A 132,180-nucleotide genomic window follows, 5' to 3' on the forward strand; every position below is an offset into this window, starting at 1 on the left:
TAGCTTCGAGAACACTGTCCCACCATCTCGTCCTCTGTCGTCCCCTTCTCCTTGGGCCCTCCATCTTTCCCAACATCAGGGTCTTTTCCAGGGAGTCTTCTCTTCTCCTGAGGTGGCCAAAGTCTTGGAGCCTCAGCTTCAGGATCTGTCCTTCCAGTGAGCACTCAGGGCTGATTTCCTTCCGAATGGAGAGGTTGGATCTTCTTGCAGTCCATGGGACTCTCAAGAGTCTCCTCCAGCACCAGAATTCAAAAGCATCCATTCTTCAGCGATCAGCCTTCTTTATGGTCCAGCTCTCACTTCCATACATCACTACTGGGAAAACCATGGCTTGAACTATACGGACCTTTGTCGGCAAGGTGATGTCTCTGCTTTTTAAGATGCTGTCTAGGTTTGTCATTGCTTTTCTCCCAAGAAGCAGGTGTCTTTTAATTTCATGACTGCTGTCACCATCTGCAGTGATCATGGAACCCAATGATTCCATTGATCCATGAAGGAGATAGAATATTTTAAGTAACGATATAACAAGGACGGGAAATGAAGCGAAATGCAAAGATGCAAAGTTTAATTTTGCAAACCGTCAGGGAGGGAAGTCCATAGGTTCAGTCGAGCCAAAGAGATAAATTAAGAGGGTACGAAGTTTACCTATGTAAAACCGATTAAAATCATTTATAAGACTCTCAGGCTACCCAGCATGACTTATGGAACTCCCTGCTGGTATCCGGGCATCTTTTAGATTTTTGGCATCTATTAAAGATAGGGTAACAAACCCACCTCCTTTGGCCCACAGGTGCGGAGCAGGTGAGAATACCTTTGCCCTGTCGGTGCTTTGTTTATCGGCGATGGATATTGAGGAATCGCAGAGTCGGGTGGGACCCCCTGAGATCATCCAGCTGAACCCCCTGCGAGGCAGGAATCTCAGCCAAAACACCCGTTATCGACAGCCACCCATCGACAACCTCCAAGAAACGAGAGTACGAAATATCCCAATGGTTTTAAAGTAGAATTGTCATTTTTTCCTTGTTTTTATCTTTTCGTCAAACTGCTCCGAGGTCTTTTGTGTGTCTGTGTGTTTTGCATCCAAGCGGAAACGAAAAACGAATTTGTTCCACTTCTTCAGATTTCGTGCGTGCACACGAAAGCTTATACCAAGAACAAACTTAGCTGGCCTCTAAGGTGCTACTGGACATTTTATTTTTTAATAGGTTTCGACTGCGTCAGACCAACACGGCTACCTACCTGAATCTAGGATTTGCTTCACGTTATTTCATTCTAAGGTTCATAGCCTGCCTTCGCTCCAAGGAATTGTTATTTGATTCTAAGGTTCATTCAAGGAGTTCAGGGTTGTGCGAATGGTTCTCTTCCTGACGACCCTGCGAGGTCTGCCCAGTCGCCTGGGTCGCCGCTGGCGATTTAGGAGTTATGTGCTTCGATTGACGAAAAATTTCTTAAACTGGGATGCTGAGACTCGCTGCCCACTGGAAAGCCAGCGAGGGGGCGATTAGAATTTAAAGCTCGAAACATGTTTTAAAAGTACAATGGGACCTTGATTCCCAAATGCCGCAAACCCAGAAGTGAGTGTTCCGGTTTTAGAACGTTTTTCGGAAGCCAGACGTCCGACGTGACTGTCAACTATTGTTTCCGGGGCGCCTGCGCCAATCAGAAGCCGCGCCTCCGTTTCCGAACATTTCAGAAGTCAAACGGACTTCTGGAACGGATTAAGTTTGGCGCTTTGTCTTCGCTATTCATTTTGCTTTTTTGTTTTTGAGGCGTTTTCGGTTCATTTCTTTTTGTGACTATGGGTGACCCAGTTCAGCTACTGATGGATGGATTGTGTGACTGTGGAAATGGATAAAAGCCCCCCCCCCCATCCAAACAATGACTATCATCAGTGCAGTAAGAAATAATAATAATAATAATAAATCATCTACAATGCTGTCTTATTTATTTTATAGTACAGCACATTGATTATTGCTTTCATTTTATGGATCGGTGGTCTCGTTAGACGGCAAAATTCACGTTAAATTGCTGTTTTAGGGGTTGTTCTTAAAAGTCTGGAACGGGTTAATCCGTTCTGCATTGCTTTCTATGGGAAAGCGCACCTTGCTTTTGGAACGGAATTTCCGGTTGGAACCAAGGTACCACTGTATCGTATATGAATCTCTCATAAGCGTAAATGTCTCTAACAGACGTTAGCTTGTGAGGTTGCCAAATGCACACATTGGCCGCAGCGCCTCTGCTTATTCGGGTTGCCAACTTACCAAAGGACCCAGGCGCCTTTTTTAATTTTGGCAATGTGGCTTGACAAGAGTTCCCAGGGCCAGACACTTGGCCCCCGGGAATGCTTAGGTCTAGGATGTTCCCCCCAGAATCTGTTGTAAGGCACGATACATGCTTAAACTTTGAAAGTTTACCCACAATAACGCCCAGACCCCCCCTGCTGCACGACGCAAGTGCTTCATCGGTAGCAAAAAAAGTCTTTATTCTTCTTATTATTTTGTTCTTATTATTAAGAAGGCTCTGAAAGTTCAAAAAAATAAATCTCTGCATACAATTCTCGTAATCAGCAAGTGAGATCACCAAATATATATATGAGAAGAACTTTAGCCATGGTCGGGTTAAAGCTCCGGCCCCCGTCCCAGCCCCCCTCCCTCCTCCCCCCTTCTTTAAAAAATAAAATATATTTTAGTTCTTAAAATTTATTCAATAAAGTAAATTATTCTCCCCTAGAAATTCCCTACATATACACAGAAGTAAAAAATAAAAGTTTTCTTTTTTAAAAAACAAAACCCAGGCCGAGAAAAAGAAAAATGAAGAGATAGTGGGGTGTAACCAAGCCCCTACTCTTGAGTAGGCCCACTGAAATTAAAGGACTCATTCGTTTAAAACTTTCCTTTGTGTGTGTGCGCATTTGTGACTTAAATTGGCATAATGGGCAATTTGCCCCCATAGATTCGCCCCATATTTTCTGATCGCGGTGAACCCCCAAATCACCCCCCCACTTCTCTTTGCATGGATTTTTTTGGAGGGGGGACAGCGGGTTTTTATTTGTCTTACCAACAGAAATTATATATGTATGTCCACCTAAATACGTCTGAGCTCTAATGTTAGCTATAACTGGAGAAGACTCATTGCAAAAAACCAACAGTTTGATGCAATTTAAACCCACTGAACGGGTTTACTCTGCGTACGGCTAAGGAAGGTAGACACATCGGGCTGGATCGGGCATTTACACAGAGTAGACCCATTGCAATCCATGGGCATGGCCAACGTTGGTCCGGGGACACGAATAACGGCCACATTTGTGGCACCATAGTGTCCTGGGAAGCATAGTTTGTTCAGTGCGCTGAGAGTGGTCAGACGACCCCGCCCCAGTCACCCTCGGGGGAAACTACAATTCCCAGAGTTCTCTGGGAAGCGGGGCTGGTTGCCAAACTACTTTGGGAACTGTAGCGCCGAGAGGGCAACGGGGTGCGTGTCTCCTAGCAACTCTCAGCGCCGTAAAACTATACTTCCCGGAATCCTCAGGACTGTTAAAAGCGGCGCCGTTCTGCTTTAAAGGCCTGGTTGTGGATTTGGCCCGTTGACAGAGGTTCTGCAGAACTGAGCCGAACGCAATCCACAAACCCGGAACCGCAGACCACACCCCCCAAAAAAAATGTATATGCAAAAATATTAATAGACGGTGTTCTCGATTAAAGAACATCATCCGTGGCCCCTTTCATAGTGCATGCGGACCTCGGTTTTCGCTCGGTGCGTTAGTGTTTGTAAAAAAAGAGAGAACGAAAATACTGCTATTTGGAGGAAAAGGTTGTGCCCAGATTGAGTTAAAGCTATCCTGTAAACAATATTGTTTTAAAATATATTTCCGTTGGCCCAAGTCTTGAAATCGGCGCGGCGCTTCCATCCCCGCCCTCCCACTCCCCTGAATTCATTTCATTCCCCTCCCGCCCGCCTCCAAAATCTCGTTTATTACGCAGCGAAGGCGTAACTTACGGTTGCATTTGGGGCGCCCCTCCCCGCCGCAACCCGCCGTGTTTGTGTGTGCTTTTTTATATATATATAAAAAAGGTTGATAGAAACAGTTTGGAAGTTCGCAAAAAGCCGGCCGTGTTTTCGTAAAGGGGGGTGGGGAAAGGGGGCCGCCGGACCCCCGGGAACCCGCCGCGCCTATGAGAAAATGTGGATGGCTTGCGTCGCGGGCGTGTGGCAGGCCGGGCACTCGGGGTCGGAGCGGCCGCAGATGCGCATGGCGCACTCCATGCAGAAGAGGTTGTGGCCGCAGGGCACCAAGGCGGCAATCACCTCGCTCTCAAAACAGACCATGCACTCGCGGGAAGCTTTGCGCGGGCCCTCGGAGCCGGTGGAGTCGGTGGGGGAGCCCGACGCGGCCGAGAGGCTCCCGGGCAGCGACGACGATGACGAGGAGTAGCCGGTGCTGTTGGAGAAGGACGAGAGGGATCCCTGCGGCGGCAGCCACGGGACGGCGCTGACCGGATCGCTCGGGATCCGGCGGGCCAGCGGGTGCTCCAGGGCCGTCGCGGCCTCCGGGAAGGTGGGCGAGTGCCGTGGCGTGCTCTTGCGCCGTTGCGAAGCGCCGCTGTGCGAGGAGGAGGAAGATCGGCTGAAGGCCTGGAGTGGGTCGGCGGGGGGCTCAAACGGAGACCAGATGTGGGCCGGCGCCGCCAGCTCTAAGGGGAGGAAGTCGAAGGCAAAGTCGCCGTCGTCCGAGCCCAGAGCGTCGCTGAAGGGGAAGCTGCCGGAGCAGCCGCCGAACGGGCTGCTGGGGGCTCCCTCGGGAACGGGCCCGCCGAAATAGGTCTCCGCCGGGGAAGTATCGCTGCGGAGGCCGGGCAGGGCGCGGCGGGCCGGATTGGGGGCCTTGGACCACAGGCTGGAGGGTCCGCCGGACAGGAGGTCCAGGCAGACGTCGGTGCCGTTGGAGTGGAAGTCGTTGTCGGCGTTGACGTCGACGAAGGAGCCGGTGCGCATGGTGATGTGGGCCTCGATTTCCTCTCGCGCCCGGTCGACGTTCTCGGGCATGCCGGTCACCTCGAAGACGGGCTCCTTGTCTCGGCTGGGGGTGACGATGTACGTGTGCGTCTGCTGCTGGATGCGTTTGATGGTGGCGCCTTTGGGGCCCACAACCAGACCCACAACTCGGTACGGGACGCGGACGTGGATGGTCGTCTGTCCTGGGAGGTTCGGTGGGCCGAGGATCGAGCCCCCCGTGCCGCTGGCTTTGTTCCGCGTGGCTCGGATCATGGAGAAATGTTCGGCGGCCGAAAGGATCTCGCGCTTGGCCATTTCGACATCCTCTTTCCTCCCCGTCACGATGAAGACCGGCTCCTCTCCTCGCACCGGGGTCTTGATATAGGTGTTGGTTTTTGCCCGCAAGGCTTTGATCTTGCACCCTGGAGCCAGGCGGAAGAGAAATGGTCAAAATGTTAGCTCTCGGTCGAAATATATGTTCAAAAGTACTGTATTTTTCACTCTGTAAGACACTATAAGACGCACCAGACCACAAGATGCACCTAGTTTTTGGAGGAGGAAAACAAGAAAAAAAATATTCTGAATCTCAGAAGCCAGAACAGCAAGAGGGATCGCTGTGCAGTGAAAGCAGCAATCCCTCTTGCTGTTCTGGCTTCTGGGATAGCTGCGCAGCCTGCATTCGCTCCGTAAGACGCACACACATTTCCCCTTACTTTTTAGGAGGGGGAAAGTGCGTCTTATAGAGCGAAAAATACGGTACTTTCTCAAGAAAAGCAGCGTCCTTAAAGATGTCAGATTGTTTTTGTGTGCTACAACTGCAGCTAGAATTTTGTAAGCGAAGAATTGGAAATCGCAAGAAGTCCCAACAGTGGAGGAATGGCAGATGAAGACGATGGACTTTTCGGAAGAGTCTGCAACCAGGAGGAGGAGGAGGAGGAGTACCAGGAGGAATGGATGAAATTCAAAGACTATTTAGTTAAATATGCTAAGATAACTTAACTGGGAACACTTGCAAATATCAGATAGGCTTGGGATTTAAACAGGTGATGTTAGAGAATAAAATGTTTAAAGTCAAAATGAAAAGAAAGAATGATGCTAACTGATTAAGTTAAATTTTATGAGAAATTTAGTTTTGGAAAACTGTTACACTGAAATTCAGCCAGGGGGATTAGAGGAAGTCACCTAACAATGTTATGAAGATTGGATTAAGTATAGATAAGATTTATGCTTGTTTGTTTGTTTTCAAAATTTTGGAAAATCAATAAAAAAATTGAAAAGAAAGAAAGAAAGAAAACCAGCGTCCTTTTTGATTGGGGATAATTCAGACCAAAATACCCAGGTGTCAAAAATGATTATTTATGTATGTCACTACTGCAGCTAGGGCCGGGTTTGGGTTTGATGCGGCCCTCAGCTCCTGAAGGTAATGCGGCCCTTTCTATGTCCAGCTGTCCTTTGTCAACAACAAATTGTCGCTTTTTTTTGTGTTGAATATATGCTGTGTATGGTCATTTATGGACCTCATAGGTATCTCAAGCCATTTGCACGTAACAAAATATGTATTTTATCAAAGTAATGGTTTTTGCTGAAATACAATTAAGAAGAAGTATATTAATAGTGAAATGCAATTAAGAAGAAGTATATTAATAGTGAAATACAATCAAGAAGTATATTAAGAGTGAAATAAATATTAAGCTCTAACTTAAAGTGACGTTTTTAATCCACGACAAACTTAATCATGCAAACACCTTGGCATTTGGCAATAACAAAAGTTCCTTTAGAAACACAATTTACAAAGACTCATAATCTAGTCTCTGGAAACTTGCTCTAAGATAAAATGATAGTAATACTGACATCACAGGAGCCTACACAACACAAAACACTGTTGCTGTATGGAGGTTTTATTTCATTTGCTTTTTATCTTATATTTTGGAAATGTACATCCAGGTGTTTTTTTCCCTGCAATTTTTTTGGGGCCCCCCCAAGATAGTGGGGCTCTAAGCTAGAGCTTGTTTAGCTTGTACGTAAATCTGGCACTGACCCCAATCCCTTTTCTTCTGTGCAAAAAAATTGAAGCTGAGAATGGTCTAAATTTAAGATGGGCGTGGCCTAGGGGACGGGGAAAGGGGTGTGTGTGCTCCCGGAGCGGTCCAATCGGAAGCAGGGAGCGTGATGTCACTGCTTTCGAGACAGCGTGCACCTCTCACAAAGGGAACAAAGCAAAGTTTAAACAAAGGGGAGGGGGGCGTGTTGAGAGATGCACCCCCCCCCAAAATAAAATGTTAGGGGGGGAAATAAGAAAATATAAAAACACCCAAGCAAAACCCCAGAGCGAGAAGTTGGAAATTCAGGAACGTTGCACAGGAGCTGAAGGAACAAAGGCAAAGAAGGTTGCAGCATATGGGAAGCCCAGCCTTAGATATATAGAGATTTGGGGAAATGTTGGGTGTGTGTAATTGCACGTCACAACCGGTTCCACGCTTAAAGCAGGAAGGGTGCGATACTGTTCCATTTTGGGGTGTGTGTTTTTGCAAAACCTAAACAGATGCTTTGAAATCAGGTTTGCTTTCACCCGTAATTTATTTTTTTTGCAAAAAGCAAAGGGGCGGCGGTTTAATATTCGACCTACTCTCCTTTCTAGGCCGTTTTTTTAAAAATCTACCTTCCTTTTCCAAGCAGGGAATCAAAGACACATCAGTTTTTTTAAAAAAAGAGAGAGAGAGGGGTTTTGAAAAGGTGAAGTTTGGAAGCGCATCTCAAAACACAAGACAAAGACGCAAATGGCAACACCAAGGCCCATCAAGATTTTTGGGAGGGCTTCTTTTGGGGGTGGGGAAATGATTGATGGCAAAGTTAGTCCTACTCAGAGTAAGCCCACTGAAATCCAGGCCCCTTCGTTCTAGGCCCATCGACCCTGAGCAGAGCTTGGTCGGATGCAACCCTTTTTTATTTTAATTTTAATTTCGGTGGAAGGTTCAAAAGGTTCGACCGTTTTACCTGGGTCATGTTGGGAGGCAAACCTTGCACACAGGCTGACATGGGTCTCCCAGAGAGGAGGGATTCCAGCCTCCCATTCCAATATCAAAAATCTCTTGCCCAAAACTCTCTGTGTGTTCCTCTCCTTTTTATAAAAGCGAGGGCAGGTCTGAACAGATATAAAAAGAGACACTGATTTATTTCGCTTTGGGGTGGGAAAAAGTCAAGCACTCCCCAAACTTCCTTCCCTTCTCGCTGTTCCTGGGATACAGAAGAACAAAAGGATTTGGGGTTTGTGTGGGGTTTCCCCCCCATCACCCCAAAGCAGAAATGGGATAGGCCTGGAGTTTAAGGCAGTTCATGGCTTGGGGGAAATCTTTAGAGGCCTTAAAAGCTGCGAGAAAAAGCTCTACAGGGCTGCCTTTATAAACTCAGGTGGTAAGCAATTTGGTGGGGGCATTTTTTTGGGGGGGAGAGGAAGTCACAGAGAGGTAAACTCCCCCCCCCCCAATTTCCATCCTACGTTGAAAAACGGTAAACATATATTTATGTGAGACCGTTTTTTGTAGGAGTGGTGTCCTCTAGCTTAGCTCCCGATATGCCCCCCCCCGCAAGCATGCTTGTCCTCTAATTCCACCCTCCCTCTACGAAAATCCCATTTCCAAGAGAAATATCTCTAGCTCCGGGATTTTTCTTCGTAAGGCGCTGCCTAAAAGAAGCCCATTTTATTTCTTGGTTAAAAGAAAGTTAAGGAGAGAGAGGGGCAGGCCGCACTGAAAAAACAGGCCACCCCCATGCAAAAAAATAATGACCACCCCCCCCAAGAAACTCACAAGTGAGTTTTACTAAGTGGGTGTCTTGGTAATGCAAGTGGGGTATAAATGATAAAATTGTTATTTGCGAATTTCGGAAAGGGTCTCCCCGTCACGGCTCTTCACCTGCTGGGCTCCTGTTCCAAGGTGGGCAAAGCAAACCAGCGCCCCCACCCCACCAACATCCACCCCCCAGGGATTCCCCATGAATTACAGGTTTTATGAGTTTACCTTGCCTGCCCACAATTTCGGCCACATGTTCCGAACTGGGCACCGAGACGCACTCGGTCATGTTGACGCTCCTCTTGCGGCTTCCGATGCTGCCCAGGTGCTGCCCGGCCAGCAGGGGGGGCTGCGGGGGGCCCAAGTGGGCCGGGAAGGCCCCAAAGATCTCGGGGGCCGGCGGGGCGCTGCCGACCTCGGGGCCCAGGAGGGGCAGAGCCGCTGCTCCTCCTGTTCCTCCGGCATAGGCAAAGCGGTCCAGCCCCTCTGCCTCTTCCAGAAGCGGTCCATGGTCTCCATCCTTCTCCTGGTGCTGATGTTGCTGCTGCGCCGCTGCTGCATCCTCCTCTCCTCCTCCTCTGCCCTCCTCCTCCGCCTTTCCTCTAGCTGCTTCCTCCTCCTCCTCCCCATCCTTGGCCAAGCCCAAGATGGAGAGCTGGTCCAGGGCGAAGCGGAGAGCGGCGGAGGGGTCCTCCTCTTCTTCTTCTTCTCCATCATCTCCATCCTTAGCATCCTCATCCCGCTGGTGGTCCTCCGTCGTCGCAGGAGGAGAGGAAGGATGCTCTGAGAGGTCTCCCTTGGGGAGGAGGATGCTGTTGGGGTCGAAGCAAGCAGGGGGCGGGATCTGGGGGTTCAGCAGCAAGCTGCCCAAGCCGGGAGGGGGGCAGCAGGTGCCGGGGCCCCCCTCCAGCTGGTAGAGGGCGCTGGGCATGGCAGGCCCCCGACCCCCTCCTCCCTCTCCCTCCTCCTCCTCCTCCTCTTCCTCCTGCTGGCCCCCCAGCCTGGGACCCCCCGGCTTTTGGGGGGCTGCGCACCGCCCCCAGCCGCCGCCCGCCTTTGCGCGCGCCCCAGCCCCTTCGCCCAGCCCCCCTCCTTTGTTTGCAAGCCCATCCAAGGGAGGAGGAGGAGAGAGAGAGAGAGAGGGAGGGAAGGAAGGAAGGAAGGAGGAGGAGGAGAAGGAGGAGGAGGGGAGCTCAGTCAGCTGCCCCGCACCCACAAGGCGCCCGAGCCTCGCCCCGCGACGCCCGCGCGTCACCCGGTGCCCAACAATGAGAGCCGGCGCCGGGAGGAGCGGCCGGGAGCGCGCATGCGCCCGGGGGGGGGGAAGAAGCAGGGGGAGGGCAAATCACAGCCACGCCCTCCTCGCCTCCTCCCCCTCCGCCGCCCTGGACCCTTGGGGGGCAACTGGCAGGGACTGGGGGGCGGTTGCTGCTGCTGCTGGTCATCTGTCTGTCTTTTTCTTTCTTTCTTTTTCTCCACCCTCCCTCTGTCCCTGCTTCATTCCTTCCTTCCCTCTTTCCTTTCATCCTTCCTTCCCTCCCTCTCTCTTTACTTCCACCCTTCCTCTCCTCTTTCCTTCCTTCCTTCCGTCCCTCTTTCATCCTTCCTCCCTTCCCTTCCGTCTCTGTCCTTCCTTCCTTCTCTTCCTCCCTCCTCTTTCATCCTTCCTTCCTTCCCTTTCTCCTTTAGCCCTCTCCGTCCCTTTCCTTCCTTCTCTCCCTCCCTTTCCTTTCATCCTTCCTTCCCTCCCTCCGTGTTTCCGTCCCTCTTTCCTTTCATCCTTCCTTCCCTCCCTCCCTCCCTCCCTTTCCTTTCATCCTTCCTCCCTTCCCTTCCGTCTCTATCCTTCCTTCCTTCTCTTCCTCCCTCCCCTTTCATCCTTCCTTCCTTCCCTTTCTCCTTTAGCCCTCTCCGTCCCTTTCCTTCCTTCTCTCCCTCCCTTTCCTTTCATCCTTCCTTCCCTCCCTCCCTGTTTCCGTCCCTCTTTCCTTTCATCCTTCCTTCCTTCCCTCCCTCCCTCTCTTTCCTTTCATCCTTCCTCCCTTCCCTTCCGTCTCTGTCCTTCCTTCTTTCTCTTCCTCCCTCCCTCCCCTTTCATCCTTCCTTCCTTCCCTTTCTCCTTTAGCCCTCTCCGTCCCTTTCCTTCCTTCTCTCCCTCCCTTTCCTTTCATCCTTCCTTCCCTCCCTCCCTGCTTCCGTCCCTTTCCTTTCATCCTTCCTTCCCATCCCTCCCTCCCCTTCCCTCCCTCCCTATCCTTCCTTCTCTCCCTCCCTCCCTGCTTTCATCCCTCACTTCCCTTTCTCCTTCAGCCCCTTCCTCCCCATTTTCCTTCCGTTTCTTTCCTTCTCTCCCTCCCTATTTCCTTGCCTCCCTCCTCTTTTTTAAAGGATGGTGACGCCATCTAAAAGGAAGCTGGGCATTTTTTGGGGTGTGTGTGTGTGTTGTGTTTGTGTCCCCCCCTCCAATTACTTACAAAAGGATTCCAGATCTAGCAGGGTGTGTGTGTGTGTCTGTGTATAATTTTTGGTGTGTGCTTTGGGCTGCATAAGGAAACCGCCTTCTGCAGATGACCACAGGGTCCAGTTGGATAAATATCTCCCTCCCTGGCTATTAGCAAGTCTCTTTTCGGGGTTCTGGGCAAAAAGGACAGTCCCACCCCTATTTAGAGAAGCCAAGATTGGATCTCTTCCTGGGACCAAGCTATCTACCTCCTATAATTTATGATACCACCCGTTTACGTGGGAGTAAGGCCTACTGACCAGAGCAACACCTCTGATAGCCTGGGCTGGTGCAAAGTTTCCCATAAACTTTACTTTTCAATTCTTCAGAAATGTTTCGACATAAAAACCCAACGTTTCCCAACAAATAGATCTATTTTGACTTGCACTCCTTTTACGGTTTCTCATAATTTTTAAAATCTGTAACACCCCGCCTCTCCTACAATTAATAATTTATCCCCAGTAATTTTTTTAACGTTAATTTTAAGTGTTTGGTTTAAGTCAGGCATAGGCAAATTCGGGCCTCCAGATGTTTTGGGACTACAACTCCCATGATCCCTAGCGGACAGGACCATTCTTCCTTGCTTGGTACATATTTTCCCCCCATTTCTGAGCAGAAATCATTCTCGCCGCAGTCAATAAAGTTGATTTTTTGAGTGTGAAATTTCACAATGCCATTTTTCCAATTCACAGGAATTGGGACAGCGACTTTGCATACAGCTGAAGCAGTTGGGAAGAGAATTCAGGGATAATTTAAAAAAAATTGTGTGAAGTTGTGCATCTTCCGTTTCTCAATCTGATGATTTTACATGGTTTCGTTATGTTCTGTGCACTGTGCCTTGCCGTAATTTTAACTGATCACAGTTTAGGAATTCTTTATTGTAACCGACAAGTGCAAGCTGTTCTAATTATTATTTGTGGATATTTAATTTCACCGCTCACTAGTATATTCTAACGGATTGTCAAATGTTGCTCTATTTGATAGTTGTTTATTTTAAAGTTACTGTGACAACTTTTGGTATAGGATCAGATTGTCACATTGTTCAGCCCGGACACGGAGGTCCAGCTCCGAGGGCCTCCTGGCGGTTCCCTCCCTGCGAGAAGTGAGGTTGCAGGAAACCAGGCACAGGGCCTTCTCGGTGGTGGCCCCCTCCCATCAGATGCCAAGGAGATAAACAACTACGACATTTGAAGGCAGCCTTATTTAGGGAAGCTTTTAATATTTGATGAATTATTGTATTTTAGTATTTTGCTGGAAACCACCAAGAGTGGCTGGGGAATAAATAATAATGATTATTATTATTACTACACCGTGCATGATCTTTGCCGTCTATTTTGTTTGCAGCTTGCAAACCGCCTGAAGGCGGAATACAAATTAAAAGTGAAATGAAATTTATAAACCCCTCGTGGAGGGTGCCAAACTTTTGGGAGTTTCCCTGCTACTTCATTGGAGCAGAACCACCCAAGCAAGGAAAAGCAAAGAGTGAGCTTTGTAAGCGATTTGGGTGAAATGCAGATCTGGCAGAATTAACCCGAGCCTTGAAAAAAGCACATAGAGATTGACTATTGGAAATGGATATTTATAATAATAGGTTAGGTAATAATAGGTAAGGATAAATGTTAAGAGGGTAAGGATTTGCTGAACTTAATATTTGAACTGGAACACAAAATGGGAGGTGTGAGGAGGTCAAGAAACTAGTGATGAAAATATAAGATTTGAAAATATTAACTCATTTCTAGCTCTGATTTTTGGCTTTTTTCTTTGTTTCTATTTTTTATTCTCTACTTTTTCCCCCTTTCCTTTTTCCTCTATCAACTATCTTTTTACTGTGTATTTTTATTTGTCTTGTTTTTGTAGGTTAAATGCTTAAACGTTTAAATGTTGGGTTTTGTTTTTATTGTTTGTGAAATATTAATAAAATATCATTTTAAAAAAAGAAAAAGAAAAAAGCACATAGAGCTGAAACAGGAAGTGGTAAAGTGTGGCGCTCTTCCCAACTTCCTCCTTTGACACTATTATTATTATTATTATTATTATTATTATTATTTCCAAATGGGCAAAAGTGCTGAGTGCCAGGAACAGATCACAAGAACAATGGCAGCAAATTTTTAAAAAGGCAAGATGCTTGATCCTTTTCTCAGCAATGTTCCTCCGCCTCCCGATCCTTTTTCAACTCCGCAGCCTCGGGGTCGCACGACAACTTGCATTCACGCTCGACGTTTTCTCGCCAAGCGTTGAAACACAATGGAAGAACGTACGCAAAACATCGCTTTCTTTTTTCCCTTTTTAATTACAAAACTAATAGTCCCCCCCAAACAAATATTACAAATATGATCAAGGCTGAAAGGACATCATTGTTAGTGCTAAGGAGGCGAGGCGGGGAGAAGGGGCTCCCGGATAGCTGCGAAATATCTAAAAGCTGCAAAACCGCACTATACCCCACCCCGCAAAAAGCAGTCGATACAAAAGTCGCTTCGAGGAATAAAAGAAACTCGCTTTGGGCGGGGACCACTGGGTTGTGACGAGACGCCGCAAAAATAAGTTGTCTGTGCGGCAGGAACGAGGTTTCTGCCACGGCAACATCGCAGGAAAAGAGAGAAGCTTGCCGGCGCTGTTTTTACTGCCGGCGAAAGCTTAAAAGGGAAAGGGTTTGCGTGGAGTTACCTGAAAAGGTGGAAAGGCAGGTGGAGAAAAAAAAAAAGGAGACGGAGGAAAGACAGACAGGCATCTCTGTGTGTGTAAAAAACTGGCAAATCCCTCCATTGCAAGAATTTGCTTCTCTTGACATTCCCTACCCAAAAGAGTCTCAAAAACTGCTTCGGAACGGAGTGAAAATCCGTGCTTCTAGGATTAAGACACACACACAAATCCGAAATGGACAAAATTCAGTAGCAGGGAAGGCCAGTGAACCGGGTGCAGGGGTTTCCCTCTCCAATGGGGAAAAGCGGCGTCTCAGAAGAAGCAGCCGAGCCCCATTTCCCCCCCCCCACCCCAAAGAAACAATCCCGTATGTTGGTTTGGAAGCACCATTGTGGAGCTGGCAGGTGGGTTGACCACTGGAGATGGGATTTGGGGCACCGGTGCCGCTGTGCCGACCCAAAATTGAAAACTGCATGGGTCCCGGGCGGCGAAAACAAGCCAGGATTTTCCATCACAGGTTGCCGTCATTGTGTGTGGCTCCGGAAAGAAATGGTTTAAATAGGTTCAGAACAAGCCTGGGTAAAAGTAAAAGCCACAGGTTTCTGAATGGCAACGGTGCAATTAAAACCTGCAGATTTTTGCGTGGCATCAGTGCAATTTTAATCTAGATTTCTGCACGGCAGCGGTGCGATTAAAACCCAGATTTCTGCACGGCAGCGATGCAATTAAAACCTATAGATTTTTTGCACGGTTTTGCAGAGCGAGGTGCCGGCTCCTCAGGCAAGGGTTGCGCTAATTCCAAGCAAGCCCAATTTAGGGACAGCTTTGTGGTGGGGTGTTCGATGCTGAACCCGTCTAATAAGACAGACTCTCCATCGCTGCAAAACCGGATAGTTCAGCTCGCCTCTTCTGAGGACACGCGCCGCTTTCGATCTATCGCTTTTAATTGCGTGAGACGAGCAAAAGGCCACACCTGCAGCCCAAAAGCAAATAATTGGAATCTAGTAAAAGGGATTTGGGGAGGTCAGTATTCACCCTCCTCCTCGCAGTGCACCGGTTGTGAAAAACACACAAATGATACAGCACCTTTAAGCTTACAAAAGTTTTCTCCGAAAGGGTTCCCCCCCACACCGACACTGCCACTGGATAAATGGACTTTTGTGTGCGTCACCCCAAATGTCTGCACTTTCGAGAGATCCACACAAACGGCTGGGAGCTTGTGGGGTCCCCGAGACAGTCACCGTTCCCCTCATATGGGAAGGACCTCCCCCCGTTACACCTCTGGGAAGACCGGACAGTCTGGAAAAGTTAAGATGAAAACACACAAACGCACACACAAATCCCATGGCGAGATTTCGCAGAAGGAAGGATTATCTACAACTGGAGCAAACAAACGAAGTACGGGACAGGTGGTCCCCATTTAAAAACGGCGCCTCTACCTTAAGCCGAAAGAGGACGTTAAGTTTGGGTAGGTGTGTGCTACTTAATAATAATAATAAAAAACCAGGGAAGCAGGCTGAAATGGCATCCTTGCGCCCTGGAAATGAAAGACGGAGCAGTTAACGTTTGCAGTTTCTCTGCGTTCCTTCCCTGTTAACACTTGCGGAAATGACAAATGGGGGGTGGTGGGTTGAGAGAGAGGAGAGAGAGAAAGAGTACGGGTTTTAGTAAAGTCCATCTTCAAGCTACCCAGGATCTACTGAGCCACTGGATTCTCAAGTGTCCGGCAAATAAAGGCTGAAGACGGCCGGAGGCTGAAGGCATCTCCAGACGGCTGCGGAGACGACATGCGACGCTGTCCGGCGGCAAGCTCGCCTCTTCGCAGGGCGAGGAAAGGCTAGGATTCTCAAGAGGAATTCCTTCCCTGAAGGAAGAGAGAGAGACTTGATCCATCACAGAGGACTAGGTAAAGGGATCCCTGACCATTAGGTCCAGTCGTGGCCGACTCTGGGGTTGCAGCGCTTATCTTGCTTTACTGGCCGAGGGAGCCGGCGTTCAGCTTCCGGGTCATGTGGCCAGCAGGACTGAGCCGCTTCTGGCGAATCAGAGCAGCACATGGAAACACCGTTTACCTTCCCGCCTGAGCAGTACCTATTTATCTACTTGGCACTCTGAGGTGCTTTCGAACTGCCAGGTTGGCAGGAGCAGGGACCAAGCAACGGGAGCTCACCCCGTCCTTGCGGGGATTCGAACCGCCAACCTTCTGATCGGCAAGTCCTAGGCTCTGTGGTTTAGCGAGATAAGCTTGGCATTAAATGCGAACTGAATCAGCTGCCTCCTTGATGGCTGATCATCGACGGGGCTCTATATCCGGGGCAGCAGACAGTCCAATCTTTCCACCGACTGAGATGAGAAAGCAACAAGGTGGAAAGGGGAGAGGAGGCCGAGGGAACGCTCCACAAGGGAGGGGGTTCAGAAAAAGGGCGAGGGGCTGCCAGCTCTGCAGGGAAGGGGGGATATAACTGGACTCCTGAGCCCCACAGGGACGCCGCAGGAAGAATGCAATTGCTCAAGGGAGCCGCGGACCCAAAAATGTTGCAAACCTCTGGCTTGCACGGACTGGCAGCAGTCCTCAAGGGATTCAGACATGGAAATAGCCTTTCCTGCTTGCATGTTTCGCCATGGAGCTACAGAGTTTCCCTCGGAGCAACTGAGGGTATCGTTACCTGGACTATACGCTCTCCACCTCCGGCCCGCGATCCACGTCCTCTTCCTCCTCCTCCTCTTCCTCCCCGTCTTCGTCCCCCAGGGCCTTCTCCTCGGGCGCCTCGCCGTCCCTCGCGATCTCCTCTACGTGAGCGAGCATGTCCGCCATCAGAGCTTCTTCCAGCCTCTTTCGCACTTGCTGTACCAGTTCTTCCTGTTTCCTGTCCGGGGAAGGGAAGGGAAGGTGGATGAGACTGGGGGGATGGCGGCATAGCCCCCCCCAAACAACCGCCTGTCTTGGCAGGTACTCTACGTTTCCGCCGCACGCCAGGGAAACCAGAGCGGAGACCCCTTTGCGGTCAAGAGGGTGGAACTCTCAAGGTGCAATAATAATAGTACATTTCTGAGCACAATTCAAAGTGTTGGTGCTGACCTTTAAAGCCCTAAATGGCCTCGGTCCAGTATACCTGAAGGAGCGTCTCCACCCCCATCATTCTGCCCGGACACCTGGGTCCATCTCCCGAGGGCCTTCTGGCGGTTCCCTCACTGCGAGAAGCCAAGTTACAGGGAACCAGGCAGAGGGCCTTCTCGGTGGTGGCACCCGCCCTGTGGAACGCCCTCCCACCAGATGTCAAAGAGAACAACAACTACCAGACTTTTAGAAGACATCTGAAGGCAGCCCTGTTTAGGGAAGCTTTTAATGTTTGATGTATCATAGTATTTTAATATTCTTTTGGAAGTCGCCCAGAGTGGCTGGGGAAACCCAGCCAGATGGGCGGGGTATAAATAAATTATTATTATTATTATTATTATTATTATTATTATTATTATTATTATTATTATTATTATTATTTATATCCCGCCCTCCCCTGCCGAAGCCGGGCTCAGGGCGGCTAACAACAATAAAGTAGTACAACATTCTAAAATCATTTCATTATAAAATTAATTCAAATCAAATTGATGGTCACCATTGGGCTAGAGTTCTGTGAAGATTGCCAAAGGAGGGAGGCAGGCTGTGCCCTGGCCAAAGGCCTGGTGGAACAGCTCTGTCTTGCAGGCCCTGCGGAAAGATGTCAAGTCCCGCAGGGCCCTGGTCTCTTGTGATAGAGTGTTCCACCAGATCAGGGCCACAGCTGAAAAGGCCCCGGCTCTAGTTGAGGCCAGAACAGAAGAACAGAAATAATGGCCATGAGGGGAAGAAAATGTTGAGCTCAGCTCAACAAGGATATTGTAGAGATTTAATAATAATAATAATAATAATAATAATAATAATGATGATGATGATGATGATGATGATGTGGTACCTTGGGTTAAGAACTCAATTCGTTCCGGAGGTCCGTTCTTAACCTGAAACTGTTCTTAACCTGAAGCATCACTTTAGCTAATGGGGCCTCCCACTGCCACCGCCGCACGATTTCTGTTCTCGTCCTGAAGCAAAGTTCTTAACCCAAGGTACTATTTCTGGGCTAGCGGAGTCTGTAACCTGAAGCGTCTGTAACCCGAGGTACCACTGTAATAATAGTAGTACTAGTAGTAATAGTGAAAGAGAAAGAGAAAGAGAGAGAGGATGAGAGAGAGAGATAAAGAGAAAGACAGAGAGAGAGAAAGGGGGAGAGAGGGAAAGAGGGGGAGAGATAAAGAAAGAGGGAGAAAGAAAGAGATAAAGAAAGAAAGAGACAAAGAGAGAGAGAAAGAGGGGGAGAAAGAAAGAAAAGAAAGAAAGAAAAAGAGACAGAGAGAAAGAGGGGGAGCAAGAAAAAGGGAGAGAGAAAGAAAGAAAAACAGAAAGGGGGAGAGAGGGAGAGATAAAGAGACAGACAGACAGAAAGATAGAAAGAGAAAGAAAGAGAGAGAGAGAGAGAGAGAGAAAGAAAGACAGCAAGAGACAGAGAAAGAAAGGGAGAGAGAAGGAAGGAAGGAAGGAAGGAAGGAAGGAAGGAAGGAAGGAAGGAAAGAGAGAGAGAGAGACAGAAAGAGAGAGAGAACTTCTCCCTGCTCCAGGGAGCGTCACTGACCTGATGTCCTCATCAGTCACCATGAAGGCTTTGCAGAGGGGCTGGGAGGTGTTGAGCCAGACCCCGGGGTTCTTCTCCACAGCGGCAGACAGCTGCCCGGTGATGGGCATCGTGCTGGTGTGGAGAGCGCTGGCGATGGCGGAGAGGAGGGTCTCGTCGGTGCAGCCGGGCCCCACGCCTGCGGGAGAGGGGGGTGTGCCAGAGGAGACACGGGGCGTGCGGTCACTGCGCGGCTGCTGACGGTCATTCCCCCGCACCCAAAAATATAGTCCGGCCCCCCACAAGGTCTGAGGGACAGTGGACCGGCCCCGGTGAAAAAGCCTGCTGACCCCTGGGTCCAGGCCTTATAAACCTAGGACCCTCCAGATATTTTGGACCACAGCTGGAGGGCGCCAGGTTGACGAACGCTGTTGTAGGTGTCTACATATAGGGTGGTCCCAAAACAGGCAAGGGGGGCACAGGAGGTGTAAACAACCAGCAGGCTTTGAAAAGATCTGCTATCACCAGATCCAAGTCCGTTGGTGTTTGTTAACTTAATTAAACTACAGTGGTACCTCGCGTTAAGTACTTAATTCGTTCCGGAGGTCCGTTCTTAACCTGGAACTGTTGTTAACCTGAAGCACCACTTTGGCTAATGGGGCCTCCTGCTGCCGCTGCGCCACCGGAGCACGATTTCTGTTCTCATCCTGAAGCAAAGGTCTTAACCCAAGGTACTATTTCTGGGTTAATGGAGTCTGTAACCTGAAGTGTATGGAACCTGAAGCGTCTGTAACCCGAGGTACCACTGTATGTCGTTGTAAATGGATCTTAAATAAATGGGTTACCGTTTTAAATTTTGCCGCACTGTTGTACAGTGGTACCTCGGGTTACGTACGCTTCAGGTTACAGACTACGCTAACCCAGAAATAGTACCTCAGGTTAAGAACTTTGCTTCAGGATGAGAACAGAAATCGTGCTCCGGCGGCACAGCAGCAGCAGGAGGCCCCATTAGCTAAAGTGGTGCTTCAGGTAAATAAGTTTCAGGTTAAGAACGGACCTCCAGAACGAATTAAGTACTTAACCCGAGGTACCACTGTATTTCCTAGTGGGTTCCGCAAACCATGGTTCTGAATAATGCTTTTTTATTTATTAGGGTAAGGGGCACCCTGGGGGCGAGTTCACGCTGGCCCAATAAGGTTCTGCAACTGCTGTTTTTGGAACGTTTTATTACGTTTTCGTATATATTGGAAGCTGCCCAGAGTGGCTGAGGTAGCCCAGTCAGATGGGAGGGGTACAAATAATAATGTGAGAAGCCAAGTTGCAGGGAACCAGGCAGAGGGCCTTCTCGGTGGTGGCTCCCGCCCTGTGGAACGCCCATCAGACATCAAGGAAATAAACAACTTACTTTTAAAAGATATCTGAAGGCAGCCCTGTTTAGGGAAGTTTTAAATGTTTAGTGCTGTATTGTGTTTTTAATACTGTATTCGGTTGCGAGCCACTCAGAGTGGCCGGGGAAACCCAGCCAGATGGGCAGAGTATAAATAACAAATTATTATTACCGTATTTTTTGCTCTATAAGACTCACTTTTTCCCTCCCAAAAAGTACGGGGAAATGTGTGTGCGTCTTATGGAGCGAATGCAGGCTGTGCAGCTATCCCAGAAGCCAGAACAGCAAGAGGGATTGCTGCTTTCGCTGCACAGAGATCCCTCTTGCTGTTCTGGCTTCTGAGATTCAGAATATTTTTTCCCCTTGTTTTCCTCCTCCAAAAACTAGGTGCGTCTGTCGTCTTATAGAGCGAAAAATACGGTATATTTCCTCTGATGGCATCTAGTTGACCCTAGTGGCAGGATGTCGGGCGAGGCGACTTATCGTTTATTTGCAGCGATCAAAAAGGGGCACAGTACCTTGCAAACCTTTCGGGAGGTCCATGGTTTTCACCAGCTCCTCTGCGATATCGAAGGCGTTCAGGCCGCTGAGCTTCTTTTCCCAGAAGAGCTGAGAAAAGGAGAGAAATGAGGGAGAGAGAAAGAACGACCCATTAAGCACATTTCTCCTTCAGGTATACTGGGCCGTTTAAGGCTTTCAAGGTCAGCACCAACACTTTGAGTTGGGCTTGGAAACGTCCTGGGAGCCAACTGGGGTTCGATTGCTGCATCTGGGTCTGAAGTTCCCCACTAGAGGGGCATAAAAATGAAGTCCAACACCACAATTTGACGTTGCCTTCCCCACAGGGGCGTCGTAAGACTGCCAAGAGGCCCTTGAGATAATATAATAATAATAATAATAATAATAATAATAATAATAATAATAATAATAATAATAATAATTTATTATTTATACCCCGCCCACTCTGGGCGGCTTCCATAAAAACCAAAAATACAGTAAAATATCACATGTTAAAAACTTCCCTGAACAGGGCTGCCTTAAGATGTCTTCTGAATGTCAGGTAGATCTTCAGAGGCAAAAAAACAACAACAAAAAACCCCATGTGACAATAGAAGACGAGTCCTAAGTAAAGTTTCCCAATCGCACAATGTGTCCCCACTAGGACCCGTTTAAATAACTGGGTAACAGGGGCAAAGCAACTGTTTATATGCATTCCCGGAAGCCTGGGCTACTCCCACTCCCAACGTGATTGGCTGTCTAGACTCCCAAGCTGCGAATCACGACTCAGAGAGTTCAATGGGGCCAATGGCAGAGGCCCACATCCTGAAAATGTCCTGCGATTGGATGTCATGTATCGAATCGGAACATAGGAGCTCAGAATCCTTAGTCCAGACTCCAGCTCAGGCAGACGCAGACTCACTGAATACGTAGCACACAGGTGTCCCCACCAGATCACTGAATACACAGCACACAGGTGTGCGCCCACCAGGACCCATTTACCTGGCGGGGTTGGTCAACCGCCTTTTGGGGGTCCGTCTTGACTTTATTGTTTGGGTGGTTTGTGATTTTGGTGACGGGCTGCTTGAAGATCGACGCCGTCTGCCGGACGGGGAGTGCCGTGTTCAGGTCGGGTTTGCCCTGGAAACAGAAGGACAGAGAGGCAGGTGACGCCAACAGATCGAAAACAGCGCACCTTGCCCCTTCTCCCACTTCCTGAACTCGTGCACCTTCCTAGCCTGCGAACCTTCCACAACCCCATCGTAAATCGATAACAATAATCCTACCTCTGGACTTCTAACCCAGTGGTTTTTCTGTAAACTCCTTAAACAACTTTTGCCCAAAAAAATAATTGTACAGTGGTACCTCGGGTTACGCGGGTGGCGCTGTGGGTAAAACCTCAGCGCCTAGGGCTTGCCGATCGAACGGTCGGCGGTTCGAATCCCCGCGGCGGGGTGAGCTCCCGTCTTTCGGTCCCAGCTCCTGCCCGCCTAGCAGTTCGAAAGCACCCCTAAGTGCAAGTAGATAAATAGGTACCGCTTTATAGCGGGAAGGTAAACGGCGTTTCCGTGTGCTGCTCTGGCGCCGGTTCGCCAGAGCAGCTTCGTCACGCTGGCCACGTGACCCGGAAGTGTCTCCGGACGGCGCTGGCCCCCGGCCTCTTAAGTGAGATGGGTGCACAACCCTAGAGTTGGACGCGACTGGCCCGAAAGGGCAGGGGTACCTTTACCTCGGGTTAATTACTTAATTCGTTCTGGAGGTCCGTTCTTAACCTGAAACTGTTCTTAACCTGAAGCACCACTTTAGCTAATGGGGCCTCCTGCTGCCGCCACGCTGCCGGAGCACTGTTTCTGTTCTCATCCTGAAGCAAAATTCTTAACCCGAAGTACTATTTCTGGGTTAGTGGAGTCTGTAACCTGAAGCGTATGTAACCCGAGGTACCCCTGTACATATTTACACGCCCACCACATGTGAACGTAAATCCCGGTTTCCTGGCATCGAACATATCACACAAATATTCCTTGTTTCTTTGATTTGATCTGACTGCTGTTCAATACCATCTCCAAGCTAAACTTATAGTCGTTTTGTTTTAGAGCGGAACCTTGGTTCACGAACGTTTCTGTTGACGAACAATTTGGAACCCAAACGCCGACAACCAGGAAGTGAATGCTTCCGTTTTCGAACGCGCCTTGGAAGCCAAACGGCTTCCGAGGTGTGCGTCTCTATTTTTTCAATGGATTTCGCGACTGCCCTTTGATTTTCGAACATTATTTATTCATTCCTTCAATTTATATACCACCCTATACCTGGAAGTCTCAGACGGTTCACAAACAACAAGACCACAACATATAAAATCAAACCAAAAATAATCACCCAATTAAAAAACCCCCAAAAGAACCACATTCCAATAAGATGTCAATAAGATCAACCAAAGGCCTGGTTAAAGAGGAACATTTTTGCCTGGCACCTAAAGGTGTATAATGAAGGTGTTAGGCAAACTTCCTTTGGGACAGCATTCCACAGACGGGGAGCCACTGCAGAGAAGGCCCTATTCTTCCAGAACGGATTATGTTTGAAAACCGAGGTTCCACTGTATCCATAGGCACAACTTTTTCAAACTGTGTTTCTTGGAAGAGTGGGAAGATTCTGCAACGAAACTCCAGCCCCACGCCCTCCCCAAATCTCCTCCTCCTCGAGGGGAGCGTAGCGAAGATTTATGGAGATTGCAGAGTTTAAGCATCCTTGCAAGTTTGGTTTTTTTGTTGCTGCCTGCAGCGTAGCAGGGCTGCCTTTCGCACAAAAGGCCTGGGGAGACTGGCATGGGGAGGGTCAAGCGCTAAGGGGCTCCGGGAAGGGGGGAGAGGGCCCGGGACTCACCTTGGCCTGGCTGGAGCAGTCATAGCGCATCCGCTGCCTGTTCTTGTTCACTTTGCTCATGAGCATCTTTCCTGTCCGGAAGTCGAAGGTGCTTAGGTCCATGGAGTTGCCGAGGTAACGGGCCAGCTGGGGCTTGCTCCGGAATTTCTTCCCGCTCGGGCTGGAGGGGGGGAATAGAGGGACGGAGAGGGAGAGAATTATGGCTTCTGGAGGCGTTAGCACGACGGCGAACCGGGTGCAGCGAAACAAAATCCGTTCGGGGCAGAGCTGCCCTAGGAAAACAACACAGCCGCAAAGCAAAGAAAAAGCAGAAAACTTCTTCCGTCTCTTCCCATCGCAGGGAACTTTTTGAGGGCCGCATGGCTCTAGAGGGCAGGGCCGTAGGCAAATTCGTCGCAGCAATGGGTGAGGCTCTTACCGTTCTTTTGTTTTGCAACGGGAGACATCCCAGCGGCACAGAACGAGGTTTCTGGACGCCAAACCCTCGTCCTTTAATCCAGGCGAGCGAGAGGAATGATCGCCGGTTAGGTGCGCATTCCAGCCAGCCAAAAGCAGAGGAGCAGGCCCAGCGAGGGGGTGGGAGTACCAAGGGCCAGGGAAAAAGGCTTGGAGGGCCGCATCTAATCCCTATGTCCCCCTGGCAGGTGTGCTCAAAGCCCACAAGATCGAAAGAGAAGTGCTTTACTGCTAAAGCAACCGACGGAGGGAGATTGCTGAGAGTCATTGTTCGAAATTAGCCAGGGGCCAGGCGCGTTTTGCGCCCGGCTATTGGCCGCTTGTGTGGGACGCGGGTGGCGCTGTGGGTTAAACCACAGAGCCTAGGACTTGCCAATCAGAAGGTCGGCGGTTCGAATCCCCGCAACAGGGTGAGCTCCCGTTGCTCAGTCCCTGCTCCTGCCAACCTAGCAGTTCGAAAGCACCTCAAAGTGCAAGTAGATAAATAGGTACCGCTCTGGCGGGAAGGTAAACGGCGTTTCCGTGCGCTGCTCTGCTTCGCCAGAAGCGGCTTAGTCCTGCTGGCCACATGACCCGGAAGCTGTACGCCGGCTCCCTCGGCCAGTAAAGCGAGATGAGCTCCGCAACCCCAGAGTCGGCCACGACTGGACCTAATGGTCAGGGGCCCCTTTACCTTTATTGGCTGCTTGCGACCAAGCAAAGATGCCCGGGCGCCAATTGTCACCCGATGCCTCCGCAATCTGGTGGTGCATGCCTGGGGATCCCCGGATCTGGACCGTTTTGACACACTTTGACCCCCGTCATGTGGAACTCGCGTTATGAATGGCCCACGTCACTTTTAAGAAGAAGCGGGGCAGGTCGATATATAGTTTGCCATCAAAACGATTCCCAATTCGCTGTTCCTGCTCAGGCTGCGCAAAAGGATTTTCGCTCCCGAAATTCATTTCGATTGTGCAGATGAAACAGAACGGGCAGAATTCTACAGGATGGGGTCTTAAGTGTGTGAGAAAAGTCAGGATCCAAGGCTCTCCAGGCATGTAACTCCAAGATGGCAGAGACACCCCGGAATCTTCACTTGATGGCCATTGACTTCTCCCTTCTCCATAAATCTGCAGGAACAAGTTTGCTGCTCAAATACGTACACAAGCATCGCCTTACTGACCTCCTACGACTGATTCAACTTTTCCAACAGGCTGAATTTTCAGCGCTTGTTTCCAGAGCTCTCAATTCACAACCCCCTAGACACCCCCCCCCACAAAAAGCCAAGCGAACGCAGAATTTTATGTGAAAAAATAAAAGTGCGTAAAAAGCGTCCGAAACTCGAAACCCGCGCAATTCTGAAGTTTCAGACGCTTCGGCGGAAGAGAGAAGGCTCCCATCGTGGGTCCTGGAAACAAGGGAATATGTCTCCCTTTTGTGAACAGCAAGTGCAAAGCGACTTTTGCCTGCGCGACTCCCCACCCCCACCCCCACCCCTGAGCCTGAAACCAGTATTTTTCATTGTAAAGGAAGAAAAAGGAGAAAGCAGCTGAGAAACGATTCTGCACGCTCCCCTCCCGCTCCTCGAAGTACGCTCGCTTTGTGAGGTTTTCAATGGCTTGCCCCAGCCGCCGAGGAACAAAATATAAAAAGCGGGTTAACCCCCCCCCCCTTTTGCGATTCTTTCGCTCTTTTATTTAACTTGCAAATTCAGACTTTTGGGAGCACGGGGCGGGAGATTAAGATAAATGCAGCCCCTATTCAAGGTGCCCAGACAGCCTTCCATATGTCCCAACTCTGCACGGGCAAGCAGAAATCTCTTTGTTCCTCTCTTTAGCGAGGAAGGGGGGGGGGAAGGTTTTGCAAATGGATCCTGGCTCCTATTATCAATAAAAGCCAGCTTCGTTGCACCTCCCCTTTCTGGCTCCAGACACCAGACGTTTTCCAGAGCCTGGAAAAGAAAGAAAAAACCACGCGAGGGGCTTGCTTTTTTGAAGAACACCCGCCGCCACTGCAAAAAAAACCCCCTGAGAATTAAACAATGGATTGTGCAGAGGGGCCGTTTCCAAACTTTCTTTCTGCAAGTAAAACACCTTCTGCGTTGCAGAGGATTCTGGGAAAGGCTGGATGCAGCCCCCGCGCTTCCCGTTCTGGCCCTTGGAAGCGTCTTCCATGCTCGGGTGGAAATGTTCTTGCCAGGGAGAACCGAGTGGGTGAGTGTGCATCTTGCGTGAAAATTATACTGGGCAAAGGCAAAAATTGCAAGCCTTTGCCCTGGCCCCGCCCACCGCTGCCATGCGGCCCTCACGAGGCTGCCGGGAAGCAAAAGCGGCCCCCAGACTGCAAAGAGCTCCCACAGCCCCTGTTCTACGTCCAAAGACACAAGACCAGAGTCAACGGCATGCAGAGTTCGCCCGTGGCCCCATATCCCATCAGGTTGCATAGTCCGGGCTCCCAAATCACATCCAGATAATCTCGAACCCATGGCTTCAAGTTACAAGAGATTCCGACTCGACACCAGGAATAACTTTCTGACAAAATAAAAAAATTCCTTCCAGTAGCACCTTAAAGACCAACTAAGTTAGTTCTTGGTATGAGCTTTCGTTTGCATGCACATTTCTTCAGATACACTGAAACAGAAGTTGCCAGACCCTTCTATATAGTGAGAAGGTGGGGAGGGGTATTACTCAGAAGGGTGGTGGGAATGGGAGATTGGCAGATAGCTGAGATGAGCCTGTTGACGACTCTTAACGACTGTAATAGGTCCTACAGGAAAAGGCAAGGGGTGAGAAGGTGAGAAATGGCTTAGTCATGTATAATGAGATAAGAATCCAATGTCCCTGTTCAGACCCGGTCTCTCCATTGTTTTAAGTTTGGTAATGAGTTGCAATTCAGCAGCTTCTCTTTCCAGTCTATTTCTGAAATTCCTTTGTAGTAAAACAGCTACTTTGAGATCTTGTATAGAATGTCCTGGGAGATTGAAGTGTTCTCCTACTGGTTTCTCTGTTTTGTGATTCTTGATGTCAGATTTATGTCCGTTTATTCTTTGGCGTAAGGTTTGGCCTGTTTGTCCAATATAGAGAGCTGAAGGACACTGTTGGCATTTGATGGCATACACAATGTTAGACGATGAGCAATTAAATAGTCCCGAGATGGTAACTTTCTGACAGTGAGAGACAGTGGAACGGTCCCTCTATGGTGGTTGTGGAGGTTTCCAAGCACAGAGGTTGGGTGCCCATCGGTCATAGATGCTTCAGATCAGATTCCTGCTTTGCAGCGGGTTGGGATGGATGACCCCTGGGGTTCCCTCACAACTCTACGATTCAAATGCTTATTACGCTGGGGCTGGAGGATAGAGAGAGGTTCGCAAGCGCTTTGCCGCGGTGCAAAAGGCAAAATTCACATTGGTTCGCTGCAACCCTGGCTCCGGGAAGGCTGCGCAAAAGAGACTGCAACCTTTGGGTTGGAGAACATTCCCGACCCCGGTACAAACGACATGATTGTTGCACGAACGCTGCAGTTAGTCGGAACAAAGTTTGCTGCAAACCGGCAAAGGAACACCAAGGCAGCCCCCGCCACCCACCCAAAGTTTCCTGTGCATGCCACCCCACGGAAACAACAGGAAACTATGTGATTTGATGAACTTCAATTTCACTGTTTACTATTATATGCCTAATGGATGAGTGAATATTTCTTTGTTTTAAACTTACTGTGAATTTTTTGGGATTGGATCAGATTGTTATCATTAACGTTTGATGTTTTATTATGTTTTTATGCGTGTTTGAAGCTGCGCAGAGTGGGGCATTAACAACAACAAGAGACAACAGGAAACAACAACAACAACAACAGGAGACTTGAGAGCTCTCCAGGGTCGTCACAAACCCAGCCAGATTGGCGGGGTCTAAATAATAAAACAAAAATGGAACTTAGTAATATTTTGGAGCGCAGAAATAAAGAAAATAATCAAATCTAGCACGTGGATAAATTATATTTCTCCAAATTACAGTGGTGCCCCGCAAGACGAATGCCTCGCAAGACGGAAAACTCGCTAGACGAAAGAGTTTTCCGTTTTGGAGGTGCTTCGCAAAACGAATCTCCTATGGGCTTGCTTCGCAAGACGACAATGTCTTGCGAGTTCCTGCGGTTTTTTCCCCTCCCCCCCCTTTCTAAGCCGCTAAGCCGCTTATCAGCTGATCCGATAAGCCGATAAAAGCCGCTAATAGCGCTAATCCGCCAATGGCCTTGCTTCGCAAGACGAAAAAACCACTAGACGAAGAGAATCACAGAACGGATTCTTTTCGTCTTGCGAGGCACCACTGTATATATTTAGGTATTTGAATGACTGGTATTAATAATTGTATCGTAAACTGGCATTGTTATAATAAGGAGGCCGTTGTTCGACTGTAATGGAAAACTAATAAAAATCATTATATTAAAAAAAAAATAATCATTGTTATTCACAACAGGGTATCCTTGAAAAACTTCAGCCATAGAAAGATGCACTTTAACAGACACCTCTCAATGCAACAGGCTGACACACACACACACACACACACATACACACCCCTCTCCCCAAATAACCAAACAGGCTGCAATTGCTTCTACTGCCTGCTGGCTATAATGGTTCTTATTAGACAGGACCCCCCCCAAAAAAAATGCCCCACAGCGCACCTATAGCCTGCACACAACCGCATATCTAACTTGCAACAGCTGCAGTCCCACCCCGCAAAAACCTGGATGCAATAGTATTTGAGAGACCCACTCCCCGGCGAAACAACCCACCCCAGGTTGGCTGGGGAAATGGACCCCTATGAACAGTTCAGCCCCCTCCCCAGCCTGTCCAGGGGGTCCATTAGTGGGGATCCACCTGCCTAGATCAGCCCCCTCCCCAAAGACCCTCACCTATGCAAGGGGGAGGGGGGCGCGGAGTCCAGCACCTGGCAAGGGAGCCAATGACCGGAAGACAATCTGCAGTGACAGCTTCCCAATTTTTTATTATCTAAGGGTTGCATTCCTCCTTTCTAATACACTTGGTTCTGTTCCTGACCTCCCCCCATAATAAACCTTGGTGCAAGCAGCACCGGGGGGGGGGGGCTATATTTCCTGCATTCATCTGTCAATCCGTTGCTATGTGAACGGCTCCCGAACTGTCACAGTGTCGCCATGCAGCATGAGCCACAATTTTCTAGGCGGAAAAGCTCCGTGTTTATGTTGCCCCCCCCCGGGGGTGCGCATGCATCAGAGACACCCTGGCCAACGCAGGCACCCCGTAACCTCAATGCAAAAAGACAGAGAAATTATCTTTCGTGGCAAGCCCGCTGCAAGAATATTCTCACTCTCCCTTCCAACACCAGTACAACAGGGTTGAAAGCCTCAAAAGCGCACGCAGGCAATAATTCCATGTATTCTCCCCCCCCCAATAAAAAATTCAATTAGGTGCCCATTCAATCTGAAACTCACCCCGCAACCCGCCTGCTCCCCCCCCCCCAAATCTTTTGCAAAATCAAAACTAGCACTGGGTAGCGGCGATTTGCAACGGGACTATCACAAAATTTTCTCTCTTTCTTTCCCTCCTTCCTTCTCTCCCTCTCAGTCTCTTTTTTCTTTTTCTCCCCCCCAGAAGCCGCGATCCGCCTGCAACGCCTCCCGCAGAACAGCCAGATTTGGCCACTGCAACTGGGGGTCGCCCCCGCCGCCCTCACAGCACCCCCTTCTTGCATAAGCAAGCGGGAAGAAGCAGATCTCGCTGGACCCCCCCGCCACCGTCTGCAAGGCCCCCCCTGGCCATGCAAGGGTTGCAGCGAAAGGGCATGTTGACGGTTGTCTGGCGTGACGTCTTGACAGCGTCTTTTGCAGCAGCGAGGCAGGCAGGCAGGAAGAAAGGCCGGCTGCAGGCAGCGTAAACACCCCCCCTCCAAACCCCCCCCTCCTTCTCCCGCCCCCCCCACATTCACCTATAATAATAGACATCACTCTTGCCAGCGGAGAGCCCCGATTTCCTGGTCACTTCTTCCCTTTTCCATCCCTGCGGGAGAGCTGAGCACTCCCACCTCTTCCGATCCATCGCTTCCATGAGGCCCGGCGGGTCGGATTCGGCCTCGGCCCAGCCACCTCCTCCTCCTCTTCTGGCTCCTGCCTGCCTGGCAGATCCGTGGTCTCGTCCTGCCAGGGTTGCAGCGGTGCTTGGCTTGGCTTGGCTCGGTTCTGCTTGCTGGCTGCAGCTGCTGCTGGCGACTGCAAGGTCCGCTCGGGCTCGCAAAGGCCAGCCTGGCTTGCTGCTGCTTTGCAAAGGCGCCTCCGCCGGCTGCAAACGGGAATGGAACGTTCCCCGGAAAAAGGGAGCTGTCAATCACGAAGCGCGCTGCTCCACCTGCTCGCTAGGGGGCGCTGCGGCCGACGTACGCGACGACGCGCGGTGCGTGCGCCCCCATTGGCTCGTCTCGCCCCGCCCACCACGGCGGCTCCATTCATCCTCCCGCGAGCGATTCTCAAGCGCTCCATCCTCTCGCGCGAATCGCCCTCCGCCGCGGCGCGCGCACGAAAGCCGTTGGCGACGGTTTTTTTTATACATGAAAGCGTCCGCCTTGTTTTCCCGCCAATTCGCTCGAGGCTCTTTTTTCGAAGGCGGTATCCCTCCGCGCCAGGCAGGAAATATAGTCCAGGTTGTTTTCCCCCTCAGGAAGGGAAAACACGTGTCTAGCCCAAGACACGTGAACGCGGGACGTAACACACCAAGACTCTTCCCCCCTCAACACACACACGGGGAATAAAAAGCGCGACCAACGCCTCACCACAAAACGCCCCGACGCGCGTCAACAAAGCCGCTTCCCCTTAAGGGCACAAAGCCCCAACACGGGTTAACGTCGGAACGCGACCACCGACGCCCAAAACGAGTTTCACGCATAAAAAGGCGGGAACACGCTGTATACGACGTCGGGACACGCGAAGACGAGTCCCGCTTTCCCCCTCACAAGTCTCTCCCCCCCCTAAAAATTCGGACACGTGTACAACGTCACGACACGCAGGTCTCGCTCTTCCCCCTCACGAGTGCCGCCTCGCAATATTCTTCCGCTCGACGCGGGAAGCCCGAACGTGTGAATGCGGCCACCGGCTCCCTGACACGTGTACTAAAAAAAAACCCCTCGCCCCAAAGCAAGCCCCTTCTTCTCCCCACATTTAAATTCAATAAATAATAATAATAACAGTCTCCCCGCCCCAGTTTCTTCTGGAATCCCCACAGCCCGCTATAGGGCTGGTCCACCCCACATCTCCCGCCCCTATGGCTCCTCCCCACGTCCCCACTCCTCGCCCCTTGAGCCGGCTTCTCCCCTAGCCCCATAGAAACCACAACTACCCCCCTTGATATTAAGCACCCCCCGCCCCACATCTCCCTAGACCTCTGCCGCCCCATAACTGCCCCCTAACTTCCCTTCTCTGCCCCACAGATCCCATGCCCGCTTGCTCCCCCCAACACTTGCCTGACCCCCCCAAACACTTCACCCCACACCAGCTTCCCCCATCCACCTGTTCCCTCTCCCCATAGCAGCCCCCCAACCCTCTTTCCCCCCTTGCTTCCACCCCGCAGCCCCCCATCTCCTTCCCCTATAGCCCCCACCCCCTTAGCAGCAGCCCCACATCCAAAACAAGACCCCTGGATGTGACCCCCTTATCCTTTGCCCTGGACCCCTTGCGACTCCCCTCCCACCTGCCCCATATCACGCTCCCCCGACCCATCCCTGCCCCCCACTTTTGCAAGACCCCCTCCCCTTGCATGCACAGTGACCCACCCCCTAGATCTGACCCCCATATCCCTCGCCCTGGACCCCTTCCAACTCCATAACTCCCACCTGCCCCATAGCACGCTCCCCCGACCCACCCCTGCCCCCCACTTTTGCAAGACCCCCTCCCCTTGCATGCACAGTGACCCACCCCCTAGATCTGCCCCCCATATCCCTCGCCCTGGACCCCTTGCAACTCCATAACTCCCACCTGCCCCATAGCACGCTCCCCCGACCCACCCCCTGCCCCCCACTTTTGCAAGACCCCTTCCCCTTGCATGCACAGTGACCCACCCCCTAGATCTGACCCCCATATCCCTTGCCCTGGACCCCTTGCAACTCCATAACTCCCACCTGCCCCATATCATGCTCCCCCGACCCACCCCCTGCCCCCCACTTTTGCAAGACCCCCCCACCTGCATGCACGTTGACCCACACTGACCCCATTGTTTGCAGCGGGACCTTCGCCCCCTTTGCATACATGCAATGCGTGACCCCCCCCCCCAGCTTGCAAAAGTGCAACCCCCGCGCGCCCCCCAAGTTATCGCAAGCTCACCCCAAAGGAGGGCATCGGGGGCCCCCTCCTCCTCCTCCTCTCGGCCCCCCAGCTCCCCCCGGCGCCTTGGCCATCTTCCTCGCCCCCCCCAACCCCCGGCAGTTGCCGCCACGTGGTCCCAAAGCACGCGACCCCCGCCCCTCTCCGCCCCACAAGCCCCGCCCCACGGCATCCAGCTAGCCAGCCAGCCCCGAGGGGGTTGGGGGGCAGAAGAATCAATAGGGTGGGATGGGATTTGGGGGGAGAGAAGCACCCCATTCTTTAAACCCCCCCTAAGAATGGGGTGCTAGAAGCTGACACCTGCAGGGACCCACTGAATTCAGTAGCCATTTCAGTGGGGCTCGTTGCAACTTTAATGCAATGCCCCCCCAAAGTGGGAGAGAAGCCCCCCAAAGCAATAGGGGGCGGGAAGAAGCACCCCACTCTTTTTTAAAAAACCTCCCCCCCTAAAAATGGGGGGCTAGGCACTGACACCTGCAGGGACCCACTGAATTCAGTAGCCATTTCAGTGGGGCTCGTTGCAACTTTAATGCAATGCCCCCCCAAAGTGGGAGAGAAGCCCCCCAAAGCAATAGGGGGCGGGAAGAAGCACCCCACTCTTTTTTAAAAAACCTCCCCCCCTAAAAATGGGGGGCTAGGCACTGACACCTGCAGGGACCCACTGAATTCAGTAGCCATTTCAGTGGGGCTCGTTGCAACTTTAATGCAATGCCCCCCCAAAGTGGGAGAGAAGCCCCCAAAGCAATAGGGGCGGGAAGAAGCACCCCACTCTTTTTTATAAACCTCCCCCCCTAAAAATGGGGGGCTAGGTGCTGACACCTGCAGGGACCCGCTGAATTCAATTGCCATTTCAGTGGGGCTCGTTGCAACTTTAATGCAATGGGAACCCCCCAAAGTGGGAGAGAAGCCCCCCAAGTTTCTGTTCTGCGCCCCCCAACCAAAAAAAACAAAAAACTTTCCACCTAATATGCAACATTTTGGTCCCTTTTTTTTTAGGGCAGGAAGGAATTCAACAGGTGGATCCATCAATTCAACAGGTGAGGTTTCCTTCACCATCTTGGTGCTAAGGGGGGGGGGGGCTTAACCAGGTGAATTACTGCCTTTCCCATCCTAACTGCGCAGAGTAGACCCACTGAATTTGAGGGGCAGTCATTTCGGTGGGGCTCGTTAGGAGGGTGATTTAATTGAGTGGAAACCCCCAAAAGTGAAAGAGGAGCCCAAAGTTTCTATTCTGCACCCCCCTTCAAAAAATAAAAGCCTTTCCACCTAATATACAATATCCCCCCCCTTTTTTTTAGGGCTTCTGTGCTGTCAGAGCAGGAAGAAATTCAACAGGTGAGGTTTTCTCTCGAAGCCGTGCTTAACCGGTGAATTTCTGCCTTTCCCATATTAGGTTCAGATTCTCCTTCCGCTTACCTTGACCAGCTCAATATTAGTTACATCCAGAATTTCCCCTGATTCTGCTGTTGGAAACTGGCAATTTTCCTTTAAAAAAAAATTCTTAAAATAAAAATTAAAAAGCGTTTTTTCCGCTCAAAAGCTGTTGAGCCAAAAAATAACAATTAAAAATGCCTTTGTGCCTGGATTTCCACGTTTTGAAATATGGAAGAAACCCTAAATATTGGCAAAACCTGCAATTAGGTGTTTTATGCCTCCTGTTAATCAACAACACCATTTAATACTTATTATTATTATTATTACCCCTAAATGTTGCAATGGCAGCAGAAATGCAACTCAGAATGTGAAAGAAAGAAAGAAAAAGGCTTTCTGGGACTCTTTTTACATTGCTACTCAAAAGTAATGCTCAAAAAAGACGTCTCTCTCTTAAATGAAAGTAATTTCGTTGTCCCCGAAGGGGGCAATGATAATAAAGATATTATTATTATTATTAAAAAAATAAAAAATATTATTATTATTACCGCAGAGAGTCAGCCCTGTGGAACTTACTTCCGAGTAGACGTGCTTATTCTGTGTGCTCTGCCAGTGCATAAATTGTACGCGTTGCAATTTAGGAATTATTTGGCCTTAGCATGACGGAATCACTCTAAATTATGTATGGAAATGCTCCAAAACAGGAAAATTGTCTTTTTTTAAAAATTAAAAAATAAATAAATTAAAAAGCTTTCGTGATGGGACAGTGGTGTACCCCCACATCTCGCCTAGCGACCCCCAAATTTGCAAAAGCGCCGCCCACAACTTGGCAGAGGAAGACGTAACAAACTCCATTTAAAGGACGTGGTTCCCCACCGTCCCGGCAGAAGAATAATGGGAACTGTAGTTTCTTTTTGTGTGTGTGTGTGTTTCCTTTTTTGTTGATGCTTTATGGACAATCTTAAATAACAAATATAGTGAACGTTTTCTTGAATAAGCAAAAATATAAACCGTACGAACAAAAACCATATGCAAGCAATGTTCTATATCCATACAGAAATTAAACTTAATTTATATTTTTACCATCTCTTATTTTCTTATCTGTTTGCTAACGTAAATTAAAAGAATGTTTTAATTTCAGTTGTTTTATACCTGGTGCTAGCTAGCCACCCTGAGCCCGGTCTTGGCTGGGTATAAATAAAAATTATTATTATTATTATTATTATTATTATTATTATTATTATTATTATTATTAGTGGTTGAGGCTCCTAGGCCTGCAAAAAGCAGAGATTTTTTGCACACCTGTCTGTGCAAAGCAGGTGATAAATGCACCTAAAGGGCCGATGGCTTGAGAACCCCATTTTGGACACCTTGCTCCCCTAAATCTGCCTCTGGGTGGAAAAATGTCTCCCCAAACATTGCTGCCTTAGAGCTTCCTGGCCATGCTGGGTGCAGGGGCTGATGGGAATTGTAGTCTTCCGCTGCTTTTGAGGCCCCCCCAAGAGATTTCTCATCAATTCTGGATTAACCAATTTACGCGTGTCGGTTCTGATTAACCAAATTTACGCTCTCGGGTTTTTAAAATGTGATTTGAAGCAAGATGAGATGGCCACTTGCTGTCATCCTGCGGAACAGGTCAAATGCCACACTAGGATTGATTTTCCCGGTAATAATAATAATAATAATAATAATAATAATTTATTACTTATACCCCGCCCATCTGGCTGAGTCTCCCCAGCCACTCGCCTGGCTTTAAATTCAACCCAAACCCCAAAATTTCAGGGTTTGAAATCCGCCCGGCGCATTTCGCACCCAGCTCTCAGCCCACCTTGAGACCCGACGTCTCCACCACCCGGAGTTGGCCTGCCTGGTGGATCCGGGCCATTTTCATGCACTCGCCAATACACACCTTGTAGGATGCTACCTGCGCTATTTTTATGGGGACAAATTCCAGGAAGCAAAAAGTCATGTTGGGAAATAAGGCTTTGGAGCAGGGGTCAGCCGACTTTTTCAGCAGGGGGCCGGTCCACCGTCCCACAGACCTTGTGGGGGGCGGACTATATTTTTTTTGGGGGGAAATAAACCCCACAAAAACACCAGAGATGGACTACATGGAATTGGCAGAAATGACTGGCAGAATCCGAGACCAGGGAGAAGAGTCGGTGAAAGAAGACTGGAAGAAATTCAAAGACTACTTACAGAAACATTGTAAAATTAATGAATGCTAGAAGGATGTTGGATAGAAACTAAGCGGTTTCCAGCTGTAATGCTTTAGGAGATATGAATTTTTAAAAAATGGGTAAAAGTTTAATGGTAAGGATTTGCTAAATTAAGAAATCGAACTGGAATACAAAGAAGGGAGGTATGAGGAGGTCCGAGGAAATAAGTGTATGGAAGATATGTTATTGAAAATCAATGTGTGTTTTTAACTGTTTTTTATTTTGTATGTTTATTTTTCCTTTTTCTTCTTATATCTTAAAAACTTTTAATAAATATCTTTTTTAAAAAAACCCAAAAACCCAGAGATGCATTTTAAATAAAAGCGCGCGTTCTACTCGTGTAAAAACACCAGGCAGGCCCCACAAATAACTCAGAGATGTGGTTTAAATACAGCGGTACCTCGGGTTAAGTACTTAATTTGTTCCAGAGCTCCGTTCTTAACCTGAAACTGTTCTTAACCTGAAGCACCGCTTTAGCTAATGGGGCCTCCCATGGCTGCCGCCGGAGCACGATTTCTGTTCTCATCCTGAAGCAGAGTTCTTAACCTGAAGCACTATTTCTGGGTTAGCGGAGTCTGTAACCCGAAGCGTCTGTAACTCGAGGTACCACTGTAAAACAATTACTCATGTAAAAATACGCTGATTCCCAGACTGTCCGCCGCTGGGTTGAGAAGGCAATTGGGCCGGATCCAGCCCCTGGGCCTTAGTTCGCCCCTCCACACTTTAGAGCAGCCGTCTTGCCCCAAAATGGCAACCTTCTGTTTTGGCGACCGCAATCCTGTTTTAAAGAGTCATTATATATATCTGAGTTTCTAACGCCGTGGATCCAGGATTGTGACGCTTCACGGATATCGTGGAAGCAGCAACGGCGCAAGGCGCCCTGTGCATTTGAGGCAGCATCATAAACAGACATGGCTTCCTGCAAAAAGAATACCGGGAACTGCCGTTGTTAGAAGACCTTTATTCCCCCCAACAGAATATATTTCTGGAATATAACTCCTTTGGAAACTCCAGCTCTGTGAGGGGAATGGGGGTCTCCTAACAGCCCTTTGCAAACTACAGTTCCCAGGATTTTGGGGGGCAAAAGCCTCGATTCCGCTGAGGGGAACGGGAGTCTCCTAACAGCCCCTTTCAAACTACAGTTCCCAGGATTTTGGGGGACAAAAACCTTGATAATTCCGCTGAGGGGAATGGGAGTCTCCTAACAGCCCTTTGCAAACTACAGTTCCCAGGATTTTGGGGGGCAAAAGCCTCGATTCCGCTGAGGGGAACGGGAGTCTCCTAACAGCCCTTTTCAAACTACAGTTCCCAGGACATTTGCAGAGCAAAAGCCTCAATGATTCCGCTTCAAATGTAAAGGGCAGATGGGACCTAAATTCCTGAAATTCTGATGGGAGGAAGAAAGCTGCGCACCCCAGTCGGCAATGTAAAAACAGGCAACCGCATCGTGGCAATTTCGAACCCCAGACCTGTGCGCAGAAAAAGCTCCCACATCAGCCAACGTGTGAGATTATTGCGCCGCGATTTGTGCGACATTTGACTCTGCAGGGAAGCAAAACGTCTACAAGAACAGCACATTTCCCTGCGCACTAAAAGAGGCTTTATTCATTCTGAAATTATCGGCGCAGCATCCGCCCGTTCGGCGAGAGGAAAAAGGAAGGTTTCGGCGCCGCCGGGAAGTTTGAAGGATTCACAGTTTCGAAGCGCCAGCAGGCAGAGAGAAAAAGGACGCTTCTCCGAGACCAAACGGGTTGCTCTGCAAAGGGAGGGAAAAGGAGAACAATTAAAGGACGTCGCAAAAAAGCTCTGGTACTTTGCAGGAATCGCTCAGACAATGAGGACAGCCGAAGCAGATTCGGCACAGCCGGTGTTCAAAATTAGCATTTTGCACCTCGCTATCGGGTGGCGCTGTGGGTTAAACCACAGAGCCTAGGACTTGCCGATCAGAAGGTTGGTGGTTCGAATCCCCGCAACGGGGTGAGCTCCCGTCGCTCGGTCCCTGCTCCTGCCAACCTAGCAGTTTGAAAGCACCTCAAAGTGCAAGTAGATAAATAGGTACCGCTCCGGCGGGAAGGGAAACGGCGTTTCTGTGCGCTGCTCTGGTTCGCCAGAAGCGGCTTAGTCCTGCTGGCCACATGACCCGGAAGCTAGACGCCGGCTCCCTCGGCCAGTAAAGCGAGATGAGCGCTGCAACCCCAGAGTCGGCCACGACTGGACCTAACGGTCAGGGGTCCCTTTACCTTTATCGGGCACTTGTGAAGTGAAGATGCCCCTTGGATCTGGACCGTTTTCACACACTAAGACTCCAACCCTGTAGGATTCTATCCGTTATATTTTATCATGAGTTTCTGGAACCAGAAGGCTTTTTCCGTGCTGCCTGAGCAGGAGCAGTGAACGGCGTTCTAGCGAGTCGTTGTCGCTTGTCTTCGCTTCCCACCCTGCTCACCGTTGGGAAGAACATTCCTACGTTATGAATGGTCCGGATCTGGCCCCCGGGCCTTAGTTTGCCTACCCATGTTTCCCCAGACGACGCAGCTGCCCCATACAGGGACCAAACCTGCAACCTCGACATTATTAGCACCCATGCTCCGACCGACGGAGCGATCCGTTTTCCCCATGCGCTCGTTCGTTTCTCAAGAGAAACACAGGCCGCAGACTCCCCTCGCTCTCTGCCTCGCAGCTTGCAAAGGGGCCTTCGCTTGGGCTCCGTGCCTAATAATAAATACCGTATTTTTCGCTCTATAAGACGCACCAGACCACAAGACGCACCTAGTTTTTGCAGGAGGAAAACAAGAAAAAACATATTACGAATCTCAGAAGCCAGAACAGCAAGAGGGATCTCTGCGCAGTGAAAGCAGTAATCCCTCTTGCTGTTCTGGCTTCTGGGATAGCTGCGCAGCCTGCATTCGCTCCATAAGACGCACACACATTTCCCCTTCCTTTTTAGGAGGGGAAAAGTGAGTCTTATAGAGCAAAAAATATGGTAATAATAATAAATTTAATTTATACCCCGCCCTCCCTGGCCAAGACCGGGCTCAGGGCGGCTAACACCAAATATAAAAACAAATGATTGAAATATAGCTTTAAAAACAAGACTAAAATATAACATTAAAACACAGAAGGGGAGTCGAACCCCATTTGCAGGGACGCTTCCCAGTCCCAAGGTGGGGGACGGGATACCGTATTTTTTGCTCTATAAGACTCCCTTTTCCCCTCCTAAAAAGTAAGGGGAAATGTGTGCGCGTCTTATGGAGCGAATGCAGGCTGCGCAGCTATCCCAGAAGCCAGAACAGCAAGAGGGATTGCTGCTTTCGCTGCGCAGCGATCCCTCTTGCTGTTCTGGCTTCTGAGATTCGGAATATATTTTTTCTTGTTTTCCACCTCCAAAAACGAGGTGCGTCTTGTGGTCTGGTGCGTCTTATAGAGCGAAAAATACGGTATTTGCCAAGGGGAGTCGTGCTCCCCCCCCAAAAAAAACCGATTCCAAAGCACGAGAGTCGCGGCCGCAAAAAGTCCAGATTCATTATCCAAAGAGGACCCACCTTCTTGCGGAGAAGGGCTTGTTTCCGCTCAGTCGTCCTTCTTAAACTTGCCGTTGATCCACGGCACGTAGTCGAGGATCAGTCTCCAGTCCGTGACCCAGACCAGCCCCACGGCGCCCACGGTGCCCCATGTGCCTAACGTAGGCACCCTGCGGGAAGGAGAGAGAACAGAAGGGGCGCTCGCGTACCTCTGGGCATGTTTGAGGCGGAAGCATTGAGCTTTCGGAACCGTAGGGGTGTTGGGAGGGATCCCCAAAGGTTATCCAGTCCAACCCCACCAGCAATCTTGACCAAAACATCCCTGACATAGACGGCCACCTAACCTCTGTTTAGAAAGCCTCCAAGAAGTAGTAGTAGTAGTAGTAATTTATTATTTCTACGCCACCCATCTGGCTGGGTATCCCCAGCCACTCTGGGCAGCTTCCAACAGAAGATTAAAAATACATTATAATCTGCTATGCAAGCAGAGGGTCTTGGGTTCAAATTCCGGCATCATCATCATCATCATTTATTATTTCTACCCTGCCCACTCTGGGCGGCTTCCTACAAAAGATTAAAAATACATTAAAACATCAGTCATTAAAAGCTTCCCTAAACAGGGCTGCCTTCAGATGTCTTTTAAAAATAGGATAGATGCTTATTTCCTTGGCATCTGGTGGGAGGGTGTTCCACAGAACGGGTGCCACCACCGAGAAGGCCCTCTGCCTGGTTCCCTGTAACCTCAATTCTCGCAGGGAGGGAAGTGCCAGAAGATCCTGGGGAGATGGACCCCGGTGTCCGGGCTGGACGATGGGGATAGAGATGCTCCTTCAGGTCTACTGGGCCGCCGGTAGTGCAAGTAGATAAACAGGTACCACTCCGGCGGGAAGGTAAACGGCGTTTCCGTGCACTGCTCTGGTTCGCCATAAGCGGCTTAGTCCTGCTGGCCACATGACCCGGAAGCTGGATGCCGGCTCCCTCGACCAGTAAAGCGAGATGAGAGCTGCAACCCCAGTTGGCCACAACTGGACCTAATGGTCAGGGGTCCCTTTACCTTTATCCTATCCTTTACTACCTGCCCCACCACCCTGCTTTGGGGAACAGGCAGGGGAATTCTAAGGAACTGACCACGGTTGCTTTCCTGTGGCAGTGAGTTCCGCAGGTTAACTGGGGGGGAATGTCATTTCTGGCCCTGAATTTCCCAGCAAGCCTGTTTCCACGTGTGTCCAGCTTCCTCCAATTTAAGGAGGGGGCTTAATTTTGGAATTGGGGGGGGTTAAAATTTTTGGGGGGGTGACCCCCGCCCTTTTGGAGCAGGGCTGGGAGGGGCCAAAGCGAGGCCCCGCCCCTCCTCCGACCTTTCCCCCCCACGCCCTCCCCCCCCCACTCACCAGCTGCGCAGGAGCTGCCCGTAACGGGGACCCATGAATTTGCTCAGCATCCTTCCTCGCCCCCCGGCTCTGGCGCCTTTCCGCCTGGAAGGTCACCTCTCCCTCGCGCCTGCGCACTACCACCCCTTTACCCCCGACGTGCGTGCGTGCGTGCGTGCCTTCCTTCCGCCCCGCTGTTACGTCAGCGCGTGCGCGGCGTCGCCTGTTCCGCCCCTCGTACATATAGACTCGAAGAAGAGTCGCCAACGCGCCGCCGGGTTGCGAGCCTGCTTCTTTTCACGCGCCAGAGAACTGAATCCAGCGCCATCTAGCGGCCAAAGCCGCGTAATTAATGGCACAAGTCCTAGGCAAGGACGTTGACCTGGACGACAACCCTGCGGTGTAGTCCATTATTATTATTATTATTGCAGATAGGTAGCCGTGTTGGTCTGCCATTTTCAAAATAAAAAAATTCCTTCCAGTAGCACCTTAAAGACCAACTAAGTTAGTTCTTGGTATGAGCTTTCGTGTGCATGCACACTTCTTCAGATTATTATTATTCTTATTCTTATTCTTATTCTTATTATTATTCAGATTATTATTATTATTATTATTATTATTGGCCTATGATGAAACACCACTAATGGCGCTTTATTGCATTTATTTATTTCTGCATTTATTCGTTGTTATTATTAATATCAGCCTATGATAGAACGTCTCAAATAACAGCTGCTGCTATAGTAATAACAATAATTAATAATAAACAAACTTATTATTATCGTGCATGCACACAAACGGCTCATCCCAATAATTAACTTCGTTGGTCTCTAAGGTGCTACTGGGAGGAATTTTTTAATTTTTATTTATTTATTTTGTTTTGTTTCGACTATGGCAGACCAACACAGCTACCTACCTGTAAGTAATAATAATAATAATAATAATAATAATAATAATAATAATAATAATATGATCATCATCATTTGCCTAGTTTCTGGCCCAACAGGTGTAGTGCCAGTATTTACCCATGTTGCCTTTGATTTTTTCATTTGCGATAACGTGACTTTCTTGTTGAGTCGTTTAGTGGTGTCCGCCTCTTCGTGACCCCCTGGACCAGAGCACGCCAGGCCCTCCTGTCTTCCACTGCCTCCCGCAGTTTGGCCAAACTCATGCTGGTCTCTTCGAGAACACTGTCGCACCATCTCGTCCTCTGTCGTCCCCTTCTCCTTGCGCCCTCCATCTTTCCCAACATCAGGGTCTTTTCCAGGGAGTCTTCTCTTCTCATGAGGTGGCCAAAGTCTTGGAGCCTCAGCTTCAGGATCTGTCCTTCCAGTGAGCACTCAGGGCTGGTTTCCTTCAGAATGGAGAGGTTTGATCTTCTTGCAGTCCATGGGACTCTCAAGAGTCTCCTCCAGCACCACAATTCAAAAGCATCCATTCTTCGGCCATCAGCCTTCTTTATGGTCCAGCTCTCACTTGCATACATCACGACTGGGGATAACATGATAGAACATCACAAATACAGCATCAGCATCATCATCAAATAATATAATAAACCGAAATCAAATCAAATTAAAGCAAAGCATGCTAGGAATATATTAGCATTCTTGGAGTGCCTACATGAGCCATGGACTTTCAGACTCTGCCTGCAATAATAATAATAATAATAATTATAATTATAAGATTTATTATTATACTGCCCTATTCCCCAAGGTCTCAGGGCAGTTCACAAGATAAAACCACAGTGGAGATTCATTGACATTGTCTGGGGATTGTTGATGAATCCCAGGCAAAAATCTCCAAAAACCAAATGCCCCAAATCTGGTATTCCTTTGATCTGAATGTTAGACGCTTTTAAGTATTTCTAAAATGCAAAAATATACGTTTGCCGCCTGCTTTTTAGTGAATGGGAGAGAGAGAGAACACACGCAAATATATATATACTGTATCTATAGAGATATATTTTAAAATCAACCTCGCAAGAAGACTGTAGGCACGCGACTCTATATTGAAAGAAGATCTATGGTCAAGCATTGCCCGCTTTGCTTTAACGCGCCTGCGCGGCGCCGACTTTCTGCCTCATTCCATTGCCCTCCTCGTCGAAGGTCCCCCGCCAAGTTGTTTTGTTTTCAAGGCGAGCTGTCTACTGCAGTGCCTGATTAATATATAATATTAATATATGATATAATAATGTTGAATTTCAGCTATAACCGGCCAGAGGGGCTGCGGCCACAACCTGAAACTCCTTAAAGCAGCATTAAGGGCAGCAAAACTTAACAAAATGCCTGCAAAAGTAATGCACCAGGCATAATTTCCAAATAGGTTTTTGAGTTTGCAAAGCAATGAGAGCAGACAGGATCCCACCAGCCATTTCCAAAGCTCCACATTTGTAAATCGCACCAAATGAACTTGTGCAAAGTTAATTTAAATATATATTGGTGCAATACACACACACACCCCTTGTGAAGCTGGGCCACTATTTAATTTAATTTAAATATTTAAATTAAATAGTGGCTCAAGCTGCACAAGGTTAAGTGCAACTGGTGAACTTTGCACAAGTTCATTTGGTGTGATTTACAAATGTGAAGTTTTTGAAATTCCCGGCGGGATCCTGGCTGCTCTCATTGCTTTGAAAACTCAAAAGCCTATTTGGAAATTATGCCTGATGCGTTATTTTCCCAGGCGTTTTGTTAAGTGTTGCTGCCCTTAATACTGCTTTAAGGAGTTTTAAGGTTGTGGCCCCATTTTAGGTAAAGAGACCCCTGACCATTAGGTCCAGTCGTGGCCGACTCTGGGGTTGCGGTGCTCATCTCGCTTTACTGGCCGAGGGAACCAGCGTACAACTTCTGGGTCATGTGGCCAGCAGGACTAAGCCGCTTCTGGCGAACCAGAGCAGCGCACGGAAACGCCGTTTACCTTCCTGCCAGAGCGGTACCTATTTATCTACTTGCACTCTGACGTGCTTTCGAACTGCTAGGTTGGCAGGAGCAGGGACCGAGCAACGGGAGCTCACCCCGTCATTGCGGGGATTCGAACCGCCGACCTTCCGATCAGCAAGTCCTAGGCTCTGTGGTTTAACCCACAGCGCCACCCGCGTCCCTTCCAATCCCCATGTTACACCCCCCCAAACTACATCACGGTTACATCATGAAAGGGGAGGTCTGGTGGCCGCAATCTGAGCATCCTGGACCCTGCCCCATGGTTCCCCTTGCCCTCCACCAAACACCCATCAAGTGAAACAAAAGAGATATTTACATTTATTTGTTTCCCAGCCAAGTTCATTCCACCCTTTTGTCTCCATCTGGGTTTGTTATTTCTGGAATGGCTACCTGTCTGGCACTCAGGTATCAGGAGGCCAGGGATTATCACTCAGGCAGAGGGGCTGCTGAGAAGCTGAGCTCACAGGTCTATAGGAATTTCTGAAGTTTTCCCAGTGAGCCAGTACATAGGAACATTGATCAGTGAATTCTGACATTTGGTATCGTGCAGCAGAGGCCCTTGGAATAGATAGGAAGAAACTGCGATGGGGTGTTTTGTGGGGACAAATCACAAAAGTCACAAAAGCGATTGTGCTGGTTTTGGTAGTGGGCTGCATGTGCATGATATCTGCTGGAGGGGCAACCACCCCAATCTATACATAAATTCCTGCAACAGTGGGAAATTGCCTTATTCCAAATAGGATCCCTCGCAAGAAAAGGGAAAAGTTGACAGCTATGGGTGGGAACCGTTTATCCTAGAGCAAGCTGCCAGTTTCAAATGGGATGTCTTTCAGGAAAAGAATGTCTATGAATTGATCCCGGGAACTTCTGTATGTAATAGGCTTTGCTCCCAGGTAAATGGGAGTCAGGGCTGCAGCCCTCAAAAGTCTCTTAAAATACAGATTCTTTCACAGACAAAAGGAAGTCCTTCTTCTTGAGTTGCCAAATAATGTCCTGGATTAAAGGGGCGAAAATCAAGTCCGGGGGATATTCGGAAAATTGGCAAAATGAGCTTTTTCATTTTTAAGGAAACGCAAAGTTCTTCAGTTTGCTAAACTCAGCTTTGCTGAACAAAAGGGATTGCAAACAACTTCGAAATCCGGGACATTTTGCCAATTTAACAGGCTGCTTCCACCAGTTAAATTCCAGACGCGTGGCAACCCTAGATAAAAACTCCCCAAAACATGATCTACTCAGGAGTAATTCCTATTGAGTTCAATAAGTGGCATCTAGGATGGCAGCCTTTTATTCCCACCTAAAAAAATAAAAGCAACACCACGACGTTCGCGTCAAGGTCAGGAATGAAAGGGGGGAGCGAGAGAACCAGGAAAAATAAAGCAATTTTAGTACAAGGTAGAACCTTTATTACAACTTTTTCATTGATAGGTATACAACATCTGAGAGACAGATACGGGGAGAGGGGGGGGGAAAGGTAATATTGTTATAAAATGTCAAATTTATTGCTACATTACTGTTATATACAGGACAGTTCTCAAAATTCTACTTTTAAAAAAGTTAAGGATTATTTAAAAATTCCAAATAATCCAGCCAGCTGTGTGTTTTTTTTTCTTGACACTTGTATAAAATTATTATTATTATTTTTTTAAAAAATGAACACAATCCATATCTTGAGGCACTCGGAAACACAATTTAAAACCCCCCGTGCTACCCCAACCCCAACCGCCCGATCCCAGAAATTTGTGATTTCAGTCCAAAAATGTGGGTCCACCCCCTCTATTCTGTGTTGCCCTCCCCACCCACCAAATACTCTTTTTCTTTCCATTTTCCTCCTCCTCCTCCTCCTTTTTTTTTAAATGGGGGTTAGGCATATATATATATTTATACCATATATATATCTTTCAAAACTATAATGTGTATCTGATTTAATAACAAGGATTCTCAGCCACTTACGTACAGCTGGATTTTACAATGTAGGCAGCAAAAAGAGGGGGATAAAACAACACCCCATAGCGGCCCCCGCTCCCCAAATCCAAATTTCAGCTAGGCATGACTTAAAACCGCCCCCCCTTGTCCATTGAAAGCAAAAAAAGAGAGTTTCGTCGAGTCCATTCATTTCCCATTAAGACTTAAGTCATGGCTAACTGTACCTGGATCGGGGCCACTCACCCCTCCCGCCCCCCCATGAAAAAGCAAGGATCCATTTTATCTTTTTTTTTTAATATATATATAAAAATCCCCAATAGCAACAAAGAGAGAGAGGGAAAGAGCCCCCAAAACAATCTAAAAGGATACACAGCTTCGCCCATCCCACCTAAAAAAATATAGCTTAACGGGAACCAAGGTACAATTTGTTCTCTGCAGTGCGCGAGCCTCTTTTTTTAAACAAAAAGTTAAGATTCCCCCCCCCCCACGGTGCTGTTTCTCCGAAAACGCTCCCCACCCGGCACGAAAAATGTAAAAAATATGGGGTTTTTGTCCCCCCCTCCTGTTTCGTTTCGCTGGTTGTCCCTTTCTTAAATTTCCTAACCCCCGCAACAAAAATAAATATCCCAAGATCATTTGGGACATATCTATATTACAAACTTTAAGAAAGAAAAGAAGAAAAAGGAAATAACAGTTTCAAACCCGTTTTTAAGCTATCATAGCGACCTAAATGGAGAGGGCGCTTGGGGGGTTGCAAGGAATGGGGAGGGGGGCACGCGACGCAGGGAAAGAGGGGCTGCTTCTCCGGCCAAAGGATCTCTGAGCGCACCTCGTGGAAACGGCAGGATTGCTTTTTTAGATAGTTAAAACCGGTCTGAAACTGGTTTAAGAGTTTGTAGTGTAGACACGCCCCGGCCGAAAAGGCGAGCTTCTCTCCCCCCCCCCCGCCTTTCCCCGAACGGAACAAAAACACAATAAAAACAGAACCAAATTGTTCAAACAAAATACAACTTTGAAAAGGAAGGGAGGAGGAGAACGTGTTTGGATCCGGTGGACTGGAAACTTTTTTCCCCTGGGGGGGGCGTTTGAACTGGAAAAGGAAGTTATGGCGACTCTCTTTTAGAGAGAGATTTAGTCAGGGTGGGGTGGCAACGAGGAGACGCCAAAAGTTATCCTGTCCTCGGCTCCTGCAAAGTTGCTTTGACCCAGGCCGACCCCAGAAAACACCCCCTCCCCCAAAAAACTCCCAGTTTGGCACAGAACTGCCAACCGGTTCTGCCAGAAATCAGATTTGCAATGGGAGATGAACCAAGCCGGGTGATGGGTGGAAAAGGGTGGGGGGGTCCGTGGCTGAGCGGCGGGTGGCACGGGGATACCCGCATCGCAAAAACGGGTGCTCTGTCCCCACCTTAGCAAGGACCTTTTCCCACTGCCCTACCGAGGACTTTCCCCCGTCTCTGCTGGTAAAGCGCCCCCCCGGATGCCACGCTCTCTGCCGTCGGAGTTGTGTGAATGTGTGTGTTTCTAGCGGGATTTGCCCAAAGTCAACTCTCCGGGATATTCGAAACCTCCGAGGTCGCAGCACCCATGGGAGAGTCTCCAAAGACCTGCCACCCCCCCGGAGGGCAAACTTGGGAGGACGAGATACCAGGACAAGTCAACGCACCCTCCCGAAATCCGGCGGCGATCTCCTCTCGCCGGAAACAGCAGCCTTTCCGGAAAGTTGCTTTCCGTCCGCAAACTGGCAGGGGACTGGAAGTATTCGCCCCAACGGCCAGCAGCTGTTCCTCCAAAGCTCATAAAATGCAAAGCGGGTCCGTCTTCGGTTTGAAGTCCTGCGATTGGCCTTTGGGGGCTCGACTGTCTCTGGCTTGGAAACCTTAGCATCTCGCGCACGCACCCCGCATCCCACCGCAAAATCCTGCCGTCTCGCCTTTTCCTCGTTGCGGCTCGTTTGTTCTTCGTTCTGCCTCCGGCAGTTCTTTTTAACATTTTAAAAAAATCGCGCCCAACCTCCCTCCTTTTTCGTTTGTTCCACGCCGGTTTTGCTCAGGAGCTTGTTTCGAAAAACGGAGAATGAATCGGTGGGAACGTGAGCCGGTCCTCCAATCGCCATCCCGCCTTTCAAAGACGGCGCTCTCTTCCAAAGTCCTCCGTTTTCCGCTGTCTTGAGATCCACGTAAAAAGGACTTCGCGTTCCTTGTAGTGTCTTTGCTTTCCATTAAAGGGGGACCACAGATGACGTTTTTTGGGGGGTGAGGTTTACGATGGAAGCAAAGGGCACAATATAAGACTTTTTGAGAATCGTGCGGGATGGAGGAAACTCTTCTGAATCGCTTTGCCATCTTTCCCCCCCCCATCCCCTTTCAAAATTCGACAGAGGCGATTATCAGTACACCCTTCGCCGTGGAAGCTCCTAGCCAAGCGAACCTGCCTATTTCAATTCACGCTTGTGACATTTTCGCAACACTCTCACCGTCCGTGTCTCTCCCCCCCCCCAATTCCGTCCTCGAATTCAGTTTCCGTTTTTGTGTTTCGTTTTCAAACATCCAGTCCTCTTAATACAAACTTTTAATATTTCTGGTTGATCTTAATTTTTTAAAAAATAATATGCAACATTAACTATAGAAACAGCAGCAGAGAAAAGAGATAGGGGGAGGGGGCGGAAATAAAAAGCGGTTCGATGGGGGGGGGAGAAACAAATCTCTTCGTCTTTTTTTTTTACACGTCTTTTTCCCTCCCCGTCGTTGCTTACAAAACATATACGCAAAAGAAGCTAAAAAAAACAACCCAAAACGAAACAACAAAACCCCCCCAGCTCCACAAAAGGCATTACTATGTTTGTTCTACGTTTAAAAAAAATTATTGTAACTAATGTTCTCTTTTTTAAAAAAAGAAAGAAAGAAAGAAAATAAAAATAAAATGCGTAGGCACAATTTCTTTTTTTCTTTTTGCTGGCCTTATGTGAACACAAGCCATTTGTAATGTTACACATCCCCGCAAACAACACCCCCCCCACCCGAAATTCGGTAACTGAAGGATATGCACTGAAAGTTCGAGAATATAGACTTAAGGCAATCTTTGCTGTTGATTTTCCCCCCCGTTTTGATAAAACTTGTTGCTTTTCCTTTCCTTTAGAGAGAGAGAGAGAGAGAAAGAAAGAGAAAAGTTCCTTCTAGCACGCTGAACTTTTCTCTGCCCGTTTCCCCCCCTCCTCCAAAAAAGGACCGCACGTCGGTATTTGAAACAGGACTACAGTTTCTGGTGCGGACAGGCGGTGGTTGTCGGGGAATGGAGGAGAGGGGGATGTGTGAGAGATCCAGCTTTCTCTTCTTCCTACAGACGTCTGCTTGCAGGGTGAAGAAAAGAAATCACCTGCGGGGAGGGAGAGAGAGAAAGGGTGAGAAGAGACACGGCACAAAAGTCCGGAGGTTCGTCGAGCAAAAACACAAGTCTCAAAAACGACATCCTCAAACTCCACCATCCTAGGCTGCGCCTGACCCAGCCCTGAATCGCTTAGCCCAGGGGTCAGCAAACTTCCAGCAGAGAGCCGGTCCACTGTCCCTCAGACCTTGTGGCGGGGGCTGGAGTAGATTTTGGAAAAATAATAATGAACGGATTCCTGCTGCTCCCAAGTAAAGACCCAGAACAGGTGTAGAGAGAGAGAGTACCTTTACATGTGCCCGACGGGATTGTGCCCATCTCCTAGACCCGGATGAGATGCCGAGAGCGCCATTTGAGGGTCCCCAACGACGCCAGACACTTTCTCCTCTTCACGGCGCTTTAGGCAGGCTGCTTTTGGGTTCAGGTTACGTTCTGAGATGAGAGGAGAGAGAAGAGGAGGGGAGGAGGAGGAAATCTGGAGGGTCTGGCAAGAGCCACCGCCAACCCCAACCCAACCCAACCTAACTCAACCCAACCTAACTCAACCCAACCTAACCCAACCCAACCCAACCCAACCCAACTCAACCCAACTCAACTCAACCCAACCCAACTCAACCCAACCCAACTCAGCCCAACCCAACTCAACCCAACTCAACCCAACTCAACCCAACTCAACCCAACCCAACCCAACCCAACCCAACCCAACTCAACCCAACCCAACTCAACCCAACCCAACCCAACTCAACCCAACCCAACTCAACCCAACTCAACTCAACCCAACCCAACCTAACTCAACCCAACCCAACTCAACCTAACTCAACTCAACCCTACTCAACCCAACCCAACCTAACTCAACTCAACCTAACTCAACTCAACCCAACCTAACTCAACCCAACCCAACCCAACTCAACCCAACCAGCATCCAAGGGAAAGAGGCAAGACGGAGAAAAGGATAAGGATTACACAAAATGCGAGAGGGTTAGCATCCGAGTGCTCGGCCCCCTCCCCACCTTGCTGCTCAAAAGCTGTAATGGGGGGGTCATCTCTGCATAGACCGCGAACCAGGGAGCGAAGGGAGGAGAAAAGAAGCGACGCAAAACCTAGAGCCCCGAGCAAAGGGTGGAAGGGAGAGAGGCAGAGACACTCGTGCAAGCAAGAGAGCACAGACGGGAGATGCGCGCAAAGCATGGGGGCGAGACCTCGGGGTGTGGGGGGTGAGCCCCCCGGCGCCGTACCTCGTACTTGCTGCTCCAAGCCTAATATGACTTGCACCGCTTGCTGGAGAATGATGAGCTTGGTCTGCGCTTTGTCTGTTTTTAAGTGAATTTGGCACATGCGTCCCAGCTCTTTAAAGGCCTCGTTAATGTCCCGGACGCGCACCCTCTCCCTGGCATTATTGGCCATGCGCCTCTCCCGGTCCCTCAGGTCCTTGTCTTCCAGTGAGAGCGCCTCATCTGTACTGCTGGGTTCACACAGCACCACGGGGAGGGTTAGTCTGGGGAGCGACGGAGGGACTCCGCGGGGCGGGCGGGTTCGAGGGGACGGTGCCAAGGTGGGCAGCGGGGGGGGAACGTCCATGTCAGCGGCGAGCCATGGTGGCACGGCACAACTGACGGACGATGAGGAAGAGGAGAGCCCTTTCGTTCCACCGCAGAGACAAGGAGCTGCCGAACGCTGCCCGTGCCGTGCGCGCCCGTTTTGCAACACAGGCAAAACCAAACTCGGAAACCTTGCTGTCCCCCTATCCTCTGGGACGATACTCTTTTGGCACTTTGGAACCGTGGAATCGTAGAGGCGGAAGGGAGCCCCCTAGCGGTCATCCAGTCCAACCCCTAGCGACGCAACGATCACAGCTCAAGGACCTGGGACGGCTGGGCACCCAGCTTTCGCTCGGAAAGCTCCAAGGGAAACCGTCCTTGGGGCAGCCGATTGCAGAAGCAACACAATAAATCGGGGACGGGCATTTTTAGACTCCGGTTCCCATCAGCCCCAGCCAGCCGGCATGGCCAATGGTCACGACGGGAGCCAGAGTCCCACGAGATCTGGGTAAGTCGCTTAGCAGTTTCTCTAAGCCAGGGATAGGCAAGCTAAGGCCCGGGTAGAATGCGTCTTTTTATTTCAAATGCATCTCTGGGTTATTCGTGGGCCCTGCCTGGTGTTTCTACACGAGTAGAATGTGTGTTTTGGACTGGGGAACTACCCGCTACTAGAACATGGGTAGGCAAGCTAAGGCCCGGGGGCCACATCCGGCCCCATCGCCTTCTCAATCCAGCCCGTGGACTGTCCGGGAATCAGTGTGTTTTCATATGAGTAAAATGTGCCCTTTTATTTAAAATGCATCTCTGGGTTATTTGTGACGGCATAGGAATTCATTCTTTATTTTTTCTTTTCCAAAATATAGTCCAGCCCCCCACATGGTCTGAGGGACGGTGGAACGGCCCGCTGCTGAAAAAAGTTTGCTGACCCCTGGACTAGAACCTCTCTGTCTTATCCGTATTGAACTTCAGTTCAGGGAAGCAAGTCTGGGGAACCACCTGCTACTAGAACATGGTTAGGCACACTAAGGCCCGGGGGCCGGATCTGGCCCAATCGCCTTCTCAATCCGGCCCACACACAGTCCGGGAATCAGTGCGTTTTGACATGAGTAGAATGTGTCCTTTTATTTCAAATGCACCTCTGGGTTATTTGTGGGGCCTGCCTGGTGTTTTGACACAAGTATAATGTGTTCTTTTATTTCAAATGCACCTCTGGGTTATTTGTGGGGCATAGGAATTCGTTCATTTCCCCCCCTTCAAAATATAGTCTGGCCTGAGGGACGATGGACCGGCCCCCTGCTGAAAAAGTTTGCTGACCCCTGCTCTAAAGCCTTATTTCCCAACACGACTTTTTGCTTCCTGAAATTTGTCCCGGTAAAAATACCGCGGGTAGCATCCTACAGGGTGTCCGGCTGCCCACAAGGTCTGAGGGACCGTGGACCGGCCCACGGCTGAAAAAGGTTGCTGACCCCTGGCCTAAGCCTAGCTACCTCTGAGTCCCTATTTTGTGATGTTGATTTTGGACATTTCAATGACAGCCCAACCGAACCACGCCGGCCTTTGGAAATCTGAACCTCGCCGTTTGGAAGGAAGAAGATTGTCCTGCCTCCAGGGAGATTCGAGAGTGAATATCCCGGGGGGGGGGTCTCTGTTTAGAGCTGGAAAGGGCGGGGTGAGATGTGTCAAGACTGGGCAATGTCTCACATCCACCCCACAACTGACGGGTCTACCGCAACTGGAGGAGAAGCTCTGCTAAGACCACAACCCTGGTTGTGGTGGCACGTCCATCCTCCAAGGTTGCGGTCCCTCCCTATATATTCGCCATAATAAGCATTGTGCGGTTTACACGTAGAATTGTGGAGATGTAAGGGACCTCCAGGGCTCATCTAGTCTGACCCCACGACAGATGGCCACCCAACCTCCACTTAGAAACCTCCAATAGGAGGGAGAGCTCGCCAGATCCCAAGGGAGCCTGTTGCACTGCTTAACGGCTCTTACTGTCAGATGATAATAGTAACAATTATTTATATTATTTATATTCTGGGTTTCCCAGAAGAAGGTTGTTATGATGAGTATTCATATTATTAATAATGATCAGGGCTGTTTTTCTAGAAAAGGGTGGATGAGCTCACCTTGTTCTCTTAGAGAAAGTATTATTATTATTATTATTATTATTATTATTATTATTATTATCATCATCAATCAAAATCATCCAACACGCCCCCCATTGCAAACAACGTTTATTCTCAACATCTGCAAACTTACAGCTGCTTGCAAGGAGCAGAATCACACAAAAGCCACGGAAATAGCTCCTCCGCACAACGTATGCTCTCAGCGGTTTCTCCCCAAATTTGGCTGAAAATGCAACTTAAAGAGAAGCCCGTCAAAGTTGCCTTTCCAGCGGAATTTCACCTGATTTGCAATTGGGGGGGGGCAGGTTTGGAACAATTTTGATTGCGCCTATAGGTGTTGCCTAGAATCAATCTCTCCCGCCTCTTGGCATTTGAGATCCAGACCAAGGCAGAAAAAAACGACCTACGGCTACGCTCAAAAGGTGCAAAGAGCATCAGAATTTCGATGCTGGATCCGGCCCACAAGCGGACAAGACTTCCCTCACCTGCGAGGCAAACCAGAGCAGCACACGGAAACGCCGTTTACCTTCCCGCCAGAGCGGTACCTACTTATCTACTTGCACTGGTGTGCTTTCGAACTGCTAGGTTGGCAGGAGCAGGGACCGAGCAACAGGAGCTCACCCCGTCATTGCGGGGATTTGAACCGCCAACCTTCTGATCGGCGAGTCCTAGGCTCTGTGGTTTAACCCACAGCGCCACCCGCGTCCCCTCCATGTGGTTTGCATGCTTGCAAATTTTCGCTCGAAGCCGCCTTATGCGTTGGCCTAGGACAGGCACGTCCAACAGATAGATCGTGATCTACTGGGAAATCGTGGGGTGTTCCTGGTAGACCTTTGACCCTTCAGAGATCTCCTCCCGCCCCCCAAAAAGGGGGAAGGAAGGAAGCTGAACAACTGTGGCTCAAAGCTCAACAACAGCCTTTCCCCAAAAAAGGCTCAACAACTTTGGCCCATGCAATGACAATAGGTAGATCGCTGCTAGATTTTTTAATACTGTGAGTAGATCACAGTCTATTGGGAGCTGGCCTAGGAAGTTCATATTGCATTGGGGGGCAGCTGTGCCCCCGCTGGGACTTGATGGGGGGACGGGACCTGAATTTGGACGCGGCACAAAGCTCAGACCCGTGCCGACATCGGACTCAGAACCAGCGCTGTTTCAGAGTCCCCCTGGTTTATTTGGTGGGAGGGACTGTTTGGGAAAAAGCCCCCCAAACCTCAAGCAGAATGAGACAGAAGCAGCGGAGGGGAAATATTAGAGGGGTTTCCATATTAGACGAGAGTTTGATATATGCAGCGATGCCTCGGTTTCCGATAGTCTCCGTTGATGAACGTTTCGGAACCCGAACGCTGTAAACCCGGAAGCAAACGATTCTGTTTTCGAACGTGCATAGGAAGTCAAACTTCCGTTGAGTTTTCTGTTTCGAGGCTCCCCCATCGAGTTTTCGAACCCGAACGGTCTTCCAGAACGGATGACGTTCGGAAACCGAGGTACCGCTGTATATAAGGCAGCGGGAAATGGTTCAAACGAAAACACTGGGGAGGTTGGAGGCAGGAAGCCAACCCATGAAACTGTTTAATTTGAAGTCGACTTGGAAGTAGGATAAACATTGTATTATTAAAGAGAACGCGGTGGTTTTGAAACACTAGGAATCTTAACGTTTCCCTTTATTTCCATGGGAAATAATCCCCTAGGGGGAAGGTTAGCAATGCACACTTTTTTAAAAAATAAAAAAGGCAGTGATTCATTTTTAAAGTTACGCAGCAGGGGGAGAAAATGCCTAAGCCTCTCTGTGGCTACAAAAGCGAGGGGGGTCATCCAGCGAACCTTAGAAAACTACCTTCCACCATCGGGCCCATTGAGACCAGTGTCGTCTGCACAGACTGGCAGCAATCGTTCAGGGTTTCAGAGAGGAAGTATTTGCCAGTCCCCAGCAGGAAATGCAGGGAATCGAACCTGCGACCTTCTGCAATCAGGACAGATGTTCTGCCTCTGCATCCGTTCCCCCGAAAGCTGGATGCAGGGAGATTTTGGAGAAAAGGAAGCGATTCTCCACGTAGCGACATAGCTAGCTAGTCTTTGAGATGAGTTACCCCAGACAAGTTTTTTTAATTATTATTCTTAGAAAACCTGCGAACCTGAGATTACAAGCCCCGTGCATTGCCGACTGAGCTATCCCAGCAGACGGACGAGTCTTGGGTCTGACGCCGCTTTCAGATCGCTCCTGATGTTCTTATAAAAAGGTAAAGGACCCCTGGATGGTTAGTTAAGTCCAGTCACAGGCGACTATGGGGTTGTGGCGCTCATCTCGCATTCGGGCCGAGGGAGCCGGAGTTTGTCTGTAGACAGCTTTCCGGGTCATGTGGCCAGCAGGACTGAACCGCTTCTGGCGCATGACGGAATCCAGAGCGCACGGAAATGCTGTTTACCTTCCCGAAAGGAGTGGTACCTATTTATCTACTAGCGCTGGTGTGCTTTCAAACTGCTAGGTTGGCAGGAGCTGGGACGGAGCAACAGGAGCCGGGATTCGAACCCAGGCCCAAGAGGCTCAGTGGTTTAGACCTGTGTCCCTGATGTTCTTATAAGGCTATTGATAACTACGAGTTATGCCGGCTGTCTATTCCTTCCAGTATCGGAGGCAGTTTTGCCTATGAATGCCAGTCGCAGAGAGCAAGTGGGGAGGTTTGTTGTCGAGCTCAGAGGCCAGTTCACTTTGGGGCACCTGCAAGAACAGGATCGGCAACCCGGTCCTTCCTACACTCTGCACATGCTCAGGAGACACACCCCACCCAACACAGTGCAATGTGATTTTCTAAACATGTATGTGCCCTTCTAAGGATTCCCTGCATCCCCTTCTCTTGTGTTCGTAGGGAAAGCTGCTCCTTCGACTGGGGCTGCCTGCCTGTGTCTGGACTTCAAAAGCCCGCCTCTATCTGGAGGGCATGACATTTGGGACAACCGCGTCACGGGGGGTTGGACTGGATGACCCTCAGGGTCCCCCCATCTCTTACGATTCCACGGGCGACCCGTCTGCGCTAAAAGGCTACAGCCGGCGAGTGGGCCAAATCGGAGAGCTCTTCAGCTGGCCGGGTTTCGGCTCGGGGGACGCCAGTGGCCGACCCGTCCCAAACATGTCGCCTTTGGGAACGTGGCGAAATAATAACTTTAAAAAGGAGATGCGCCAGAGACTTCAAGATTCGGGGAGGGTGCGCCTGCCTTTTTGCTCGTAGGCTATTCCTTCCCCCGCCCCACTGCTGCCCGCCCGGGTTTTCCTGTCTCTCTGAGGACGCAGCAAGTACAAGGTACAGGGTTGGAACCACCGAGGGGGTCACGGCTGGGGTCTGTCTGTAGGAAAGCAGAGAAGGGGTGGCAGAGAGGGTGGCGGCAGCAAACGAAGCTTATACACGAGAGAAAGAGAGACCAGGGGAAGCAAAATAAGAGAGTTATACATGTCGCGGCAGATGAAGAAATTAATGGAAGCTCCAGAATGGAAGGGGGAGAAGGAGCAGAACAGAAGAACGGGGCACAGGTTCTGTACGGTTGAAAACCAGGCGCGCTGCCCCTCTGCCCGCCCACCTCTGTCGAAGACATTGAACTCAAGATGCACCCATTTCACAGATTCCAAGGAAGGAAAAGTTAAGTGCTTGCATGCACGGCCAAGCAGGGGGGAAAGGACATTTGCAGAGAGAAAGGGAAAGCAGCCCGACTCTCTTCTGCCTGGCAGAGAAGTGGGCACGCGTTTTTGCCTCCAGCCTGGCCCCCGGACTATTTCTGCGCAGATGATTTTATCCCTAACTTGGCAGCTGGGATGGAGGGACAAAGGTTGCAGAGAGAAAGGGGTGGTTTTCAAAATACAGCCGTACCTTTGATCTTCAACGCCTTGGCTCCCGAACGCTGCAAACCTGGAAGTGAGTGCTTGCAAACGTTCTTTGGGATCCGAACGTCCGGCGCGGCTTCCGGTTGGCTGCAGGAAGCTCCCACAGCCAATCAGAAGCTGCGCCCTGGTTTCCGGAGGTAAAACGGAGTTCCGGAACACATTACGTTTGAGAACCAAGGTACGGCTGTAATAATAAAAGACCAGCTTCATCTCTCCAGAACATCTTTCGCTGGTCTAAGATGTGGGGGTGCCTGCTATGACTTGTTTAGGGAAGCTTTTAATGTTTGATGTATTCCTGTATTTTAATGTTTGGTTGGAAGCCGCCCAGAGTGGCTGGGGAAGCCCAGCCAGATGGGCGGGGTATAAATAATAGAATATTACTATTATTATTATTTTAAAAAGCAAAAACCCAACAAAGCTCGGACCGAGTGGCTTTCCCGCAACACGGGGGGTCCCGCATGTGAATAGGTTTCCTCCCGCGCGATGGATCTTTCCCTCTTGCACACGCAAACAAATTTTTTGCAGGGGGTTCCCCTGACTCTGAAGGGTACGGAGGGAAACTCACGGAGGGAGGACGGGGAAGTTTCGCTCCACAACACAAGAGGAAATCCTCCTGCGGACGGGAGAACTTATTTGGATTAGCGTTGTCGTTGATCGAATTTGTATTTATTAAATTTGTGGCATGCTTTGTGCAGCGCCCCTGAAGCTCAGCAAATCTCCAAAGCTCAGCGAAGGGCACTCTAGTAAGGGGGCAGCCCTACTCCATTCTCTGAGTCCGAAAGTCACAAGGGATGGAAATAGTTTTATTATTTATTCCTATCCCCAGTAACGGAAGGAACAGCAGGCTACGCATAGGAGCTGATCTCGAAACTCACTGCCACAAGGCAAGAAACACAATTAAGTACCGTATTTTTTGCTCTATAAGACTCACTTTCCCCCTCCTAAAAAGTAAGGGGAAATGTGTGTGCGTCTTACGGAGCGAATGCAGGCTGCGCAGCTATCCCAGAAGCCAGAACAGCAAGAGGGATTGCTGCTTTCGCTGCGCAGGGATCCCTCTTATTGTTCTGGCTTCTGAGATTCAGAATATTTTTCTTGTTTTCCTCTTCCAAAAACTAGGTACGTCTTGTGGTCTGGTGCGTCTTGTAGAGCGAAAAATACGGCATTTCTTTAAAAGCAAGCCCCCGCCCGGTGCAAAAATTGGATGAAAAAAGCCAACAGTTTTTTTTGGGAAAATACATTGGGATTTGCCAGAAAGGCGTCCGGTGGGATCTGCGTATAACCTACATGATCTTTCCGCCTCTCTGGAAAAACAAAAAACACCTCCCGTCTTTGATACGCAGCAATTTAGAGCCCCAAAGAGCTGCCCTTTAGTGCTACAGCCTTCCACCCTCTCCTTGAAATCAGGTTTATTATCAAAATCTGCAGTGTTCTTCAGGGGTTTGCAAAAAGCATTTTCAGCTGAATTTTGGGGGGACCGCTTCTGGTGCCCAGCTTATTTCCACGGCTTCATTTGCTCCTTTGCAAGCTGCCGGAAGCGTGCAAATGTTGATTGATCAACCTAATTTTGCAATGGTTGGGGGGTGGAAGGATTCAGACTGTAGCTGTGTGTAGCAGTGTGGGACAGAAGAAAACAATAAATGTGGAAGCCCCCCTGGCAGAGGCGCGAGGGCTGACAGCATGCAGGAAGCGCAACGCTTGCTTTCCCTTATTTCCGGCGCAGGGAAAAACAAAAAGGGGAAAAGCGAGGGGTGCGAAAAGGCAGCAGAGAAAAGCGAAACGGCGGCGACCCGCTAAAACCCCACGACAACAGAGACCCCAAAATGGCAAACAAAAAAGGCGCGAAAGTTTCAAGGGGTTGGGGGAGGCGAGGGGGAGAACGTCAGCAGGATTCGGAGAGGTGCGCCAGGGACGGATTCGGGAGACGAGACAGACAGCCCCTTGCCGCTCGGAAAACGTCACCACATCGGAAGCCTCCACTGACCTCTAACTTGTTGTTCCAGATTCAGGATAACCGAGACGGCCTGGTGTAGAATGAGCAGCTTGGTCTGTGGCTTTTCGCTGTTTAGGTGCAGTTGACACATGCGCCCCAGCTCTTTAAAAGCCTCGTTGATGTCGCGGACGCGGAGGCGTTCTCGGGCATTATTAGCCACCCTTCTCTCTTTCTCGCGCTCGGCTTTTTGCTCTGGGGGAAGGAGGTCATCATCCTCGTCCTCATCTTGACTGATGGTTGGAAAGGAGAAGGAGACAAGGGGGGTGGGTGGGTGGAGGGGCGTTTTTTCCACGCGGGCACACCTCGGCACCGGAACGCGTCGCGCACAAATACGGGGAACGGGGATGCACAAAACACACAGGGCAACCCACCACCCGCCACAATAATATTATATATTTTTTGCAATAACTGGAACGACCGTAAACCCAACATTTCCCGCCCACCGACCGCACTTCCCAGGGCCGGGTGGTTTGCAAAGTGTGTTCCCGAAATTCACACACCCCCCAAAAGGAAAAAGCTGACTGGGTAAAATTGCAGTAAACCAATCGCTGTTCATATTTTTCCTATGAACCGTCATAGATTCCATCAGTGGCAGCCGCCATGGTGTTTTGGTCACTAATGATTTTTTTACTCCTCTCCCACACTTCATATATTGCCATTCTTACAATCTGATTTAAGAATCCTTTGTGGGATTTAACCTCATCATGGCCTATGTAGCCATGCCACCTGTACACAATAGGAGAACCCTCCAATTTATGCGTGCGCCTGCGTTTAATGATTTTTCACACGTTTTGTATACAGCCGTGCCTCGGTTCCTGAACAGAATCTGTCCCACAAGTCTGTTGGGCTTCCGAAAACAGAGGCGCGGCTTCCGATTGGCTGTGGGAAGCTCCTGTGGCCAATTGGAAGTGGCGCCGGACGTTCGGATCCCAAAGAACATTTGCAAACCGGAACACTCTCTTCCAGGTTTGCGGTGTTTCGGGAGGCGAAATGTTTGGGTCGCAAGGCGTTCGGGAACCGAGGTACAACTGTAGAAGTATTTACTGTATTTTTTGCTCTGTGAGACTCACTTTTTCCCTCCTAAAAAGTAAGGGGAAATGTGTGTGCGTCTTACGGAGCGAATGCAGGCTGCGCAGCTATCCCAGAAGCCAGAACAGCAAGAGGGATTGCTGCTTTCGCTGCGCAGAGATCCCTCTTGCGGTTCTGGCTTCTGAGATTCAGAATATTTTTTTTCTTGTTTTCCTCCTCCAAAAACTAGGTGCGTCTTGTGGTCTGGTGCGTCTTATAGAGCGAAAAATACAGTACAGTGGTACCTCGCAAGATGAATGCCTCGCAAGACGGAAAACTCGCTAGATGAAAGGGTTTTTTGTTTTTTGAGCTACGTCGCAAGACGATTTTCCCTATGGGCTTGCTTCGCAAGACGGAAACGTCTTGCAAGTTTGTTTCCTTTTTCTTAAAACCGTTAATACAGTTGCGACTTGACTTCGAGGAGCAACTCATAGCACGCGGTGTGGTAGCCTTTTTTTGAGGTTTTCGGTGATTTTTGAAGCTTTTCCAAAACTTTTCCGACACCGTGCTTCGCGAGACAAAAAAAAAAATCGCAAGACGACAAAACTCGTGGAACGAATTAATTTCGTCTTGCGAGGCACCGCTGTATTTTTTTCTGATAGGGTTTGTATGGTTTTGCCATGGCCTCTGGCTAGTACAACAAAGATTATTTACAGTATGTGGCCACCCCCAAAAAACCCCCAGGAGATGCTCGGAAGAGGGGGGATGTTTGCTTTGGATGAAGCGTCCGGGAAATCTGATCCCCACCAGTGCTGAGGAAAGGCTCTTCCAACAGCTGTCCACTTTCCCCTTTTCTTGTGAGGAATCCTATTCGGAATAAGGGGATTTCCCTTAAAAAAAAGGGAAACGTTGACAGCTATGGCTCTTCCATCCACCCTAGAATTCCCCCCGGGACAGGAGACGGGGCAGTTACTCCCGGGACACAGTTTGGAAACCACCAAGCTCGCGGCTGCGGGGACGAATGCAGTTCCTTTTTGCCACCCCAGCCAAACTGCCCGTGAGCAGGGAGCAAAATACGAAACACAGACACAGGCAATAAATAAATTTTGAACACACACATGACGTCCATGCAAACATCTATAGGTTCGTCAGCAGGGCTGCAAAACGCCATCACCCCTAGAAAGCTCGGAGGGCGACGTTGCTCTTCCCCTTTTCCCAAAAAAGCGAGTCTCTCCTGGGGGTGTTGGAAGCGAGCTGGTTTCCTCGCTTTTCCATCCCTGCTCACCAAGTCGTCATCCGCCCCCCCCCCTCGGACCTCCTGTCCGTCAAGGGGCTGCCCCAAAGTCCTAGGATCCTGGGGGTCTCCCCGCCCCGCCGCCCCGGAAAGGGAACAGAGAAAGGGCTGAGACCTGTTCAACGAGCACCTTGTTCGGTTTCGTGACGCCTTCAGCTCCTTCTTCTCCTCCTCCGAGTTGTCGGCCACCGACGTGTTCTCGTCGTCTTCCTTGTCCTCCCGCTTGATTTCGCTGGTGCCGGACGAGACACTGGCTCGGCCCAGGCCCCCCGTCAAGCCTGAAGAGGGAATCAGACAGGCAAAAGTGAGAGACAACGCAGGGGACCGGAGCCTTCGAGATCTTGCCGCCTCTGCTGCAGCGCAAGAGCTGGAAATTTGCCTTTCTTTACGAAATATGTCCCTCCAAACCTGAAACTTTTATTTCAGGGGGTTAACAGGGATAGACATCGGAGAGTCGTAGCGTTGGAAGGGACCTGAAGGGTTAACAACACCCTGTACATCAGTGGTGGCCAAACGTGGCCCTCCAGCTTTTTTGGGACTACAACACCCATCGTCCCTAGCTAACAGGACCAGTGGCCATGGATGATGGGAACTGTAGTCCCAGAGGGAGCCAGCATACAGCTTCCAGATCATGTGGCCAGCAGGACTAAGCTGCTTCTGGTGAACCAGTGCAGCGCACGGAAACGCCGTTTACCTTCCCGCCGGAGCGGTACCTATTTATCTACTTGCACTTTGACGTGCTTTCGAACTGCTAGGTTGGCAGGAGCAGGGACCGAGCAACGGGAGCTCACCCCGTCACGGGGATTCGAACCGCCGACCTTCTGATCGGCAAGCCCTAGGCTCTGTGGTTTAACCCACAGCGCCACCTGCGTCCCTTCCAATCCCCATGTTACACCCCCCAAAACTACATCACTCATACATCACGGTTACATCATGAAAGGGGAGGTCTCAGAAATCTGAGCATCCTGGACCCTGCCCCACGGTTCCCCAAACTTCGAACCGCCAACCTTCTGATCGGCAAGTCCTAGGCTCTGTGGTTTAACCCACAGCGCCACCAGGGCATCTTCACCCGGTGTGCAAAACGCGCCTGGTGAATTTCGGCCAATGTTATATATATTGCCCACCCTAACGGTCCTCCTGGACCAGAACGCCAATTTAGCTGCGATCCCTGCAATTTAAGAGGGTGGGCGTAGATGCCCGTCCGTTGCCCCGGCAAGGACGCCAGGACTTTTGAGCCCCATGGGGAGGAGAGAGGACGGCGTGGCGAAACCCGCCACTCAACCTTACCGCTGAAGGCATCTGAAGACTGGCCTCTGTTGAGGTCCGGGAGCGAGCTAGGCTGGGCTGGGAGAGGGACGTGATTGTGGAGGAGACTGGGGTTGCTGGGAAGGCCGTCTTCCGAATGGCCCCCCGCCACCTGAAAGAGCAAAGGGAGAGCCACGCGTTATTTTTTAAAAATAGTTTTTATTTATACGAAGCTGAGTGAGAGATTTGACTTTCTTGGGCTCACTGGAGATGGTGACAGCAGCCACGAAATTAAAAGACGCCTGCTTCTTGGGAGAAAAGCGATGACAAACCTAGACAGCCTCTTGAAAAGCAGAGACATCACCTTGCCAACAAAGGTCCATATAGTTAAAGCTCTGGTTTTCCCTGTAGTGATGTATGGAAGTGAGAGCTGGACCATAAAGAAGGCTGATCGCCGAAGAATGGATGCTTTTGGATTTTGGTGATGGAGGAGACTCTTGAGAGTCCCATGGACTGCAAGAAGATCAAACCTCTCCATTCGGAAGGAAATCAGCCCTGAGTGCTCACTGGAAGGACAGATCCTGAAGCTGAGGCTCCAAGACTTTGGCCACCTCAGGAGAAGAGAAGACTCCCTGGAAAAGACCCTGATGATGGGGAAGATGGAGGGCCCAAGGAGAAGGGGATAACAGAGGACAAGATGGTGGGACAGTGTTCTGGAAGCTACCAGCATGAGTTTGACCAAACTGCGGGAGGCAGTGGAAGACAGGAGGGCCTGGCATGCTCTGGTCCAGGGGGTCATGAAGAGGCGGACACGACTAAACGACAAATTTATACTTCTCAAGTTTACACATTTCGTGACAGTGGGACCTTGGTTCTCAAGTGCCAAAAACCCAGATGTGAGTGATTGTGTTCCTGCGGAAATGGATAAAAGCCCCCCATCCAAACACTGACTGTCATCAGTGCAGGTAAAGGGAAAAAATGTAATTTTAATTTTTATCATCTACAATACTGTCTTATTTATTTTATAGCACAGCACACTGATTATTGCTTTCATTTTATGGATCCATGGTCTCGTTAGATAGCAAAATCCATGTTCAATTGCTGTTTTAGGGGTTGTTTTTAAAAGTCTGGAACGGATTAATCCGTTTTGCATGACTTTCTATGGGAAAGCGCTGCCTCGGTTTTGGAACGCTTTGCTTTTGGAACGGAATCCATGTTCGATTGCTGTTTTCGGGGTTGTTTTTAAAAGTCTGGAACGGAACAATCCGTGCTGCGTTACTTTCTGTGGGAAAGCGCTGCCTTGGTTTTGGAACGCTTTAGTTTTGGAACGGATGAAGTTTGAGAACCAGGGGACCACTGTATAACGGTTTGAGCAACCCAACTTTCATTACAGGGGGAAAAGAGAGAATAAAATATTATCGTATATCAAAAATTTGAAACTGCAAAAGGATGGGCTGGCAGCCTCGCCTCGCCCCTTACCAGGTTCGAGTGCCGATTGGCGATTGGCAAGACAGAGGCGGGAGGGAAGGATTGGCTGAGGCTGCCCACCGTGGTGCCGTGAGCCGCCGACGCCGACGCCAGCAAGTCGTGTATATCCCTGTGGTTGCTCTGCCCCACCGCGTGGTTCCGCAGGACGTGGATGGCTTCGTCCAAGTGGTCTTCCATCTTGTTTTGCTTGGGGGAGAGAAACGAGAAAGGGTATCAGCCAAGCTGGTTTGCTCCTTGCTCCGGAGGGCAGGACTTGAACCCATGTCTTCAAGGGACGAGGAAGGAGATTCCCACTCAGCGTGGTGGAGGTTTTTAAGCAGAGGGTGGGTGCCCATCTGTCAGCGGAGATTGCTGCATTGCAGGGGGTTAATAATAATAATAATAATAATAATAATAATAATAATAATAATAATAATTTATTTATACCCTGCCCATCTGGCTGGGTTTCCACAGCCACTCTGGGTGGCTCCCAGCAAAATATTAAAATACAATAATCTATTAAACATTAAAAGCTTCCCTAAACAGGGCTGCCTTCAGATATCTTCTAAAAGCCAGATAGTTGTTTATTTCCTTGACATCTGAAGGGAGCCACAGGGAGGGTGCCACCACCGAGAAGGACCTCCGTCTTGTTCCCTGTAACCTTATTTCTTGCAGGGAGGGAACCGCCAGAAGGCCTTCGGGAGATGGACCCCGGTGTCCGGGCTGAACGATGGGGGTGGAGACGCTCCTTCAGGGATACTGGACCGAGGCCGTTTAGGGCTTTCAAGGTCAGCACCAATACTTTGAATTGTGCTCAGAAACGTACTGGGAGCCAATGTAGGTCTTTCAAGACCGGTGTTATATTGTCTCGGCGGCCGCTCCCAGTCCCCAGTCTAGCTGCTGCATTCTGGATTAGTTGTAGTTTCCGGGTCACCTTCCAAGGTAGCCCCACGGAGAGTGCATGGCAGTAGTCCAAGCGCGAGATAACCAGAGCATGCACCACTCTGGCCAGGCAGTCTGCGGGCAGGGAGGGTCTCATCCTGCGTACCAGATGGAGCTGCCCTGGACACAGAACTGACCTGCGTCTCCATGGACAGCTGTGAGTCCAGAATGACTTCCATGCTGCGCACCTGGTCCTTTGGGGGCACAGTCACCCCATTCAGGACCAGGGAGTCCCCCAAACCCACCCACCCAGATGGGCAGGGTATAAATAATAAATTATTATTATTATTATTCCTGCATCGGGGTGGGTTTAGGCTGGATGACCCAACTTTACGATTCTAGGAGTCTATGAATCACATCACGAGCTCCCTTTTCCGGAAGCGGAGGGGAATGGGAGGGACGCTTACCAAAGTATGAAGTGTGCCTTCGTAGCTTGGGGATAAGGCACCCTGTCCGCCAGCCCGGGGCCACTGCGAAGAACCTGGGGTGGCAGGAAAATAAGAGAGTTGGTGCCCGGGGACCAGGACAAAACACAGAGGAGTCTGCCGCTGGCGAGATTTCTTTCGTAGAACACTTAAAACTTTAAAAAGCAACCTTGAGGCCGCTTGAGAAGAGAACAAAGCCACGACGTTGTCGGTCAAAATAATAACCAAAGGCTGCAGTGTAAAACCGTGCAAAGGTAATTAAATTTAATGGGGGGACGGAGATTAAAATGAACGCCAACACCCAACAGGTCTGAACGTTTTGCCTGAGCAAAGTCCGACTTCTAAAAAGCAATTACAGCCTTGGTTCCCAAACAACGTGGAACCCAAACACTGCAAACCCAGAAGGAAGTGTTCTGGTTTGCGAACTTTTTTCGGAAGCTGAACGCGCTCCGTTTTGAGTGTTACGCTTCCGATTTGAGTGCGATCCGCTGTTTTTGCTATTTATTTTGCGTTTCTGTTTTTGCGACTGCGTGGAACCCAGTCCAGCTACTGATGGACTGATTGCATGACTGCAGTACAGTGGTACCTCAGCTTACATACGCTTCAGGTTACAGACGCTTCAGGTTACAGACTTCGCTAACCCAGAAATAGTGCTTCAGGTTAAGAACTTTGCTTCAGGATGAGAACAGAAATCGTGCTCCGGCGGCACGGCAGCAGTGGGAGGCCCCATTAGCTAAAGTGGTGCTTCAGGTTAAGAACAGTTTCATATTAAGAATGGACCTCCGGAACGAATTAAGTACTTAACCCGAGGTACCACTGTACACTGTTTATTGCTTTATTTTATGGGTCTAGGGTCTCGTCAGATAGTAAAATCCATGTTCAGTTGCAGTTTTAAGGGTTGTTTCTAAAAACCTGGAACGGATCAATCCGTTTTGCATTGCTTTCTATGGGAAAGCACGCCTTGGTTTGGGAACGCTTTGGTTTTGGAACGGACCTCCGGAACGCATTAAGTTTGAGGACCAAGGTACCACTGGAATAGCCTTTTTCTTTTTAAAAAGCCTGCTTCTTTAGGGGGGTGTTCCTAATCTCGTGCTCTAGGTGGGCACTCCAGGACCTATTCTAGGGTTGCTACATAAACCCGCCCCCCCCCTGCAAAAAAATAAATAAATACAAAAAGCTCACCTGTTATTCCCTGAGGGGACCCCACCGGTGTGGATGGGTTCGAAGAGAAATTATTGCTAGAGTGATCTGGGGAGTAGATCTGAAAAAGGGGGAAACAAAGTCAGCAACAACACTCCAGTATAGGAGTACTACAATATATCCAAAACAATATATTTTATACAGCTATAATATATCCAAAACAATGGGAGAAATTGGAAGGATCTCAAAAGAGAAGATAGAGAGGGACTGGGAGGTGTTTAAAGGACATATCGAAAAATCAGAACTCCTGTTAGAATAAACAAGTTCTGTTTTAAATACTGGAATACTGAAGAAGATGGATAACAATGTGTAATAGAAAAAGAAGCATGAAATGAGGTTAAAGGTGTGTGAAAGAAAGTACAGTGGTGCCTCGCAAGATGAAATTATTTCGTTCCGCAAGTTTTTTCTTCTTGCGAGTTTTTCGTCTTGCGAAGCACGGTTTCCCATAGGAATGCATTGAAAATCAATTAATGCGTTCCTATGGAAACCGTCCGGGGACAGAGGGGAAGCGCCGGGCGCCTTCCCCTCTGTCCCCGGACCTGTTTAAAGCAAGGGACACCGGGGAGAAGATTGCTTCTCCCCGTTGCCTGCCCCGCAATCTCCGGGGACAGAGGGGAAAGCGCGCGTGCCTTCCCCCTCTGTCCCCGGACTTGTTTTAAAGCAAGGGAAGGGGCAACGGGGAGAATCGCTTCTCCCCGTTGCCGCCCCTTGGTTCAAAAGGGGTCCGGGGACAGAGGGGAAGGTGCGCGCGCCTTCCCCTCTGTCCCCTCTTTTGAAGCAAGGGGCGGAGGGGAGAAGATCGCTTCTCCCTGTTGCCGCCCCTTGGTTCAGAAGGGGTCCGGGGAGAGAGGGGAAGGTGCGCTGCGCTTCCCCGCTATCCCCGGAGCTTGCGGGGCAAGCTTCGTTTTGCGAAGCAAGCCCATAGGGAAATGCGTCTTGCGAAGCGGCTAAGAAAACGAAAAACTCCTTCGTCTAGCGAGTTTTTCGTCTTCCGAGGCATTCGTCTTGCGGGGCACCACTGTAATAGAAGTGGAAAGAAATTGCAATTGAGTAGATTGGAAGTCTAACACAAAGGTGGTGGGTGGTGATCTGAAAAGGAATTATCTGTGGGATTGAGTGTAGGTATGTCTGAACATTTTTAAGGATTGTATGAAATGTATGTTTGTATGCTTGTATATTTGCAATATATGTGTATTAATGCTGAATTATTTTAACAATAAAAACTTTTCCCCAAAAAAGGAGAAAAAAAATCAACAACGAAAAGGTTTTGTCTTCTTTCCGGAAGCCAGGCAAATAATACAGGGAGGGCCCTTTTATTCCCCCCAAAGGCAAAGCTTCTCTTAAATTTTTCGGGAAAGGGGCACTTACCGAAGCCAATGCTTTCCCAAGCGCATCTCCTGAACTTCCAGCAGTGGTTCCTCGGTTACCTGGCACAAGAGGAAAGGAGGAGGGTGAGGGAGAAGGAAAACTGGCGCACGCGAAAGGAGAATTGCCCGTGGAAATGCGGAGCCAAGGCAGCCGCTTCAATCAGGCCCGATTCATTTTAAATACTCAAGCAGGGATAGATTTATTCAGTGTTTTTTTCTGGGGGAATACCCCTAATCGTTTTGTGAATCTCTGTACTTTTGTCCATTTACTGTATTTATTTCCCCCGATTTGAACTATAAAATGGTGGTTTTCTTGAGCCAAAACGAGCGTACCCCCCAAACATTTTTTTAAGAGAACTGGATTTAGGAACACCCGTTACCCAAAGGCTAAAAAGGGAGGTAAACATTGCGGCAAAACCAAATGGAAACTTTGGACGTCGAGGGAAAATAGGCCTTCTCGCGACAAGAAATAACTAGAGTCGTTTCACGGTCGCAATTGATAATTGCCATCGTTATTAGGCTGTTGCACCGGTTGCCGAGCTAATGGAATAGAATAGGGAGAGAAACGAAGGTTCGTGACCGAAAATGCAAAAAATAAAAGCCGACGGAAGAGAAGAGAAGAGAGATTAATAGCCACCGGGGTTTTGCAAGCGGGGTTTTGCAACAGGTTCATTGCAGGGTGAGGGAGATTAGCACGTCCTGCGTTTCAAGCCCGTGTGTTTTCTCACAACAGAACTCCTGGCCTTTCGGTGCCTTGATCCGACCACGACGCCCCTTCCCGCCCCATCCAAGTAATCCCCTCCTCCTCAACTTGTGCAACAGGTCTGCATTTCGCCCCACGATTGCTTCTTTATTTCTGGGTCTGTGTATGTGTGTGGAATTTGCACGCTCAGAGACGAGCGCCCTCCACCGTCCCGGGTGCAAAAATGAAAAAAAAATGCATCGCTCTCCCTGCAAAGACGCCGTCCGGTTACCCTGTGGCAAAGACAGGCGTACTGAAAGCATAAATCATATTATATATATATACCGTATTTTATAATACACACTTTGCCCCTCCTATAAAGTAAGGGGAAATGTGTGTGTGCGTCTTATGGAGCGAATGCAGGCCGCGCAGCTTTCGCTGAAGACAGGAGAGCAAGAGGGATCGGTGTGCGATGATCCCTCTTGCTCTCCCAGCTTCGCTTCGCTGGAGAGGCGCTGCGCAGAGAGGGAGAGAATATATTTTTTTCCTGTTCTCCTCCTCTAAAACTAGGTGCGTCATATGGTCGGGTGTGTCTTATAGAGCGGAAAATACAGTATATAAAATAAACCTTCCGTTTCTCCTCCCACTTTGCTGGAGAGGCTGAGCAGAGAGGGAGAGAATATTTTTTTCTCGTTCTCCTCCTCTAAAACTAGGTGCGTCTTATGGTCGGGTACGTCTTACAGAGCGAAAAATACGGTATATAAAATAAACCGGATTCCAATTCCCAAGCAGAGGGAGGCTGCGTGTTTGCGGCCGCTGTACAAGGGGGGAGGCATTAGCGTCGGACGGCCCCCAGACAGGGGCTTAGACCCAAACACATCTATTTCCGTAGCACTAATGGCTTTCCGACACTCCCTAAGAGATTAACCTACATCCAGCAGGAAAGGACGAGAAAGGGAGGGGTGGGGTGGGTGGGCGGAGTGCCGGCCGAAGGAAAAGGCCGGGGGGGGGGCGTTTGCACCTGAGGCAGGTGACGGAAAGGAAATAAACCTGGGGGGAACCTAGGTTTATAATTGCCCCCCAAAGATGTTAGATTGTTTTTCTGTGCCACAACTGCAGCTAGAATTTTGTTAGCCAAGAACTGGAAAACACAAGAAGTCCCAACAGTGGAGGAATGAAGACGATGGACTTTTCGGAGCTAGCCGACCGGACCAGAAGAGTCCGCGACCAGGAGGAGGAGGAGTACCAGAAGGAACAGATGAAATTCAAAGACTATTTATCCAAATATGCTAAGAGAACTTAATTGGAAAAAACTTGCAAATACCAGATAGGCTTAGGATTTAAATCTGCAACGTTAGAGAATAATATGTTTAAAGTCAAAATGGAAACAAACAAAGATGTTAAGGGATTAAGATAATTTTATGAGAAAATTGGTTTTGGAAAACTGTTACAGTGTTATACACTGAAATTCAGCCAGGGGGGTCACTTAACAATGTTACTAAGATTGGATTAAGTACAGTTAAGATGTATGTATGTTTGTTTGTTTAATTTTTTTTGGAAAACCAATAACTTTTTTTGGAAAAACCACAAACCTGCGGGGAACCCCCCCCCGGTCCTTGCAAATAAACCGCCCCCCTCCCTGATTCCTCACGGACAACAGGGCAGCCGGGAAATTCGGTTTTCTGATCGTGAGATTTGCCAGCGCACGTTAGCAACGCTAAGCAGGGTCCGGTCCGGTTTCGGATTGGATGGCATAGCTGTCAACTTTCCCCCTTTCGTGCGAGGAATCCTATTCAGAATAAAGGAATTCCGGTTTTAAAAAGGGAAACGTTGACAGCTATGTTGGATGGTGCCAGATGATATCCTGAGAGTCCCTTATCCCGACACTACGATTCGACGGTAGGCGTCGAAGGGATCTATGGAAGCGGTCCAACAAAAACCGATTTTCTCTGTCCTGCCCTGTGTCCCAAACGCATCATTGCGCCTAGAGGCTAATCTCCGCTCAGTAGAAATATGGATCTGGTGCAGGACGCTGAACTCTGGCTTTGCCTAAACTCAAATACAGTGGTGCCTCGCAAGATGAAAATAATTCGTTCCGCGAGTCTTTTTGTCTTGCGATGTTTTTCGTCTTGCGAAGCACGGTCCGTCGCAACTGCGCCTCTTCAAGAAAAAAGCGCAAGACGTTTTCGTCTCGCGAAGCAAGCCCATAGGGAAATTCATCTAGCGAAGCAACGCAAAAACGGAAAACCCTTTCGTCTAGCGAGTTTTTCGTCTTGCGAGGCATTCGTCTTGCAGGGCACCACTGTACCCCCTGGTCTAATATCCCCAAAGCGCCTGGTCTAAAATGGTCTATCAAAAACTTCACTCTTGTGGTTTATCACCACAACAGCTACTCATCATTTAGGCGCTGACAAATTAGGCGGTTTGGTTTGCCTAAATGATATTGAGCGTCAGAACAACTTGGCCACAATAAGGAAATTTTGCCCATGGTTTGGCTATTTTCCACCTTCCCATTTTGACTCTCCGGCACCCTCTCTGCATAATCTAGCAATTCTAAAATATAGACGCGCTTTGACTCTCGCGAGATTGAATGCCTTGCCCCTGCCTGGACTTGAGGGAAGATTCCAACAGATGCCACACGAAAAACACAAGCGCCTCCAACTTTGGCCTGCAAATTTCTGGAACGCAATCCTCGATTATCAGCAACAACAGGAAAAATAAAATAAAAAGGAAAGGGTTTGGATACGAACCCATGACGCTCTCCGTCCCACTGATGGGGGGCGTGTGGCTGGAGACTCCGTACTGGTTGGAGGCCGAGGAAAAGCCCGAGACCGAAGGGAGTCCGCCATTCACTTCTCCTGAATGCATCGGGTAGTTCTGTAAGGGGACAAAGGGGTCAACCTGTTTTTTTAGTAAAATTGCCCCAGAAGATTCCCGGACATTTTAGCTGCCATTCAATTATTTTCGTCGGGCTACATCTGGGAAATTTTGTACGTACGGCCTTCTGGCGGTTCCCTCCCTGCGAGAAGCGAGATTAAAGGGAACCAGGCAGAGGGCCTTCTCAGTGGTGGCACCCGCCCTGTGGAACGCCCTCCCACCATATGTCAAGGAAATAGACAACTGTCTGACTTTTAGAAGACATCTGAAGGCAGCCCTTTATAGGGAAGCTTGTAATGTTTGAAGTTTTATTCTGTTTTTATACGTACTGGAAGCTGCCCAAAGTGGCTGATGGGAAAATCTGAGAGTCATTATGGTTTAGGGGTAAGAGTGACATACTGGGAACTGAGAGACCTGGGTCCAAATCTCCGCTTAGCCCTGAAGCTCACTGTATGTGACTTTGGGCCCGTCGCTGCCTCTCCGCCTGACCTAGTGAGGTTGCAGGGAACCAGGCAGAGGGCCTTCTCGGTGGTGGCGCCCTCCCATCAGATGTCAACGAAATAAGCAACTATCTGACTTTTAGAAGACATCTGAAGGCAGCCCTGTTTAGGGAAGCTTTCAATGTTTGATGTTTTATCATGTTTTTAATATTCTGTTGGGAGCCGCCAGAAACCAGGCCAGATGGGTGGGGTAAAAATAATAAATTGTTATTATTAGTAGTAAAGGTAAAGGGACCCCTGACCATTAGGTCCAGTCGTGGCCGACTCTGGGGTTGCGGTGCTCATCTCATTTTACTGGCCGAGGGATCCAGCGTACAGCTTCCGGGTCATGTGGCCAGCAGGACTAAGCCACTTCTGGCGAACCAGAGCAGCGCACGGAAACGCTGTTTACCTTCCCGCCGGAGTGGTCCCTATTGATCTACTTGCACTTTGACGTGCTTTCGAACTGCTAGGTTGGCAGGAGCAGGGACCGAGCAATGGGAGCTCACCCCGTCGCGGGGATTCGAACCACCGACCTTCTGATCGGCAAGTCCTAGGCTCTGTGGTTTAACCCACAGCGCCACCCGCGTCCCTATACCCCCCCCCAATCTGTGCCATTACCATCCTTTCGTGCTGATGAAGACTGCTGAAGTTGCCGGATTGCGGGAGAGGAGAGGACGACGCTCCCAGAATGGCCCCGTAATTGGACTGGCTGATGGAGGTTGAGGAATTCCACAAGTCCGCCGAGTTGTGAAGTCCATCTGCGAGACGTGGACAAAGAAAGAGGGTTTCTTTTCTCCTCTCCATTAAAAAAAAATTAAATAGTTATGCTTTCCAAATTTATACATTTCACTAATTTTGAAAAAAATACATTGAAATTGGCATAGCTCACTCTTGCCCCTAGTGTCGCACTGGTGTATTGTGCTTTGCAACACGTTTATAAAGCGTTTTACTTGCAGCTGTGTAGCTGAGTCCAGAAAGAGAGAGAGAGATAGAAAGAAAGAAAGACACACACACAGAGAGAGAGAGAGACAGAGAGAGAGAGAGGAAGGAGAGGAAGAAATCCTCATTAAATGTTTGTAGCTCTTGTTCTCTGTGAAAATGGTTTTTTTAAAAAAAAAAGATTTGAAAATTACATTGAATTTGGCATAGGTTGCTTTCGCCATCTAGTGTCGCTTTTGTGTTTTGTGCTTTGCAACACATTAAAGTGTTTTACTTGCAGCTGTGTAGCTGAGTCCAGAAAGAGAGAGAGAGAGAGAGAAGGAGGGAAAGAAAGAAAGAAAGAAAGAAAGAGAGAGAGAGAGAGAGAGAGAGAGAGAAAGAAAGAGAGAAAGAAAGGGATAGAAAGAGACAGAGAGGAGGGAAAGAGAGAGAGAGAGAGAGAGAGAGAGAGAGAGAGAGAGAGAGAGAGAAAGAAAGAAAGAAAGAAAGAAAGAAAGAAAGGAAGGGATAGAAAGAGATAGAGAGGAGGGAAAGAAAGAAAGAGAGAGAGAGAGATGGGAAATTGTCTTTAGGGCAGATCTGGGAACCAACAGTGACCCTCCCGAGGGCCACTTTGAGTTGCCACCCAGTAACAACCCGAGGGCCACAAATGCTTCCCCCTCCTGGCCCCTGGGGTCAGGGTCCCTCCCTCTGGAGGCCCACCTTGCAGGGGGGTCGTACCTGGCATGTAAAAGGCTCCAGGGTAGACAGTGCTGGGGGCTTTGGATGGGGGGTAGCTGGCCGGTTCCCTGCTATAGTCGTCACCTGAGTTGGGTGGATATACCTGTGAAAAGAGAGAAAATACGGGAAAAGTTGTCACCCATTCAATCCCCATCCGGCAGCATCTGCGGAGTCCGTGCCAAGTGCGAATCCCGACCACCTCCGGAGGAACCCACGATTCCCGGGCCAAGGAGTTTTCAAAGTTTTATTCTGTTTTTATTATTATTCTGTCCCCCCCTTCTTTTCCCCTAGAGCCAAAATGAGCAGGGCATCAAGAACGATTTAAAAATTATTAATAATTGGAGGTTCGCAGATCTAATAATAATAATAATAATAATAATAATAATAATAATAATAGCAGCTGTTTATTTGGTCGTTTTCCTATGTCGTGAAGGCTGAAATTGCAGTTCGGTGGAACAGGGTCAAGATATTAACTGATACACATGAAATTTCATATATAGCTATATAATCCCTAGTGTAGTAAGATAAGACCTTTGAAGGAGGCATTAAAAAAAAAAGTTTTTCATGCCCTAATATGGATCCTTTATGCGCTCCTCATTCCTTCTTAAATCGCACCCAGGGTGTTTTTTTGGGGGGGACGGACTAATTTTTTTTGGGAGAGGGTGCAAATTCAGAAATGACCGATTTTGAGACGCCAAAAAAACCACAAAACCGAAACTGGCGTCATAGTTTCAAAAGGAGCAGAATTTAGGCCTCCGGGAAGATTCTCAGACTCTTTTAAAATGACGTGGATCTTTCGCTCGCTTTGCATATATCACCCGGGGGGGGGAGTGGGGAGAACGGTTCACGCGCCCCCCAAGTTTTGATGACGACAATCTTGCAGCCATGCTAAACAGCCTTTTTAAAAAAATGCTATTTTTTAAAAAAAAAAACCCCACCCAACTTGAATTTGCAGGAACCCAAAAACGAATAATAATAATAAACGATTCCAAAATCGTACACGCCCCCCCCTCCAAGTTTTGATGATGAGAATCTTGGACCCATGCTAAACAGCCTTAAATTAAAAAAATTGCTTCTTTTTTTAAAAAGCCACCCAACCTGAGGTGGGGACGAATTTGTAGGGAACCAAGAAAAAATAATAATAATAAACGATTCAAAAATCGTGCAGCCCCCCCTCCAAGTTTCGACGGCGAGAATCTTGCACCCAAGCTAAACAGCCTTTTAAAAATTGCTTTTTAAAAAACCCACCCAACTCAAGGGGGACGGAATTGCAGGGAACCAGGAAAAAAATAACAATAATAAACGATTCCAAAATCGTACACGCCCCCCCTCCAAGTTTTGATGGCGAGAATCTTGCACCCATGCTAAACAGCCTTAAATTTTAAAAAATGCTTCTTTTTTTTAAAAAAAAAAACCCACCAAACTGAGGTGGGGATGAATTTGCAGGGAACCAGGAACAAATAATAATAATAATATGATTCCAAAATTGTATACACCCCCCCTCCAAGTTCCGATCACGGTTTTTTTTTTAAAAGGATCTTGCACCCATGGTAAGCAGCCTTTAAAAAATGATAATATAATCTTGCATTTTATTTTTTTGAAAGCACCCAACTCAAGGGGGACGGATTTGCAGGGAATAAAATAAAAATACCATCTCTCCCCCCCCATTCCCCCCCCCTGCAGCGTGTTCTGTGTACTGGAGCGAGAGGTGCAGGGGTTTTTTGGGTGGTGGTGGGGTGAAGAGGGAGAAAAAAGAGAGGGGAGTTTGGAGCGGGGGGGGGGAACCATAGCCGTCTGCAAAGAATAAGAAACCCGGCAAATTGCCTTTTCCTATAATTTGATTACATAGCAGGAGCCGGGGAGCAGAGCAGGAATAATAGCTCCGTGCCATCTGCCAGGGCTTGGCAGGCTGCCAGATTTGCAGGCAGCTGCGCGGGGATGGGGGGGGGCGCGAGGAGGAGGAGGAGGGGGGAGGCCCCCCAAAATAAAATCAAATAAAAAAAGAGGGTGGAGGCAGTGGGAGAGAGAGGAAAAAGGAGCAGCGTCAAAAACAGGGGGGTGCAAAGGGAGAAAACCCCAATATAAGGGGAATCTGCAAACAGGAGGGTGTGTTTGTGCGTGCCATGGCAATGTTGTTGTCGTCCCCCCCCCCAAAAAAATCTGCAAACTGAAGCAAGGATGATTCCTTCGCAGGGAGAATAAAATAACTATGCAGTTTTCGAATCAGAGAAAGGAGAATTCTTTGCAGACTTGCCTTCTGTGGTCTTTTTTGGGGGTACCCCAATTGACAATGTGTGTCCCCCCCAAAAAAAAATTCTGCAAACTGAAGGAAGGATGATTCCTTTCCCCCTTCTCGGGAAAAAAATAAACAACTATGCAGTTTTCAAATCAGAGAAAAGGAGAATTCTTTGCAGACTTGCCTTCTGCTGTCTTTTTTTAGGTACCCCAATTGGCAGTGTGTCCCCCCCCCAAAAAAATAATAATTCTGCAAACTGAACCAGGAAGATTCCTTCCCAGGAAAAAAAAATGCTATGCAGTTTTTGAATCGGAGGAAAAAAGAATTCTCTACAGGCTTGCCTTCTGCGGTCTTTTTTGGGGTACCCCAATTGACAATGTGTCCCCCCCCAAAAAAAAATTCTGCAAACTGGAGCAAGGATGATTCCTTCCGGGGGGGGGGGAGAGAATAAACATGCAGTTTGCGAATCGGAGAAAGGAGAATTTTCGGCCACCATTGCCTTCTCCTGTCTTTTTTTGGGGAGGGGGATAAAATTGGGGGGCAGTTGTGGGGCTTGAGGGTTTCATTAAGCACCCCCCCCAAAAAAATGCAAAATTCTGGACATATACCCCCTTCCCCATATGCGGAAAATAAAACAGAAAACTCAGGCGCAGAGGCGTAATAATAATAATATAATAATAATAATAATGTATACTGCCCTATAGCTTTCAGGGTGGATTGCGAGATAAAACCGCAACGTTAAAAACAGAAAACGCGCCGTCGAAATAAAAACGAAAAACTAACCCCAAATAAAAATAAAACACATTTCAAATGGGACCTGGTAGAACAGGAATGTTTTCGCCTGGCACCTAAATGGAGGGGCCAGGCGAATCTCCTTGGAGAGAGCATTTTGCAAAAGGGAGCCACCACGGAAAAGGCCCTGCTCTCAAGCTGCCCCCGTCCGGACCTCTCCTGGGAGAGGCACACGAGAAATGCATCTAAAAGAGATCTCAGGGTCTGGGATCCCTTGATCCATGAAGGGAGCCCCACTTCCCACCTTGGTCCCGATATAGAGCTTTAATTCCCGCACCCCCCTTTCCCCGCCAGGTGCCCAAATGTCTCCGGCCGGCCCTGCCCACTGCCCGCCGCAAGGGCTTCCCTCTCGAACTCGCCGCATCCCCAACGTTTGCAGCCCGGCGGGCATTCGGTGACATCACAGAAGCCCGGCCAATGGGAGGCCCAGGCCGTTAGCGCCGCCCCTCCCTTTGACTACACGGAGGGGGGGGGACACACCCCAGTTGCGGCCGCCTTTGCCAGAGAGTAAAACGGAAAAATGGCTTACCGAAGAGGGAAGTCCTGGAGGAACTTTCCGGACTTTTTTCGGCTGTCCGTCTGGATTTGGGGTGCGAGGAGGAAGAGGGGGGGGAAAGGGGGGAGAATTTTTTTTAAAAAGTGTTAGCAAACATAATTAAAGAGCCATTCCTAAGGTGGCAGATTAGATTTCGTAGCGCCAGGGGTGCCTTCTGCCAACCGAAGCCCCCCCAACCTGTTGCACCCCAGATTTATTCATTCTTATTTCCGTATTTTTCAGTCTATAAGACGTCCCTAAGACACCCCTATTTTGGGGAGACTCCGGTTTAAGAAAATGGGGGGAGATACTATCCGTGTATAAGACGAGCCCAGATTTTGAACATTATTTTAGAGTAAAAAAACACTGAAAAGTACGTTATTTTATTTATTTGTTGAATTCATAGAGCACCCCAAACCCACAGGTCTTGGGGCGATTCACAAGCAGATCTCAAAAGATTACAAAATGCATTTGGGGTTTTAAAGGGGCTGAACGTTGCTGCTCTAAATAATCTATAATATTATAATATAATAATTTATATTCCGATTTCATTCTGCGAACCGCCCTTGAGGTGGTGTATAAATTCAGTGGGGAAAAATAAGTCTCCGAGCCAAAGTCCGATGGATTTATTATGGGCGCGAGCCCAGAGGCCACGATCCGTTTCCAAAAAGGTCCCCCGAGACGTTTCGCTCTTCCGGTTATGACCACACAGCTCGCTATTTCGGGACGGGCTGGGGGTATTTTTAGCATTCCTGGTTTCGGTGCTGTGATCTTGAGGGTTTCATTCTCGAACTCAAGACCCGTAAGCTGCATTAAAGAGACTCCCTCAATATCTTGTTCTCACGGGGGGGGCAACTAGATCTCCCAATGGGAACCCCCCCAAACTGCATATTGCTACCTGTCTACAGTGGGACCTTGATTCCCAAATGCAGAAAACCCACAAGTGAGCGTTCCGGTTTTCAAACGCTTTTTGGAAGCCAAACATCCGACGCGGCTGTCGGCTCTTGTTTCCGGGGCGCCTGCGCCCATCAGAAGCTGCGCCTCGGTTTCCGAACATTTCAGAGGTCAAACGGACTTCCGGAATGGATTTAGTTTGGCGCTTTTGTTTTTGCCATTTATTTTGCAATTTTGTTTTGGAGGCTTTTTCGGTGCATTTGTTTTTGTGACTGCGTGGAACCCAGTTCAGCTACTGATTGATTGATTGATTGTGTGACTGTGGAAATGGATAAAAGCCCCGCATCCAAACCATGACCATCATCAGTACAGGCAAGAAAAAAATAATAATTTTTATCTTTATCATCTACAATACTGCCTTATTTATAAGACAGTACATTGATTCTTGCTTTCATCTTATCGATCAATGGTCTCGTTAGATAGCAAAATTCATGTTCAATGGCTGTTTGAGGGGTTGTTTTTTAAAGTCTGGGGCGGATTAATCCGTTTTGCATGACTTTCTATGGGAAAGCAGTGCGCCTTGGTTTTGGAACGCTTTGGTTTTGGGACGGACTTCCGGAACGGATTAAGTTAGAGGACCAAGGTGCCGCTGTATCCCTGCAACTTGAATTTCCAACGGTTATCCCTTCTGCCAAACCTCGAATGCCAAAATACGAAACCCCCACTCAGCCCCAGGAATTTGGAACAGGGAGTCGCACACAGAGACACGGCAGCCTCTTGGGTGGATAGTAATAGTAAATAATAATAATAATAATAATAATAATAATAATAATAATAATAATAATTAGCCCGCCCATCTGGCTGGGTTTCCCCAGCCACTCTGGGCGGCTTCCAACAGAATATTAAAATAGTCTATTAAGCATTAAACGCTTCCCTAAACAGGGCTGCCTTCAGATGTCTTCTAAAAGTCTGGTAGTTGTTGTTCTCTTTGACATCTAGTGGGAGGGTGTTCCACAGGGCGGGCGCCACCACCGAGAAGGCCCTCTGCCCGGTTCCCTGTAACTTGGCTTCTCGCAGTGAGGGAACCGCCAGAAGGCCCTCAGAGATGGACCCAGGTGTCCGGGCTGGACGATGGGGGTTGAGACGCTCCTTCAGGTCTACTGGGCCGTTTAGGGCTTTAAAGCTCAGCACCAACACTTTGAATTGTGCTCGGAAACGTCCTGGGAGCCAATGTAGGTCTTTCAAGACCGGTGTTATGTGGTCTTGGCGGCCGGATAGGGGCTCCGGAATCCGGAATAGTTTTAAATATCCTCTTTTTTTGGTGGCACAACCCCCTTTGGGAGACGGGTCCCCAAAAGGTCGGCGCTAAGACCCCGCAGCCCGGAGGGGGCTGGGGGGGGGGGAGAGAGGCATTTTACGGAGTGAACCTGCTCTCCACCAGAACAGGTGGATTTCATTAGTTCCAAGGCGGGGGGATGAAAGCGAAAAACGGGGGGAGGGAAAGGGGCAGGAAATTGTGCAGGAGGGAGACCGTTGGGGGGGGGCGTGTGGTGTTGAGCAGGCAGAGCGGCCCCACACCCCTTTCCAGACAGGGAATGTTCATGGGATTTTATTATTTTATTTTTTTGCACACAAAAAAAATGGCTTTGCAAGAAAATGCCTCATTGCTGGGGGGCTGGGGGAGGAGGCAGGAAGAAAGGATAATAGGGAATTTTGGAAGAAAATGCGTCTTCGCTGGGGAGGGGAGAACAGGCAGAAAAAGGATAGGTTTTGGGGCATTTTGGAAGAAAATGCGTCTTCGCTGGGGAGGGGAGAACAGGCAGAAAAAGCTAGGTTTTGGGCATTTTGGAAGAAAATGCGTCTTCGCTGGGGAGGGGAGCACAGGCAGAAAAAGCTAGGTTTTGGGCAATTTGGAAGAAAATGCATCTTCGCTAGGGAGGGAGGCACAGGCAGAAAATAGCAAAGGCTGCTGCCAGCCAGAGCTGGATGAAACGATGTTTCGACTCGGTGCAAGACGCCTGCTCTTGCCAACTTCTGGAGAATCTCGGTTGTGTTTTTATTTCCGGGACGGCAGGTTTCTAGACCTCATTGTGCCGAGAAAACGCACTGAAAAGGGCAGCTATTGAAGGCTTGATTTATTTGGGGGTGGGGTGGGGTGGGGTATTGTCTGCTTCCTCGGCTACTGCCGCCCCGAAATAAAGCAAAATAACTTAGGCAAAGTTTAAAAAGGGGGGGGGAATGAAGTTTGCTTTTTTTTTTTTTTGCACATGGCTGAGTTCTCCAGCAAGCCTCCATTCCAGAGATTCCTTTCCCGCAATGAATGCCAGATGTCTGGAAGCGGAGCGGAGCGTTTCCTGTACGCACCTCTCTCTCTGTTCTGCCCCGTAATAAATGTGGAGGGGGGGGGGAATAAATGAAGAGCTGGGGGTGGGGAAAGGAGAGCTTCTGCCGGTCCGTGTAGGCAATATTCAGCTAGATGGGCCAATGAACCGGTCTGATTCCTGATATCTCTAAGCAGGGTGGGAAAGGAGAGCGGCTGCCGGACCGTGCAGGCAATATTCAGCTAGATGGGCCAATGAACAGGTCTGATTCCTGATATCTCTAAGCAGGGTGGGAAAGGAGAGGGGCTGCCGATCCGTGCAGGCATTATTTAGCTACATGGGCCAATGCACAGGTCTGATTCCCTGCCTCACCAAGCAGGGTGGGAAAGGAGGGATGCTGCCAGTCCGTGCAGGGAATATTCAGCTAGATGGGCCAATGAACAGGTCTGATTCCCTGCCTCTCCAAGCAGGGTGGGAAAGGAGGCATGCTGCCAGCCTGTGCACGTACCTATGCTGCTGTCCGCCCCTCTCCGGCGAGGGTTGTTGGCGTACGGGTAATATTGCGAGCCGCCCTTCACCCCCGTCGGCGACAATGCGCTGGGGCTTGAAATCCCCATTTCGCCGGGCAGGAAGCCGGGCTGCGGGGACGAGAGAGAGAGGAAGACAACAGCGTCCGTGAAAAAGAGATAATAATAATAATAATAATAATAATAATAATAATAATAATAATAATAATATATTATTTATACACCGCCCATCTGGCTGCGTTTCCCCAGCCACTCTGGGCGGCTTCCAACAAAACACTAAAACACAATAACCCATTAAACATTAAAAGCTTCCCTAAACAGGGCTGCCTTCAGATGTCTTCTAAAAGTTTGGTAGTTGTTTTTCTCTTTGACATCTGACGGGAGGGCGTTCCACAGGGAGGGCGCCACCACTGAGGAGGCCCTCTGCCTGGTTCCCTGTAACCTCGCTTCTCGCAGGGAGGGAACCACCAGAAGGCCCTCGGAAGAGGGACCCAGGTGTCCGGGCTGGACGATGGAGGTGGAGACGCTCCTTCAGGGATACTGGGCCATTTAGGGCTTTCAAGGTCAGCACCAACACTTTGAATTGTGCCTGGAAACGTACTGGGAGCCAGTGTAGGTCTTTCAGGACTGGTGTCTCCACTCCCAGTCCCCAGTCTGGCAGCCGCATTCTGGATTAGTTGCAGTTTCCGGGTCACCTTCAAAGGTAGCCCCAAATAGAGCGCATGGCAGTAGTCCAAGCGGGAGATAACCAGAGCATGCACCGCTCTGGCCAGACAGTCTGCGGGCAGGGAGGGTCTCATCCTGCGCACCAGATGGAGCTGCCCTGGACACAGATTTGACCTGCGCCTCCATGGACAGCTGTGAGTCCAGAAGGACTCCCAGGCTGCGCACCTGGTCCTTTGGGGGCACAGTTGTGGCCTGGTTGTGGGTGCGAGAGAAGCAGCCAGGCAGCATATGCCGTTGTGTTTCTGCATCCCCCTGAAACCATGAGGAGTAGCGCCTTTAGGGAGAGGCGGAAAGTCGCTCTCAGTGCAGAGCTATAGGGGCAGCTTTGCTGCTGCTGCGTCCGGATCCTGCCCCCCATCTTCGCTCCCCCTCCCCACACCTCCTCCCTGAAAACAACCCCCCCCAAACCCCACATAGAAACGCAGAACGTTAAAACCCGCCGCTGGCATTTATGCACCTCCGCTTTTAAAAATTGAATTGCACCGAGGTGCCAGTCCCCACGCAGCTGTTTCGGAAACGCAACGTCGGGGGAAACCGCTGTGGGTTTTTAGGCAGCGTCTTGGTTGGAGGGAGAGAGAGTACAGGATTGTGAAGTCGGGAAGGGCCCTCCAGAGGTCATCCAGCCCAACCTGCTGCTTTCTCGACGAAAGCATCTAAAAAGGAGCAAGGAAATTTGATTTCTCGGGTGCAAAAAAACGAAGGTGCAAAGGCATCTTGGAGTTGGGAGTTTTCTCCGCAAACCGCTGGGGGGGGGGGGTCTCATAGCCGAACGAAACCTCCATGTTCTGCAGCAGTCTACCTGCAAATACCCACAAATATCCGAGCTTTTGTGCCATTTGCTGGTGGGCCCTGGGAAACCAAACGCCTGCCAAGATCCGTACTGGCAAAACCCCGAACAGCAAAAGGAGATAATGGATAAGTTAAGGAATTTTGCTCACCTGGTTCAGAGCCGGCATGTCTCTTCCGAACGGGTAGGCGCCTCTTTCTGTGCCTTTCCCTAGAGAAAAGAAGAAGAGGGAAGGGAAAAAAAGAGTCTGTGAGCACCCAAAACCAGGGGTTGGATTGCATGACCTCTGGGGTTCCCATTCCAAGTTTTGTTTTTGAGGACAGAGCAAAGAATTGAGGGAGAACAGGCCTGTGAGGCATTTGAGCTCACGTTTTCAAGCAAAGCTTAAAATTATTAATTATTATTATTATTATTATTATTATTATTATTATTATTATTATTATTATTATTATACCACCCTTTACCCTAAACGTTAAAACCTCCAAAATGAATGCACAGATCAGGGCAAAATCCTGCCGTTCCGGAGTCCGCACTCCTCTGCATTTTGAGAAATGCATTCTGCCGAATTTTTGGAGAGGCGTCCGGGCGAGACAAAAAGGAGGTGTTGAAAAACGCATTTTGCGATGAAATTGGGACTTAAAAATACACATTTCCGTATGGTTTTTTGGAAAGGAAAAAAGGAAACACAGATTAATGTGGAAATGGGACAGGATGTAGTTGATTATGATAACAACAACAACTTGAGATCTAAAGGTCTGGGGTGTACAGGGAGGAGGAAATGGTGGGTTCTCCCCCCAATTTTCCCATTTCCTCCAGTTTTTCAAAAACAAATAACGTGGGGGGTGGAGACAAGAAAAAATAGAAGGGGACGTAAAGGGCCTTCTTGGTGGTGGCGCCCACCCTGTGGAAGGCCCTCTACGTCCCCCTCTATTTTTTTCCTGCCCCCCTCTGTTATTTGTTTTCAAAAAACTGGAGGAAACGGGAAAATTTGGGGGACAACCCCACCATTTCCCCCTCCCTGTACAACCCAGGCCTTTATATCTTGAGAGATGTCAGATTACGTGGACTGCCTTACGAAATGGGACTGCCTTTTGTCCAGACATATGGCATTTTTTCCTTCCAAAAATGCCTTCAGGCGTCTCCTAAACGTTGCATAGTTCGTGACATCTGATGGGAGGGCGTTCCACAGGGTGGATACCACCACCGAGAAGGCCCTCTACCTGCTTCTCTGCAACCTCGCTTCTCGCAGGGAGGGAAGACCCTGGGGAGAGGGACCCCGGTGTCCGGGATGGAGATGAAGGGATGAGGCCGTTTAGGGCTTTCAAGGTCAGCACCAACACTTTGAATTGTGCTCAGAAACGTCCTGGGAGCCAATGTAGGTCTTTCAAGACTGGTGTTATGTGGTCTTGGCGGCCACTCCCAGTCACCAGTCTAGCTGCCGCATTCTGGATTAATTGTAGTTTCCGGGTCACCTTCAAAGGTAGCCTCAGATAGAGCGCATGGCAGTAGTCCAAGCGGGAGATAACCGCAATGATAATAATATAGGATAGAGAGAGTTGTGCATCAAAATCATTCCTGTCTGAAGGGAGGGTGCCACCACCGAGAAGGCCCTCTGCCTGGTTCCCTGTAACCTCACTTCTCACAGGGAGGGAACCGCCAGAAGGCCCTCGGGAGAGGGACCCAGGTGTCCGGGCTGGACGATGGAGGTGGAGACGCTCCTTCAGGGATACTGGGCCATTTAGGGCTTTCAAGGTCAGCACCAACACTTTGAATTGTGCCTGGAAACGTCCTGGGAGCCAATGCAGGTCTTTCAGGACCGGTGTTATATGGTCTCCATTCCCAGTCCCCAGTTTGGCTGCCACATTCTGGATTAGTTGCAGTTTCCGGGTCACCTTCTAAGGAAAGCGCATTGCAAGATTCGCTGCCATGCACCCTCAAACTGCCTTCCCTGGTTCCAATTTGAAGGAGAGACAGAGCTGGGAATTATCCTGGTGTCTAACAAACAAGTAAACTGGCAAAAATGTAATATCGCTTAGGGCTGCCATACGGCCGTGATTCCCCAGACGTAGCCAGGATCTGCCCGCTGAAAATGGCGTCCGGGCGAAATTCTTCCAAAAAGTGGCTAAAATGTCCCAGGGGAAAACCTGGTAATAGGGCATTCCCTTATCGGAATCACTGGATTTTATTTTTTGGCGATGTCCCTAAAAAAAGGGTGTTCGTGTGTAAAAAAACTTCATTTTTCTTTTGGAGATTTTGCAAAAAAAACCCCACACAAACAAATGTCGAAATACGGCCACCCTATGCTTTACTCCGACGCACACATTCCCCGACTCTCTGGAGAGACTTAGCATTAAGTCTGCAAGAGGTCGCGGGGTTGCAGGGCAAAATCTTTTAACTGACCTAATTCCCCCCCGCCTCTGTCAAAGCGGTTTAGGAGCTAAATTTGCCACGCGGCGGATGGCCTCTCGCAGGAGCCCCCCTTTTTTCTCTTTCCTCTCCGTGCAAAAAAATGAACGCCGCCAGGTTTCGTCACCAGATCTTGGGCCTCAATCGCCTCCGCCTGGTGAGAGAACCGTGAGTTTTCCCCTTATTTATTTCCTCACACACATACACACGGCACCAGGGTTAAGGCTAAACCGTGGTTAAGAAAAGCAGGTGCAAAGCTCAGAGCTGACGCATTTGCTCAGGGGCCCAGGGACCAGAACGAAAAATGTCTGAACATCTATTACATTACAACAACAACCAGGGTTAACGCTAAACCGTGGTTAAGAAAAGCAGGTGGAAAGCCCAGAGCTGACCCATTTGCCCAGGGTCCCAGGGACCAGAATGAAAAATGTCTGGACATCTCTCTCTCTCTCCCTCCCCCAGCTAAACCATGGTTAAGAAAAGTAGGCGCAAAAATTCAAAGCTAAACCGCGGTTCAGAAAGGCAGGAGCAAAGCCCAGAGCTGACACATTTGCCCACGGTCCAGAATGAAAAATGTCTGGACATCTATGTCTCTCTCTCTCTCTCTCTCTCCCCCAGCTAAACCATGGTTAAGAAAAGGAGGCGCAAAAATCCAAAGCTAAACCGCGGTTAAGAAAAGCAGGTGGAAAGCCCAGAGCTGACCCATTTGCCCAGGGTCCCAGGGACCAGAATGAAAAATGTCTGGACATTTCTCTCTCTCTCTCTCCCCCAGCTAAACCATGGTTAAGAAAAGTAGGCGCAAAAATCCAAAGCTAAACCGCGGTTCAGAAAGGCAGGAGCAAAGCCCAGAGCTGACACATTTGCCTAGGGTCCCAGGGACCAGAACGAAAAATGTCCGGATCATCTGAATATCTATTTTTTTAAACCAAACCAAACCAGGGTTAACGCTAAACCGCGGTTAAGAAAAGTAGGCGCAAAACCCACAGCCGACACATTTGCCCGAGGTTCCAGGAAGCAGAACGGAAAATGTCTGGCTCCAATAATTGAGGCACGCCCAACCGGTAGACTGTGATCTATCGGTAGATCACGGGACGTCTGTGGCAGATCACTAGTAGATCACTGGCTCGTCAAGCGCAACAACTTTAACCCCTAAAAACAGGGGTTTTCCTTGCTAAAAAAAGCTCAGCAACTGTGATCCCTGAACCCCCCCCCCAAAAAAGGGGGTAGATCTCTGCCAGTTTTGAACTCTGTGAGTAGATCGCGGTCTCTTGGGTATTGGCCACCCCTGCCATAATTGTATTAAAAATGCAATTTTTTGGGGGGGGGAAGTGGCAAGAGAGGAAGGAGGCGAGATAAGGTGGAAGAGATTAAAGGCAGCGATTGGTGTGGTGGGGGGAGGCCGGGTGTGTGTGTGTGTGTGTCTTGGTCAGCCTGAACCGATTAAAAACCATTGTCCAATACGGTAGCGGCTCACAACGCCAGCTAGATTAGCAGGCCGGGTCTTTTCGGAAAAGGAGTTAATTGCTAGAAATAACGATCCACTCAGGGCTTATCGGCTCCCAGACTAGTTAACCGCTATTCGCAACCCCCCCCCCAATAAAATAAAACCCAAAATTCGTTTGCAGGTATGCAATTTTGCAAAAGGGACCCGAGATCAATGGAGATTTGATTGGCATCTATTTATTTATCGGCGCGGGTGAATTAACAGACACCCCCCCTCAGCCTTCCCTCTTTCTCTCCCCCCCCAAAAAAACACACCCGGATTAGCGGGGATTAGCAGAGTCTCAGACTCAAGAGGGGGGCGTTTCGGAAGAGGGGAAGGGAAGGATGCAAACTGTTGCGGTCGGTCAAAGATGGACAAAGGTGGCTCCCCCCAAAAAAATTCACTTTGGGGTTCCCCCTTAGGGCGGTTCATAAAAAATTGTGGGTTTTTTATATATATTAAACTCCTGCTCCAAAGGTCTTATTTTACTACACTAGGGATTATATAGCTATATCTGAAATTCCATGGATATCGGTTAATATATTGACCCCCCTCCACTGAACCGAAATTTTAGCCTTCACGACATACGAAAACAGCAAAGTAAACAGGGGGTCAAGATATTAACTGATATGCCTGGAAATTCCAGATATAGCTATATAATCCCCAGGGTAGTAAGAGAAGACCTTTGGAGCAGGTATTTTTAATAAAAAGCTTTTTATGAACCACCCTATTAAAATAATTAAATTAAATTTTATTATTATTGAATTGATTTTGGAATGAATTTCAATTAATCGATTATGATTTTATGTTATTTTTACCGATGTTAGCCGCTCTGAGCCTGGCTTCGGCTGGGGAGGGCGGGATATAAATAAATTATTATTATTATTATTTTATTATTCCCCGTCTTTGTGGACCCACCCATGTGGTTTAGAGGTTAGGGCGGTAGACTAGGGCGCGGGTTCAAATCCCAAAACTCAAGCTGTCCGGCCGCAGCCCTCCCGGCTCTGTGTGCGAAAGCAGCTGCCCCTGTACCGAAAAAGCTCGTTCCGGCACTCGGCGCATGCTCAGAGGCGCGCTTGTTCTCCCGTTCTGCACGCAAAGCGAAACGCAGAGCCGATCCAGCACGCCCGAAGTGACCGCCCTCGGCAACCCCGAACACAGACAGCTAGATCTGGCCTGTGCCGCTCGCTGCACCAAATGTCCCATTGACTTTAGTGGTGTCTGCACTGGCTGGCAGCAGCTACTGCTGCGAAAAATAACGTTTGGGACACCCCAGCGGATATCTAGCCCACCCCGCATCGCGATGCACCTCCGGCGAGAAATTTTGGAACAGGAAGCTTTTCCCCGCCAATGCAGCGGCTCTCACCTACGATCCCAGACCCCAGGAATGATGACGAAGATAGGCTATTATGGGATGGGAGTTCTCTGTGCTCGCCGTAGTGGGAGCCCTCACCGTAGCCCTGCTGGAAGAAGGAGAAAGAAAATATTGTAGGAGCGGGTCCTTAAAAAACAAAAGCGACAGTAAACAAATAAATCGGATTTTTTAAAAATTTAAATCAGATTTTTAAAATAAAATGCTTTTTTGGGGGGGGGGGAGATTTTCTATTTAAGTTGCATTATAGTCCAAAGGCTACAAGGAAATAAGGATTTGTTTTAAGCATTTCATGCGTGCTAAAACTCAGCCTAGGTTTATTATTATTATTGTTGTTGTTGTTTTCATTCTAAGGTATAATCGTTTAACCACATCAGTTAACAAACATATGCTACAAAGTTATTGTTTTAGTTAAATAAATTGTACAAATTGTTATTCACGAAACGATTACCGTATTTTTCGCCCTATAGGACGCACTTTTTCCCCTCCAAAAATGAAGGGGAAATCTGGGTGCATCCTATGGGGTGAATGCAGGCTTTCGCTGAAGCTTGGAGAGCGAGAGGGGTCAGTGCGCACCGACCCCTCTCGCTCTCCAGGCTTCAGGAAGACATCTGCAGCCTAGGCAGCTCTGAAGCAAAGCGCCCTTCGCGCCGGGCATACATCCACAGCGTGGGGTGCGCACCGACCCCTCTCGCTCTCCAGGCTTCAGGAAGACATCTGCAGCCTAGGCAGCCCTGTGGGAGTTCCTGCAGGCTGTCTAGGCTGCGGATAGCAGCCTGCTTCCCGGAGCGCCGGGCGCCCTGAAACAAAGCGCCCCTCGCGCCAGGCATACATCCGCACCGTGGGGTGCGCACCGACCCCTCTTGCTCTCCAGGCTTCAGGAAGACATCCACAGCCTAGGCAGCCCCGCGGGAGGTCCCGCAGGGCTGTCTAGGCTGCGGATAGTAGCCTGCTTCCCGGAGCGCCAGGCGCGCTGAAAGCAGAGCACCCGGCGCTTTGGGAACACATCCGCAGTTCCCCGCAAGGCTCCCCACGCTGCGGATAGCAGCCTGCCGCCCGGCGCCAGGGGTGCCCTGAATCAGAGCGCTCCGCGCGCCGGGCAGACATCGGCCAGCCCCACAAGCTCGGGGGACAGCAGGGAGGCGCAGCGCCGCCATCCCGCTGTTCCTCGACCTGGTTCGGTTTCCCCGACCTGCTTTTGGGGGGGAAATAAAGGGGGAAAATTTTTCCTTCATTCCCCCCCCAAAAAACTGGGTGTGTCCTATGGGACGGAGCGTCCTATGGGACGAAAAATACGGTATTTTTCTCCTTCCAATAAAGTACAGCAGAAAAAGTCGTCCGAATACACACAGTTAACTTATTAAACTTCGCCATAATTTCACAATTATCTGCCTTCTGTATTGCTAACTGTATCACCACATCAGTAAATTTTTGATATAACTGTAAAAAACGGCTCTGGAAATTTATTATTCCAAAAATGAAACCTCCATCTGGTTGTCAGTATTAAGAGCAGACCAGCAAGGCTGAGTCTTTCTGTAAAGAAAATTTATTTAAATCAAGTCTTACTGATTAGTGATTTGACCTTTTCTTCCTATTCTTTTTATATTGTATTGTTGTTTTATTACTATGGCTGACGCAAATAAAGATTCATTCATTCAATTGCATACACCCCCATTTGCAACCCCCCCAAAAAATGATTCTCAAAAAACAAGGGATTATTAATATTTTTTGCTCTATTTCAAAGTGGCTTTCTAATTATCCTTACCCTGACTTGGTCAAACGTGGAGTTATTCTGATCTCCTGCTGCCCAGGACCCAGAGGCTGGCCGCTCGTCCAAACCTGCTGGAGAAGGGGGGGAAATAAAAATTAAACCAGCCCAGGATAATAATATTATTATTATTTAAAGGAATCAGCTTTGATAAGCAGTCCCATCATACAAAGACAGCGTTCTCCTGAAGCTAAAACGGCTTTCCTTCCACAAACAGAGCAATATTTGGATGTTTAAGAGAGAATAAAGAGACTTTTTCCTGTTTTGCAATGTTCCCGTGCAGGGATACTCAGCTTCAGAGCAGAACTGGATGATAGATTTTTTAAATTCCATCATGGGATGGAATTGCATGCAGAAAGTTAGGGTGTCAGGATGGGGGAAAGGTTTGTGTTCCAACAACAGAGAAGAGGGGAGAGGCGAGGTGGGGAGAATGGCGAACTTCCCAACTTTAGTTAAATCCATATTATTTTCTAAAAAACAACCACCCCCAAATAAAATATGGGGGGAGGCGGGGGAGTTGCCCCACACTTAATTTGGTTAAACTGAATTATTTCCCCCGGATTGTTCTGGTTCCAGTGGTTTCGTATTCCCACAGAAACTGACCCCTATTGGCTCATGCCCTGGGCTGCTAGCTTTCTGCTTGCAGGGCGCCAAAGCAAAACAGCCCTCCTCAACTTGCCCAGCTGGGGAGTGCAACCCGACGGGCAGAGGTGAGGGGGCTGAATGGGCAGAGCACGTGCGCCGGGTTCGAATCCCGACGCATCCAGATCGGGCGGAGGATGTCCGCGGCCCAAAAGGCGGGAGAGATGCTGCCAGCCTGTGTTGGCAACACTGCCCTGCAGGGACACAACAGCAGTTTCCTACAGGAAGATGGGTCCATTTTATGGTGTTGCAGTGGTACCTTGGTTCTCAAACACCTTAGTATCCAAACGCCAGAATTAAGTGCTTTGGTTTTTGAACGTTTTCCGGAAGCCGGACGTCTGATGCGGCTGTCGGGTATTGTTTCCGGGGCGCCTGCGCCAATCAGAAGCCGCGCCTCGGTTTCCGAACATTTCAGAAGTCAAACGGACTTCCGGAACGGATTAAGTTTGGCGCTTTTGCCATTTATTTTGCGGTTTTGTATTTGAGGCGGTTTTGTGACTGTGCGGAACACAGTTAAGCTACTGATTGATTGATTGATTGACTGCAGAAATGGATTTAAAAAAACCCAAACAACGACCGTCATCAGTGCAGGTGAAGAAGAAAAAATAATTTTTATTTTTATCATCTCCAATATTGCCTTATTATATAGCACAGCGCATTGATTCTTGCTTTCGTTTTCTGGATCAATGGTCTCGTTGGATAGTAAATTTCATGCTGTTTTAAAAAATCGATCCGTTTTGCATGACTTTAAGCCCTGCCTTGGTTTTGGAACGCTTTGGTTTTGGAACGGGATTTCCGGAACAGATTAAGTTTGAGAACCAAGGCATCGCACTGTGCATGCAAAGGTCTTTGACGCACGCCCCCGACGCGAGTGTGCAAGGCTGGGTGTGCAAAAGTGCAACGCCGCACTCACACAAAAAAACACCCCATTGTGTGAATCGTTTCCCGCTCCCCCCTTTCCATCTTATTATTATGTGAATCGCAGCCTTCCCCATCTCCCCTCACTGTTCATTTAACCAGAAACTTCTTTCAAAATTGCAAGGCTTCCATTCCGCAGCCTTTTGTGTTAATCATTTCCCCGGAGAATCGGTGTTTAATTGCTGTCTAATTTGCATAATTATGCATATTAATCTCCACGCCTAATGAATATTCATAACCCTCATTTAGATTTTGTTTCCTAATCAAAAAATAAAAAATAAAAATACCCCGCTCCTCCTTTTCCCCCCCAATCCCTGCTCTCTCCAATGTGATTACTTTGCGGAATCGCGGTGGCGGAAAAAAAAATGTTAATGCGACTTGGGATAGTATTTTTTTTCGGAGGGGCGAGCTGTGCATTCCTGTCGCCTCCGACAATAACGTTTGCTCTGAAAAATGCGCCATTTAGTGCGTCCCACCCCCTGGTGACCCCCCCTTTTTTGACGCTCCATTCTAGAAGAGTTTAATCTGCATCGGCCAAAAACGTGAAATTTACAAAACCCGCTAATAAAAAGCAGTATTTGAGAGCTTCGGTAAATCACTATACAGCCGGGTCAATGGACATGGGTCTCTGCCCGCAAGGAGCTTACAGATCCTACATCCTGACACAGAGGAACGGTTAAAGGAGCAGATCAAATGATAGAATCGTGGGACCAGGGAGAAGAGTCGGTGGAAGAAGAGTGGAGGAAATTTAAAATTTATTTACAGAAACATTGTAAAATTTTTGAATGTTGATGACGTTGAAATGAATTTAAGGGGTTCTAGCAACAAGGCAAAATGTAAGATGGGATTGATAATAGATAAACTAAATTGATTATGAATTTGCTGAAACAACTTTAAAAAAGGGATACAAAAAAGGGAGGAGTGAGGAAGTCAGGAAAATAACTAAAGAGGAGCTAAAAAAGAGGGAGTTTTGTTTTTTGTTTTTTTTCTTTTTTATGTGTTTTTCATTTTTCTAATGTTTGTATTTTTGTATTTTGATTCTGTATCTTTCTGTTTTTGTACTTTTTTCTTCTGTTTTTGTATTCTTTTTGAATTCCTTTATTGAGAAAACTTAATAAAATATTAATTTTTAAAAAAATAGAACCGTGGAACTGTGAAAGGGAACCCCAGCGGTCATCTATTCCAACCCCCTGGCAATGCAGGGATCTAAAGCATCCAGGATAGAGGGCCATTCAAACTTCTGCTTAAACTCCTTCGAGGAAGGAGAGTCCGCCACCGGGTGTCAGAACAGCTCTGACTGCCAGAAAGCTTTCGGAATCTCCTTTCTCTTTGCTCGAAGCCACGGGTTCGAGTCCTACCCTCGGGAGCCGGAGGAAACAAGCTTGCTCCCTCTCCCATTTGACAGCCCATATTGGAAGATGGCTCTGCTGTCTCCACTTCTCCAGGCTGAACAGCCTCAGCTCCTTCGACCATTCCTCATCAGGCTCGGTTTCCAGACCCTTGATCATCGTGGTCTTCCTCCTCTGCCCACCTTCCAGCTTGTCAACATCCATCTTAAATTCTGCTGCCCAGATCTGGAAACATTATTCCAGGTGTGGTCTGACCAAGGCAGAATAGAGCGGGACTATTAATTCCCATGATCTGGACACTAGACTTCTGTGGATGCAGCCTAGAACTTCATTAGGTAAAGGTAAAGGGACCCCTGGCCATTAGGTCCAGTCGTGGCCGACTCTGGGGTTGCGGCGCTCATCTCGCTTTATTGGCCGAGGGAGCCGGCGTACAGCTTCCGGGTCATGTGGCCAGCAGGACGAAGCCGCTTCTGGCGAACCAGAGCAGCGCACGGAAACGCTGTTTACCTTCCCGCCAGAGTGGTACCTACTTATATACTTGCACTTTGGCGTGCTTTCAAACTGCTAGGTGGGCAGGAGCAGGGACCGAGCAATGGGAGCTCACCCCGTCACGGGGATTTGAACCACTGACCTTCTGATCGGCAAGTCCTAGGCTCTGTGGTTGAACCCACAGCACCACCTGCGTACAATAATCTTTATTGTCATTGTCCCATACAGAACAATAATCTCAGGGAACGCAAAATTCGCTGCCCATCTCTTAGAAGGTGTCCAAATGCAGAGCTGTCACCCAAAAGATCTTGAGCCCCTTTGTGTGCCTGCAACCAAGGAGGACCCGATTCAATGGACCACGTTCTCTTAGATTTCCCTTTGCACAGCAGACCTCGCCAACCGATGCTGAGCGAAATGTCGGAGTTCTGGCCCATAACTCCGAGAAGAAGCCAAAAGAGGTTTCTGCTGGCAGATATCACTGCTTTGGTAGCTTCCTTTTTAGCCACAATTCTACCCAAAAGGGTTCCCAATGAGTTATCATTTCGGAAAACAGGTAAAAGGTAAAGGACCCCTGGATGGTTAAGTCCGGTCAAAGGCGACTATGGGGTTGCGGCGCTCATCTCGCTTTCGGACCGAGGGAGCCGGCGTTTGTCCACAGACAGCTTTCTGGGTCGTGCGGCCAGCAGGACTAAACCGCTTCTGGCGCATGACGGAAACCAGAGCGCACAGAAACGCCGTTTACCTTCCCACCGGAGCAGTGCCCATTTATCTACTTGCGCTGGTGTGCTTTCGAACTGCTAGGTTGGCAAGAGCAGGGACCGAGCAACGGGAGCTCACTCCGTCGTGGGGATTCGAACCGCCGACCTTCTGATCGGCAAACCCAAGAGGCTCAGTGGTTTAGACCAAAGTGCCACCCACGTGGAAAATAGACAGGACGCAGGAGAATATCCAAATGCACGCGACCATAGTGTAGCGTTATAACCCTTGACAGATTCACCCTTGTCCTTTTAATTATTCCAGTAACTTGAAACATTTTACCCTGCGATGCCAATAAAGGTATTTGATTGATTGATAATAAAATTATTGTTATTATTATTATTGCTGAAATGAGCAGGCATGGATTATTTTCTTCCTGCATGTCTTCTCTGAATAAAAACCTAACTGGCTACACGGTCCACTGCAAATAAAAATCAGTATTTTTCTTTAAGCAGAGACCAGTGTAATTAAAAAATACGATAGCTTCCAGATCGCCAGGAACGTCTGAACGCCACGTCCCGTCCGGTCGGCAGGAAGGGACAATAACACAGGGCTCCCTTTCTCCCTCCCACCATGGCTACGTTAATAGAGTTATTAAAACGGGGAAAAGAGAGAAAGAGAGAGAGACCCCACAGATTAATTATGCATTTTAATAACCCCGATCATGAATATTCATAAAGCATTTGTGTGTTCGTGTTCTAATTAAATACGTACTAATAATATAAAATGTAGCTTGTCGGGGGGGGGAGTGTGTCCCACCCCCAACCCCCATTTAAGGGTTTCAAAGCTGCAAAGCTTGCATGCAAACCCACCATCTACGGTTGAGAGAAAGTGGACAGACTAAGAGACAGACAGACATCTTTCTCCCTTTGTTGTAAGACTCGAACTTGGGCTCAGCCAAGGAAACTGAACGCCGGGAGGTTCGGGACAAACTAAAAGGAGGAATTCTTCCTGCAGAGTTAGACTATGGAACTCCCTGCCACAAGAGGCAGAGATGGCCAATGACCTTGATGGCTTCAAATGAGGGTTAGAAAACTTGGGTCCCTTGCGACTCTGAAGATTCCAGGAGGATAAGACTATCAATAACGTGCAAATTCCATTTCAATATTCATATAGCCTCCAACGTTTCTCCCCTGAAAATAGGGACGTCCTATTCCATCCCCTCCAACGTTTCTCCCCTGAAAATAGGGACGTCCTATTCCATCCCCTCCAACGTTTCTCCCCTGAAAAGAGGGACGTCCTATTCCATCCCCTCCAACGTTTCTCCCCTGAAAAGAGGGACGTCCTATTCCATCCCCTCCAACGTTTCTCCCCTGAAAATAGGGACGTCCTATTCCATCCCCTCCAACGTTTCTCCCATGAAAACAGGGACGTCCTATTCCATCCCCTCCAACGTTCCTCCCCTGAAAATATGGACGTCCTCTTCCATCCCCTCCAACGTTTCTCCCCTGAAAATAGGGTCGTCCTATTCCATCCCCTCCAACGTTTCTCCCCTGAAAATAGGGACGTCCTATTCCATCCCCTCCAACGTTTTCCCCCTGAAAATGAGTTAGAAACTCGGATGCATAGCCTAGGCTCCTTAAACCAGGATCTGGCCCAATCGCCTTCTAAATCCGGCCCACGGGAATCAGCGTGTTTTTACATGAGTAGAATGTGTCCTTTTATTTAAAATGCATCTCTGGGCTATTTGTGGGGAATAGGAATTCGTTCATCGCCCCCCCAAAAATATAGGGGGTGGAGACGCTCCTTCAGGTCTACTGGGCCGTTTAGGGCTTTCAAGGTCAGCACCAACACTTTGAATTGTGCTCGGAAACGTCCTGGGAGCCAATGTAGGTCTTTCAGGACCGGTGTTATGTGGTCTCCACTCCCAGTCACCAGTCTGGCTGCCGAATTCTGGATTAGTTGTAGTTTCCAGGTCACCTTCCAAGGCAGCCCCACGTAGAGCGCATGGCAGTAGTCCAAGCGGGAGATAACCAGAGCATGCACCACTCTGGCCAGACAGTCTGCGGGCAGGGAGGGTCTCATCCTGCGTACCAGACGGAGCTGCCCTGGACACAGAATTAACCTGCACCTCCATGGACAGCTGTGAGTCCAGAATGACTCCCAGGCTGCGCACCTGGTCCTTTGGGGGCACAGTTGCCCCATTCAGGACCAGGGAGTCCTCCACACCTGCCCGCCCTGTCCCCCCAAAACAGTCCTTCTGTCTTGTCAGGATTCAATCTCAATCTGTTAGCCGCCATCCATCCTCCAACTGCCTCCAGACACTCACACAGGACCTTCACCGCCTTCACTGGTTCCGATTTAAAAGAGTGGTAGAGCTGGGTATTCGGTACTGAGATTCCTGGATTGCAAAGGGTTAGGATGGATGACCCTCGGGGTCCCAACTCTACGATTCCACTGCTGTTTGCTCTTGAGCGCCCCCTCCAAGGAAGCTGGCAAGAAGGCGGAAGTGCAGATCCACCCAACGACGCACGATTTAAAACACACACAAAAATCTGCATTTTCTGTCCTTTTGCGGCTGGCCCAGCTACTGCTCTTTCGCAGGATTTCCTTCGGGTCTACAAGCTCCGGAGAATCGCACATGGGAGACGCATGGATTTTTCGCGAAACTTAAAATAGACACATGGCAGATGTTCAAGCCCAGCGATCTGAGTTTTGCTCAGATTCCTGGGGTGTTTTTTCCCCCTTAAAGGGGGAAGAGACCCCCAAAGGCAGGTGGGGACGATAATTTGATTTAGCCGAAGGTAGCAGACGGCTACCATGATAAACACTTCCCTATTAAGCTGCTTTTAAGTGGCTAATCGGAGCTGGAATCGGGAGGAGGGGGGAGACGTTGTCGAGCAAGATTTGGGAAGGGTGGGGGAATCAATAAAAGTAGCCGGCCAATAATTAGGCTTAGCCTTCGTCACGAGCAGCAAAGTTGTTTTCCCAGTATACTCCGTCCTCCCGCCCTCATCCCGGACAATCAAGTTACAATAATTTAATAATGATATTTTTTTCTATATCCCGTCCATCTTATTGGGTTGGCCCAGCCACTGTGGACAGCTACCAACACGTATAAAAACGTAATAAAACACTGCACATGAATAGTAACGACGCAATGTAAAAAGCCGCAATAAGTTTGACATAAACGGCTCACGACGAACAAAGCAACATTCCACCATCGATCCAAATCGAATGGTAAACAGGAAAACCGAACGTCGGCAAATAGTAATTAAACAGGTTGCAACGGACAGACCTCACTGGGACGCAGGTGGCGCTGTGGGTTAAACCACAGAGCCTAGGACTTGCTGATCAGAAGGTCGGCAGTTCAAATCCCCGCAATGACGGGTTGAGCTCCCGTTGTTCGGTCCCTGCTCCTGCCAACCTAGCAGTTCAAAAGCATGCCAGTGCAAGTAGATAAATAGGTACCGCTCTGGCCGTTTATCTTCCCGCCGGAGCGGTACCTATTCATCTACTTGCACTTGACGTGCTTTCAAACTGCTAGGTTGGCAGGAGCAGGGACCGAACAACGGGAGCTCACCCCGTCATTGCGGGGATTTGAACTGCCGACCTTCTGATCAGCAAGTCCTAGGCTCTGTGGTTTAACCTACAGCGCCACCCACGTCCCACCAGGCGGGCTATAAATAATAAAATTATTATTATTATTATTATTATTAAGCACAGATTCACACAGAAGCACCATTCAACACTTTGCCGGAAAGACGAAAAGGGGAAAACTACACAGACCGCACGACGGATCGGAGGCCTTTAACTCAGCAGCAAAGCCCCACCTGCATTGAAATAGCGCCTACTCACGAGTAAAGGGGCTTGCCGCTCGCCTGGGAGAGAACTTCTGAACCTGGGAAGAAACACCACATTTTTTTGGGGGGGGAGACACTTCTGAGAGTGTTGCTTCCGAGTCTGAAAGCGCAGAATCAGGCCGGGTAGCCCTAAGCGAGCCTCAGGCCAGAGGTTTAATGCAGCCGCTCGCCTGGGGCGAATCACGGATCTTCAGAAAGAAGCCATTCACAAACTAAACCGCAGACCAGTGGCTCCCAGTGTAGGCAGTGGCATAACTGGGAGGGGGGGCTGGAATTGCAAAAGACTAACTCCTGGATTCTGCAAAGCTTGCTATCGCTGGATCAAGTCCATCAGTTCCATTGAATTAATTAAACGAAACCGTTTTAATTGGATTAATGTGCAATTAAGTGCCACTGTTTCGAATTGTATTCCGTTACGCTCTTTCTTAGCAGGGAGTATTTTCTGCATGTTTTTCACGGGATAAGGGGGCAACCGGGTACGGATTTATGGGGAAAGCTGCGATAAGGTTGCGGCCAGCAGCGTTCTACTCGAGAGTAGACTTAGCCTCCCCGACTCGATTCCCTTTCCGCACAACACAACGCTGGCCTCTTCCCTTTGAAATCCCTACAGCAAAGTTCAGCCAAATGCCGGAGACGATATCTGGCAGCAATTTGGGCTCGGTTCCAGCGATCGGTTAGACGTACGGCTCAAAATCCCATTCTGAACCAAAAGTGAAAACAGCAAAAGACTGCCTTTTAAAAAATAAATAAATCACATTCTCATAGTGTGTAAAATAAGGTATCTCTACCTGCAGTAATTAAAGAACCTTTTAATGAGGGTGAAAGAGGAGAGGGCAAAATATGGTCTGAAGCTCAACATCAAAAAAACGAAGATCATGGCCACTGGTCCCATCACCTCCTGGCAAATAGAAGGGGAAGAAATGGAGGCAGTGAGAGATTTTACTTTCTTGGGCTCCATGATCACTGCAGATGGTGACAGCAGCCACGAAATTAAAAGACGCCTGCTTCTGGGGAGAAAAGCAATGACAAACCTAGACAGCATCTTAAAAAGCAGAGATATCACCTTGCCAACAAAGGTCCGTATAGTTAAAGCTATGGTTTTCCCAGTAGTGATGCATGGAAGTGAGAGCTGGACCATCAAGAAGGCTGATCGCTGAAGAATGGATGCTTTTGAATTCTGGTGCTGGAGGAGACTCTTGAGAGTCCCATGGACTGCGAGAAGATCCAACCTCTCCATTCTGAAGGAAATCAGCCCTGAGTGCTCACTGGAAGGACAGATCCTGAAGCAGAGGCTCCAAGACTTTGGCCACCTCATGAGAAGAGAAGACTCCCTGGAAAAGACCCTGATGTTGGGAAAGATGGAGGGCGCAAGGAGAAGGGGACGACAGAGGATGAGATGGTGGGACAGTGTTCTCGAAGCTGCCAGCATGAGTCTGACCAAACTGCGGGAGGCAGTGGAAGACAGGAGGGCCTGGCGTGCTCTGGTCCAGGGGGTCACAAAGAGGCAGACACAGCTAAACGACTCAACAACAAGAACACCTGCATACCAGCCCTGCAAAGCAGACCAGGCAGGCGAGGAACTGCAGGAAGGTTTCCAAGTGAGTTGGTGGCCAGGCAGCGGATTCGAACCCAGATCTCCCTAGGCTGAGAAAGCGAACTAAGATCTGGGGGTGAGGAAGCTTAAATGGGGTCCACCTCAACAGGCTGTCTGGCTTTGCTCCGCCCACTGGCCCCACCTACATTTTTAGATTTGGGGGTCTGGGAAAAGAAAACTTTTTCTTTTTAGGGAGAAGAAAGCCAGGGGGTGGAGGCAAAATTCGACGCAGATCGTACCAGAACGGGAAGGGAACCCCAGAGTCATCTAATCCAACTCCCTGCCATGAAGGAATATTTTGACCAACGCAGGACTCGAACCCACAACCCGGCTCAAAGCGGTTGCAGCGCTTGGAGCTTTTGAACTCAAGAGGGTATGCAAGGAGAAGAGGCATCACATGGGTTGGGGGCGGGAATGACTGGCGGTTTTTGCTTTCTCGATAATGAATTTTGTGTTTTCATGTTGTGGTTTTATCCCGCGGTGCAGCCTGAGACCTGCGGGGAGAGGGCGGTATACAAATTTAACGAATAATCATAGGAACCACGAGGGACATCTGGACCGCGGCAATGCAGGAATCTTTTGCCCGACTCAGGATTTGAACCCGCAACCCAGGGATAAGGAGTCTCTGCCTCAAACGGTTCCATCGCTTGGGGTGTTTTAGCTTAGAGGGACAGCAGGGAGAGGAAAGGAGAAGGCACCCACAGGGGTCGTCCAGCCGAACCCCCTGACGTGCAGGAATTCTTTTCCCCGATGAAAAACTCGAACCCGCAACCCGAAGATTAGGAGTCGCACGCTCTGCCCGCCAAGCTCTTCCGAAGTCATGGAACCAACCGCAGAGTCATAGAGCTGGAAGGGGGATCATCCAACCCAACCCCCTGCTATGCTTGCAATCTTTTACCCTGCGCAAGACTCGAACCCGCGACCCCAAAATTAAAAAACTCACGCTCTGCCGGCACAGCCTGTAAATATAAACCCGGCAGGGGAGGGATGGGGGAAAGAGATGACGACCGAGAACGGAGCGCAGATAAGCCGGAGGGTTGAAAACAATTAAAAATAAGAAAAACTCTGCAGCCCCCAAAACACTTCCTGGCAGCTGTGAAAACAAGGTCGCCCCACGGTGACCAAACAAAAGACCTCAAAGGGGAAGGCCGCTGAGAAAAAGGGGGGGGGAGGTTTTTTTTAAAGTCAACACAATAAAATCAATTGTGTGGTGTGTTTTCTTTTTTTTTTTAACGTTCACACCCAGACGGAACCAGCCATTAAATACTTGCCCATATGTCTATGCATAGATAGATAAATATATATCCGAGGATATATGTAAAAAAATAGTTTTGCAAGTTGTGGGACCTCGTTTCCCCCACCTGGATTTTTTTAGAAACCCGTGATTTTAAGAACAGGGATTTTCTGCAAAGTTTTCCAGTTTGCTTTTCGAACGGACGACTTGGGGGACATAAAGTCTCCGGAAAACTGGGTTGAAGTTTTTCCGGTTTTCAGAACAAATTTTATTATTATTTACAGCTGCTAATCTTTAACCTCTCTCCCTAACTTATACCGAAACAGCCTACCTAGCCCCATACTGTATGCACTGACTTGCAGCACCTCCAACTAAAATTCCGAATAAACCTAGTGGCAAAAAGCAGTAAAACCACTAGCAAATTTGCAAAGCTAAGCAGGGGCCGGTCTGGTTTCAAATTGGATGGGAAACTCATCTCGGGGGGTGGGGGTGGGAGGGTGCCATATTTCAAGAAATGAAAAATACAGACACAAAAAGCTGTGCCGCTTTTTTTTGGTGGGGGAAACGGTGGATATCGCCCGAAGAAAGTTGTTTGTTGTTGTTGTTGAGTCGTTTAGTGGTGTCCGCCTCTTCGTGACCCCCTGGACCAGAACGCGCCAGGCACTCCTGTCTTCCACTGCCTCCTGCAGTTTGGTCAAACTCATGCTGGCAGCTTCGAGAACACTGTCCCACCATCTCGTCCTCTGTCGTCCCCTTCTCCTTTTGCCCTCCATCTTTCCCAACATCAGGGTCTTTTCCAGGGAGTCTTCTCTTCTCCTGAGGTGGCCAAAGTCTTGGAGCCTCAGCTTCAGGATCTGTCCTTCCAGTGAGCACTCAGGGCTGATTTCCTTCCGAATGGAGAGGTTGGATCTTCTTGCAGTCCACGGGACTCTCCAGAGTCTCCTCCAGCACCAGAATTCAAAAGCATCCATTCTTCGGCCATCAGCCTTCCTTATGGTCCAGCTCTCACTTCCATACATCACTACTGGGAAAACCAGAGCTTTAACTATACGGACCTTTGTTGGCAAGGTGATGTCTCTGCTTTTTAAGATGCTGTCTAGGTTTGTCATTGCTTTTCTCCCAAGAAGCAGGCGTCTTTCAATTTCGTGACTGCTGTCACCATCTGCAGTGATCATGGAGCCCAAGAAAGTAAAATCTCTCACTGCCTCCATTTCTTCCCCTTCTATTTGCCAGGAGGTGATGGGACCAGTTGTTGAAAGTTGTTGAATTTCCCCAATTCCCCCGGATGCTGATTCTGCCATTGAAATCCCATGTAAAGCAGAATCTTGCATGAATCAGCTCAAACACGGACTAGAATCTTATTTGGGGCTTTGCATGCAAAGGTCTGAGGTTGAATCCTCCGGGTATAGGGCAGAAAATAAACTCAATAATTAATAATAATAATTAATAATAATAAAAAATCCATGGTGCCTGAAACCCTGGACAGCTGCTGCCGGTCAGAACAGGGAACCCTGAGCTCAATAGACCATTGGGTTTGACTTGGGAGAAGGCAGCACGCTATCGGCTAGTCATGAGGACTACAATCTTAGCACGTTTTTACGAGAAGGAGCCGAGCTGAGCACCTCTTGCAAGAGGTACGTTGGTATTTTTTTAGGGGATGGAAACAAACAAGGCAAAGGTGCTTTGGGGTGGCACAGGGTCACTATCCGCAGCACGCCGTCCGTCCGACGGGTGACTCACAGAGCAGGAAAAGGAGATAAGGACTTGAATTGCTCCTTGCCAGGAAAGGGCCTATTCCCCAGCCCAGAAAAACAAGCTTGCCCCTCCGAGAAAGAAAGAAAAAAAGCCCTCTTTTCTTCCGTAAACAAAGTTGTTCCCTGGCGGCCACCTGCTTTAAACAGAAAACAGGGAGGTGGGAAGAAAAGGGGGGAGGCAGGCAGGCAGCCTGGGAAATCCTTTGTCTTAAAGACTGTTTTTCCTAAACTGCAGTTGCCACAACAATACGGTGAGTGCTCCTTTCTTGCCTTGCAAAGAAGCTCTGCAAAGGAGGACTGCGTTTCGTTTGCAGGTCTTATTCCATTCCCTCGCTTGCACCCTGCTTTCCCGGCCCGGGAGATTCTCCCTCCTTCCTGGCACATTCAAAACATTCCTGCGAGGTAGATCAGGCTTCTTACACTGCTTTGGGGGGCCTCGGGTGCAGGCGCCGGACGAAATCCCCCAGACAGCATTCAAAATCCCCTTTTGCTACTGGGAACGGGGTCCAAATGCAACTTGTTGCCGGAATTTATGCATAGGGTGCGGGGGGGGGGGGTTGCCCCTCCAGCAGATATCATGCACATGCAGCCCACTACCAAAACCAGCACCATCGCTTTTGTGACTTTTGTGATTTGTCCCCACAAAACACTTCATCGCAGTTTCTTCCTATCTATTCAAAGGGCCTCTGCTGCACGATACCAAATGTCAGAATTCACTGATCAATGTTCCTATGTACTGGCTCACTGGGAAAACTTCAGAAATTCCTATAGACAGGTGAGCTCAGCTCCTCAGCAGCCCCTCTGCCTGAGTGATAATCCCTGGCCTCCTGATACCTGAGTGCCAGACAGGTAGCCAGTCCAGAAATAACAAACCCAGATGAAGACAAAAGGGTGTGATTCACTTGGCTGGGAAACAGGGAAATGTAAATATCTCCTTTGTTACACTTGATGGGTGTTTGGTGGAGGGCAAGGGGAACCATGGGGCAGGGTCCAGGATGCTCAGATTACGGCCACCAGACCTCCCCTTTCATGATGTAACTGTGATGTATGAGTGATGTAATTTTGGGGGGGTATGACATGGGGATGAGCAGCTAATAAAAGTTTGGGGGCTGTTTTGTTCAGGGCTTCCATCCTGTTTCACCTGGTGGCAGGTGGGAGTCCTGTCGCGACAGTCTTCAATAAAGACCAAGCCTATGGTTTTCCTAGTAGTGATGTATGGAAGTGAGAGCTGGACCATCAAGAAGGCTGATCGCTTTTGAATTCTGGTGCTGGAGGAGACTCTGGAGAGTCCCATGGACTGCAAGAAGATCCAACCTCTCCATTCTGAAGGAAATCAGCCCTGAGTGCTCACTGGAAGAACAGATCCTGAAGCTAAGGCTCCAAGACTTTGGCCACCTCAGGAGAAGAGAAGACTCCCTGGAAAAGACCCTGATGTTGGGAAAGATGGAGGGCACAAGGAGAAGGGGACGACAGAGGACGAGATGGTGGGACAGTGTTCTCGAAGCTACCAGCATGAGTCTGACCAAACTGCGGGAGGCAGTGGAAGACAGGAGGGCCTGGCGTGCTCTGGTCCAGGGGGTCACCAAGAGGCGGACATGACTAAACAACAACAACAAGTTTGAGAACCAAGTTACCACTGTATTTATATCGCGCCCATCTGCTTTTGTGTACTTGCCCTGAGATTCCCAGAGGTCCTTTCGTCGCTTGATGATGCGTTAACAGGAAAGTTTGCTAAGCTGGGGTTCTGGTCCAAATTTTGCTGAGCGAAACCCCAAACGGTAGTCCCAAAAAATTAAAAATAAATAACCGGCAGTTCATTCACCATCCGGTTTCTGGTTCTCACGTGCCAAACGACGAATGGGTGTTTTGTTTTTAAAAAATAAGTTTACCAAATTTGGAGGGGGGCGTTGAGAGAGAGAGAATTCCCGAGCCGATTTAAAATAGAACGGAGTTTAAATTTAGGTTTCAGGCCAGCTTCCTGAGTTGAAACTGCTGCTCTCCGGATCTGGAATGATCATCAGGTATATAAAAAAGACTTGGCACGTTTTGAGATGCAAACTCTCGACCAGAATAATTTGCCCGGAAGGTCCCCCGTCAAGGCAGGCTTGTCCTGCTTGCAGAAGGAACGATCCGTACATCTAAAGTGGTACATTGGTTCTCAAACTTAATCCGTTCCGGAATTCCCGTTCCAAAACCAAAGTGTTCCAAAACCAAGGCCCGCTTTCCCATAGAAAGTCATGCAAAATGGATCGATTCGTTCCAGACTTTGAAAAACAACAATTCAACATGAAATTTACTATCTAATGAGACCACTGATCCATAAAATGAAAACAATAATCAATGCACTGTACAATGAAATAAATAAGACAGTATTGTGGACGATAAAATTTAAAATGAATTTTTTTTCTTGCCTGCACTGATGATGGCCATTGTTTGGATGGGGGGGCTTTTATCTATTTCCGCAGTCACACAATCAATTAATCAGTAGCTGAACTGGGTTCCACACAGTCACAAAAACAAACGAACTGGGAAAGCCTCAAAACCAAAAATGCAAAATAAAGAGCAAAAAGCAAAAGCGCCAAACTTAATCCGTTCTGGAAGTCCATTTGACTTCCGAAATGTTCAGAAACTAAGGCGCAGCTTCTGATTGGCGCAGGCGCCCCGGAAATAATAGCAGACAGCTGCGTCGGGCGTCCGGCTTTTGATAAATGTTCGGAAACCAGAACACTTACTTCCGGGTTTTCGGAGTTTGAGAACCAAAGCGTTTGAGAACCAAGGAACCACTGTACTTAAACCAGTTCTTTGCTGAGAACAATGAGGACTAGAATGCTGATTTATCATTAGGGCAAGGGGCTGCAAATTTGATTTTGGATGGCAAAGGCTCTGGGTTCCATCTCTAGCCGGAACTGGGAATGTCCGGCGCCCCCCCCCGAATCTGTTTTATCATAAAACCAATTTATCATAAAACCGATCCACGTTCCCCAATATTTTTCTCGCGAGCTGCCAGTGTGGATTTGATTTAAATCACGATTTAAAGACTTGCTTTAAATCATATTTTTTTATAGAAAGACTCATTCTTGCTGGTATCATCTTAATATTTACAACCAGAGGAAGCCTTCATTTCTGGAGGGAGAATGCAAGGCTAACCTGCGGAACTCCCTGCCACTGTGCAACCCATGATTCGCTTTTTTTAAAACCCAAGCAGAACTGCTCGCCTATCATATATTAGAGTGCGGTACAGATGTTTTATTTGGGGGGGGCATCGAAAACAGGCCACCAATCTCCTCCCTCGAGAACTGCCTGTAGATGCCACGACGAGGAAAAAAGCAAATTCCCCGCTAAAAAGAAGTCAGCAGGAAAGCACAGCGTCGTCGTTCCCCCCCTCCCCCGCGTTCCCCATAGCAACCCCCAAACTTGGAGTCTTTTCAATATGGCGAAAATCCCATTTTGAAACACAGCCGGACTTTCAAATGCAAATAGCGACAGAGACGGAACATATGGTGGAGGTTAGTTCTTATTTTTCCTAATTAAATGGCACACTGCTGTTTTGTATAACAATGTTAATAGGGCATTTGCAAGCTTTCGGGAGGGAGGCCGAACCGTCTCTCCTCCCCCCCCCCATTTTTTAAGAGAGAGGCGGCAATTGGCAGAGAAAACCAAAGGCCGCGAGAGACACACGTACCCCGTCCCCGATTTCCCTCGATATCAACACGGTGGTTTGGCACATTCCCAATTTAGGGGTGGTGCTGGGGGGGGGGGAGAATAGTCCCCTCACATCCCATTGCCGCTTTTTTTTGCAGACCGCTAAAAGTAAAAGATTTTACTTTCTTGGGCTCCGTGATCACTGCAGATGGTGACAGCAGCCACGAAATTAAAAGACGCCTGCTTCTTGGGAGAAAAGCAATGACAAACCTAGACAGCATCTCAAAAAGCAGAGACATCACCTTGCCAACAAAGGTCTGTATAGTTCAAGCTCTGGTTTTCCCAGTAGTGATGTATGGAAGTGAGAGCTGGACCATCAAGAAGGCTGATCGCCGAAGAATGGATGCTTTTGAATTCTGGTGCTGGAGGAGACTCTTGAGAGTCCCATGGACTGCAAGAAGATCAAACCTCTCCATTCGGAAGGAAATCAGCCCTGAGTGCTCACTGGAAGGACAGATCCTGAAGCTGAGGCTCCAAGACTTTGGCCACCTCAGGAGAAGAGAAGACTCCCTGGAAAAGACCCTGATGTTGGGAAAGATGGAGGGCACAAGGAGAAGGGGACGACGGAGGACGAGATGGTGGGACAGTGTTCTCGAAGCTACCAGCATGAGTTTGACCAAACTGCGGGAGGCAGTGGAAGACAGGAGGGCCTGGCGTGCTCTGGTCCAGGGGGTCACCAAGAGGCGGACACGACTAAACGACTCAACAACAACAAAAGCAACCCCCCTCCCTTTGGCAGAAACGCCCCCCCTCCTTGCATACCGAACATGGACATCTCCATTGGGTGAATTTTGCAATGGGCATCTACACTGGTCCCTTGGTTCTCAAACTTAATCCGTTCCGGAAATTCCGTTCCAAAACCAAAGGATTCCAAAACCAAGGCACACTGCTTTCCCATAGAAAGCAAAGCAAAATGGATTAATCCGTTCCAGACTTTGGAAAACAACCCCTGAAAAAGTAATTGAACATGGATTTTAATATCTAACGAGACCATTGATCCATAAAGCGAAAGCAAGAATCAATGTACTGCAGTCACACAATCGATCCGTCAGTAGCTGGACTGGTCGTGAAAATGAAACGAAAATGAAACGAAAAAGCAAAAAAAGGAATATAAATAGCAAAAACAGGCAGACCTCGGCGTAACACTCAAATCAGAAGCGTGGCACTCAAAACGGAGCACGTTTGGCTTCCGAAAAGAGTTCGCAAACCGGAACACTTACTTCTGGGTTTGCAGTGTTTGGGTTCCAAGTTGTTGTTTTTTTTAAAGTAATATTTATTAGAGTTTCGAATAATACAGAAAACAAAAAGAAAAAAAGAGAATTCATCCTTTACAGTCCCATTTTCAATAACTTTTTTCCGCGACTTCCCCTTACCTCCCCCCTTCTTGTATTCCAAGTCCAAATATTTATCCAACAAGTTCTTATCTCAAATTTCTTAACCTTCATTTGCTATTATGTTTATTTATATTAAATTTTTAACCTTAATTCATTATTATATTTGGTTCAATTTATATATCAACTTTTAACTTATGTACCTCAATCATTTGTGAAAAACTTTTTCTAAGGTCGACCCTGTTTCCCTTCCACAAATTCCCCATTCTTATACTAATAGCAACACAAAATTAAACACAGAATAAAGAAGATCAAGCCCCCTTTGGATTTCCAAACCTTCCCCGGTTTCAATCCCAAAACCATAGTCCATTAGTCCGTCTATTATTAGCCTGGCAACCTCACGTCCGAGGCCCTTAAATCTCTCTCAGTCCCTTTCTGCCGGGGGTTCCAAGTTGTTTGAGAACCAAGACGTTTGGGAACCAAGGCCTTGCAAAATACCTTGCAAAATAAAACCCCCTGCGCTTCAATAATGGGTTTCTGAAAATCCCAGATGGAAAAACGAAAGGAAATCCTGCGTAACGAGGTGTTTGGGTTAGCAGGACGGTGAGTTGCTGTTTTGAGTAAAGAAGTTTCTCACGCAACACTCCCTTTAATCTCGACTGGATGTTAATATTCTTTTTTTTATAAAAAAACAAAAATAAATAGAGGGTGTTTCTAATCAGAGGGATCCATCTTGTCAGGGCGGCACGATGGCATCTCCCAGCTCCTGCCAGCTCGGCAGGTTTGGCAAAGTTGGTATCGTTGCAAAGCCAACGCCGAGCGAGGGTGGTGCTTGCTTGCGCTCACTCTGAATGGGCATGACTTCCCCCCCGCCCCGTTTTGTGGGAGAACGCCAAACTCTTGCTGAAATCGGGGTGGGGGGAACGGGGCCTATTTTGTGGCAGCGTATCACTGTCAGAAGGGACACGGGTGGCGCTGTGGGTTAAACCACAGAGCCTAGGACTTGCCGATCAGAAGGTCGGCGGTTCGAATCCCCGCAATGACGGGGGGAGCTCGGTCCCTGCTCCTGCCAACCTAGCAGTTCGAAAGCACAAAGTGCAAGTGGGAAGGTAAACGGCGTTTCCGTGCGCTGCTCTGGTTCGCCAGAAGCGGCTTAGTCCTGCTGGCCACATGACCCAGAAGCTGTACGCCAGCTCCCTCGGCCAGTAAAGCGAGATGAGCGCCACAACCCCAGAGTCGGTCACTACTGGACCTAATGGTCAGGGGTCCCTTTACCCTTTACCTTTATCGCTGTCAGATGTGGGCAGGTGGGGATAGACGCAACCGTTTCACCTGATTTTGGGGCAGGACTTTCAAGGGGGGGAAATCTTTCAGCTGGGGGCCATACTGTGTTGTTGACTGCAATCCAGCAGTGGGAGGGAGGGGGCTGATTTACTAGGGAAATTTGGAAGAAGGGTTTAGAATCATAGAATCCTAGAGTTGGAAGAGACCACAAGGGCCATCGAGTCCAACCCCCTGCCAAGCAGGAAACACCATCAGAGCACTCCTGACATATGGTTGTCAAGCCTCTGCTTAAAGACCTCCAAAGTAGGAGACTCCACCACACTCCTTGGCAGCAAATTCCACTGTCGAACAGCTCTTACTGTCAGGAAGCTCTTCCTAATGTTTAGGTGGAATCTTCTTTCTTGTAGTTTGGATCCATTGCTCCGTGTCCGCTTCTCTGGAGCAGCAGAAAACAACCTTTCTCCCTCCTCTATGTTTAAGCCCACTTTCTCCCAGAAATCACAGCGCCAAGTCCCAAAATGCGCCTGGTCGTAAAACACGCCGACCAAAAGGTAAGACAAGGTTCTAGTTCTCGTGCTCCTGACTTAAATAGCAACTGTGGCTGTTGCAAGGAGGGTGGCAATTTTTTATTGCGAAGACCTGCAACCCTGGGGAGTCTCGACATGCCAGGACGGGTTGACAAACCCATTGCATTTACTTGTTATTCTGCGAAAATGTGCCCAGGTTCCAGCCCTCAGTCTGACTTATGCAATGTGCAATTTATGCCATTTAAAAAAATAAATTAAAAAAAAAACCTTAACGGCCCGGAAGGGTTTTCTGAAAAATGAAATCGACGGGGTTGCAGGCAGTGCTGGCCTTACTCAAGAGTAGACCCACCAAAAACAACTGGCACGAGGTCTATTAACGTCAATGGGTCTACTTCTGAGTAAGACAAGGGCCAGATGCAGCCTATGATTTTAATCTTTAGATTGAGCCAACACAAAGGATGAAACGAGGTGTGTGTGTTTTTCACTGGGGGGGAGGGCAGAGAAGGTGTTGCTAAAAAAAGAGAGAGTTTAACCAGGAGATAACACTCACTTTTAAAGCATGTCAACTCTAATTTGAAAAATTCCAGATTTATACGCAATTCAGAACGAGACCAGCGATGCGCTCCTCCGAATTTTGCAGCTCGTGCGAAAATGAACAGTTATGGGGGAACCCGCACCATTTGCAGTAAATGACATTTTTTGAAAAATCTCAATGGGCACAAAAGCATTTATTACGGAGCACATACAGAACAGAAGCGAAAACATGAGATTGGCGGCCAGGGAATGTGGTCACCTATGGAGGCTGCAAAGCTACGATTGCCACATTTTGAAGAGAAAAAAAGACTTCTACTTTTAACTACGGATCGCTATTATGACGACTCTTGTTCTAAATACCCTTCCTATACGTAGGGCTTCAGAAACTGCAATGCACCACATTTACTTGAGTCTCATGCGCCGTCGAATCTAAAGCACACTGCAATTTTCACAACATCATTTGGCCAAAAAAAGGTGAGCAGTGGATTCAAGAAAACTTGGTCTTGCTAGTAGCAAAGTTCTTCACTTTCAACAACAACAAAAGAAGAAGAAGAATACCTATTGCTCCCTCGCTTGCCACGTGAAAGTATTGGGGCTCATGTTCCCCTTTGGGAACATCAGTATGCGCAGAACAATTTATTAAACTGTTTCACATGTATGTATGGACTTTCCTGAAGGACAAGGGGAGGGGAACACTTGCCCTCCCAGACTCCTTCTCCGAAATCTTTGAGTCCCAATGCATGGAGATCCAGCTCCAAGGGTCTTCTGGTGATTCCCTCAGAGAAGTGAAGTTACAGGGAACCAGGCAGAGGGCCTTGTCGGTGGTGGCGCCCGCCCTGTGGAACGCCCTCCCACCAGATGTCAAGGAAAGAAACAACTCTCTGACTTTTAGGAGACATCTGAAGGCAACCATGTAGTAGGAAGCCTTTTAATGTGTAATGTTTTGTTATGTTTTTATATATGTTGGAAGTGTGGCTGGACAACCCAGTCAGATGGGCAGGGTGCAATAAAAATTCTTCTTATTATTACTACTACTAACTACTACACAGAGCCTAGACCTTGCCGATCAGAAGGTTGGTGGTTCCAATCCCCGCAATGACGGGGTGAGCTCCCGTTGCTTGGTCCCTGCTCCTGCCAACCTAGTTTGAAAGCACAAAGTGCAAGTAGATAAATAGGGAAGGTAAACAGCATTTCCGTGCGCTGCTCTGGTTCGCCAGGAGCGGCTTAGTCCTGCTGGCCACATGACCCGGAAGCTGTACGCCGGCTCCCTCGGCCAATAAAGCGAGACGAGCGCTGCAACCGCAGAGTCGGCCACGACTGGACCTAACGGTCAGGGGTCCCTTTACCTTTACTACTAACAAAGACTAGCACATCTACAGCCAATCCATCGCGGGCATGCATATATCTGCCTATAGACATAAAAACGTAAGGCTGCCGTCACGCTGCATTTTGCATGATGAAGGAAGGGCTTCATCGGCCAAATTAGAGAACTGTCAGGTTGGAAGGGACCCTGAGGTTCACCCCTGGGGCAATGGAGGAATATGCACTTGCCCCATGCAGGAATCGAACCCACAACCTAGGCGTTATCACGTTCGCAACCCAAGCATCCACTGTACTGTTAGAGGGTGTATATACGGAAAAACCAATAATTTTTTTTTTCAAAAAAGGTAGTTTTTATGGCTTTGCAAAACTGAATAGCTGCCACCTTTAAAACGAGCTCACTTCATTTTATTTTATTATTAAGCCAGAGTGGCTGGGGAAAGGCAGAACTCTTTTGCAATGTTTTTTTATTTTCATTTTTAAAAAGCCCTCCGTTTCCTTAATCACGGGACCATATATATATATTATTTCAGGCATTACTGAAATCCTAGAAAGAGATGCGGAAAAAGCTGGCAACAAGCCCCATTTGAAGCCTTTGCAGATCAGGTGAACTTTCTTGCACCCCCAGCTCCACAATAAAGGGCGGAAGAGATTTATACCTAGGTGCGTGCGTACATATAAATATATCTTTCTACGGATATAATCCAGGGTGGCGTTTTAATTCTTTGTTTGGGAGACGAAGGGGGTGGGCAGGGAGAAAGGAGAGGGGGCGAAGCAACCCTCAGATGCAACGCCAACCTTCCTTTTTGGAGAGAGATCAAAGTGTACCAAATTAACAATTAAAGATGGGGGGAAATCCACAAAGAAGGAAAAGAAAACAGGCGTTTGCTCCCTTGATATGCGGTTGTTGGTTTGGGGTTGTTGTGTTTCCTGGTTTTTGCCCAAAGGTAAGCTGCTGTTTTAGGGACGCAGGTGGCGCTGTGGGTTAAACCACAGTGCCTAGGACTTGCCGATCAGAAGGTTGGCGGTTCGAATCCCCACAATGACGGGGTGAGCTCCTGTTGCTTGGTCCCTGCTCCTGCCAACCTAGCAGTTCAAAAGCACGTCAAAGTGCAAGTAGATAAATAGGTACCGCTCCGGCAGGAAGGTAAACGGCGTTTCCGTGCGCTGCTCTGGTTCGCCAGAAGCGGCTTAGTCCTGCTGGCTACATGACCCGGAAGCTGTACGCCGGCTCCCTTGGCCAGTAAAGTGAGATGAGCGCCACAACCCCAGAGTCGGCCACGACTGGACCTTCAGGGGTCCCTTTACCTTGATTCTTGCTATCGTTTTATGGATCAGCGGTCTTGTTAGAGAGTAAAATCCATGTAAAGCTGCTGTTTTAGGGGTTGTTGTTAAAAGCCTGGAACGGACTGATCTGTTTTGCATGACTTTCTATGAGAAAGCGTGCCTTGGTTTTGGAACACTTTGGTTTTGGAATGGAATTTCCGGAATGGATTAAGTTTGAGAACCAAGGGACCACTGTATTGAGAGAAGGCATTCCCTCCTGATAAAGAGGAGGTCGGGATACGGGGATGTGCCTGCCAAATTCTCAACCATCCCCAGGGCCAAGAGTTAAGGGCGCTGCAACCTGTGAATCTTATCAACATCTGGAAGACTGCAGTCTAGAGCTTTGTTTTTATTTTGGCAACCTCTTGTTCCTGCAGCTTAGTTCAATGAGCTTTTGGCTGAAAGCAAAGGAATGAAAACTGTCCTTTCGAAACCGGGTTTTTTTTGGGGGGTCACCCCAAAATCATCGATTTTTGTATAGGTAACTGCATAACACACTATGAAATTGTACATAATAATTATGCATTGGGATACAGGGGAATAACAGAGGTTGCGGGTTTTCTGATATTTGCACAATGTTTTGTGCATTGTACAATGGGACCTTGGCAGTCGAACAAATCGGCTCCCGAATGCCGCAAATCCAGAAGTGAATTTGCAAACGTTTTTCAGAAGCCGAACGTCCGACGCGGCTTCCGATCTGAGTGCAGGAAGCTCTTGCATCCAATCGGACGCCATGCCTTGGTTTTCGACCGCTTTGGGAGCCGAACGGACTCCCAGAACGGATTAAGGTACCTCTGTACATCCCTTCTTACTGCTTAGAATAAATCGAACTTGCTGTTTCTCTTTCTTTGCGCTGCAAGCGCCACAAACTTCCTGCATCGCTTGGATTGCGCATTCTGAGCACAAATTACCATATTTTTCGCTCTATAAGACGCACCAGACCATAAGACACACCTAATTTTTGGAGGAGGAAAACAAGAAAAAAAATATTCTGAATCTCAGAAGCCAGAACAATAAGAGGGATCGCTGCGCAGCGAAAGCAGCAATCTCTCTCTCTGTTCTGGCTTCTGGGATAGCTGCGCAGCCTGCATTCGCTCCATAAGATGCACACACATTTCCCCTTACTTTTTAGGAGGGGGAAAGTGAGTCTTATAGAGCAAAAAATACGGTACTTCTTGGGATCTGGGGCACGGAGGACTCCTGCTTCCAGTGATTCTCCAATATCCCCAATGGTTTTTTTTGGCAAGGTTTCCATATTTCCGACAAATTCTTGCAATCGTTTTCATTGAGTTACCTATATGGCTATTCCAGCGTTGCATTTTGGGGTGACCTTTCCCCCCACAACTGAGAAGAAACAGGCCCTTTTTCAGTGTTTCTAAGCCATGGATAGGCAAACTAAGGCCCGGGGCCAGATCCAGCACAATTGCCTTCTAAATCCAGCCCGCGGACGTTCTGGGAATCAGCATGTTTTTACATGAGTAGAATGTGTGCTTTTATTTAAAATGCATCTCTGGGTTATTTGTGGGGCATAGGAATTTGTTCATGTTTTTTTTCCAAAATATAGTCCGGCCCCCCACAAGGTCTGAGGGACAGTGGACCAGCCCCCTGCTGAAAAAGTTTGCTGACCCCTGTCCTAAGCAAAAGCTCACCCCTTCATGATACATGAAACTGATTTTTTGGAAAAAGTCAAAATGTTTTAACCCTGCTGCAGACAGAAAGCAGCCTCTGGCTTCCTAGGGGACCCAATTTTGGGGCACGACAGCTTCAACATCCCCACTCGGCTCTTTCTCAGATAGACTGCTCCTGCACATGGAAGCTCCACCTGGCCACAAAACAGAAGCTTCGATCAAACCTTTTGCTTCCCCTCTCTTTCTCAGAAAGGACGAACGCTGCCAAGGCGAAAGGAAAGACTACAGAACCGCTCAGCCCATCCCAGAATCTCAAACACAGCTGGGGCGGTTGCGGTAAGAAGCCCAAATTATTTTGCGAAAAGCATCAAAGCCGGGAGTTGGGGTTTGAAGAAACCTCCTCAGATGTGACAAGCTCCGGGCAGAGGGAGTGGAAAGGGGTGGCCAGTGTGTTTGTGTGTTGTGGGGGTGGAAAGAGAGAGATTACACTTGGCTGTAACCACCTGTAGCTTCAAAATTCGCGAACGTGCACCGACTCGCCCCCACTCCCAAGACACGCACGGGCGAAGACGTCTCAATAAACACACGCCCCGTATTCAAAGCAAACCCCCTCTATCAAACAAAGCACATTTTGCTTTCATGCTCAAAATCAAAGGACGCACGAAGTCGGGAGACCCTCCCCCCCAAAATGTACCTTGAACTTTTGCACCTGCGGTTAAAAATAAAAAACGCAGCCTTCTAGCAAACCGTTCTCGCAAACCAGGATACAAACCCCATTGCCCTAGACCAGGCATAAGGCAAACTCGGTCCTCTAGATTGTTTTGGGACTACAACTCCCATCGTCCCTCGCTAACAGGACCAGTGGTCAGGGATGATGGGAATTGTAGTCCCAAAACAGCTGGAGGGCGGAGTTTGCCTAGGCCTGCCCTAGACCCTTGGCCCGGCATTGGCTGCTGGAAGTTGGGGGGCGGGGGCTGGTACAACCTCTGGAAGACCCCTGGAGTTTCCCCATATCCCTGGTCTGAGAAGAGGCATTCTCTGCTCTCGCCTCTTTCTAAAAGGCGGTCGTTCCTTCAACTCTCGGGGTTATTCGTGGGGCATAGGATTTCGTTCATTTTATATATTTTTTCCAAAATATAGCCTGGCCCACCACAAGGTCTGAGGGACAGCTGAAAAAAGTTTGCTGACGCCTATGTTAGATAGCAAAATTCATGTTAAATTGCTGGTTTAGGGGTTGTTTTAAAAGTCTGGAACAGATTAATCCATTTTGCATGACTTTCTATGGGAAAGTGCACCTTGGTTTTGGAACACGCTTTGGAACGGACTTCTGGAACGGATTAAGTTTGAGAACCGAGGTATAGCACCGTATTTGTAACTATAAGCCGAAAGGCTGCCTTCACGGATCACATTGCGCTCTGCCTGATTGTGAGTAAAACTTCTTCTTGTTACTTACGAATAAGACTGCGGTGTCTTTATTCTTTTAGGAGGGGTCAAACGGGTATCACCAGGAATAACAGAACATATTTCAATTTGGGCAAGCCAAATTAAATATGCTTATTGTCTTAAAGAGACTCACACAAGTCTGCAACCAGCTTTCTGTAAAAGGGGGTAATGCACTCTGCTGTATAAAGAAACTTGCTAGAGCAAGTTTAAAAAGGTAAAGGGACCCCTGACCATTAGGTCCAGTCGTGGCCGACTCTGGGGTTGCGGCGCTCATCTCGCTTTATTGGCCGAGGGAGCCGGCGTACAGCTTCCGGGTCATGTGGCCAGCAGGACTAAGCCGCTTCTGGCGAACCAGAGCAGCGCACGGAAACGCCGTTTACCTTCCCGCCAGAGTGGTACCTATTTATCTACTTGGCACTTTGACGTGCTTTCGAACTGCTAGGTGGGCAGGAGCAGGTACCGAGCAACGGGAGCTCACCCCGTCCTTGCGGGGATTCGAACCACCGACCTTCTGAGCGGCAAGTCCTAGGCTCTGTGGTTTAACCCACAGCGCCACCCGCATCCCTTAGAGCAAGGGTAATATTAATCAATATATCCTCTCCTGTTCCCCACAACAATCCCACATGTCGCCCCTCTCCAGATGTTGTGCCCGAATCCCCGCAACTTCCATCATCACCTCTGACGCTGCTTGCATCATTTATATCATTATAAATTATTATAAAATTATTATTATTATTGCCACGCAGGAAGCTGGAGTGCCGGCAACAGCAAGCACAAGACTTCAGGATCCTCGTTTGTGCAACCCTGGAGGACAAAAACCAGAAATACGGGGAGATATATTCAAGCATACCTGATCCTCCGAACTGCGTGCTAGCCAGAGTCGTCGGTCTGTTTTTCCCATTGGCTACTGGCAGCGGGAACATCTGGGGAAGAAGAAGAAGAAGAGGGGGGAAACAGCATTAGAAACTCAGATATATATTTGCCAGGCGCCAAACAGCTCCTTAAACCACGGTTGCAGTCGCAAAAACGGAAATTTCCGGTTGCCATTTTGGGGGCAAGGTGGCTCTAACGTCTTGATTTTTCATCGTCATCAACCTTTATTCCGGTCCAGGGACCCAACACATTGTTACAAAGCAATATACAATCCATACAGCCTACCTCCAGGTTAAACAAGCATTTTGTTCAGAATATAGGGATCACTGGTTCTTGCAACCACCGGTGAAAACTTGGCCACTGCTAATGTTCTAGCATTTGTCCGGTCTTCCAATAGGAGCCTGACATAGTGAGCCTCTGATTTTCCCGGGAACGGTACCAGCAAGGGTAATATCAGTTCAGCTTGCTCGTATTTTGCACAGTGCAACAAAATATGTTTTATGGAATCGATGTCTTGAGCAAAAATGGACACAGGTGGTGCTGTGGGTTAAACCACAGAGCCTAGGACTTGCCGATTGGGAGGTCGGTGGTTCGAATCCCTGTGATGGGCTGAGCTCCTGTTGCTCGGTCCCTGCTCCTGCCCACCTTGCAGTTTGAAAGCATACCAGTGCAAGTAGATAAATAGGTACCGCTCCAGTGGGAAGGTAAACGGCGTTTCCGTGCACTGCTCTGGTTCGCCAGAAGCGGCTTAGTCCTGCTGGCCACATGACCCGGAAGCTGTACGGCTCCCTTGGCCAGTAAAGCGAGATGAGCGCCGCAACCCCAGAGTCGGCCATGACTGGACCTAATGGTCAGGGGTCCCTTTACCTTTACCTTTACCAGGACAGACTGAATCGTGTAATAGTCAGAGGCTCGCACGAGCCTGCAACCAGCTCTCTGCTGTGCATGTAAAAAGGGGGAATGTAAACTCTGCTACATAAAGGAACTTGCTAGAGCACGTTAGGGAAGATATTAATAAACAATTTGTCCTGTCCTGCCACACCTGAACTTTCCCACAGAGATGTCAGGCACCATTCTGGCAGCTGGGCATCTTCACTAGGTCGCAAGTGGCCGATAGGTAAAGGTAAAGGGACCCCTGACCGTTAGGTCCAGTCGCGGCCGACTCTGGGGTTGTGGCGCTCATCTCGCTTTACTGGCCGAGGGAGCCGGCGTACATCTTCCGGGTCATGTGGCCAGCAGGACTAAGCCGCTTCTGGCGAACCAGAGCTGCGCACGGAAACGGCGTTTACCTTCCCGCCGGAGCGGTACCTATTTATCTACTTGCACTTTGAGGTGCTTTCAAACTGCTAGGTTGGCAGGAGCAGGGACCGAGCAATGGGAGCTCACCCTGTCGCGGGGATTCGAACCACCAACCTTCTGATCAGCAAGCCCTAGGCTCTGTGGTATAACCCACAGCGCCACTCACATACCATGCACCACCCGCGTCCCGTAAGTGGCCGATAGCCGGGTGCAAAATGTGCCTGGCAAATGTTGAACATTGGGGAAGGGGTTACCTAGACAAGGAGAAGGGGGTGCCAGGGTGGGCGGGTACAGGCGGTATTTAACACCTCCCAAAATCTGGCACAGTTTCTCGTCTCTGGGTTTAAACACACACACACACACACACACACACACACACACACACACACACACACACACACACACATATAACACAGAGAATTATAAGAGTTGGAAAGGGGACCCTTCAATGTTCTAGTCCAAACCTCCTATACTGCGAGAATCTCAGCTAACGTGGCCATGAAACACAGCCTCCCAAATTCTGCTTTGAAACTTCTAAGGAAGGGTTTTTTTTTAAGGACTTCCTGTTCCGGTGCTTTTTAATAGATGGGGTGGGCAAGCAAAATTAAAAAATTAAAAAAACAATGCCCAGGAAATTTCTGCTCGCCTCTAAGTTGCAAACTAATCTGACCACCCCCCTTGCTTTTTTAAATATGCTACACCCCCCCAACAAGAACAAGAGTCAAAGAAGCAAAATCTATTGCTGAAAAGCCGCACAAAAAGCAGACCGCTCTGACGCCGATCAGAAATTTCAATTTATCACCAAGGGTTGAAAGCGAAAATTCGGACACAAAAGTTTAGCTTTTTTTTTTTAATGGCCAAAGTTGCAAATGAAGTTTTGACGTACGGCAACCCTAACTTCAACAACCCCCCCCTTCAAAAACATTCAGATAAATCGGAAACTGCCCGTGTGATCACAGCAATATAAACATGTTTTGGCCCCAGATCAATGCATAAGCCGATCTCTCCAACTCCAAACACACTTGCAGTCTTCCTGGTCAAAGTTTTGCAGGAAAGACCTGTGAAAATATGCATCTTTAATTTGTTCCTCTTCTGTGCTTTCTATTAAACACTGGGAAGATCTGGGAAGAGGAATTATAGGGGCATATTTAAATAAGGTACCTGAATTGCAAATTAAGCCGGTGCGAATTTCTAAATAATAAAGAGCAAGCAATCTTCTCTAGCTTGGTTGCTACCATGGTGTTGTGGGGCTAAAAGGGAGATTTTGTCCATCCCTCAGATATGGCACAGGTTATCAGCAAACAGGTGGTTTGCATGGGAAATTGCTGTGGACTAGAAACTTAAGCAGACTGCGTGGGCAAGTTGAACATTAGCAGAGTTATGGCTCCAAGGGTAATTCTTTCTGCTCAAATAAATTTTATTGAGGTTTATAGAGAAAAATATACAAAAGTTACCATATTTTTCGCTCTATTGGACGCACCGGACCATAGAAGGGGGAGAACAGGGGGGGGAAATTCTTGTTCTCCCCCTCTAAGTCAAGGTGCGATAGGCTTTGGGTTCCTATCGACCTGCTCTTTGGGGCTGGGGGGGGGAGTGCACTGCTTTTGAATTCTGGTGCTGGAGGAGACTCTTGAGAGTCCCATGGACTGCAAGAAGATCAAACCTCTCCATTCGGAAGGAAATCAGCCCTGAGTGCTCACTGGAAGGACAGATCCTGAAGCTGAGGCTCCAAGACTTTGGCCACCTCAGGAGAAGAGAAGACTCCCTGGAAAAGACCCTGATGTTGGAAAAGATGGAGGGCTCAAGGAGAAGGGGACGACGGAGGATGAGATGGTTGGATAGTGTTCTCGAAGCTACCAGCATGAGTCTGACCAAACTGCGGGAGGCAGTGGAAGACAGGAGTGCCTGGCGTGTTCTGGTCCAGGGGGTCACGAAGAGGCGGACACGACTAAACAACAACAACAAGACTTCCAACATTGGATTTTCACAGACCTTTCAGCGCTTTCTGCCCAGACACTGCTTCTGGGAACTGTAGTGTTCCGGCTACGTCCAGGAAATTCCAGACATAGGGCAACCCCTAGCGCTGCCAGTCAGTGTAAGAAATACTGCAGTAGATGGACTTCCTACGTTCTGGCTTAAGATCAATTCCACCTGTGGCGCTTTAAAGCATCGTAACCAGACCAGGCTTTTAAGAAAGCAGAGATATTCCCTGCAATTCGAGGGATGCAAAACTGCACCTTTAAATTTTCCCTACACCGCCACCTTAAAACGCAGACAACCTCCATCCTCCCTTCTGAATCTTTTTACGCGTCAGAAAAAGAAACAGATTTGCAAACGTGCAAAGGAAACAAAAAGAAACGAATTGAACAACAGAAGGGAGGAGTTCCCTTAAGTTTCTCCCTCCCTCCCTTCCTTTCTCTCTAATTTTCCATGCAGTGTGGAAAAACCACCTTCAATGCGTGCAGCACTAGAGGACTACAGCTCCCATGATGCAATGTGCTAAAACAACAACACATACACACAGAGAGAGCTGGCGCAGAAATACCAAAGGAACCAGCTGGAATCCCAAATCTACAATTCTATGCATCTAGGTAAAGGGACCCCTGACCATTAGGTCCAGTCACAGACGACTCTGGGGTTGCAGCACTCATCTCGCTTTACTGGCCGAGGGAGCCGGCGTACAGCTTCCGGGTCATGTGCCCAGCATGACCAAGCCGCTTCTGGCGAACCAGAGCAGTGCATGGAAACACCATTTACCTTCCCGCCGGAGCAGTACCTATTTATCTACAGTGGTGCCTCGCAAGACGAAAAGAATCCGTTCTGTGATTCTCTTCGTCTAGCAGTTTTTTCGTCTTGCGAAGCAAGCCCATTGACGGATTAGCGGATTAGCGCTATTAGCGGCTTTTATCAGCTTATTGGATCAGCTGATAAGCGGCTTAGCGGCTTAGAAAAAGGGGGGGGAGGAAAAAAATCCGCAGGAACTCGCAAGACATTTTCGCCTTGCGAAGCAAGCCCATAGGAAATTCGTTTTGCGAAGCACCTCCAAAATGGAAAACTCTTTCGTCTAGCGAGTTTTCCGTCTTGCGAGGCATTCGTCTTGCGGGGCACCACTGTACTTGCACTTCAATGTGCTTTCGAACTGCTAGGTTGGCAGGAGCAGGGACCGAGCAACGGGAGCTCACCCCGTCACGGGGATTCGAACCGCCAACCTTCTGATCGGCAAGTCCTAGGCTCTGTGGTTTAACCCACAGAGCCACCCGCATCCCTCTATGCATCTAGCAGGCACCAAATTTTGAGAAACCGTGTTAATATAATGTGCAGAATTTAGCAACCCTTGCCTGACCAAATGGACGAGAGAAGAGAAAAGAGACCGACGCTGTCAGCTGTCACTCTCTGGGTTGTCTTTTATCTCTCTCCGTGACGTGGCGCCTCTCCCTGGCCTCCTTCCAAGGCTCCTTATCTAAAAAGTCAAGACCACACGCCCTTCCAAGGCGGGACACAACGCTCTCCTCCGACTGCACGTTGCCCGCCGAAAGTCTGCCTCCGTTTGGCTTCCCTCAATAAAATCAGCAGAAGGCGCCCAAGAAACGGAAGAATGCCTCTTCTTAGAGGAGGCGCCCTAGTTGAGAAAGGAGAAAACTTCCCAATAGTTTTCCCCAATAGGGGAAAGCCTCTATTTATAAGAGGCCTTCTGAGAGAAGAGAAAGCCTCTTCTTATTAAGCCAGGAATGGGAAAATCTACAACCTTCTATGTGTTCGTTAACTCCCTCCTCCCACCCCAGCCAGTATGGCCAGAGACCAAGGATGGTGGAGTTTGGAGTCTAGGCAGGGCTCACAGCTCCCTGGAGTAAACAAACAGCTGGAGGGCGTTGACAAAAACGGGAAGGTGTGCCGAGGAGGGAGAACCAAGGGTCTGGAGACCAAGCCTGATGAAGAATGGTCGAAGGAGCGGAGATGGAAGGTGGTGGGGTCTCCTGCCTTGGAGGTTTTTAAGCAGAGGTTGGCTGTCCACCTGCTATGGATGCTTTAGCTGAGATTCCTGATTCCTGCCTCCCTCCCTCCCTCCCTCCCTCCCTCCCCCTCTCTCTTCCTTCCTCCCTCCCTTTCTTCCTTCTCTCTCCCCTTCCTTCCTTCCTTCACTCTCTCTCTCTCTCTCTCTTGCCTTCCCTTCCTTCCTCCTCTCTCTCTCCCCTTCCTTCCTTCCTTCACTCTCTCTCTCCTTCCCTCCTTCTCTCTCTCTCCTTCCTTCCCTCTCCTTCCTTCCTTCTCTCTCTCTCTCTCTCTTGCCTTCCCTTCCTTCCTCCTCTCTCTCTCCACTTCCTTCCTTCCTTCACTCTCTCTCTCCTTCCCTCCTTCACTCTCCTTTCTTCCCTCTCCTTCCTTCCTTCCTTCTCTCACCCTCTCTCTCCTTCCTTCCTTCCTTCCTTCCTTCCTTCCTTCCTTCCTTCCTTCCTTCCTTCTCTCTCTCTCTCTCTCTCTCTCCTTCCTTCCTTCTCTCCCTCTCTCCTTCCTTCCCCCCTCCTTCTTTCCTTCCCTTTTCTCTCTCTCTCTCCTTCCTTCCTTCTCTCTCTCTCTCGCTCCTTCCTTTTCTTCCTTCTCTCTCTCTCTCCCTCCTTCCCCTACTCCGCCCCCACCCTCTCTAAGTCTTCACAACAAGGAGACCGTAGCAATTACGCGTCCCCCTTGATACTGCGACGAGGAACAAACAAGTTGGTACCCGCAAACGCTCGCCTCCTTGCGAGTTGCCTCCGTCCGACGCCCTCACTCCAGCACACCCAATTCAGCGTAATGCCATCAGTCCTTTTGCCACTGCTCCCTCCCCTCGTGTCGACATGTGCATAACCCCCCCCCCCCGCAAAAAGACAAATAACTAGAGTCTCACTTACCATACTGAAATCCAACAGGTCACTGAGCTCCTTGTCAGTCCCGGCTGCGGCCATTCTCTGCTGCTGGTTCATATTCCCACCAGATTCAAACGTAGTCCGTCCTTTTTATTATAATTATTCCACACCGACAAAAAGGAGGAGGAGGAGGAGGAGGAGGGGAGGAAGGGATGGGAGCAGAGAGGAGAGGAGGGAGAGAAAGAAAAAGAGATTATTATTTTTTTGTAAGTTAAAAGAATATTTGTGAAACGGAGGAACAAAACCACCCAGAAATAAACATTTCATTTTGCAATACTATCCCCTCTCATGCAGGGATCTCCTTTCAAATCCGCAACAAGTGAGTTATTGAATGGAGAATGGAGGATCGGGGGGAGAATCGGTGGGTGCAAAATTCACCCCCCAAAAAACACTATTTCCCCCCAAATGTTCCACCCCTGATTTCTGGGCCTGGCGGACTGCGAGGTGACGTCTATAGTTCTCCCCCCCCCCCAAAAAAAATTAATAGTTTTCTCTTCTAACACACAGACAAAAACATAAAAGAAAAACATTACATTTGACACAACATAAAAACTTAACAATAAAAACACACAAAATAAAAGAATAATTTTCTTCTTCTTATTCCCCGGTGTATTTACATTGCTAAAAGACTTCCTGGACACCGTCCAATCTGGATTTCATCATATCACATATTTAGCAGTTCCCAATTTCATATTTATAACATCAGTATCTGGTGGGACGCGGATGGTGCTGTGGGTTAAACCACAGAGCCTAGGACTTGCCGATCAGAAGGTTGGTGGTTCGAATACCTGCAATGACGGGGTGAGCTCTCGTTGCTCAGTCCCAGCTCCTGCCAACTTAGCAGTTCAAAAGCACGCCAGTGCAAGTAGATCAATAGGTACTGCTCCGGTGGGAAGGTAAATGGCTCCCTTGGCCAGTAAAGCGAGATGAGCACCGTAACCCCAGAATTGGCCACGACTGGACCTAACGGTCAGGGGTCCCTTTACCTTTTTTATCTGGTGATGTCCACAGTTTTTGCAGGGGTGGGTGGCAAATACGTGAAATGAAAACAGGATTTTTATTTTTGCAGGAAGGGCAGGGAGTGAGAAAGAGAGAGCAGAGTCTCTGCGTCAAATGCTTTTGGCCATCCTTGGAAAACCGAGAAACTATCACTACTCAAGAGAGAAGTAAAGGTAAAGGGACCCCTGACCGTTAGGTCCAGTCGTGGCCGACTCTGGGGTTGGGGCGCTCATCTCGCTTTACTGGCCGAGGGAGCCGGCGTATAGCTTCCGGGTCATGTGGCCAGCAGGACTAAGCCGCTTCTGGTCAACCAGAGCAGCGCACGGAAACGCCGTTTACCTTCCCGCCGGAGTGGTACCTATTTATCTACTTGCACTTTGAGGTGCTTTCGAACTGCTAGGTTGGCAGGAGCAGGGACCGAGCAACGGGAGCTCACCCCGTCATTGCGGGGATTCGAACCGCCGACCTTCTGATTGGCAAGTCCTAGGCTCTGTGGTTTAACCCACAGCGCCACCCACGTCCCTTACTCAAGAGAGAAAACAGCACGCAAATAGAGATGCTAAAGCCTTGGGAAGAGGAGGTTTTCAGAAAAAGAAGGGGTAGGGCCAGTTTCCCCCCAAAATGGGCATGGGAACTGGGGGAGAGAACCACAAACCTTCACATAACCACGCACAAAACTTATTCTTTTGACGACAGCAGATTGCTTTTCTCAAGTTTGTGCGTTTGTGAGAGTGCTAGAAACCCAGATACTGTATTTTTCGCTCCATAAGACGCACCTGGTTTTTGGAGGAGGAAAATAAGGAAAGAATATTCTGAATCTCAGAAGCCAGAACAGCAAGAGGGATCGCTGCGCAGCGAAAGCAGCAATCCCTCTTGCTGTTCTGGCTTCCGGGATAGCTGCGCAGCCTGCATTCGCCCCATAAGACGCACACACATTTCCCCTTACTTTTCAGGAGGGGAAAAGTGAGTCTTATAGAGCAAAAAATACGGTAAGCTTGACGCCAAACAGCTCCTTAAACCAGGGTTGTGGTTGCCAAAATTGAACCTAAGATGGTCGTAAAGTCCTATTTTGCAAAGGATGGGCTTGCTGGGACGGATTCTCAGCTGAATATCTGGCTGGGAGTTGAACTGGCCTAAGAGGTCTGGGAACTTAAAAGGAGGGAAGTCCCTTGATCCAAGGACAGTATGGGTATATATTGGCCTCTTCCGACCTCTTTTTCTGAATGGGGACACAGACCATTCATAAGGGGGGAATATTCCTCCCAAGGGTGAGCAGGGAGAAGCGAAAACAAGCGACAAGAATTCGCTAGAACGCCGTTCGCTGCTCCTGCTCAGGCTGCACAAAAGTAGAATTTTGGTCTCTGAAATTCATTATATAATAATAATAATAATAAGAAGAAGTTATTATTTATACCCCGATAATAATAATAATATTAATAATAAGAAGAAGTTGTTATTATTTATACCCCGCCCATCTGGCTGGGTTTCCCCAGCCACTCTGGGCGGCTTCGAACAAAACACTAAAATACAATAACCTATTAAACATTAAAAGCTTCCCTAAACAGGGCTGCCTTCAGATGTCTTCTAAAAGTTTGGTAGTTATTTTTCTCTTTGACATCTGGTGGGAGGGCGTTCCACAGGGCGGGTGCCACCACCGAGAAGGCCCTCTGCCTGGTTCCTTGTAACTTGGCTTCTCGCAGGGAGGGAACCGCCATAAGGCCCTCGGGAAAGGGACCCCGGTGTCTGGGATGAACGATGGAGGTGGAGACGCTCCTTCAGGTATACTGGACCAAGGCCGTTCCATTCCAATGGTGTGGATAAAATATGGCAGATAGGATTCTACAACATGGGGTCTTAAGTGTCCAGATCCAAGAATCCCCTGATGGTGGAGACGTCGGGCGTCATCCTGGCAACCGGGCGTCTTCACTCGGTCGCAAGCGGGCAAAAGCAAGGTGCAAAATGCGCCTTGCAAATTTCGAACGCCGTGGAAGAGGTCACCCAGAGAAAATGCATCTTTCGGATCTCCAGCACTGGCACGGACACTGGGAAAAAGCCACTGTGGGCACAACGTTGGAGACCCCCCCCTGCTCTGGCTTCTAGGGTTGTCAGACTGCCAGGTGAGCTTGAATTTGCAGGTGAGCGAGAGGGTCTTTAACAACGACAATAAAGGTATTAAGTATGTCCCACAGAGGAACCTACGGTCTTCAAACACAAACATCTTGAAGGTCCCAGGCCACAGAGAGGTTAGGCTGGCCTCAACTAGAGCCAGGGCTTTTTCGGACGTGGCTCCGATCTGGTGGAACGCTCTGTCCCAAGAGACTAGGGCTCTGCGGGACTTGACATCTTTCCACAGGGCCTGCAAGACAGAGCTGTTCCACCAGGCCTTTGGGCAGGGCACAGCCTGACTCCCTCCTTTGGCAATCCTCACAGAACTCTAGCCCAATGGTTGCCATCAATTTGATTTGAATTAATTTTATAATGAAATGATTTTAGAATGTTGTACTATTTTATTGTTGTTAGCCGCCCTGAGCCCGGCTTCGGCTGGGGAGGGCGGGATATAAATACAATTTATTATTATGATGATTATGATTATTAAGAGGACTGTGCCTGCAGCTTGCAAGCTTCAGTGTGGATGGAACAAGCCGCAAAGAATTGCATGGACTCTCAGAGCGACTGGCTGCACCCCTCCCCCGCTTCCCTTCTCCCAATTAACCTCCGTTTCCAAAGATTAGTGGATGGAGGGGGGAAGAATCACCATGGCGCAACCCCTGGGTGTTACCGACCGGCTGCTTTTCTGACATACACATGTATTCGGCCAGTATGTACTTTACGCTTCAGCGTGGAAGGAACAACCCGCAAAGGATTGAATGGACTCTGAGAGCGAGTGGCTGGCCCCCACCGCTTCCCTTCTCCCAATTAACCTCCGTCTCCAAAGTTTAGTGGATGTAGGGCATAGCTGTCAAGCGTCCCTTATTTGGCGGGACAGTCCCTTATCCCAGCGCCATGTCCCGCTGCTGTCCCTTCTTGATGATGTCCCTTAAATAAGCTACTGAAGGTAACGGGGCCCTTTCTATGTCCAGCTGTCCTTTGTCAACAACAAATTGTTGCTGTTTTTTTTGTGTCGAATATATGCTATATGGTAATTTACGGACCTAATAGGTATCTAAAGCCATTTGCACGCAACAAAATGTGTATTTTATCAAAGTAATTGTTGATCCCTTATTTTGGCTGCTGATCCCTTATTTTCGAGGCTGCTGGTCCCTTATTTTCAAACCTGTAAATTGACAGCTATGATGTAGCGCTTGTTCCTTTTACACATCTTTGCACGAGAAAACCTACACACAACTACAGAATCAGATAATCCTTTAATACCGTGCAAACCTTACTGGTGTCAGTAAGATCACCACCCCGTACAGGAATATTATAAATATATCTTCCTTGGAACACTTACGTCCAGCCGGAATGAGCCCTTAAAACTCCGATAATTGGTTGTTATCCAGAGCCAGTTCAACTTAGAATAGACCCATTAGAGGAAGGAAGGCATGTCTCCCTTGCTTTCCTTACTCAAGAGGAGAAATGAGTTGGCCACAGCCCAATACCCTATTGCACGCACCCCCAAACTTGGCCCTCCAGATGTTTTGGGACTACAACTCCCATCATCCCTAGCTAACAGGACCAGTGGTCAGGGATGATGGGAATTGTAGTCCCAAAACTTGGGGAATGAGCATAGCTCAGTGTCTCCAAACGTAGGCAGTCCCAAATTCAATGCTCACCATCTCCATGTAGGGCAGGCGGGGTGGGGGAGGGAAGACTCGCACCCGAGACCCTGGAGAACTGCTGCCGGTCAGTGTAATAAATAATAATAATAATAATTTATTATTTATATCCCACCCATCTGGCTGGGTTTCCCCAGCCACTCTGGGCGGCTCCCAACAGAAGATCAAAAACACGATAAAACATCAAACATTAAAAGCTTCCCTAAACAGGGCTGCCTTCAGATGTCTTCTAAAAGTCAAGTAGCTGCTTATTTCCTTGACATCTGGCGGGAGGGCGCCACCACCGAGAAGGCCCTCTGCCTGGTTCCCTGTAACCTCACTAAGTCAGGCGGAGAGGCAGCGACGGGCCCAAAGTCACACGCAGTGAGCTTCAGGGCCAAGGGGATATTTGAACCCGGGTCTCTCAGTTCCCAGTAAGTCACTCTAAGCCCTAAATCATACTGGCTCTCTGATTTTCCCATCAGCCACTCTGGGCGGCTTCCAGTACATAGAAAAACAGAATAAAACTTCAAATATTAAAAGCTTCCCTAAACAGGGCTGCCTTCAGATGTCTTCTAAAAGTCAGGTAGTTGTTTATTTCCTTGACATCTGCTGGGAGGGCGTTCCACAGGGAGGGCGCCACCACCGAGAAGGCCCTCTGCCTGGTTCCCTGTAACCTCGCTTCTCGCAGGGAGGGAACCGCCAGAAGGCCCTCGGGAGATGGACCCCGGTGTCCGGGGTGGAGACGCTCCATCAGGTATACTGAGCCATTTAGGGCTTTCAAGGTCAGCACCAACACTTTGAATCAGGGGTCAGCAAACTTTTTCAGCAGGGGGCCAGTCCACTGCCCCTCAGACCTTTTGGGGGGCCAGACTATATTTTGGAAATAAAAATGAACGAATTCCTATGCCCCGCAAATAACCCAGAGATGCATTCTAAATAAAAACACACATTCTACTCATGTAAAAACACGCTGATTCCTGGACCGCCCGCGGGCTGGATTTAGAAGGCGATTGGGCCGGATCCGGCCCCCGGGACTAAGTTTGCCTACCCATGTTTGAATGGTTCTCGGAAACGTCCTGGGAGCCAATGTAGGTCTTTCAGGACCGGTGTTATACGGTGTAGACAGCATTGGCTGAGACAGCACTGAGCAAGGATCTGATTCAATTTAAAGCAGTTTTCACTTCGGAAACCTTGAGGACCAGAAACTAGTTTTATTTCAGGAAAGAGCATAATGAGTACCTACTTTGAACGCTTAAGGTCCCAGGTTCTCACCCCCCCCAAGGATCTCTAGGTGGGGCTGAGAATGACCCTGGCCTGAAATTCCCTCAGGGAAGAGAATTCCTCTTCTCTTCTTAGAGAAAAGACGGGTCCATTCAGCGATAAAATGGCTGGCACCTTTGCAAAGCTCAGCAGGGCCCGGCATGGTTTGGAATTGGATGGGAGACGGTGTCTTGAGACCCCTGGCATTGCGGCGGGCTGGGACAGATGTCCTTTGGAGTTCCCTTTCAACTCACAGGTTCTCGGTTCTTATGAAACCTGTATCCCTTCAGACGCTGAAGGATTTCCTCAGCCACAGCCAGCATGGCCACAAGACAGGAGTCCAGAAATATCTCGATGCCACCAGCCCAACAACAGCAGCTTTCTTCCCCCAGCACAGAAGCTGCTCCTGCAATTTCTGGATCCGACCCTCCAAAGCTGCAGTCCAGGTTTTTTTTTATCCTACGCTCCTTTGGTCCATAATGCACCCACGGTTAAGGATCACAGATCCACCAGTTTCAAGGGTCGGTACGAGAAAATAAAAATGGAATTGCGGTCATTTAGTCCATGGATAGGCAAAGTAAGGCCTGAGGGCCGGATCCAGCCCAATCGCCTTCTAAATCCAGCCCGCGGATGGTCCAGGAATCAGCGTGTTTTTACATGAGTAGAATGTGTCCTTTGATTTAAAAGGCATCTCTGGGTTATTTGTTGGGCAAGGAATTCGTTCATTATTATTTTTTCAAAATATAGTCTGGCCCCCCACAAGGTTTGAGGGACCAGCCCCCTGCTGAAAAAGTTTGCTGACCCCTGATTTAGTCCAACCCCTTGGCAACGCAGGAAGCTTTTGCCCAACGTTGCCCTGCGGCTGCGGGTTCGAGAAACACCACGAAACTCAGGGTCACGCAATGGACAAAAGGAAACAGACGCAGAACGAAACCAGCGGAACTCCCTGCCATTAGATGCCCATTTAATGCAAAAACAAAAAAATAATGCATGGAGGAATATGCTTGTTTCTGAAAAAGGCCGGGGTGGCGTTGCAAGGAAATTGTACTTTGCACGTGCTCTGTTGCCAGCAAACATTGCTGGATACACACAGGAGAAGACTGGCTCACATCTCAGAGAATTACAGCAACAGGACCAGATCCCCAGATTTACCGTATTTTTTGCTCTATAGGACTCACTTTTTCCCTCCTAAAAAGTACGGGGAAATGTGTGTGCGTCTTATGGAGCGAATGCAGGCTGCGCAGCTATCCCAGAAGCCAGAACAGCAAGAGGGATCGCTGCTTTCACTGCGCAGCGATCCCTCTTGCTGTCCTGGCTTCTGAGATTCAGAATTTTTTTTTTTCTTGTTTTCCTCCTCCAAAAACTAGGTGCATCTTGTGGTCTGGTGCGTCTTATAGAGCGAAAAATACGGTATTTACTTTTCATTTCTTTTGGAAGGAAGTAAATTTCCTCTTGACCACAATGGCCAAACTAAAATGAGATAGCTGTCAGTTTCTACTCTGGCCTCCCCAAATGTGCTCAGTTGTTACAAAGTGCAAGGTCAATTTATTCTTCCTGCGGTGCAGTGGTTAGAGTGCGGGACTAGGAACCTGGGAGAGCAGGGTTCGAATCTACCCTCCGCCCCAAAGCTGATGAGGAGACCTGGTCTCAGCCAGCAACTCTCAGGCTAACCTACCTCACAGGGCTGTCATGAGCCTTGGTAAAAAGATGGGAGATAAATGTAATAATAATAAAAATGATGATGATGGTGATGTAAAAGTAAAGGGACCCCTGACCGTTAGGTCCAGTCGTGGCCGACTCTGGGGTTGCGGCGTTCATCTCGCTTTACTGGCCGAGGGAGCCGGTGTACAGCTTCCAGGTCATGTGGCCAGCAGGACTAAGCCGCTTCTGGCGAACCAGAGCAGCGCACGGAGACGCCGTTTACCTTCCCGCCAGAGTGGTACCTATTTATCTACTTGCACTTTGACGTGCTTTCAAACTGCTAGGTTGGCAGCAGCAGGGACCGAGCAACGGGAGCTCACCCCATCATCACAGGGATTAGAACCACTGACCTTCTGATCGGCAAGCCCGAGGCTCTGTGGTTTAACCCACAGCGCCACCCGCGTTCCTACTTGCAAAGCCGCTAGTACACATTAAACAGACATTTGAAGAGTGGAAGAATCGAATGCATGTTTACACCGTGGGAAATCCCACTGGGTCCAGTGAGGGCTTACTCCCATGTAAGAAGGCTCCGGACTGCAGCACAACAACACAACATCTCCCCTGTTTATTCGGCGCAGGATTAAGCCTTGTTAAATGCAGAAGGCCTTACTTTTGAGTATGCAAACCCATCCAAACAAGCCTTTATTTTTTTAAATAAAACAAACAAACCTGCTATTTAGATTGTGTGTGTGTCGTCTTCCCCAACACAACCCAGCTTCGTTTTTACATCACTTTTAAGAATTTAGAAGGGGTATCTCCAAAAACAGCTGGCAATTTTTACGTTTTTCTTTACGCCGGCCTTCCTCAGGCCGCATTTAAAACTGAGAAGCCAACTGGGGATTGGGGAGGGGGCAAAAAAATAATGTGTTTAAAAAATCTGTGCTCAAAAGAGATATATTCTTTGCGGATCCGGAGACCTGTGTGTTCTTGGGTTGGGAACACAAATTTACTAGCAGGTGGCATTTTGAGGGGGGGGGAGAGAAGCAAGGTAAATATGTATCGAACCACATGCCCTGGGGGGGGGGGGTCGGTCAGGACACAGGGACCCGTGCCACCCACAGAGAATTTCGCTTCCCCATTGAATGTTTCTACAGATATGGATATTGTTGCATGGGAGAAAAATGTAATGTCAATATTGACTGCTTCCTTGCATTCTGGGACGATTTGGGGTGTGGGGGGGGTCAAGCTGTGGGGAGGATTTATCCCACGCATACATTCCTCCACCCAGCGGGCAAAACCCCCAAAACAGCTTATGCGTCTCGCCACCCTAAGGCGTTGCTGGAAATGTGTGGGATACTGGGGTTCTCGCTGGTCTGGGAAGGAGACCGGGGGTCCCAGGCCTGGGGGGGGATGTTCCCAGGCCTGCCCCTTCGCTCTCTGCAAACCCCACCCCCCACGTGAAAAAGGGCAAGGACGGATCAAGACCCAAGGGCAAAAAATATGGGGGGACGACGACGACACCACAGGCAAGGCCCGATTCTGCTCTGCACCTGCCTCCGTAAAAAATAAAAAATAAAAAATTCGGTATACGGAAAGGCCACGCCTCCGCACACCAAAAATATTGTGGAATTAAAAGGGGGATTTCTGCCTTCCCGGTGCACCGCCCCCCCCCCCCAAAGAAAAATTCCCTCTCCTAGTGCACTTCAACCTGATTCAGTTCCTGAGCCTTCTCCTGCCAGGGCTGAGAGTTTTATGAGTTTAGGACAAAGAGTTTCTAGCCAGTCTCACCCAACCCTCCTCCTTTTTCGACTGCATCCCTCCCCCTTCTCCCTTCCTCCATCTCTCTCTCTTCTCCCTCCCCCCCCTTTCTCGTCCTCCAAAACCAATTCCCACAGCACCCACTTTGTAATAATATATTTTTTTAAAAATCCCAGCAGGCAGGGTTGACAATACTTTGGAGCCCAATCGAAGCTTTTGACCCCCCAGTGCAATTTAACACATACTCTGGGGGGAAATGGGGTGGGGGCTAGGGGTGGGGGGGGAGAGAGAGAGGGGAAGGCATCGCACACAAAGCAGAAGGGGGCAGGTCCGGCCTCGTGTGCACTCGCAAGAAAAGTTTGCAGAGAGGCACACACAAAGCTCCCTGCAGCTGCCATTCACACACAGAGAGAGCTTTTTTCCTACTGGGGGGGGGGATCCACAGACAGACAGGCAGACCTCATCCCCCCCCCCAAAAAATGAGTTTAATTCAGCAGGCCAGACATCTCTTTTGCATGCAAACAGCTGCTGCCTTGGACCCCTCCAAAATAAAAATTCAAAATAATTGCAAGTGCCACCATTATGGTATTACAGTTCAAGCCCACAGAGACAAATGCGATCTATCCTATTTTTGCAAGCTACACACAAACAGAGTTGCTAAATCGGAGGATCTGGCCTTACGGCGCAAACCTTGCTGGTGTCCGAAAGATCAGCGCATATACAGAAATACCATAAATATGTCTTTCCACATTTAAAACTTGGGAGTGTGGGTCTGGGGGAAACGGCGACTCCATTAATATTACATCCTCGTAATTCCACATGCACACAGAAATATAAATATATCTTCCGACAGCAACTTGTGCAAAACAAGCGTCCAGGTTGTCTGCATAGACAAGGCAGAATAAAATGTATTTTTGGAAGAGTTTTTGGAATCCCTGGTTAAGGCACAGACTAGCAGGAGGGACGGGAAATTTGCACACACAATGGGACTTCGGACAAAACTTAGGATGGTGTTTTGTGTTTGTGTGTGTGTGTATTTGGGAGGGGGGAGGAGACAGAGGAAGGCAAACTGATGTCCACAAACAGGCCACATCAACCTGAGACAATTGTTTCAGACAAGCAAACACGTGCAAAAAACAAAAACAAAAAAACCATCAAGCGGCCTTTTAAGAAAACCACCAATGCCCCAAACTTCCCCAAGTCATTTGTTTTTGTC

General features: G+C 48.9%; 4 protein-coding genes and 2 long non-coding RNA genes across 16 annotated transcripts; all 6 read right to left on the minus strand.

Moving 5' to 3' along the window:
* Positions 1 to 4,085: 4,085 nt before the first annotated feature.
* On the minus strand, positions 4,086 to 9,816 carry MEX3D (mex-3 RNA binding family member D). The gene is made up of 2 exons (XM_081177547.1): positions 9,009 to 9,816; positions 4,086 to 5,414 (listed from the first exon to the last, which is right to left on the minus strand). Exons 1-2 carry the CDS (start codon positions 9,709 to 9,711, stop codon positions 4,171 to 4,173), a joined length of 1,947 nt encoding a protein of 648 aa, XP_081033673.1. The 5' UTR covers positions 9,712 to 9,816; the 3' UTR covers positions 4,086 to 4,170.
* Positions 9,817 to 13,550: 3,734 nt separating this feature from the next.
* On the minus strand, positions 13,551 to 15,947 carry LOC308577376. The gene is made up of 2 exons (XR_014003623.1): positions 14,619 to 15,947; positions 13,551 to 14,584 (listed from the first exon to the last, which is right to left on the minus strand). It is a non-coding gene; the product is annotated as an uncharacterized lncRNA (long non-coding RNA).
* A 616-nt stretch (positions 15,948 to 16,563) lies between these two features.
* Positions 16,564 to 32,205, minus strand: MBD3 (methyl-CpG binding domain protein 3). 3 transcript variants are annotated; one of them, XM_081178014.1, is made up of 6 exons: positions 32,092 to 32,205; positions 23,323 to 23,482; positions 21,448 to 21,585; positions 20,466 to 20,556; positions 18,582 to 18,759; positions 16,564 to 16,787 (listed from the first exon to the last, which is right to left on the minus strand). In XM_081178014.1, exons 1-6 carry the CDS (start codon positions 32,163 to 32,165, stop codon positions 16,592 to 16,594), a joined length of 837 nt encoding a protein of 278 aa, XP_081034140.1. In that variant the 5' UTR covers positions 32,166 to 32,205; the 3' UTR covers positions 16,564 to 16,591. The 3 variants fall into 3 exon arrangements, with proteins under 3 accessions (XP_081034140.1, XP_081034141.1, XP_081034142.1); XM_081178015.1 differs by lacking the exon at positions 32,092 to 32,205 and adding an exon at positions 29,808 to 30,026 and having other exon boundaries at positions 16,565 to 16,787; XM_081178016.1 differs by lacking the exon at positions 32,092 to 32,205 and adding an exon at positions 29,712 to 30,025 and having other exon boundaries at positions 16,565 to 16,787.
* Positions 32,206 to 37,258: 5,053 nt separating this feature from the next.
* On the minus strand, positions 37,259 to 40,733 carry LOC308577740 (cytochrome b-c1 complex subunit 10-like). Its single transcript, XM_081178166.1, has 3 exons — positions 40,594 to 40,733; positions 39,224 to 39,372; positions 37,259 to 37,437 (listed from the first exon to the last, which is right to left on the minus strand). Exons 1-2 carry the CDS (start codon positions 40,641 to 40,643, stop codon positions 39,252 to 39,254), a joined length of 171 nt encoding a protein of 56 aa, XP_081034292.1. The 5' UTR covers positions 40,644 to 40,733; the 3' UTR covers positions 37,259 to 37,437; positions 39,224 to 39,251.
* Positions 40,734 to 44,888: 4,155 nt separating this feature from the next.
* Positions 44,889 to 121,676, minus strand: TCF3 (transcription factor 3). 9 transcript variants are annotated; one of them, XM_081177760.1, is made up of 19 exons: positions 121,534 to 121,676; positions 115,326 to 115,398; positions 88,839 to 88,912; positions 87,068 to 87,164; positions 81,964 to 82,022; positions 80,281 to 80,410; positions 76,552 to 76,601; positions 72,995 to 73,097; positions 71,954 to 72,093; positions 70,727 to 70,853; positions 67,296 to 67,354; positions 65,910 to 65,988; positions 64,710 to 64,783; positions 63,373 to 63,567; positions 61,936 to 62,065; positions 60,779 to 60,926; positions 58,338 to 58,576; positions 49,103 to 49,247; positions 44,889 to 48,806 (listed from the first exon to the last, which is right to left on the minus strand). In XM_081177760.1, exons 1-18 carry the CDS (start codon positions 121,603 to 121,605, stop codon positions 49,105 to 49,107), a joined length of 1,992 nt encoding a protein of 663 aa, XP_081033886.1. In that variant the 5' UTR covers positions 121,606 to 121,676; the 3' UTR covers positions 44,889 to 48,806; positions 49,103 to 49,104. The 9 variants fall into 9 exon arrangements, with proteins under 9 accessions (XP_081033886.1, XP_081033885.1, XP_081033884.1 ...); XM_081177759.1 differs by lacking the exon at positions 58,338 to 58,576 and adding an exon at positions 50,051 to 50,274 and having other exon boundaries at positions 88,839 to 88,915; XM_081177758.1 differs by lacking the exon at positions 58,338 to 58,576 and adding an exon at positions 50,051 to 50,277 and having other exon boundaries at positions 88,839 to 88,915.
* LOC308577808 lies at positions 68,991 to 70,719 on the minus strand. Its single transcript, XR_014003706.1, has 2 exons — positions 70,277 to 70,719; positions 68,991 to 70,030 (listed from the first exon to the last, which is right to left on the minus strand). It is a non-coding gene; the product is annotated as an uncharacterized lncRNA (long non-coding RNA).
* Positions 121,677 to 132,180: the final 10,504 nt, after the last annotated feature.

Source organism: Podarcis bocagei (genome assembly GCF_964188305.1).
Source record: "Podarcis bocagei genome assembly, chromosome: 18".
NCBI classification, from domain to species: Eukaryota; Metazoa; Chordata; class Lepidosauria; order Squamata; family Lacertidae; genus Podarcis; species Podarcis bocagei.

Coding starts and splice junctions, on each gene's coding strand:
- MBD3 (XM_081178016.1), bottom strand. CDS start 29,830: ATGGAAGCGATGGATCGGAAGAGGTGGGAGTGCTCAGCTCTCCCGCAG. Junction 21,586..23,322: donor ACTGCTCCAGCCAGGCCAAG/GTGAGTCCCGGG, acceptor TTCTGTTTCCAG/GGCAAACCCGACCTGAACAC. Junction 20,557..21,447: donor CGGTTGACCAACCCCGCCAG/GTAAATGGGTCC, acceptor TCCTTTTCTCAG/CTCTTCTGGGAAAAGAAGCT.
- LOC308577740 (XM_081178166.1), bottom strand. CDS start 40,643: ATGCTGAGCAAATTCATGGGTCCCCGTTACGGGCAGCTCCTGCGCAGC. Junction 39,373..40,593: donor GGGCAGCTCCTGCGCAGCTG/GTGAGTGGGGGG, acceptor TCCTTCCCGCAG/GGTGCCTACGTTAGGCACAT.
- MEX3D (XM_081177547.1), bottom strand. CDS start 9,711: ATGCCCAGCGCCCTCTACCAGCTGGAGGGGGGCCCCGGCACCTGCTGC. Junction 5,415..9,008: donor CGAAATTGTGGGCAGGCAAG/GTAAACTCATAA, acceptor GCCTGGCTCCAG/GGTGCAAGATCAAAGCCTTG.
- TCF3 (XM_081177752.1), bottom strand. CDS start 121,605: ATGAACCAGCAGCAGAGAATGGCCGCAGCCGGGACTGACAAGGAGCTC. Junction 65,989..67,295: donor TTGGGAAAGCATTGGCTTCG/GTAAGTGCCCCT, acceptor CCCCTTTTTCAG/ATCTACTCCCCAGATCACTC. Junction 49,248..58,337: donor TCTGGAACAACAAGTTAGAG/GTCAGTGGAGGC, acceptor CTCTCATCTCAG/AACGTAACCTGAACCCAAAA.